The sequence below is a fragment of the Carcharhinus amblyrhynchos genome, chromosome 4 (assembly GCF_965287045.1).
Source record: "Carcharhinus amblyrhynchos chromosome 4, sCarAmb.v2.hapA, whole genome shotgun sequence".
In the NCBI taxonomy this organism is placed as follows: domain Eukaryota; kingdom Metazoa; phylum Chordata; class Chondrichthyes; order Carcharhiniformes; family Carcharhinidae; genus Carcharhinus; species Carcharhinus amblyrhynchos.
In genome coordinates this window covers 101818586-101962764 of record NC_137327.1, presented here as the reverse complement: position 1 = coordinate 101962764, position 144179 = coordinate 101818586, and the positions used below count along the sequence as shown (strand labels likewise).

Below are 144179 nucleotides of genomic sequence, written 5' to 3'. Positions count from 1 at the left end.
CAGGTTCAAATCCCGCTGTGACAAATGGTGGAATTTGAATTCAATTTTAAAAAATCTGGAATTAAGAATCTATCGGTAACCATGAAATAATTGTCAATGGTTGTAAAAGCCCATCTGGTTCACTAATGTCCTTTAGGGAAGGAAATCTATCATCCTTACCTGGTCTGGCCTACATGTGACTCCAGACTGACAGCAATGTGGTTGACTGTCAACTGCCCTCGGGCAACTAGGGATGGGCAATAAACACTGGCCAGCCAGCGATGCCCATATCCCATGAATGAGTAAAGAAAGTTGAACAGTTATGGAAATTTAGTGCCAATCTTCCGTTCTTTACCCTATCAATGAATTTTGTACTTTTGAAAACTTCTGTTAGCTCTCCTTTAATATTTTCTGTTCCTGGAGAGAAAGATGAAGCACTAATTATAAAGCCTTTATTCAAAATTAGTATTTATATGTAAATTTAGGCAAAACAGTGACCAACTCTATAGCCTAGATGTTCTGATTGGCCTCATTTGAAGTGAGAGATTTTCAGTGTTAAAATACTACCAATAAGAAAATCCAGAAATATGCCATGTATGCTAGTATGTATGTGTATGTATTAATAGCAGAGGAAATGGATCCAGAATGCTAAGCTGAATTTTTCATAAGGAAATAAGAGAATCTGGTCACAGAGGGAGAGTATTGAGAATTTTCTTTCATGTATCCTATGCCCTGCCTGATCAGGGAATGCTTGATAGGGCAGTGTAAAAGCAGTGATGTGTGTAACCTGCTGATGATCAAGTAAGGTTATTGATTGCCTTCACCTTGACCGTGGAATGGTCTGATATTTCTTTTCCAAAAGGAGCATTAAGGCCTCAAAATTCATTTCCTGTTTACCTCAGGAATGCTCTGTTTTCAGAAACTCAAGAAAAGGAATAAGGCAGAGGCTCAGGTGCCTGGTTTCATACCCTCTGCAATGCCCAAAACAACTTGGGTTTGCCATGAAAGTGGGTGCACCAAAAATAGATGCAATAATTATAACTCTATGAAGGAAAATGACTTACAGTTCCTCCTGCCTCATTTCATCTCTTGGAATATCTCTTGGAATATGTGGAGGGGGCTGAAGTTAAAGTTAAAGTTTATTTATTAGTCACTTACATTCACACTGCAATGAAGTTACTGTGAAAATCCCCTAGTCGCCACACTCCTGTTCGGGTACACTGAGGGAGAATTTAGCATGGCCAATTCACCTAACCTGCACATCTTTAGATTGTGGGAGGAAACCCATGCAGACATAGAAAGAACGTGCAAACTCCACGCAGACTGTGACCCAAGCCGGGAATTGAACACAGGTCTCTGGTGCTGTGAGGCAGAAATAATTGCTCAGTTCTACGACAAAGATGTGATGTTCTACCTTTCATTCTGGTTAAAGGCTCTCCCAGGGGCCCAGAACAGGGGCATGCCAGGGCCATGTGAATGATCTGAATGTATATATACTGACATAGTCATGTTGGCTTAGGCAGGGTGGCCTTCTGGTGAAAGAGCAGGGAAGTAATAGGGATTAAAAGTATTGCACTCTGAATAACAAGTGAAAATAATTCCCTGAAATGTATGGGTGAGCACTAACCAATTAGCTTTATAAATTGTGTGGACCCACATTGGAGGTGGGGAGCAGAGGGGTGGATCATTGATCTTTTGTTGTGAATCAGGGCTTGTATTGCATGACATTTAGACAGGCCTTGAGGTTGTATCTGTGACTTTTAACAATGTGGGTTGTCTGCATGGGGCTGGCTGACAACAACAGCATTCATGAAATGTTTGAATGTGGAATACATTAGCCCAAACAATCCTGACAACACATGGCCACTTCTGTTCTCCGCTGAACTGGTTCCAAAGCACTTGAAAATGGCAAAAAGTAACCAGTCAGGTCCTGTTCAAATACAATATACAATCTGACTTTTTTTATTGTGTTTCATTTGTTTGCAGAAACACATGGTGGTAAATCAGTTGCTCATTATACACCCCATCTGATTTCCTTTCAATTAACTTTCAGTTGATGGTTCCTCACTTCCCTGTCCAAATACAGCCAGGTTCCGCATTTGTTACTCTTCCTATCTGGAAACACCGTTTTACACCTGATTTACATTCATACCCTGTCAACTCTGACTGGTACAAAAATGATACCCAACTCTACCTCTCCACCACTTCTGTCAATCACAAGATTGATATTTTGCTGTTGGAATCTTCTCCAGCCAATATCCCCTTCCTTTATTCCCCTGAGTACCATTTCTGTGCAATTGCATCCCCTCATTCCAGCATTTGTGGCAGATCCAGCAGCCAGCTTCATCTTATTCTCTGGAATTCCATCCTTAAACATCTTCACCTTCCCCAAAGCCATCTATTTGCCTGGTTTTTGGCCACCCCTCCTATCCTGTCAGAATGTTATTTCTTTACACAGATTGAGATGTTTCATTACATTAAATGCATATTGATATTATAAATAATATTACATCTCAAAGTGGATACATAATGTGTAGTATGCCTGCCTGTCTTTGTCTACCCGCCAATACCTTTGCAACATTATTGAGCAAGAAACAACAAAACATGAAGCTAGCTAATAGGATTTGAACTTCTTTTACAGATGTTTGCAGCTGCCAGCACTGTTCTCTCCAAAGATAGCTCTCCCAAACTTGGAGGTCTTGCAAACTGTGGCGATAATTGATATAGCTAGCAAATTGTGTAAACAATTAACTTATGAAATTTAATACAGCGAAGCATGAGGTAACGCATTTTGGCAGAAGGATAAAGGGGAGGTAATGTACATTTAATGGCAAGGTTCTAAAGGGTGTCCAGCAACAAAGAGACCTGGCAGTTCATGTGAGTTGATGTTTCAAGGTGACACAACAGGCTTGAATTTACCATTTTCATTCTAAGTGCTGAATCTAGACACAATTCAGATCCGACTTGGAAATCTGCTTTCAGGTGTCCCTATATACACTCAGCCTGAAAAAAAAATTGCAGGTCCCATTCGTACTCAGGACAGGACTTAGTGCGCCTGAAATGATCAGAGCCCTGAACTACACATGCGCAGTTAGAAAAAAATTTGAAAAAGCATGCCCATGTAAGATCGTTCCCGGGCCACAGAAAGCAGAGAAAACAGCCCGGGAGCAAAAACCGGGAGCAATGGCCCCCACAGACATCGCTGTCCCCCTTTTCCATCCACCCCCACCGCTACCCAAACTGATCGCCACCCCCTGCCCCCTTCCCCCCACTCATCGCCCACAGAGTGGCAACGATGCCCCCTGCCCCCATCAGAGATCCATCTGTCCCATAACCCCCTCCCACCAGTGAGCAATCAGGCCCCTACCCCCACCAGAGATTCATTTTACCCGCCTCCCTCCTCACGCACCCCCCACCCAGCAAACAATCTGGCCTCACTCCCCTAGCCCCCCCTCCCCACAAACCACCTCCCCCCCCAACCCCCGAGAATGATCTGACTCATCTTCTCCCCCACCACTGATCTGAGTCAGAGATCCATTGGAAGCTCTGAACTGAACTCACCTCTTCAACAGCTGGACTGCCCGATTCAGACTTCTATTCAGCATGTTCATTTCGGCTCGGTTCCGGATCGGCGAATGCAGCAGTAAAGTGGGAAATGCTGATAAAGTTGGCGGGCTGTTCATTAATTCAATTTAAATGCCTGCAAATGCATTTAAATCGCCGTTGCGCCTGTTCTGAGCGCGAATCAGATCATGGCCATTCCTGGATCTTGGTAAAGTGGCCATTTGCGTGGGTATGGATCACGTTAATGGCCTCACACCCGAATTTACCATGTTTTTGCACCCAAAAACAGGCACGACGCAATGGTAAAATTGGGCCCAACATATTGAAAAAGTAACAAACAAAACATACAGGGTCTTGAGTTTCATAAGTAGAGATATTGAGTACACAAAGGCAAGGAATTTCTGCTGGAACTTTATGAAGCTGTCAGGTCACAAGAGTAATGTGACTGAAGTATATCATCAAGGTCTGGTCAACACAATTTAGGGAGGTTATGATGCACCTTGACAGGGTGGAATGAGTTTTATCCAAACAATTCCAGGCATGAGGGATTTTCACTACAAGAACATAGAACATAGAGCATAGAACCGTACAGCACAGTACAGGCCGTTCGGCCCTCGACCTTGTGCCAAGCTATGTCCAAACCCAAGATCAAGCTATCCCACTCCCTATCATTATGTTCCATATGCTATCCAATAACTGCTTGAAAGTTCCTAAATGTCCGACTCCACTATCACAGCAGGCAGTGCATTCCACACCCCAACCACTCTCTGAGTAAAGAATCTACCTTGGACATCCCTCCTATATCTCCCACCATGAACCTTCAGCTAATGGGAGCAATTTTTATTTGTCTACCTCAGCGAAGCCTGACATATTCTGCACACATCAATCAAATCTTCCCTCAACCTCCTTTGCTTTAAGGAGAACAACCCCAGCTTTTCCAACCTAACCTTGTGCTGAGTCCTCTGCTATTTGTGATTTTTAATCAATGACTTGGTATGCCCCCTAGTAACAGCTACATCCATCTGAGGAAATAGTCTCTGAACGTTCACTCTATCTATCCCCCTCATCATCTTATAAACCTCTATTAAGTTGCCTCTCATCCTCCTCTGATGAGGAAAGCCCCAGCTCCCTCAACCTTTCCTCATAAAACCTACCCTCCAAACCAGGCAACAACCTGGTAAATCTCCTCTGCACTCTCTCCAATGTTTCCACATCCTTCTTATAGTGAGGTGACCAGAACTGCACACAATATTCCAAATGTGATCTCACCAAGGTCCTGTACAGTTGCAGCATAACCCCATGACTCTTAAACTCTAACCCCTGTTAATAAATGCTAACATATTATAAACTTCTTCATGGCTCTATCTACTTGAGTGGCAATCTTCAGAAATCTGTGGATATGAACTCCAAGATCTCTCTGTTCCTCCACATTCCTCAGAACCCTGCTGTTGGCCCTGTAATCTGCATTCAAGTTTGTTCTACCAAAATGAATCACCTCACACTTTTCAGAGTTAAACTCCATCTGCCATTTTTCGGCCCAGCTCTGCATCCTATCAATGTCTTGTTGCAGCCTACAAGAGCCCTCCACTTCATCCACTACTCCACCAATCTTGGTGTCATCAGCAAATTAACTAACCCACCCGTCAGCCCCCTGTTCCAAGTCATTGATTAAAAATCACAAATAACAGAGGACCCAGCACAAGGTTAGGTTGGAAAAGCTGGGGTTGTTCTCTTTGAAGCAAAGGAGGTTGAGGGAAGATTTGATAGATGTGTGCAGAATATGTCAGGCTTCGCTGAGGTAGACAAATAAAAATTGCTCCCATTAGCTGAAAGTGTGATGACTAGGAGACACATATTTAAGATTTTGGGCAAGACTTAATGTGGGTGACGTGAGGAAGAACATTTTTGCGCAGCAAGTTGAAATGATCTGAAACTCCCTGTCCACGAGGGTAGTGGAAGCAGGATAGATTAATGCTTTCAAAAGCAAATCAGACAGATATTTGAGGGAAATAAACTTGCAGGCCTACAGGAATGGAGTGGGGACAATGATTGAGTTGCTCTACAGAGAGCTGGCATGGACACAATGGTCTGAATAGTTTCCTTTTGTGCCATTATGTCTCTATGGACAGGATTTTCCCAGCCCCAGAGATGGTCAGTTGGGAGATGGGAAGGCCAGGATACAGCAGGGAGTCAGCCAATGCCATTTGGCCACTGGGAACTGGATTGCAATTGGCTGCCTACTGTATGGAGGTGGGCAGCCAATCTCTATAGTTACAGACCCACTCAGGGTCAATTCTTCAGGCCTGTCAACATTTTGCTGGTGGCAGAGTAGGCCGCTGCCGGGTGGAGGGACCTCCAGCTGAATGGATGCAGCAACCCAGGAGCCATTGGAGCTGGATGTTCCATAGCCCAAAGAGGAGGCTGCAGGCAAGGAGGGCCACAATGGGACTTCCTCTCTGACCCTCAGCTACTGCTGAGGCCTTACAGCTGCCACCCTCTAATCACGCTGGCAACAACTGGAGCCCATCTGCAATCATTAATAGGATGGTGGATGTGAGATAACCAATTCAAAAGTGGCCTCTGGTAAAATCACCAACCTGATCCCGCTGTCAGTAAATGTGGGCTCAGGACATTCATCTCATTCTGTCCTTAGGTCCCATAGCCCACAATAAAATCTTGCCCAAAGATTTCATGACGCCTGAATTCCTGTTCCTGTAAAGACAGTAGCACCATCCTATTAATAATTCACAATAGTGCTGGAATACAAAGGATGTAGAAGAGAGAAATAGACACAGAGGGAACTCAATACTGTACGCTGCATGGGACTGTGGCAAGCTTATTATGGGATTGTTGGGAATTTAACTTCTGTTGTTAAAGTGCTCCAAAGCAATTTCATAAGAGTGAGTTGTGGAATTACTGAAATATAGTTCAAGTTAGAGAAAATTGGATCGTATTGTTTGCAATATGTTCTTGTAATGTGACTGACAGTTAGCCAGCAATTAATGGTACAACACCAAGAGTGCCAAGTGAGGCTGCAGCTGCAAAATGTTAATGATTGTTGTGAAAGAGTGAATGAATTTGAAAAGGTCCCACTGGTTCAAAATCAAGTCACTGCTGTGCTTAATTTCACAAAAAAATACGAACCCATTACTCTTACGTCAGTAAGTAGCAAAATAATGAAACTGAATGTTAGAAACCAACATGAGGTTTATCCATATGAAGGGAGGTGACAATCATCATTGTTTCAGAAATGGAAATGCTACCATCAAACTCCTTGGTTTCCCATTGAACTGACATTACAAGTGCAGTTTTCATCTCTGTGACATGCAGAAAATTTTCATTGAAGTTCTGTATGAATAACTGCTACACAAGCTACAGATAATAGGTGCCTTAATTAAAACTTGAGGATTGGTAAGCTTTGACTGAAAGCTTTAAAAGCATTTCAGAGTCACTAGATAGAGAAATAATGCTGGACTGGGATATACATGTATTGAGGTTGCCTGAGGACTCATCCCAGTAATCTCACTTTCCTACTCTACATGAATGTTCCAGGTATACAAACACAATGTAACTTGGCCCAACTTTTAGAGACTAAATTAAGGGGCAACGAAGGCAGATGAAGCAGTAAAGTAATAACAATCAAATCTAGATCAAAACTTGCAAAAAGACTAAATGATAGCAAATAATATAAAGTGAAATAAATAAATTGTTAACTTTTTTAAGTTTAGTTATTAATGTCACAAGTACGCTGACACTAATAGTGCAATGAAGGGGCATGCAGGGACCCAGTGATAGTCAATCACATTGGAGTGAATCAACATTGGGGTACATAATATGGATCCTCTAAAAGCCACAATTACATTGGCAGCATGATGGCACAATGGCTAGCACTGCTGTGCCACAGCGCCAGGGACCCAGGTTCGATTCCAGGCTTTGGTGACTGCCTGTGTGGAGTTTGCACATCCTCCCCATGTCTGCATAGATTTCCTTCAGGTTTTCCAGTTTCCTCCCACCGTCTGAAAATTAAGATGGATTGGCCGTGCTAAATTGCCCCTTAATGTAGGTTAGATGGGTTAGCCATGGTAAATGTGTGTGTGGTTACAGGGATAGAGTGGGAGAGTGGGCCTGGGTAAGATACTCTGTCAGAGATTCGGTGTAGATTCGATGGGCCAAATGGCCTCCCTTCTCACTCTAGGGATTTAATTTTATGGTTATATTAGTTTGTACAGTTGAACATTGTAGAATGCTTGTTGTGTGTAACAAAGTGATGTATTTCAATGTGCAAATGACCTGTTTGGTTTTTGTGTTGGAGAAGATAAAAACTTTCAACCACAAATGGCACTTTTTGGAAAGGGAGATAGGGAAGTATGAATATAAAGTGAAGGTTTGTCTCTGAACAGGCAGAAAGCATTCTGAAGGGAGAAGGTGAACAGCCAGAGATCGCGGTACACATTGGTACAAATGACATAGGAAAAGTGATGAGATCCTTTCAGCAGCAGTTCAGGGAGGAAAAGTAATGAAGTACTGCAGCAACAGTTTAGGGAGTTAGGTAGAAAGTTAAAAAGCAGGACTCCCAGGACTGGAATCTCAAGATTACTCCCTGTGCCACATGCCACTGAGGCCAGGAACAGTAGGATAGTGCAACTCAACACGTGGCTAAATAGCTGGTGTAGGAGGGAGGGTTCCAGATATCTGGACCATTGGGTTCTCTTCCGGGGCAGGTGGGACCTGCACAAGAAGGACGGGTTGCATGTAAACTGGAAAGACATAAATATTCTGGCTGGAAGGTTAGCTAGTGTCACACGGGAGGATTTAAACTAGTTTGGCAGGTGGGGTGGGAACCAAAGCAAAGGTCAATTAACTGAAGGGGAATCAGAGAGTAGGGCCAGAAATACTCAAAGAAAGAGCAGGCAGGGTATGGTTGCTAATCAAAGGGGATCTGGTTGACTGAAGTGCAGTTCTTTCAATGCAAGAAGTGTAACAGGTAAGGCAGATGAATTTAGAGCTTGGATTAGTATTTGGAACTATGGTGTTGTTGTTATTACAGAGACTTGGTTAAGGGAAGGACAGGAGTGGCAGGCAATTGAACACTCCAGGATACAGATGTTTCAGGTGGGATAGAAGAGGATGTAAAAGGGATGGGAGATTTGCACTACTGGTTAAGGAGAATATCACAGCTGTACTGCGGGACAACACTTCGGAGGGTGAATTCAGCAAGGCGATATGGGTAGAGCTCAGGAATAGGAAGGGTATAGTCACAATGTTGGGGGTTTACTATGGGCTGCTAACAGCCAGCAGGAGATAGAGGAACAGATATGTATGCAGATTTTGGCAAGGTGTATAAGTAACAGGGTTATTGTGGTGGAAGATTTTAACTTCCCCTATATAGAACATAGAACATAGAACACTACAGCACAAACAGGCCCTTCGGCCCACAAGTTGCGCCGACCACATCACCTACCAACCTACAGACCTATCTATAACCCTCAATCTCATTAAACCCCATATACTCATCCAGAAGTCTTTTAAAAGACCCCAGCGAGTTCGCCTCCACCACCACTGACGGCAGCCGATTCCATTCACTCACCACCCTCTGAGTGAAAAACTTACCCCTAACATCACTTCTGAACCTCCCTCCCCGCACCTTAAATCTGTGTCCTCTCGTAGCGACCATTTCAAACCGGGGAAATAGCCTCTGAGAGTCCACCCTATCTATTCCTCTCAACATTTTGTAAACTTCTATCAGGTCGCCTCTCAACCTTCGTCTCTCCAGGGAAAAGAGTCCCAGCTCCCTCAACCTAACTTCATAAGGCATGCCTCCCAGTCCAGGCAACATCCTTGTAAATCTCCTCTGCACCCTTTCAATAGCTTCTACATCTTTCCTATAGTGAGGCGACCAGAACTGCGCACAATACTCCAAATGAGGCCTGACAAGGGTCTTATAAAGTTCCAGCATTACCTCCCGACTCCTAAACTCAATCCCTCGATTAATGAAGGCCAGTACACCATACGCCTTCTTGACCACCTCCTCCACCTGCGAGGCCGATTTAAGAGTCCTGTGGACCCGGACCCCAAGATCCTTCTGCTCCTCAACACTACTCAGACTTCTGCCCTTAATAGTGTACTCGTTCATCCCGTTGGTTCTGCCAAAATGGACGACAACACATTTATCCGCGTTGAAGTCCATCTGCCACTTCTCCGCCCAGTCCTGCATCCTATCTATGTCCTGCTGCAACTTTTGCCATCCTTCCAGATCATCCACAACACCACCGACCTTCGCGTCATCAGCGAACTTACTTACCCATCCCTCCACTTCCTCATCCAGGTCATTTATGAAAATGACAAACAACAAGGGTCCCAGAACAGATCCTTGAGGCACTCCGCTGGTGACTGACCTCCATTCAGAAAAAGCCCCATCCACAACCACTCTCTGCCTTCTGCAGGCAAGCCAGTTCTGGATCCACAAGGCCAAAGGCCCTTGGATCCCATGCCCTCTCACCTTCTCAAGAAGGGACTCAGTGCTCGGGGCATGGATGGGGGAAAATTTGTAAAGAGCATCCAGGAGGGCTTCTTGAAACAGTACATAGATAATCCAACTGGGGAAGGGGCCATACTGGACCTGGTATTGGGAAATGAGCCCAGCCAGGAGATCAACATTTCAGTAGGGGAGCAGTTTGGGAACAGTGACCACAATTCAGTAAGCTTTAAGGTACTTATGGATAAAGATAAGTGTAGTCCTCAAGTTAAGGTGCTAAATTGGGGGAAGGCTAATTACAACAATATTAGACAGGAACTGAAGAATGTAGATTGGGGGCAGATGTTTGAGGGCAATTCAACATCTGGCATGTGGGAGGCTTTCAAGTGTAAGTTGATAGGGATTCAGGACCAGCACATTCCCATAAGGAAGAAGAATAAGTATGGCAATTTTTGGGAACCTTGGATAAAGAGAGATATTGTGAGCCTAGTCAAAGATAAAAGGAAACATTTGTCAAAGATAGGAGGCTGTGAACACACGAAGCAAATGTGGAATACAAGGAAGGTAGAAAGAAACTTAAGCAAGGAGTAAAAGGAGAAAAAAGGGTCATGAAAAATCATTGGCCAGCAGGATTAAGGAAAATCCGAAGGCTTTTTACACATATATAAAAAGCAAGAGGGTAGCCAGAGAGAGGGTTGGCCCACTCAAGGACAGGGGAGGGAATCTATGCATGGAGCCAGAAGAATTGGGCAAGGTATTAAATGAGTACTTTGATTCAGTATTCAACAAAGAGAAGGACTTGGTGGATGATGGATCTGGGAAATGTTGTGAAGATAGTTTGAGTCGTTGAGATTAAAAAGGTGGAGGTATTGAGGCTCTTGAGAAACAATAAGGTAGACAAGTCCCCAGGGTCTGATGGGATATACCCCAAATACTGAGAGAGGCAAAGAAGAAATTGCTAGGACCTTGAGAGAAATCTTCGTATCCTCACTGGCTACAGGGAATGTCCCAGAAGATTGGAGAATAGTCAATGTTGTTCCTTTGTTTAAGGAGCTTAGCAAGAATAATCCAGGTAATTATAGGCCAGTGAACATTACATCAGTGGTGGTAATTATTGAAGAGGATTCTTCAAGGCAGGATTTGCTCCCACTTGGAAATAAGTGGATTTATTAGTGAGAGGCAACATGGTTTTGTGAAAGGGAGATCATGTCTCACTAACTTGATCGAGTTTTTCGAGGAAGCGACGAAGGTAATTGGTGAGTGTAGGGTAGTGGATGTCGTGTACATGGACTTCAGTAAGGCCTTTGACAAAGAGCCTAATGGTAGTCTGGTACAGAAGGTGAAGTCGCATGGGACCAGAGGTGAGCTGGAAAGGTGGATATAGAACTGGCTCGGTCATAGAAGACAGAGGGTAGCAATGGAAGAGTGCATTTCTGAATGGAGGGCTGTGACAAGTCACATTCTTCAGGGATTAGTGGTGGGACTTTTACCGTTCGTAATATATATAAATGATTTGGAGGAAAATGTAACTGGTTTGATTAGTAAATTTGCGGACAACATCAAGGTTGGTGGATGTCCAGATATCAATGAGGACCATCAGAGGGTATAACAGGATGTAGATTGGTTGGAGGCTTGGACAGAGAGACGACACTTGGAGTTTAATCTGGGCAAATGTGAGGTAATGCATTTTGGAAGCAGGTATTTACCCTGTTAATCTCCCTGACACCAAGGGACAATTTAGCCTGGACAATCAATCTAACCACACATCTTTATAGTGCAGGAGGAAACCGGAGGACCCGGAGGAAACCCAGGCAAACACAAGGAGAACGTGCAAGTGGCATTCCTCAGTGATAGTGCTGGGACCTTTCCTGTTTGTAATATATATAAATGATTTGGAGGAAAATGTAACTGGTTTGATTAGTAAGTTTGCGGAAGACACAAAGGATTTGCAGTTAGCGATGAGGACCATCAGAGGATATAGCAGGATATAGATTGGTTGGAGACTTGGGCAAAGAGATGGCAGATGGAGTTTAATCTGGACAAATGTGAGGTAATGCATTTTGGAAGGTCTAATAAAGATTGGAAATGTATAGTAAATGGCAGAATCCTAAAGAGATTGATAGGAAGGGGGATCTGGGTGTACAGGTACACAGGTCACTGAAAGTGGCAACGCAGGTGAAGAAGGTAGTCAAGAAGGCATACGACATGCTTGGCTTCATCAGCCGGGGCATTGAGTTTAAAGATTGGCAAGTCATATTGTAGCTTTATAGAGCCTTAGTTAGGCCGCATTTGAATATTGTGTTCAATTCTGGCCGCCACACTACCAGAAAGATGTGGAGATTTTGGAGAGGATACAGAAAAGATTTACCAGGATGTTGCTATGAGGAGAGATTGGAGAAACTTGGTTTGTTCTCACTGGAATGACAGAGGTGGAGGGGTGACCTGATAGAAGTGTACAAGATTATGAGGGGTCTGGACAGAGTGGATAGTCAGAAGCTTTTTCCCAGGGTGGAAGAGACACTTACTAGGAGGTATGGATTTAAGGTGCGAAGGGCAAGATTTAAAGGAGATATACAAGGCACATTTTTACACAGAGGGCGTTGGGTGCCTGGAACTTGCTGCCTGGAGGAGGTAGTGGAAGCGGATACGATAGTGAGTTTTAAGGGGCATTTGGACAAAAGTACATGAATAGGATGGGAATAGGGGGATATGGTCCCTGGAAGGATAGGGAGTTTTAGTCCAGTCAGGCAGCATGGTCGATGCAGGCTTGGAGGGCTGAAGGGCCTGCTAATGAGCTGGAATTTTTTTTGCTCTTTATTCTTTGTCTCATAAAATAAGAAAGAGCAGTAAACTGTGAACTGATGATGCACAAGATTACACAAACTATTAGACAGTACGAACATTAATGGATTGGATGATCTTTCTTCACCTTTTTTTGTATGTTCTGGTTTCCACTGAGGCTGGACTTGCAGACTTGGAGAGGTAGAAATTTTCCACCGGACAATGAAAATATTTCAGTGGAATGGGTCTGCATCCTACACCACGCTTGGTAAAAAGCACACATCACACTGATGATTCGGCTTTTAAATCACAACAGGATCCATTATGGGACTTTTCATTGGATTGGGTTATTAAGTGTTACTTAACCACTGTGAATTATTGTTCTCATTATCACATCATCGGGTTCTGAATGATCCCTCCTAGCAACAGGATAGCAGTGCTCAAACATTCAGGATGTATTCATTGAAATATGTTAGTTCAACAGCAAGAGCTTGAGATATTTGTTCACACTTGGGAAATTATGCCCGTACTAACCAGGTTCCCCAAGAATTCAAGAGATGAAGGCAAACACAGTTTAAAGGATTAAATATTTACAAAGAATTCAGAGCTTTTTCTTCATACAGTCAATTGAGTGGAAAATTGTAGACAATTAATTAAACAGTAGACTTCAAAGGAGGTGTAGGGAAGGGAGAAGGCTGGGGCTATGTACACAAATCTGTGAAGGTCGCAGGACAAAACGAGAAGGCTGTTAAAAATTATCTGAGATCCATGGGCTTATAAGCAGAGTTGGTCCCATTGCATTGTGCTGAGTAGGGGTGGGCGGAGGTACAGGGGGTGGGGACGGCTGCTTAAAATGCAATGAGCCATCCAAAGTTACATGGACTTCGGTGGGAACAGAAGATTCCAGTGATGGGAATGGCTGTAACAGTTTACCCATGCTGTACAAAAGCTGGATATATTTACATTACAAACAGGCTTACATTAACACTGCAATGAAGTTACTGTGAAAATCCATCCCCTAGACACCACACTCCAGCACCTGTTCAGGTACACTGAGGGAGAATTTAGCATGGCCAAAGCACCCAACCAGCATGTCTCTCAGACTGTGGGAGCAAACTCACACAGACATGGGGAGAACATGCACACTCCACACAGACAGTGACCCAAGCCAGGAATTGAACCTGTGACCCTGACGCTGTGCAGCAGCAGTGCTAACCACTGTACTACCATGCCACCTATAAAGAACTGGTCTCAGATGCAGGATCGTGGACAATTCTGGGAACCACAAATGAAGAAAGTGAAAGCCTCAGATAAGGTGGAGAGGAGATTTGCTAGACTGGGATTAGTCACTTGGTGGGACTGAGATTTTTCTTCTTAAGGCGAGTCTGGTGAATAGGGGATTTTCACTGTAGCTTCATTTCAGTGTGAATGTAAGCCTACTTATGATTAGTCAATAAAATAAACAGTGCATTATCAATCAGAGACGTATCACAGGTGACTGATTAATTCTACAGGGGAGTTTGGACATTGATCACACGTTTAAGCACAGCAAGGCAGGTTAAGATAGTGTCATCCAGTTTGACAGGATTGCTGGCTTTTCTAAAGTGCATGGTACACTAGATAGCATTCAAGCTGCTTTGTATTCCTAAACAGAATACCCTGAACTACCACAACATGCAAAAGTTCCATCAATCGAAGCTTTTTTGGAATCTACCACAGTGCATTTAGATATCAACATTTCACACTTTGAGACATAATTTCAGCAGAGGACTTATAAGGTGACAGAGTTTTATCTGCTGCTTCCTGGATAACGTCTCCACCAAGACTGGTCCAAATAGTTGCAGAGGAGCATCACATTACAGGCACACGCCTCTGCAAGAGCTGTCAATGAGAACACCATCAGAAGGCTGTTTGCAGTGTGCTTGTCATTATAGCTACGACTAATCTTTCATTAAGTGAAGAATGAAAATGGCCATCTTTGCCAGTGTTGGCTCATGGTTCAAACAGAAGCAGAAATATGTTTTCCTGCCTGACTGAACAGGGTAACAATGCAGATGGATTTTTTTTTAAAAAAACACATTCAGTTGGTTTAATTTTACAGCCAGTAGTAACGACTCCACAGAATAAATGAGATAAAAGGGAATCACAGAGGAAAACACAGGAAGAAATGACAATCAGCGAGAGATAGCGAGTCAATTGACAGGCGTCAAGTATGTCTCGTTCAGGCATCTGGGCACTTCTGTTTCAGCGGAATCCAGTATGAGAAAGCATATATAATAGTCTATCTGAATCCTGACAGTCATCCTCCATTACATAACTTTTCACAGGGATGAATGTGCTCTTTTAAAGTGACACTCGGTGATGGAAAGAATGTTTTGGAAACAAATCAAAAGAGTTCTCTCCGTTTTTGAGACAATGTAAAGTAAATAAAAAGTGTACCACACACAACGGGGAGATGGTTTCACAGTGATGGCCATAGACACACGGTAATGCTCTGGGGATCTAGGTTCAAATTTCACCGCAGCAGATGGTGAAATTTGAACTCAATAAAAATCTAGAATTAAAGGTCCGATGACTATGAAGCCATTGTCGTAGCAATCCATCTGGTTCACTGTTAGGGAAGGCAATCTGCCAACCATACCTGGCCTAGCCTACATGTGACTCCAGACTCACAGCAATGTGGTTGACTCTTAAAAATGCCCTCTGAAATGCTTAACAAGCTATTCAGTTCAAGGGCAATTAAGGTTGGGCAAAAAATCAACGAATGGGGAAAATATATTTTTAATTGACCTGACTAAGTGGTTTGCAGAGCTTGCTTCCCTAAAATGTAACTGGTGATCAGACAAAGTTGTGAAAAAAGTTTCACAACCTAATGGATGAGTTAAGTATTAATAGACTTCATAATCTTTTCTTGTCCTTGTTTTCACATACTTACTTTTTTCAAAGGGTGGGATTTTCTGACCCCTCCACCCTCCATGGTATATTTTCCAGTGGCGGAGGCAGCCTGTCATAGACCAGGGGCAGGATCTTTTGGTCTACAGGGCAACATTGCCCCACATCCTCCGCCACTGGGGAGGGGTTGCCATCAGTGGGAATGAAAGGAATGAAAAAATTGAAAAAAAATTTCAATCAATGGGTTTTGTCAGGAGAGTCAGAAATCATAGGTAAAACATTCTCTTCTTTTCTTAAGTGATGCCTTAGGCAAGAAATGCAGAGGGCAACCCGTCAGCTTCCACCCTGAGTTTTATCACCATATTTTCAAACAGTTAAGAACAAAAAATTAAGTGCCCTTTTTAAAGGGCATCTTGATCAACTTTACCCCCTCCCACTTCTCCACAGATATGGGATCCCCTCTCACAAACAATGGACACCCCCACCACCCCTCCAGGAACCCCTCCATCCCCACACTGAAACACTCCAAGAGACTCCCTCCAGCCCTCCCTGGGCATTGACCCTGGCACCATCCTTAGATCTGCCTCATGCATTGCCCTCTGGCACTGGGCAGTGCCAGGGAGTACTACTGATCGGCGCTGCCAGGAAGCACTGTCCAGGCATGACCCTCTCTTCTTCCCTACCCCCACACACCCAGCCATCACCCCAGCCCCTCCCTCCACTCCCAGTCATGGCCCCATTGGGGGTTGTACTTACTTGTGCACACCAGGTGGGGGCCATTCACCAGATCCTCATTGGTCCAGACCTGCTGTAAACACCGCTGACTCAATGTCACCTCATCAGAGGGGTGGAAATTCCTGAAGATAATAAAGCGGGCAAGTTCCCCAAATGGGTTGTAACTGAATGCCGATAGGGTTCTTGACCTTTCATGGCATAAACCCCATTATGTCATTGGCAACAGGCATGGATAATCTGAATGGGCAATCACACCAGCATACAAGTCTATTGGATTTTCAGCCCCCACTGGCTTCCGGCCCACCAAAAATGGGGATGGAGAATCCTTGCCCATGAGACTAAGACAGGGAATGTTAATGCTATGGTACCTTAGGGGATTGGTAATCACAAAGAGTATAGGTAGGTGGATTAGCCAGAAAAATGTGTGGGGATATGGGGTTCGGGTGGGGTTACAGGGATAGGGTGGGATTATGGGAATAGGACGGAGGTGAGGGCCTGGGTAATATACTCTGTCAGAGAGTTGGTGCAGAACTCAGTGGGCCTAATTGCCCATAGGGATTTTATGTAATGTAAAATCCTGCCCCTACCCCACAAAAACAGATCTAAACTTCATGAGCCACACAAAATAGACAGTTACATGGGTAAGGTGGGTATAGAGGGATGTGGGCCAAATGCGGGCAAGTGGGATTAGCTTTGGGGTTTAAAAGAAAAGGGCAGCATGGACAAGTTGGATCAAAGGGCCTGTTTCCAAGCTGTAAATCTCTATAATAGAGTTAAGACCCAAAACAAATAATCCCAATCCCCAGAATTGCCAGCCAATGATCATAGGGTAATATTTCAATGGGAGAAGTTTCCATTTATATTTGGGCTCTTGGTAAATTTAATTTCAAACATTAATCAGTACTTGTCCTGATTCCAATTGATTAGTGCTGCCATAATTAAAGTACCTGCAGCAGGTTAGGCAATCTCTCACCTTCAGCACAAAATGAAGAAATGTGATTTCAAAGACCAACCGAAAGTACCTTATGTATTCTCTACTTATTTCTTTTCAAAGTTTGACCTTAACTAATAAGAAGATTCAAAGACCTGATTGCAACCTTTCTGTAATGATTGGATTACAATATGACTGACTATATAATCCGTACATCGCAAGAGGAGCACCATAGTAATGTATCGCTGATGTTAAATTGCCAGAGAATGTCAGTAGGTGGAATGGAATGACGTGGAAAATATCAGGCAGCATAGGCCAGGAGAAACTCCTGGAGCCAGAATTTTCCTGGCAGATGCCACACATTTCGATGAGGCAGAAGATGCATGTTTATCACCCAGCAATATAAGGAAAGGTCGGTGTAGTACAGAATGCACTGGATTATGGAGTTCACAGTAGGTTCAGACTGCCCTTTGGGATTCCTGCTGAAATACATAGTAAACAAGAGAGCTGTTGCATCTGCACACTCTTAATTAAAAGTCTGTGTTTGCCACAGGCTGGCTCTGTTTTAATTTAGTGCAGTTTGTGCTTCTGTATCTCAACGTTGTAGCAATACAAACTGGATAAGCCTGTATGTACAACACAAAGATCACTTTCCAAAGGTAAGCCTATTGAAGTACTTGACGGTTCAATTATTACTTGTTTGCTTGTAAACCCATAGGTTTACTGCAGCTGTCATTACAAAGTATTGAATAGAGAAGAGAATTTTAGGACATTTAAAGTGTGGTGCCAGCTTTGAAGACAGCAGTGTACATTCTCCTCACTTCACCTAGGTCAATGTTGATCAAACTTTGTACCTATAGTAAAAAGCATAACAACTGAGTCACCACTTTATGTTTCTGTCCGCAGTCAACAGCACAGCATTTCATATTTGTTGTTTTTAAATGTAAAGGCACCTTAAGGTTAGCCAAAGACCATTGTCCATCACCAGTGCAACAGTGATCTCAATGACGTGTGATCATGTAATAGTGGAAACTGAGCAAATATAAATGGTGAACTGTCATTTCTGATTGCTGGGTATACCAGTGTGGTGTATTGACAGTGCTGAACCTGCAGCTGCACAAATAATATTCATTGGTATTAGTTTGTTGTCTTCACACTATTCATGATGTACTGTATAAATAGTATTATGCTACTGTTTGCCATACAGTCCCTGCATAAATCATGCAAGTCGTGGTTAGTAGAGATATGCTGACATTTCTCCTGCAGTCTCTGTATAAGTAGTACAGCTGATTGAAAAAATGTGAATGTTGCATTGCACATTATCCTCTATACACAGAAGAGCTAATATATACACTGACATCGCTCACAGAGTATGATATGTTAATGCCTGTCAGTCTGCCCCTATACAATAGGATGTATTCTGATGACATTCCTCTCATTAACACCATATAAAAATTATAGCCTTTGGGTAGTGCATTGCTATTACTTGCAACATTGCTGTGTTGCTAGGATAGTCAGTGGGTGGTGGGAAATGGTGACATTTCTTACAATGTCACTGTATAAATGATGTAATGGACAGATATCTGTCTGGCACAGTAATATTTCTTCCAAACATCCCTTAGAAGCAAGAGCCTGAGTTAACGATATGGCCTCACAAGCTCGCTGTGCCATTCGATCCAATCATGGCTGATCTCCTGTCTCAACTTTACTTTCCTGTCTGTTTATTGAATCCCTTATTTCAATCTCAGCCTTGAATATATTCAAAGATGTTGAATCCACAACCATGTGGGATAGAAAATTCCAAAGATTCACAACCCTCTGAGTGAAGAAATGCCTCCTTATTTCAGATCTAATTGACACTTATTCTGAAACTCTGGCCATGACTTTGCCTCGTGTTCTGGATTCCCAATCTAGGCAAAACAACATCTCCGTGTCTATCCTGTCAAGCCCCTTCCGATCTGGTATACTCTAATGAGATCACCTCTTATGCTTTGAAACTCACAGAGCAAGTCCAGTTTGCTTAGCCTCTCATTATTAGGACAACCACCTCATCCCAGCAATCTGATGAATCTTTGCTGTACCATCGTCAAGGAAAGTATATCCTTTCTTAGGTATGGAGACCAAAATTACACACAGTACTCCAGCCGCGGTCTCACCAAAGAACTGTAGAAAGACTTCCACATTTACTTTGATTTGATATGATTTATTATTGTCACGTGTTGGAATACAGTGAAAAGTATTGTTTCTTGCGTGATATAAAGAGAAAGCATACCGTTCATAGTGTACATAGGGGAGAAGGAAAAGTGCAGAATCCAGTCACAACTAAGGTGTAGAGAAAAATCAAAGGGGTGACTCTCCCAGGCCACTGTACTGCTGGAGTAGCACAACAGGCTGGGAGATATAAGCAGAAGTTGTGTATCAGGTTTCCTGCTGGGTGCCATGGCACCCACATGTCTCTGGCCGCCAAATTTCCAGTATCATCAATTCCATGCCAGAAATTAGCATGGAGCTGAATAAATTACATTAATAACAATTTAAATCCCATTAACAGGCGGGGTCTCCAGGCCCGAGAGCCACAGTACCCCAGGTGTGTTTCACTCCAGTGGGGTTGACAACAGTTCCCCACTAGCAGGGAGCTGGCGGCTCGACTCCATTAGAGTAAAAGGATGCCATGGAGGCCCCCCAGGATGTCAACGTTAAAGGGGGGGTGCCCCCAGGCATTGCCAGCTTGGCAGTGCCCAAGGGGCAAAATGGCAATGCCCAGAGGCACTTTAGTACAGCCCACCAGTGTCAAGGGGCGGGGCCAGTGGGGTGGGGCCTATTTGGGGGCAGAACCTGTGGGGGGAGAACAGTGGGGGTGGGGGTTCCACTGCCATTCTGCACTTTGGGACAGTGATAGAGGGAGGGTGGCCATCGGGGTGTGGATTGAGGCTGAAGAGAGTGGGAATCGGGAGGCCAGGGTTGCCAGAGTAGTGGGGGGGTGGATATTAAGGCAGACCAGGGAAGAGGTATGGTCAGGGTTGACCCAGACATGAGCTGGAGGTCAGCATCAGGTGGTGGTGGTGGTGGTGGTGGTGGTCACATGGCCAGCATTGCAAGGTCGAGCTGGCCGGTGATTGGGAAGTCAGCAGTGCAGGGCAACTGTGCATGTGCCAGTCTTGGTGCTGACAGATAAGCACATGCACAGTGGCCCGTTCAGTGCTATGTTGCCGGCCTCTTCTGCGGGAATAGGCCCCACCCCCAGATTTTTAGCATGATTCACTCTAGGGCTCTCTGCAGTGCACAGTGGAAGATTCAGTTTGAGAATCCCGCTGAAAAAAACAGCAGGATTTACTTGGGGCAACACAATGGTTAGCACTGCTGCTTCCCAGCGCCTGGGATCCAGGTTCCATTCCCAGCTTGGGTCACTATTTGTGTGGAGTTTGCACGTTCTCCCCGTGTTTGCATGGGTTTTCTCTGAGGGCTCCGGTTCCCTCCCACAGTCTAAAAGACACACTAGTTAAGTGCATTGACCTGAACAGGTGCCAATCTGTGGTGACTAGGGGAATTTCATTGTAACTTCATTGCGATATTAATGTAAGCTTTTCTTGTGACTAATAAATTAACTGCAGCTTTCATGTGAATTTGGCACTTGGAATTTTTTGGGAGGATCTCCCGCCCATATTGTACTTCAATCAAAAAGGACCAACATGCCAGGTGCCTTTCTAACTGCTTGCTGTACCTGCATGCTAAACTTCTGTGTTACTTGTACAAGTACATCCAAGTTCCTCTGAACAAAAACAATTAAAAATTTCACACCTTTTTGTAAAAATTCTGTTCTTAGTTTCTTTTTACCAAAGTGAAGATTGTCACAGTTCTCTACATTATATTCCATCTGTCACCTTGCCACCGTACTCACTTAATCTGTCCATACCTGCTTGCAGCCTGGACCTGCACCAATATAACATGCTGGCATTTCTCCCACTATTGCTATATACAACGGGCAGATTTTAACAGTAATGGGTGATTGTATTTCCTGTCCTGCCACCGATAAAGTTCAACTGGAATCTCACCTCCAAGAAGGAGGAGTGTTCATTGGCTGGAATCAAGCCTAATGTCCCCATCTGGGGCGGAAGTTCCACCATCTGATTGATCAGCAGCCCTCTGGTGCGAGGAGTCCACTGGGAGCGGTGGCCACCACCAGGGTTATAGTCTCAGTGAAGCAGAGCCAGGAGTCCAACAGAAGGTGAGCCTGGTGTGCTCTCAGCAGGGCCAGGCTCAACGGCCCCAGGATGGTAAGGGTAGCGGAAGCAAAGTGGGGAGGAGACATCCAATATTGGGGGTGTGGGGTGGGAGTGGTGAGAAGTGGAGTGCTAATCAAGAAAGGGAACCAAAGGTTATCAGAGATAGATGGGAATATGGAGTCAGCCATGATCTTATGTGGCAGAGCGGGCTCTAAGGATCAAATAGTTCTGCTCCTATTTCATATGTTCGCATGGAAGTGGGCCCATGAGGGAGACTTCACTTTCCTGTCTGAACAAGCATCCCAGCAGGCCTTCTTCCACTAAAGAGCTTCAATCAGACTAGACCTTGCCTGTCTCCACGTGAAAACGCAGTGATGTCAGCTTGGGCAGCTAGGCAGTGGGACAGTCACCCACAGAATTTTAAGTCACTCCCACCCTGAACCCATGGGTGGGTGGATAAAACTCTGCCAAAAGAGTAGATGATGGTACAAGTGGCACAGAAACATTTCTCACACTGGCTCTGTATAAATATAATAGCTTAGATAGTGTTGGTGTGACATGCTGATAATTCTCACACTGCCTCTATTTCAATTGGTCAGCTAACAAATATCTGTGAGACATGCTAATAAATCTCACACTGCCTCTTTGTAAAGAGGTTGGCTGACAGAGATTAGGGTGATTCATGAGTTAGGCGTTGGTTCTCAAATTGTATAAATCCCCTTTTTTTAATAGAACAGAATGAAAAGTGCATTGAGTAGTTCTTTTTTGTCCTATGCAGCCCCAATCTAAGTTTGAAACAATTTCCAAATAACAGTCATGATTTCGAGGTAACCTTATGAGGTGACCTTACCAGAAAGTGATTCTTTATTGAGAAGCCTGGAAAGAGTGGATGTGGAGAGGATGTTTTCTCTAGTGGAAGAGACTAGAATTTGAGGGTAGAACCTCAGAGTGAAGGGGCGCTCCTTTAAAACTGATAGGAATCTCTTCAGCCAGAGGGTAGTGAATCGGTGGAATTCACTGCCGCAGAGGGCTGTGGAGGCCAGTCATTGAGTGTCCTGAAGACAGAGATAGATAGGTGCTTGATCAAAAGGGGATCAAGGGTTATGGGGAGAAAGTAGGCAAATGGGGGTGAGAATCATATCAGCCATGATTGAATGGTGGAGCAGACTCAATAGGCCAATTGATCTAATTCTGCTTCTATATCTTATGGTCTTATTTTACTGATCAAGTTGGAAGCCCACCGCCATCTCTCCTGTTCTCCTTCCTCAACTCAACTTTGAAACCTTCTCCCTCATGTTATACTTCTATCATTACTCATGCAGCTAATGGATCTGTGTTGCCTTAGCAAGAATTTTGTTGGCAAAATCCAAATAAGACAATGGCAACTTTGGTCCTGTAGCACTTTACAAATTCTTATATGAGGAATCAGATGCCTAAACTGTTTGACATCTGAAAAATTCATTGATTTTTTTTCACAGGATTGTTATCACTTATTTCATGGCTGATAACAGTCTGTTTCAATAAAACACATTCATTATATGGTCAGGATTGTACCACAACTGTGCAAATAGCTCCATTCCTCTTCTGGGATTAAAATGAGCAGCTAGTATCTTTTATTCTCTGTTTTGGCTGGTGCAGACATGATGTGCTGAATGGCCACTTCCTACTGAGCAACCTTTCTACTGATGTCCAACGCCTTTAACTATTTATATTTATGGAAATGATGTAAGTCAGGGATTAGAGATGGGGAAGAAAAATTCACTTTTCCTGTTCAACAAGCAAACAAAACTTTGCAGCATTTCTTTTAAAATGTAGCACAATATATTATTCAGTATTAATTATACCTGTGGTATCTCCCTGGCTTTAGAGTTTATTTTGTGAACTGTGGTACCATAACTTGGTTATTTTAATAAGGGGCTTTGGTTATCAGATTCACCATTCTGAGGGGAAGGTCCTGGGAAGGGATGAAAGGCTTGCGACAAGCCTCTGAGGAAATGTAACGAGACCTTTTTGAAGTCAACACGGTGGCACAGTGGTTAACACTGCTGCCTCACAGTGCTAGGGACCCGGATTCAATTCCTGGCTTGGGTCACTGACTGTTCAGTGCCTGCGTGAGTTTCCTCTAGGTGCTCCAATTTCCTCCACTGTCCGAAAGATGTGCTGATTAGGTGCATTGGCCATGCTAAATTCTCCCTCTGTGTAACCAAACAGGTGCTGGAATGTGGCTACTAGTGGAATTTCACAGTAACTTCATTGCATTGTTAATGTAAGCCTACTTGTGACATTAATAAATAAGCTTAAATTTTTCGCATCACAGACATCTGGCCAAACTACAGAGGAAGAAAAGAGGTGTGGAACTTTTATAGATTTGAACCTAGTTAAAGTTCAGGTGGGAAATCAAGCATTCTCTTACATTCCTCAAGTCAGCTGCATTTGCTCTTGATAGCTTATTCTGCAAAAAAAGGATTGCAATCTGAATTATATAACATGGTGCTAATTGTTTTGAAATTAGATATTTGGTGTCCCCAAATACTTCAATTGTGTCTTTTGTAAAAGTGCTCTTTTTTACCCTAGTTGCCCAGTATCGCTGTTAATTTTGAAAATAAGTTCATATTTCATAAGGACTGACCATTTCCATATGGATTTTTACAGTGGGCATGAGAAAAAAGTGTCTGGAGTGAACTCAAACTGTCTCAAATTGGATTAAAATATTATCAACAGACCCAAAACAGCCTGTTGAGTTTTGGAACGTAATTCCATTACCAGGACTCAGTTAGTTGCACACTCTGACTGGATTTTCATTCTTTGGTGGAGGTTGGGTTTCAAGTCAATGATGCTGGAAATTTCCCTCCTCTGGCCTTTTTCCAGGGAGGTGGCTTCTAGTGGGTGACAGCTACCCATCTATCAATGATGAGTAGCTAATTATTCCAATTGAAGTTAATTGAAAAGAAAGAATGCACAAGATTGTGGGGATCAGGCAGGAGAATGGAGCTAGGTAAAATGCTCTTTCAAGGAGTTAGTGTAAACTTGATGGGCTGAATGGCCTCCTTCTGGACTGTAAAGATTCTATGATTCTGTGAATTGAGGGCACTCTTCTCATGCACCTGAATTTTCCAGATGGTGACAGACTGCCTGATGTAGCTGGAGCCCATAGATAGAACACTGAAAGCCTTCTGGTGGCAGCCTGTGTGCAGGGGGTTGATGGTGAATGGTGCCAAAGATGCACCATGCAAAGCAATTGAGTGTGGATCTGGTGGGTTGCAAGGGCCTCATCTGTGGCATCCTTTGGAGGAGTTCCGTGTCCATAATGATGGCCTGATAGCAACAACCATTGTGCATTTTGCATTATTCTGTCTCCATCTTGAGACACCCTCATGGTCTCCCAACTACAATTGCAGTAGCCACCTCTCTTGGCAGCTGCCTCTAACCCCAGGTGATCCATTGGCTGTGGATCACATCTGCCATCTGATTTGGACTGTACTCCTCAAGGCAGTTACTTAACAGCTGTGTCCTCAGATATCTCCAGGATCTTGCTATAGCCACTTCCAGATTCCTGACCCACAATTTAGAGCAACATTGGGATTGGGATCCTGGAACTAAACATCAGCCCTCTGAGTCACAAAGCTCCAACTTCGAGGCAAACACTTTAATGCAGTACCGAGGGAGTGCTGCACAACTGGAAGTACTGTCTTTTGGATGAAACATCACCCTGCTCAGGTGGACACAAAATATCCTATGGTGCTGTTTTGAAGAAGAGATACCCTGGTATCCTGTCCAATATTTATCCCTCAATCAACATTATATGAATAGATTATCTGGCCATAATACAGTGCTGCTTGTGGGAGCTTGCTGTGTACAAATTGGCTGCTGCATTTTCTACGTTCTTGCAGTTGAAAAGTATTTAATTGGTATGAAGCTCGGTAAGATGTCCAGTGGCCGTGAAAGGAAATATATGATTGCAAGCTTTTCTTTCTTCTCCTTTGCCAGAAACAAGCATTAAAATCCAAACAGGCTCAAGGCGCTAAAAAGCCTACTCCTGTTCCTATTTATAAAGAGTACCTGGACTCCAAATGGCATCAGATTTGGAGCTAGATTTAATTTGTCTGTCAGCAGAGGAAAAGGGACAAAGAATGTGCATGTCAGTTGGAAGTGCTGAGACTGGAGGTTGCAGAGGCACAGTGCCAGCATGAGGAGGCTCAACACAAATGCACAGAGAAAAAAGAACAGTGCAAGCTCAAGGAGAAAGGAAAATGCCATAAACAAACAAGTAAAAGAACAGTACGCATCAATATGAAAAGCACACAGTGTCTTGCCAATGCTGATTCAAGGATGAAGGCAATGATACTGAATCCCAGAATGTGGACGTTTTATGCAAGCACAAGGCGGATGAAAAAGCAAAGCAACACTTGAACTGACAGAGGCAAGATTCTAAGTGGTGAGTCTGATGAGAGAGTGACAGTCCAATTGATCCATCCAATAACTCAATGTAAAATAACTTTACTAAATGTAATCTTAAAAAAGTGAATGACATAAATAGGTTGTTGAAGAGTTTCTGAATGGTGAGCAAACTACGATTAATGGTTAAATAGGTGAAAAGACCTGGACTAACATGTTGTGCACGGTAAAGTGTTTACAGCCTTTTCACATGTGGATCTGATAACAGTGTGAAGTGATTTTGCAAAGTCTGCCATTCTCATTATGTATGATTTGATATGTGAAGTATACGGGCTGAAAGAACTTCAGAGGCAGCACAGTGGCACTGTGGTTAGCACGGCTACCTTGCAGCACCAGGGACCTGAGTTCAATTCCAGCCTGGTGAGACTATGTGGAGTTTGCACATTCACCCCATGTCTGCATGGGTTTCCTCCAGGTGCTCTGATTTCCTCCCACATTCCAAAAATGTGCGTGTTAGATGGATTGGCCATGGTAAATTGTTCCTTAGTGCCAGAGGAATTAGTAGGGTAAATATGTGGTGTTACAGGACTAGGGCCTGGGTGGGATTGTTGTCAGTGCAAGCCCAATGGGCTGAATGGCCTCCTTCTGCATTGTAGTGATTTATGAAAAATTATTACTCCTCTGGGCCTTTTCTGGCGTTTTCATGCCAGTATCCCATGCACAATATGAGCAGTGCATCAGACATGAACCATGGACTAAGATACCATCAAGATCTTAAGGACAATACCAGACCCCAACTTTTGCATCTCACTGAGTCCTTTATCTGCTAGAATGAGAAATATTGGCCCTATCTAAAATGTGTGTGTTAAAATACTGTGGATGCTAATGGAACTTTGTAAATTTCATTCTAGTCAAACTTAGGGCTGGGGATAGTGGGATGTTTGGGATCTGAGAGATGGGGTGCGGGAGGGCAGAGGTTGCCATTAATTAATGCTGAGTTTCAAGTTTGTACATACTCACTATAACAAAAGCTTTCTATTTTTACCATACTATCTCTAACTGCTCCTAAAACTCTTTTTAACAATCTTGTCACTTCCAAATTTTAATACTCTTATACACTTGTCTCCCAAGAACTGGCCTTTATAAACTGTAATTCACTGCCTGTACCCAATGTTTTTCTGAATCTCATTTGGAAAAGCAACTTTCCTCATTGATCATCACTGGTTTCCTTGTCCCACTTTCAAATTCTTGGCCTCACCTGGATTTATGTCTGCAATCACCTTAAACTTTATCTTCCAGCACACATCTGAACCACTCTCACAGTTCTGCCCTCCACTGCATTCATATTCCTCTCCATTTTTGGCCACAACATGATTAATTATCTCAGCTTCACATCCTTAAACGTTGTCCCTTTGGTCATTTATGTATTTGGGGAGAATTCAAGGCATTTTAAAACAATGATGCTATAAAAGTGCACATTGTCATTGAGTTAATGGTCGGATGGGGAAAATGCAACTGATAAATTAATAATTGTTAAGGGATAGTTTTGTGGAAATGGATCCAGATGTTTTAAGGCAATGGTTGTGTGCAATGTTTTACATGGTGACAGGAGTTCCAAACTTCATTTGGCACGAAGCCTGGCCTCGGCAATAGATGTACACAAAGGAGCATATTTATCTTCATCTTCCTCTTGGCGCCACTAATCCTTGTCCTCATTTTGGCTAAGTACAAGGGACAAGGTTAGCTGCAGTGATCTGGTCCCCAATAACACTCTAGAAAGCATCTAGCCATGCATTTACTATAGCATCAGCCCAGTATGTTCCATCCTTTAATAGGTTTCTTGCAGCAGAATCTCCAACTCCACAGCATCAAAGGAATAACAGAGCACTGTTGTCCATGTGTCCATTCACTGTACTATTGTGAACAGTTAGCCCCAACAAGGTCCCATAATATGGCTGTAAAAGCTGCTGCCTAGTGGGACAGGCTCAGCTCACTGAGTAAGTTTAACATGTTGCCTGTGATCTATTCAAATTAATAGGTGACAATGCGGTTATAAAGTTCAGTGTGACCTGCCCTTTGGGCTGCCAGAGACACGCACATTGGCTAATGCAAGCAATTTCCCGCATTTTACTGATCAATTGGAACTTAGGTACAAACAGGAGAGAAATCTTTTGTCCTGCAGAAATCTTGCAAAAAAGCTCAACAAATAAAATGCCCAACACCGTACAAAAACTACTGATCTTCTTGAGAACTTTTGCCTAAAACATGAAACATGCCAGAAGACCTTAAATCACAGAAAACATTCAGATCAAGGTGAGCTATCAGAGATCTGCTCAGCTGGGTCATCTTTAGGCTATGTAGTACTCCTGAAAGGCAATTGATTACAAGGACTGTGCAAATTAAAGAAAGAAAGGTTTTAGGACAGCAACGTTTGCAAAAAGCTGTCTCAATTTGATTTGCTGATCCTTATTCACAGGCAAACTGTCTGGATAAATAATCAGGAGAAATGCAACTCCTTTGACTCACCAACTGCAGGGGAGGATCTGTGCTGGAGAGTTATGCCTGGAATTTTTAGAATTGAGAATATGAAATAGTTCAGCAAGGAAAACAACAGACAATCACTCAGCCAAGAATGCTAATGCCTCGTTTACATTGATTCTTCTGCCATAGGCAAATAGAATGCCTTTCTTTCATTCTTAAATATAATTTGTTCTGCAATTGTCACATTGTAGTGTTTGAGATATTAGGAATTAACCAGTAATTTTTGGACCTCTATTTGTCATTTCTGTGAGATTAGAGGCCCCTATTAAATGATAGACAAAACTGTGTAGGGAGATCTAAAACAATTTGCTCTGAAGAGGTGGGAGATGTTGGCAAGGCTGCATTGATTGCCAATACTTAGCTGTGTTGAGCCACTGCAATCTTAAGGCTATTGATGCTCCCACGCCAGTGGTAAACAGCAAAATCCGGGATTTTGACACAGCAATTGAAGAAATGGCAATATATGTCCAATAAGGAAGCTAGTATGGCCTGGAAAGTTGGAGCTAATGGTTTTCCAATGATGTGGTTCTTAACCTTTCTGGTGCCAATTGTTAAAAGGCTGACAAATGCAGTCAAAGTAAAGCTTGGCAGGTTGCTACAGTGCACCCTGTAAAATAGTAAATGTATCTAGTGGTGAATGGGGTATGCATCGAGTTCAATGGAAAGGACACTGATCCCTCCTGGACAGTATCAAGCTTCTTTCAGATAATTTAATTGAATAATCCATTCACTTAATGGTCTGGGATGCGACAGGCTGTTTAAGAATCCTCCCATAATTACACTAAGATTTTCTGGAATTGGCCAGGAATTCATGTTGAATTCTTACAGTAGAGAGATAATTAAACTACACAGTGTGGAGGAGGGTTCGTATCAGGGAAGGATTAAAAAGTTAACAAGAGAGGACAAGGCAATAGTGCAGCATAATAATGCATAACCAGACAGTGAGAGAAAGGGTATTATGAAAGTCAACTTACCTTACAGTTGAGAGCAGAGGTTGGAAACAACAACTCCCAACAAACCTCAGGCTTTCTACACATGCACAGGCCAGGAGCAGATTGCACATGTGCACTTCTGCATTCTTACTTTCTTTGGGCCCAACATACCTGGGCATGAAGGAAAAACAATGCAAAAGCCTGGGTTGGCTGGCTGTGAGTGGAGCACCATTTTAAATAAGCATCCCTGGCAAGGAATGGAGAAAGGTCCCAAAAGGAAGTCTTACGTAAAGGACAGAGACAGGGGACCAAGACAGGGGACCAAAACAGTTGAGTTAAAGAATAAAGGAAAAAAAAAATTTAAAAAGAGGAGCAAAGAAACAGTCTGCAAACAGCAAAGGGTCAGTAGGGGGAAGACTAAGTGAAGATGGCTCAGGAGAAACCATGAAGATCCAAGAAGGCAGAAGGTTGGTGGCTCAGTGCTGTGAGCTGTTGTGGTAAACATACCTCTTTGGAACAGTAATGTTATGTCCAGTATAGCCGCACAGCTGAAGTTGTGCTTGTGAGTTGGTGCTCGAGTGAATACTTAGGAACCCAGAAGAAGGTAATCTCAGGAGATGAGATTGAAACCCAGTGAGCTGAACCATCATTGATACTATCCAATTTGGACTGACTTTTGGAGAGAATTCCCAGGTTACATCTTCAAAGTTGAAGGTTGGAATGCCTCATGAGAGACAGAGTTTTAGTGGGAATGGTTGACTTATAATGTTTACTGATGACTGGCTGGATTGTTGAGAAATCCATGGGCTCTGCCTTGGTCACATTTGCCATTTAGTGTGTTCAATCATAGTTTAATTCACACGTACTTCATATCAGTACTGAATGTATAAGATGAACCTTGTAATTTATTTTACCTTTCTGACCTTGTATAGTAAAGTTTAATTATGTTTGTTCAGGACCCATGAATCTTGTGGCTTTATTAATTGATTAAATGTCTTGAATCTCAAATTTTGTCCATTTTAAACAAAACTTTACTGGTCCCTAACAGGATCAATGGATCATAACAAGAAACAAAATATACAAATATAAGAGTGCGCCAGGATTAGAATAGGAGAAAGATGATAAAATGACAGAATTAAATGCTCTTCATCTGAACATATGCAGCATTCATAACATTCATTGAATTGAATTCACAACATTGGAGAAGTTGACTGCACAATATGAAATAGGTGGGTATGATATGTTGGCTATTTCTAAGACTTGATTGCAAAGTGACCAAAACTGGGTATTGAATACGCAAGGACATTTGATATTTCAGAAGGGAGGAAGATGGAACAAGAATGTGCAGTAGCTTTGTGAATAAAGATTGAGATCATTATGGAGCAACAGAGGTTGAGGGGAGATCTGATAAAAGTCTACAAGATTATGAGGGGCATGAACAGAGTGAATAGTCAGAAGCTTTTTCCCAGGGTGGAAGAGTCAATTACTAGGGGACATAGGTTTAAGCTGTGAGGGCCAATGTTTAAAACAGATGTACAAGGCAGATATTTTACACAGAGAGTAGTGGGTGCCTGGAACTCATTGCCGGGGGAGGTAGTGGAAGTGGATACAATAGTAACTTTTAAGGGACATCTTGACATGTACATAAATAGGATGGGAATGGAGGGATATGGTTCGCAAAAGGGTAGGGGGTTTTAGTTAAGTCGGGCAGCATGGTCAGTGCAGGATTGGAGGGCTGAAGGGCCTGTTCCTGTCCTGTAATTTTCTTTGTTCTTTGTTCTAGTCGTGAAAAATGATCTTGTCTTGGAAGATAAAGATAAAGTTGACTGCATTGAGATACCTTAGAACTTGTATAACGTTTGGAATGATACTTGAATCTTGTACATCTGATGTGCCAAGTGTAATTTTACAAGATGTAAATTTTAAATTCAAACCTTGCAACCATTCATGTGGGAACTTACAGTATCGCCGACGATGTGCCCCCACTGCAGGCTTCCTGATGGCGATGGCTGTGTTCAACAGCAAGCGCGAGCTGCCTCCCATTGCTGTGAAACACACATGGAGTGGGAGAGAAATCCCTCCTGTAGAATCAGTTTTGGTGAAGCTAAGAAATAGCAATGGATAAAAGGCACTGGTGGGAGTAGTCAAAGGCTCCTAAGAATAGCTACATTGTAGGACAAGAAATAATTCGGTTTGTAAGAAATGCACTGCAATGGTCATGCATGATATTAATTTTCATATAGATTGGACAAACCAAATTGGCAAAGGTAGCCATGAGGATGAATTCATAAAATATATTTAGAACAGTTTTGTAGAACAATATTTTCTGGAACTAACCGTAAAGCAGGCTAGTTTAGACCTGGTAATGTGTAATGAGACTGGATTAATTAATGATCTCATAGTAAAGGGTCCTCTAGGTAAAAGTGATCATAACATGAAGGAATTTACCATTGAGTTTGAGGGTGCAAAACCTGTATCTGAAGTTAGTGCATTAAACTTAAATAAAGGCAATTACAAAGATATGAGGAGAGAGCTGTCCTGAGTGGACTGGGAAAGTAGGTTATAAGGTAAGATGGTAGAGAAACAGTGACAGGCATTTAAGGAAATGTTTCACAACTCTTAACAAAGAAATATTCCATTGAGAAAGAAAGAAACTACCAGAATGATGCCCCATTCACGGCTAACTAAGGGAGGTAAGAGTGCTATTCAACTGAAATAAAAGGCATACCATGCTACAAAAATTTGTGGCAGGCCAGAGTATTAAAAATGTTTAGAAACCAGCAAAATATGGCTAAAAAGTAGGGAGAAGCCAGAATATGAGGGTAAACAACAAGGAATATAAAAGCAAATTCTACAATTCTGTAAAATGAAAGAGTGTAGCTAAAGTTAATGTTGGCCCCTTCGAGAATGACTTGGGAGAATTAATAATGGGAAACAAGGGTATGATAGAGGCTTTGAACCACCATCTTTTACAAATATTTTGTATCCCTCTTCACAGAGAAAACATCCAAAGTATACATAGTGATTGAAAGGGCAAAACAGAGGGAGGAAGATCAAACAATCACTGTCACTGGAGGAAAAACACTATGTAAACTAAAGAGATGAAAGTCTGCAAAGTCCGCATAAAAGTTGATACACAAAATAAGAGCTTGTGGTGTTAGGAGCAATATGTTATCATGGATAGAGGATTGATAACTAACAGGAAACAAAGTTTGAATAAATGGATCATTTTCGAGTTGGCAAATTGTAACAAATGGAATGGCACAGTGGGAGTCCCGTCAATGATGGAACCACAATTATTTACAATCTATATTAATTATTTGTATAAAGGGACCAAATGTATTGTAGTCAAATTTGCTGACGATACTAAGACTGGAAGAAAATCAAATTGTGGGGAGGATGCAAATAATCTGCAAAGTGATATAGATATTTGAGTATACTTACAGGATAGGAAATAACTTGAGAAAATGGAAATTTTGCCAGGAAGAATAGAAAAGTAAAACATTATTTAAATAGAGAGTGCAGAATTCTGCAGGAAAAGGAATCTGTGTATCCTTGAACACGAATCACAAGGCATTAGTCTGTAGGTACAGCAAGTAATTAGGAAGGCAAATGGAGTGTTGGCCTTATTTGCAGGGAGTGTATAGTAGGGAAGCTTGCTAAACTTTACAGGGCATTAGTGAGACCACACGTAGAGTACTGCAAACAGGTTTACTTTCCTTACTTTAAGAGGGATATACTGACATTGGGGGAATTTCAGAGAAGATTACTGAGGCTGATTCCTCGGCTGAAGGCATCGCCTTATAAGGAATGTTTGTGCAGGTTGGGGCTACACTTGTTGAAGTGAGGTGATCTTATTGAAACCTAAATTCTGAGGCAGTTTGACAGGATAGATGCTGAGGGGATGTTTCCCCTCATGGAGGAATCTAGAATTAGGACCGGAGACATAGGGCCATGCTAACAGGGAGTTGGGAAGACTCCATGGACATTTAAAAATGGTGGATGTGGAATCCTGTCCCCATTTCCAGCAGATCCATGTTTTACCATTAGGTGAAGGGGGTGGTTTGTGATTCTCACAGATGGGCCAAACTCATCAGGGCCATTTGAACTCACTGCTGTGCCAGCTGCAAGGGTCGCAGAACACGATGGCTATGGAGGTGACATAGAGGGTAAGAGAGGGCATGCTGGCATTGAGTTGATATGCGGCTATGAGGGGCCCATGGAAAGTTTTGCTGAAGGCACGTGGAAGATATGAGGGGATCATGGGGGGATGGGTCAGGAGTGAGAGGCGCAAGTGCTAAAGGGTCTAACAGCTTGTGAAACGACTGGGGCAAAGTTCCAGAGAATTGAGGCTGGCCTTCTGACTGGCCTACTCAACATTTGCCTGCCAGCGCATACCATCCACGTGAAAATTGCATGCATCAGGCACTTTTTACCAAGGCAGATCCAGTAAGTCGAGATATTTCTCAACTTGAGCTATTTGCTTCCATAGCAAAAGCCCAGCTCATCTTTTCAAAATAAGGGGTCTCCATTTTAAGATGGAAATTAGGAGGATTTTTTTCCCTCAGGAAGGCCATTAATCTTTGGAATTCTCTACCCCAGGGAGCATTGGAGATTGGGTAATTGAATATATTCAAAATCAAATTAGACAGATTTGTGACTTACAAGGGAATCAAAGATTATTGGAGGTCAGGCAGGAAAGTGGAGTTAAAGCACCAATCATATCAGCCATGATTTTATTGAAGGGCGGAGCAGGCTCAAGGGGTTGAATGGCCTATTCCTGCTCTTACTTCTTATGTGGAAAGTGAACATTGGTAAGCAGATTATTAGTGAGTAGGAAAGGTAGATTGTAGCTGGAGGATTGAAGAAAATAAGAAGGAGGGAAAGAATTATTCTTCAAGCCCTTGAAGACTTTGACTTTCTCCAGGTTTATTTGGGTAAATTTAATTATCATTTGTGTGTTCTGCAGTAATATTATTTGTGACAGAAAATTATTGCCAACAGATAAGAGAGAACTAGGAAACTGAGGCAATAATATATTTCATCCCAGCATTAACTGGAGGAGAGGGAAGCATAGAACTTCAATAATGTTGAATAATGTTGTCCAATTTGCAGTAATTGAAGCGCCATTTAATGAACAATGTGCATATTTCGTCATTAAATTTGCTCACGATATTATTGCAAGGCAGTATTTTACACTTAATGAAACCAATGCCAGAGAGGTTCTAGAGAAGAAGAAATTAGCATCCTTTGGCTATTCCAAAGCACTTCACAGCCAAGGCATTAATTTTACGTATGGTCAGGGGCAAATATTGCAGCCAATTTGCGCACAGGATGGCCTCATAAACAGCAATTATATCAACAACAATCAGTCTGTTTTCTAGTTGTATCAGCTGAAAGATAATCATTGGCCAGGACTCTGAGAGAACGCCTTCAAATAATTCCATTTGGTGCATTACTTTCACCTGAACAGACAAAAAGGCATCAGTTTAACATCTCATTGGAGAGATATTCCGCCCTCCCTCAATGCTCTATATCAGCAGGACTGATCTGAAAATGAATTCTCCCACTGTCTCAGAGTGATATTAACTAAAATAAGACCACCAGCCAATTTGCTGTATTTTTATTTGTGTTAAATAAGTATGTACTGAGTGGGAGGGTAATCTTGAGCCTACATTGTCTGTGTTTACTCACCAGCTGTATGTTTAGAGAGTAGAAGCTTTTCCTGTTAATGGCGGGCATTCCCTGTCGAGAGAGTGCTTTTAAGGTGATATGTGTGCATTTGATCGCCTTCTGGGCCTGGGACATTCCAGCAATGGCACTGAATCCTGCAGCCCGAGAATCCTGAGGGGCCTGATCCAGTCTGATGCCTGGGTATAAAGGACATCCGTGACCTGGCAGATGCATTCTCTCAGAATCCTGGCCAACGATTATCCTTCAGCTGATACAACCAGAAAACAGACCGATTGTTGTTGATATAATTGCTGTTTATGAGACCATCCTGTGTGCAAATCGGCTGCAATATTTGCCTTGGAAAGATCCAGTGGAAAAATGTTGAGGGTGACGGTGACCTTTCCAGCTATCAGGTCTTCCATGCGGTACAAGGTGATTGAGCACCTGGCACAGGTACCATACTCTCCCTTTGCAGGCACACAGTCTTCTGCAGCACAAGTAATCTGGCAGCTCCTTGAAATGCCAGCGCCTCCTGTAGATTCAGTGTCTACAGTCTCACTGTCTTCCTGCCCCCTCCTCCGCCTGATGGGTGGCTCTTACTCAAAGCCTCCATAGCAGCTCCCTGATCTTCAGTTCTGGCTTCTGTGGTGCAGAGTCATGCCTGGGCTGGTCCTGGCACTCTCATGAACTCCTGTTTGCCTTGGCTCCAATAATTGGAACCATTGCCCTTGTCTCCTCTCCTTGCATCATGGCTTCCTGTCCCCATCATCCCTCCCTTCACAACATCAGTTCAATATTTGGATGTGCTGAAAGTGGTGAAGACTAAAGGTTCCCTTTAGGAGGAGAGGTGAACCTCTGGGGAAGCTATGCTGCACTGAATCACGCTAGCACCCCTGCATGTACTCACCTTTTCGACTCCGTTCCTTGATCTGGGATGGGATTGTGAATTAAGCATTCGATGAGGTGTGCCAATGTCCAGCGCTCATGTAGGATTTGAAGGAAGAGAGGTCCTGCGTCAGTGATACTTGCTGTATATGAAGGGAATTAGGACAGGGCTGGCCTGAGTTGTGGGTTTCTGCGCGAGGACAGGACTATGTCAGATTGTAAGGGGTTAACAGGACCAGGTATGCAGAATCCAGGTGTCCTCAGTGTGTGGTTCTCATAGATCCAGAAGGTCAGAGCTGAGATCGGACACAGAGGGGAAGCAACACTTTTGACATATAGATGCCTGAAATTGACATGGATTGAGTTAGCTACAACACTACAAAAGAAACAGCCAACTTCCCGACCAGGGGATCCCTCCCCCCATCCCCGTGTCCCCACCCATGATCATTTCCTTCCCTTCAACTCAAACCCCCGCTGCCCCCATTGGGTCATAGATGCCCCCAAGCAAGACAACAAAGTTTAAAAGATAACACTTCCCTTCTACCTTCCCCTTGGATGCCTTGCCACCAGGTCCCTGCTTTTCAGGGGTAATAGCAAATTACACCCCATAGCATAAGTGAGTGACTATCATGCAGTTGCTGCATCTGGAGTCAGTCCTGCTAATGACATGAAGGTATCTGCAAAATTATCAGGTTGCTACCCGCTTTGGGTGGGAATGCAATCAGGGCTGGCAGGTCGGGTTGGCTAAACCTCAAAAACCCTGACATCCGGCGGGAATTCTATTTTCGGCCAACATCCCATTTACCAGGCTGCCCGGATTCCCGTGGACCATCTGAAGAGGTCAGAGAATAGGGCCCAATGATTCAGGCACTACTGTGAGAGCGTGACTGCTTGAAGCTTTACATGGTGGTTGTAATGCTAGATGACTATTCTAAAACCAATGTAACATTGGGGTTGGGAATAATATCCAAAAGGTCTAGAAAGGTAAACCCTGTTTATTTCTCCTTACAGATGCTGCCAGACCAGCTAAGTTTTTCCAGAATCCTCTGTTTTGTTTCAGATTCCAGTATCTGCTGTATTTTGCTTATGTTTGGGAATAATATGGTTAAGTCTTGAGATATTATTCAGATCATCAGATAATGCCCATTACAGATGAGTTTTATGGAACTGTTTGTTCTCTATTCATATCCCTATGAAAACTTTCTAGTTGTTTAAGCTCTGATGACTGTTCCCACTAAAATTACGCCATGGACAAAAATCCATGCCAAATAACCAACATACATCTAGTAACCTCTCAGCTTCCAAGTAATAGAAACCTAAGCCGTTCAATTAAAATAATCCCAACAGTCGCAACCATGACAACAAGAGCAGAACATTTTTTATTGCTGTTTTGGATATGAGATCACAATGTTGTTAATCTTTTATTTAGTTGTGACCACCTATTGAGCAAGTATCACATTCACTGACATGCTATAAGTTTTTTCTTACATGATGCCAGACTTCAATTTCTTAATTGGGTATCTGCTTTATTTTCTCATCCATTTGGATCAATGAATGTCGTGTTTGCAATATATAAAAAAAATTACTATGTACCATGAATAATGGCAGAAGATGCTGGAATTACAGAGGTGCTCAGACACCATGGGCAAAATTTTCCTGTCCTACTCACTATGGGAATCATTGCGGGCAGGACACAGGCAATGCTGAGTCCATTGGGCGGGATTTTCCGATTTTGGGGCAAGCTCTGCCTGAAAATCCCGATGCCTGTGTAAATAAGAAAAAAACAAGCTAACAATATTTTGCTCTGATATCACCTTTCAGGTGACTAATATCCCTAGTTTTTGAAACTATCTCTCAGTCACAAAATAATCCAGTTGTGTGAATGAGAAGCAGTGTGTTATCGTTTTGACACCAGAGCAAGTACATTCAGTGATGAATCTGTCACCAGTGAATCAACAGTTCTAAACTGTGTCCAATGTGCTAAATGTTAATGCCTGAAAAATATTTCAATTTAGATTTTAATAAAAATTACACAAATTAGAGTTCACTTTGAAATTGACTTAAGAGGTACTCAGCCTATAGCATTATTAAGCAGATTGAACTTAAAAGATATTTATTAAAAAATGCAGTAAGCCCCCCACATTAATGTGAAAATTACATGTTAATTTTAAATATTTAATTCAACTCAGCTGTAAATTAATTCAGGATGCGTCTTCTAAATCTGAGTACAGTTTATGATTATTTTCTTTTCATATATTTAAAGATTTTTGCATGAATATTGGAGCTATTAAATAATAGGCACAGATATAATTTTTTTATATTTTAATGAAGTGTTGTGATTTATCATGGGAGCAACTCAACACCAGAGCAGCGCACTTAGTTGATCAAGAATGATACTGTATCAGTGCTGCAAAGATATCCTAAGGATGAAGAGTTCAGTTTTCTTGCATTCCCTGTTGCGAGAGTGGAGAGATGGGTGTCTGTGTTGCAGAGAGAGGTGCTGACAAGATGATACTGACAAGAAGGCCTTATAGATAGCCTCTGTATAAAATGAAACATCTTGATAAGCTGCTAAAAAGACATTCCACTGACACACTTGAAGCATCTTGCCCTTTTCAAACAATTACTGAATTCACTTCTTAATGATTTCAGAGCTTATAGGTTAGCCACAGGCCTTGACAGGTGACATGCTCAAGGTCACCATCAGAGAGGCTTTCAGGTACTTAACATTAGTTTCTTTTTTATTGATTCATGGGACATGGGCTTCGCTGGCTGGCCAGCATTTATTGCCCATCCCCTGGTTACCCTTGGAGGGCAGTTGAGCATCAACCATATTACTGTGGCTCTGGAGTCACATGTAGGCCAGATCAGGTTAGGACGACAGATTTCCTCCCCTAAAGGACATTGGACAGATTTTTCCAAAAATCAACAATGTCTTCTTGGTCATCAGCAGATTCTTAATTCCAAATATTTTTTATTGAAATCAGATTCCACCAGCTGCCATAGCAGGATTTGAACCCAGGTCCCTAGAACATTAGCTGAATTTCTGGATTAACAGTCTAGCAATAATACCACTAGGCCATCACCTCCTCTAATTATACTATAGGATTACTGACCTCTCTGACGCTCAAATAGGGAGAAGAGAGGGTTTGGGGACCTGACCACACAAAGGTTGGAATAGGTTTAAGGACTGGAACTGGAATTTTTTGAGAAGTGAAACTATTTAAAAAAAAGATGCTTTATTTATTACTGCATGATTTCTCCCATTCCCATATTAACAACACTTATGCTAAACATTTCCTTAACTGATTGCCAGAAAAAATACGTAATAATTTTACCACACAGCAAACCAGTAAATTGTTGAAAATTTGGCCAATGCTGAAGCATTTAAATATGCAAACATTGATAGTTTTTTTTAAGGCAATCTTTATAATGATGATGATGCTGAAGGTGGATGACATATCTTCTAAAGGTTTGGTCAGTGAGTCAGACTATTGCACAAAGAAGAACTCATCTACATCCAAATTATAACATATAATTACCAAGAATTATTTTTATATAAAGGCCAGATAAATGTACAATTGTTGTACAAACTAAAAATATTATGCACTATCAGGAGCATATGAATTATTTACATCGGTTGTCATGAAAAAAGGCTGTAAACACATTTCAAATTCAGTCAATCTGGGCACAAATCTTTTTTTTAACATATCTAAATGTTTTTTTTAACATATCTAAATACACAATCAGAAATGAAAATAATCTTTAAGGCATTTCGACCGATGGTGCACATATCATAAAATCCTCATAGAAAGAGATTGAGTGTATGAGCAATATTTTTAGGGGCTCTATAAATATGAGCTGCAACTGTGGACTGGTGCATAGCTGCCTCAATCCTGTTGTTCAAAAACAAGACTAAGCAAAGGGGAAATTGCTTAAAAAGATTTTACAAGATCCTATCAAAGATTTTCTAAAGAGCACGGAGCTTCTAAAGAACTGTCAGCATGGTTTTAGAAGCCTCACAAATCTATTGGCTTTCTCTGAAGAGATAACTAAATTACTAGGCAACATAGAATCTATTTAGATTTCCAGAAAGCTTTGTAGGCTTTTAAGATGTGTAAAGCCAAGGGCAAATTAGCTTGTTGGATTAAAAAGTGGTGCGACAATATAAAGTAGATTTATTCATTTGCCCAGGAGACTAGTTTGAAGGAAATAATGGCATTTAAGGAGATCTGGATAAATGAAGTAGATGCGCTTAACAAATGGCATTGGAGGGTAATTTTCCAAATTTGCTTTCCTAACGGGAAGCCTCACCCAGTTGCAAGCAGCAACCTGTGTATGCATTCCACATGATTTTCTGACCTTTTACTTCAAACTGTTGGAAGATATTATGCAGGGCTATTTCCATAACATGCAGTCATTAATTGAGGTTTCTCACCTCAAGTGTCACACTATGTAACCCCCACAACTTGACTGGGCTAACTGTCCTGTCTGGAGACAATACACATCTCTTTAACCTGTACTTAACCCTCTGTCCATTCACATTGTCTGTACCTTTAAGACTTGATTACCTGTAAAGGCTTGTATTCCAACCATTATTTTGGAAATTGAGTTTGTGTCTTTATATGCCCAGTTTGAAAATCACCTCAAGTGTGGCGTAAGAAAATCACAGTTAATATTAAATTGGTTCAGAAGTGAAGACAGACGGTCATTGCCAAGTATGGAAAAGAATGTGTTTGGGTGCTGAGGTCACATGGCAACATGTTACTAACAAGGCTGCAGATTTAGGGGAATTCTTCCTGAGGTATTCATTATAAATCAAAATTGATTATTTTTAACCCTCCATACTTCCAAATGGGCTATTTTCTGTCATTTTAATTTCCTGCCTTCAAAGTGACATTGACATGCTGGAGAAGATTCAAAGAAGATCAACCAGGTCTGCCATTTTACATGTTTGAGTTATAAGCACAAGCTGACAGAATTGAACTTAATTGAAGAAGAGCTTAAGTGAACGTGATTCAACTAAAGATTTTAAATTGACTAACTTTAGCTTGAAATTGCAAAAGATCCAGGTATCAATAATGTATTCTAGTATTGCACCTCAGAAGACCAGCTTACTTTAATATGTTTTGAAATTCGGGAATGGTATGTTGGGATCTTGGGTTCATGTCACACTATGTAACCCCCACAACTTGACTGGGCTAACTGTCCTGTCTGGAGACAATACACATCTCTTTAACCTGTACTTAACCCTCTCTCCATTCACGTTGTCTGTACCTTTAAGACTTGATTACCTGTAAAGGCTTGTATTCCAACCATTATTTTGTAAATTGAGTTTGTGTCTTTATATGCCCAGTTTTTGAACAGAACTCCCACTCACCTGATGAAAGGGCAGCATTCCGAAAGCTAGTGGCTTGTGCTACCAAATAAACCTGTTGAACTCTAACCTGGTGTTGTGAGACTTCTTACTGTGTTTACCCCAGTCCAACACCGGCATTTCCACATCATGTTGGGAATAGCCAGAGGTCAGGGCCTGTATATGCCTTTCCTACAGCTTGTAAAAGGTCATTGGTTCCTCTTAAAGCTGTCCTGCTGCAAGTTCCAGAAAAAGAGCTGAAGACGTAAGGGTCAGTGAGATTGCTTCAGAGAGTATGCAAGAAAGGGGTGGCTCTGCCTCAAGGATCAGGTCTTTTGTAATAAAGAATCACACCAAAGCAGCATGAACAAAGTGGCAACATCTAAATCCCATCTAGAGGACCCTTGCTAGAATCTATAGAATTCTGAAAAGTAACTACCCATGCAAGCATTATCTCAATAGGCAGTCCCCTCAAATCTCTGGGATGTAACTCATCAAATCCAGAGGATTTATCAATCTTCAATGCAATTAATTTTTGAGCACGACCTTTTTATTAATACTAATTTCTTTCAGCTCCTTACTTCAAAAGCCCCTGGGTTTCTTAGTATTTCTGGGAGATTTTCTGTATCTTTCTTCATGAAGACAGACAGAAAATAATTGTTAAATTTCTCTGCCATTCCCTAGCCTCCCTATATATTCTCCTGTCTCTACCTGTAATGGATACATATTTGTTCTTGCTAATCTTTTCCTTTTCACATGCCTAAAGAAACTCATATAATCCACCTTTGTAGTTCTCGCTAGTTTGCATTCATCTTCTCTTTTCACTTTCTTTATCAGTTTCTTGGTCCTCCTTTGCTGAATTCTAATTTGCTCCCAATTCTCGGGTTTACCACTTTTTGTGGAAGCCTTCTCAGTCACTTCCTTTGATCTAATGCAATCTTTAAATTCTTTTGTTAGCCGTAGTTGATTCACCTTTCCTGTTAGGTTTCTGTGTCTGAGAAGAATGTATACTTTTTGCAGACCATAGTATCATAGAATCCCTGCAGTACAGAAGTAGGCCAGCCAGCCCGTCGAGTAGACGCCGACTCCCTGACAGAGCATCTTACCTAATCCCTACCCCGTAACCTCACTAATCCACCTAACCTACACATCTTGGGACACTAAGGGGCTATTAGCATAGCCAATCAACCTACCCTGCACATCTTTGGACTGTGAGAGGAAACCAGAGGAAACCCACAAAGACATGAGGAACATGCAAACTCTACACAATCAGTCACACAAGGCCAGAATTGAAAATAGGTCCTGGAAACTAGGTGAGGCAGCAGTGCTAACCACTGCGCCACCATATCACCCTAAATACTAGCTGTTGCCTGACTACCATCAAATATATTGGTGGATTTTCCCAATCCACTATAACCAATTTGCCCCTCAAACCTTCATAGTTTTCTTTGTTTAGGTTTAAGACTCTAATTTAAGAATGAACTATATCACTTCCAAGATTAATATAAAATTTCATCATATTATAGTCATTATTTCCTAAAGCCTCCTTTATAACAAGGTTATTAATTATAATATAACATTAAACATAAAATAGCCCAATCCCTAGTTGGCCCTGCAATGTACTGCTCCAGAAGACCATCTTCTACCCTCTTCAGCAATTCATTCTTAACAGAATTAATGCTAGTTAGGTTTAATGGTCTATATGTAAATTAAAGCTGCCCATTATTACTGTATTACCACATGCGACTCTATTTTTCTGATTTATATAATGCCAATGTTACTACTACAGTTTGGTGGCCTATAGAAACTCCAGCTACTGATTGCTGCCCCTTACAGTTTCTTAGCCCCACTCAAACTAATTCTACATCCTTCTAAACCTTCAACCTAAGTTTCTCTCTCACTAATATACTGATCTTATCCTTCATTAACAGCATTATCTCAGCCCCTTTCCCTTTTTGCCTATCCTTCCTCAATGAAGAATATACGTGGATATTCAGTTCCCAGTCTTGGTCACCCTGTAACCATGTCTCTATTATGACAGTTAAATCACACCCATTTACCTCTATTTGTGCTTTCAAATCAGCCATCTTATTGTAAATGCATTCAGATGGAGTGTCTTTTTAACATATTCTGCGTTGTGATCCCATTTGATGCTTGCCTTTGCTTCGTCTGCCTTCTAATTTCATTTTCTACTTTCTATTTCCTATTACCAGTGTTGCTTCCCTCTAATCTGAGCTCCCTAGCTCCCTCTCAGGCTCCCATCCCCTGCCAATCTAGTTTAGAAATAAGACATAATTATACCAGATGCAGTCCGTTGGCTGAAAGGCCAGTCAAAATCTCATGGGGTCTGTCTACAAATGTAGTTTTGTAGTTCAGCATCAACAAGCTGTAGAGATGTTTAGATTGATGCCAGAGATCTGTACTCTTTTTTATGTTATGTAGCAAAAATTCCAAAATGTGCTACAATTAGTGAGGTTTCCCACCAGAAGTATGAAGTAAGAAAGTCACTCTGACAGATTTTTTTGGAGTATGAAATTTAGGGGCGGAATTTTCCCTCAAGTCATAACAGCAAGAGTATTGGAGCAATCCACACCAGTCTGTTAGGCACAGTCCAGACCGCAATCATCCCACATTCAGTGTTTTTTAGGAGAGAGGTAAATTTCAAGCCTGTTCTGGGAGAGGGTGGGGTGGAGAGGGCCTTAACATGCCAGTGTGTCTCGCTGCAAAGCACTCAGGCGCTGTTCTGGAAGGGCATCCCGATCTTACAGTGCAGTGGGAGGCCTCCTCACTCCCCCCATGGCCATCGGCCATTCCCATCAGCAGAATGTTTCCTAACCCCTCTCTGACACGGATCACTGGCATTGGGGCATTATGCCCTTCCAGTGAGCCCCCTTCACGACCCCGACATGCCCCCCTTCATACTCCACCCCTGCACAACCTCCTGCAGAAACCCCCTGTCATAGCCCCCCTGTCATAGCCCCACCATCATAGAGCACCCCCTCATTATAGCTCCCACTCAGGCCCCACCCCACTCAGACCTCATCTCCTTGGCACTACCCCAGCCCACTGGCAGTGCCGAACTGATACTGCCAGGATTCCAGGTGGTCACTGACAGATGGGCACTGCCCAATGGGCATTGGCCAGCCATGTCTCTGGCCACCCCAGCCCAGCTTCAATGGTCTCTAACCCACCACCTCCCCCCATCCCCAGCAGGGCCATCAGGCCCGGCCTTTGCAGGTGGAGACCATTAGTGATTCTTGATGGTCTCACACAGTGTCTGAAGGTTGGAATATCCCAGGAGCTCTGGAAGAATCCAGTGTCAAATGGGACTATGCAATTTAAATACTTCTTTAAATATGCTAATTGGCCTTGTGCACTTGCCAGGCATGATCCAGTTTGCGGCATCAGAAAGGGACTGGGATGATTGTAAACTGTTTGGCACAGGGCATAAAACTGATGTTTAGGCCTGTGTGCTATTTTCTGGGATTGGTGCAATCTGTGTCAGGCATGGCAAGGTCAGAAAATCATCGCCTAGTCCTTTGTTGTGTTGTGTATTTGCCTGTGCGACAGACTATCATCGAGTGTGACCAAAGCAAAGCGTCCACTTGTCCAACATCCAAATTCAGACTAAGCTTCTAACATGAAAGCTTTGACTAGACTTCTGGACACGTTGAACTCCAATCTATGGATTCATCATTTTGGAGAAGCATGCAGCTCAGACCAATCTTGGACATTGTCCAGTGAGTGCTGCAACATAAATCTCTGAATGTACTGAGGGAACCTCCGGCAGCAGATGAATGACAGGAGCTGACATTGATAATGGAAAATTTCAAAATGCTACAGATCTATCGTAAAGTAAGCAGAACAAAATATTCACTGCTTCAATACTAAAGACATTGGCAGCGGCAGGGTCGTCCAATATGGAATACCTTCATCCCAGTTTTAATTGTACTATAATTGGCCACTATGCCATCAGTTGCCTTGGCTCCAAGCTCTGGAATTGCCTCTCTATGCTTTTCAGCCTCTCTACCTTGCTCTCCTCTTTTTGGGGCACTCTTTAACACCCAGACTTCCAGTCATCTGACCTAATTTTGTTTAATGTGACTCAGCATTTGTTTTTGTTTCATAACGCTCCTGTGTAGGGCCATGGGATGTTTTATTACAATAATGGTTCTATGTTAGTATAAGTTGTTAGAAAATTAGAATTTTATTGGGACAGAGGAGCAAAGTTATATGGGAGTACAAATACACAATCACTACAAGTATTGATAGAGATTAACAAGATTATAGAACAGCAAACCTTGCACAAGAATGTATATATGGTTTAGAATTGAGAAGTAAAAAGAAGTCTACTTTTTCTTTTGCAGAATGTGGTGGGTAAAGTAATGTTGAAACCTATGGTACCCATAGCGACCTTCTCTATTGTTGGGAACTTAGTGCATAAATGTTGAAGGGGTGAGTCCCATTACATCGTATTGATTGAGTCCAACCCACCAGCAACTTAGTTTCTTAAAGATCAAGTCACTATTATTAATGGCTGGCCTAGTGCACGAAACTTAAAATAGAACCGCAACATTCCGTCCCCCCCCCCAATAAATGCCCTCCCAGCACTGCCCCCTGCCCACTGGCACTGCCAGGGCAGTGTCAGGAGGCAAAGCCCAGGTGCTGCCCAGGCTTGATTCTCTTCCCACTAAGCGACACACTCATCTGAGCTCCCTGGAAGATCTGCCACCGGTTGCATACCATGGGAAACCCATCTGTAACTCATGCCACCTTGTCCTCACGTTGATGTGAATGGATTTTCTAATAGGGTGGGGGCAGGTGGAGGGGATGCAGAAACAATCGTAATGATACTTGCTGTCAATGTAAAATGCGGTTTGGGCTTCACGTAAGATTTTCTGCTCCTGTCATATAACACACTCAAGAAGAATGGGACTGGACAGTCCCTACGTCCCTTCAGTTCAGAGTACTTTTCATCAGGTCAGAATGCTGCTCCTTTAATTTTTTAGCTCTTCCATATCTACTCCAGCTTCTCTGAGTTTCTGGGTTTTTCCATTCATTGCCACCATGTTGCATGTTCAGTAGGTCTCATAAAGCAGTCTTGAGTCTTGTACACATGTATATATGGTATAGCCCAAGCTATGATTAATTCCATGCTTGCTTCTGTGTAGGTTTCTATCCAGTCCACAACTGACCCTAATCTCAGGTCATGCATCTCTTTGCATCATATTGCTGGTGTTACTGACTCTCAGTCCCACATTAACCCTTGCTATGTCAAATAACTTTATCCACACATTCGACTTTAAAGTAAAATGGCAACCCTGAATGATATGTTATACACAGAAGTACACAAAGGTTACACTTTTGTCAAATTGGACATTCTGAGTTTGATGCAGATTAAACCTCTGCTGCCAATAAAGTGGAAATAGGCAGCTGAAATACAGCAGTTCTATTCTGCATTGGAAAACATTATCAACCTGTATTTATTTCCCAGGGTGCACGCACTTTTCTGGAATAAGCTTGTAATAAAGGCAGTTAATGCAATCTGATTAAGAACAATATAGATGCTTTTGAGGATCAGTCACAAATGATCAAATATTCTCTGAAACATTATGATTCCAGTGAGGTAGCAATTAGAAACTAGAAAATCTTTGCCATGACCAGGATTATATAATGCAGAATGTAATGATAAATTCAAATCATAGAATCACAGAATTGATATTCCGAGTACGGTATTCACTTGATTATATTTGGGCCTCAGGAGAATTCTCACCAAGTTTTCTATATTTGGAGCTGTGCTTCCTTCAATAACATAAGTGAAGTGGCAAGAGTAACTAACAGACAAAATCATACATGGTCCATATAAAGGACAGGCTTAAAAAGCATTAAGCCCGCTGTTGTCCTGTATTTTATCCTGTCTTTGATTATCATTTGGTTTCAAATAACTATAGAGACACAACTGAGGCAAAGCAAGTGTTTTTGCAAATGGCAGCACTCCATCTATTGGCAGGTTGATGGAACAGTCTGTGAAGAGATTCCCTGCCAGAGGTTTGGCTGTTCTCAGCGACAGATGGTTCTCTGCAGGACTGAATAATTACCAATTTTTTCTACACATCCTAGGACTCTTCATGGATTCACTTCTCTCTGCTCAAGGTCCATGTCCTGTTGCTTAAACACAGGAATATAATTATGAAATACAATGTAATCCATCCTTTTCATGTGAGGATAAACACATCCTGTTAATTGACGGAAGATTATGGATCCAAATAAAGAATGATTATCAAAATGTGTCAGCTGTAAAAAAGTTTAGAAATCTGGGACCAAATGGTTTCCCATTATTGAGAAATTGGGGTTTATATGGTACCATGCTACACTTTTAATGCAAGAAAAACTCAAAGAAAGTAATAGCAAAATTTGGTACCCCCTAAACTGGTCATTTGTAATAAAAACAAAATACTGCAAATGCTGGAAAGCTGAAGTAAAAACAGGAAATGCTGGATAAACTCAGCTAGTCTGGCAGCATCTGTGGAGAGAGAAACACAGTTAATGTTTCAAGCCTATATGACCCTTCTACATGTATTATGTTTATATTGGAGTGCATGGACTACCTGCTCCAGATCGGTTTCGCATGGGATGCATTCTCATTCCACAGACATCAAACGAGAGGACAAAGTACTCGACATTGAGATACTTGGTGGCATAAACATGATTGGAATTGAAACGCTCCTCACCAGAGCCCAGTTCAGATGGAATGGAGATACATTACATACGAATGACAATAACATATCCAAAGCATCATTGCTGAGAAATTTATATATTTAATATTATATTTTTATTTAAAATATGGGAAGAAATTATTATTTGAAACTTGGATTTTTTAAACAGAAGGTCATTAGTTCACCTTGGACTATCAACAAGCCTGTCTTTTCTAAGAAATTACTTGATTAGCATGGTACTTGAGGGATCTGTTTATTTTGAACTGCAATCACTTTAATTGATGGGGGAAAAGACTGGAAAAGGCCAGTGATTTACTGGAAATCACATGACAGAGAGAAGCTTTAAGTTTTGGACTTGGTGTTTGAAATCTGTATATTTTTGGGAATAAGCTAAGAAGGAAAGCTGCCAGAACTCATTCTCTCCCTGCCATGCCTGAAATTATGTGTGTGCAGCCAGAGAATCCTCATCTCTGTTTAACTTGCCAGCATTTGGAAACCTGAAAAGCTGAGATGAGAAGAATTGATCCAGTTCTTTTTCTCTACCATACCAAAACTCCATTGCTGAGATCTTTCACATATCTACCAAGTCCAGCAAGAAGGAGTTGCAGATTGACAGCATCAAAACCCTGCAAACTTTATCCTTTATATTATAAAGCCTATCCTCAAAAGCCCTAATTTGCAAGATCCTATTTGTTTATCCATTGTTTGTTTACGTGTATGTTTGTGCATGTGGGCGCTGTGATTTTTTTAAATGGATGGATAATTATACTTCCAGAGTACAATTCTGTACTCCTTGCAATTTAAAACAAACTCTTGTTTTATAATAAATCAATCATTCTGAGTTTATTTGAAGAGCCTGGTTAAAGTCTCTTTTATTCTCGTCTAACAGCAGTGAAAGTAAATGCCTGGCCATTTTGGTAAGTGAATTAAACTTCTAAATGAATGGTATGACCTGTGAAATATTGGGGTTTGATAAAGTGTTATCCTGGTAGTAACATCATATATTCACAACTTCGACTTGTACATCGCTGTGATGTAGGTTGATATTAAGTTTCAAGGACTAGTTGAAAGTGAACATCAGGAAAGCTGGCATGTCGATCATGGACTTGGAGAAAATGCACAAGAGAGCGTTACCTCAGAGCAATCTCGAGAAGTGGCAACAGCTGAGCACAGAAGGCCAGCTAGAAAGATTGGACAATCTCAACAAATTAAATTATTTATCATTCCCACATTGTGAAAAGCCGTGTAGGTCTGCAACTGAGTTCCACAACCAAGTTAGAATGCACATTAGATGACTATACACAGCCAAGAAACGTTCATCTTCAATAACCAAAGGGAAATGGATGACAACCATGCTATCATGTAGACACAGCTGCAGTGTGGCTACATATCCGTTTGTTTTCAAACTGAATGTACTAATATGATCACATAATGTCATTATCTTTCTCCACAATTCATTACAAGATGACTGCAAGTGACTACCCTGTTGCCTTTCTATTTTTGTGTCACTCGTACATCTATCCTAAAGCACTGAGTGTCCTTTGGTGCAATTTGGATTGCAACTGGAATCACTCCAGGTTTTGGCTGCCAGGAACACATGAAATTATTGAATGAGCAACTCTGACTGATCTGACATTAACACCCGATTACTGTAATGCAAAGACAGCCAATAAAATAACTTAAAATGGCAGAATGAAGAGAATGTGAAGTATACCAAAGAGAGGTGCATTTTTTATTCCTTTCCCTCTTTAACCCACAGCAACTACTTTGATTCATTTTTTTCCATGATCCATCACACTCACAAGATAAGATCACATTTGATTTGATTTGCTTTGATTTGATTTGACTTGATTTATTATCGTCACATGTATTAGCATGCAGTGAAAAGCATTTTTTCTTGCGCACTATGCAGACAGAGCATACCATTCATAGAGAAGGAAACAAGAGAGTGCAGAATGTAGTGTTATTGTCATTGTTAGGGTGTAGAGAAAGATCAACTTAATGCAAGGTGAGTCCATTCAAAAGTCTGATGGCAGCAGGGACGAAGCTGTTCTTGAGTCAATTAGTACGTGATCTCAGACTTTGGAATCTTTTTCCCAACGGAAGAAGGTGGAAGAGGGAATGTCTAGGGTGCATGGGGTCTTTAACTATGCTGGCTGCTTTGCCGAGGCAGCGGGAAGTGTAGACAGAGTCAATGGATGGGAGGCTGGTTTGCGTGATGGATTGTTATGATTGATTGGCATGATGGATCATAGATGAGGAAGATCATTTGGTTCATATTGGTGGTCAAACTCCCAAAATCCTTTTGTTGTTCCTATCATTTATAGATCTTTAAATCCAAGGTGAACATCACCTAATCATTACTTCCTCATTTATCTAATCTTCTCTGGTACAATTTCTTGATTTTATGTGTCCTATATTGTGGAGTGCAATCTTTCAATTCAGTTTCATAATGAAAAAATATTAAGCCTGCATCCTGCCAAATACATGGTATTTTGATGCTTTCAGTAGCTCAGGAACCACCATGTTCCTAACAGACTTAATCACTTTTAATAACTGTATAGATAACACTTGCACTAATTGTGCATTAAGCTGTACTCATTTTGTGACTGTGTGTTAATGGAGCAGGTACTAATGTTTGCCCAGCTTACCAGTGAATAATGACAGATAGCATGACTTGCAAAGGAATCGTTTCACCTAGCCAACTTCAGACGTCTTTGAAGTGGTGACATCTAAAATTTATGGGGAAGAGCAAAATGACATAATGACCATTGACTTTTATAAGAACATAAAAACTAGGAGCAGGAGTAGGCCATCTTGAGCCTGCTCTACCATTCAATAAGATCACGGTTAATCTTTTCGTGGACTCAGCTCCATTTACCTGCCTGCTCACCATAACACTTAATTCATTTACTATGCAAAAATCTATCTATCTTTGTCTTAAAACATTCAATGTGGTAGCCTCAACTGCTTCACTGGGTGGGGAATTCCATAGATCCACAACCCTGTGGGTGAAGAAGTTCCTCCTCAATTCAGTCCTAATTCTGTTCTCCTTTATTTTGAGGCTATGCTCCCTAGTTCTAGTTTCACCCACCAGTGGAAACAACCTCCCTGCTTCTATAATATCTATTCCCTTCATAATTTTATAGGTTTCTATAAGATCCTCCCTCATTCTTCTAAATTCCAATGAGTATAGTCCCAGCCTATTCAGTATCTCCTCATAAGCTAACACTCTCAACTCCAGATTCAACCTAGTGAATCTCCTCTGCACCCCCTCCAGTGCCAGTATATCCTTCCTCAAGTAAGGAGACCAAAACTGTACAATACTGCAGGTGTGACCTCACCAGCACCTTATGTAGCTGCAACGTAACCTTCCTGTTTTTAAACTCCATCGATTTAGCAGTGAAGTAGCATTTAATAAAGGAATGCATAAAGACTGCTTTAAAAACTAAGGTCAGTGATTAACAGGTAAAATACGGACTTGGGTTAGTGATTACGTGAAGAGAAGAAAACACAGGGTAGTTGAAAAGAGAGTGGAAACCAGATAATCTGTTCCTGGATCCATCCAGTTCTTAACATAAAAAAAATGGAATTACAGTCTTGTTTTTAAACTATGTAAATCTTCATAAGGTAGAAGGAACTGGGGACTCAGTGAAGGTATTTAAGCTTTTACAAAGGAAATTTGACATGTCTTGAAGTAACCAGTGCATAATACTCCATATTGGAAATAGAATACTCATTGGTTCCGATATTTACTGGAGAGGGTTTTGTGAGGAGATGTGGTGAAGTGTTTTTGTAAAGCCTGTGGCATTTTAATGTCATAATGTGCATCTGCTTCTCCAAACAGCTTCCCCTCCTGATGTCAGCCTGATTGAAAGGCTTTACTCCCTGTTGGGTGGGGAGCATTCCAGGGGAGGTCCCATGCCTGCAGCAGTGTTAGTGGCAATCTGGAGAAGATGGAATTCAGGTCTTGGGAGGATATGGATGAACACTGATCTCTCCTGGTGAGAGTGTGGAATGCAGATCCAGATGTTGAGTGATGCCTAATCTCATTGATAAGGGAGCAAGTTAAGTTTGGGGATATGAACGGACTTACCTTTTCCATGTAGCAATCTCATTTTGCTTCCAGCCTCCCTGAGACCCTGGATACTTGGTTGTTCAAAGTTAAATATGAGGCATGAGGCCTTGTGTAAGATATAAATGATCATTCTGCCTCCTACAAACAGGTTGGTTGCCCCACAACACCCACCATCCCTTTGTCAATAAAAACAAAAGTCTGGGCAGGTTGGAGACAGGTTGGGAGTAGACTTCAGGTTTTTAAAACTCCTCTACAAAAGCCTTCCCATTTTAGAGGAGGTTATAATGACTCCAAGTGCTCTCTTCTTGACTTGACACTCGCCATGTCTAAACGGTATGAGGGGCATTAAACAAAAGGAAGTTGGATTGTGATATTGAATTAGCTGGGTTCCTATCCTCAGGGGTCATGATGAAGCTTTATCTGGAATGCTGTACCAAGGAACCGTGCAGACCATTGGGCAAACACAGACAACACCAACGTGACTAATCCCCTGTGTTGGAGGAAAAAGCTTTAAGGAATCACAATAATTTAAGTTTCTTCACCTTCAAAGTGGAGCCTTTTGACAGAAACTTCTAAAATACTTAATAGAGTTGGAAAAGTGATGTCAGATTAGTTTTGGATCTGTCAGTAGGCCAAGAAGAGAGACATTCAGCAGTTCGATTAGCAGATTTCGAGCTCACATGAGGAGGTAATTCTTTACAAATAAGAGAATCAAAACCTATAATGCATGGCAATTAAGACCTAAATGTCCTAGATGTTGCAATGAGAAACTATAGGCATTGGCATTCTGGAAGGACAATGTGAAATGTGTAATTCTAAAACTTACCCTTGAGCTTAAATGGGTGTAATGCAAGTTAATACATAGACCCTCCAGTAAGGCAGTTTTGCTTGTTAAAGACTTATCTTGAGGTTTAACTTTTAGCATAATAAAAGCAACATTGATATAAAAATAAAATACTGCAGTTGCTGGAAACCTGAAACAAATTAGAATTAGAATCAATATCAGACTTGAAACATTGGCCGGGATGTTCTTCCCCCTCCGTAGGTTTTCCAGCAGAGAAGGCGGCTTGCTATTGGCCTCCATCAGGATCTTCCGCTCCCATCAAAGTCAATGGCCATTTGTGTTGCTAGGTGGCCACGCCGCCAGGGAACCTGTCACAAATGATCACCTTCGATGGGACTGGAAGATTCCACCGGCTGGTAGGGCCAGAGGTTCCAGCCCAGTAACTCTGCTTCTCTCTCCAATCGGGTAACATTGATATGTGTATAGCAAGAATTTCACTAGCAAAGGAAAGTGAATGTGTGCAATATGACCCATGACTTTTAAAACCAGCTTTAGGAAAAGCTAAGAGAAAACATTAGTCTATCCTTTGCTCTGCACTAACAGTGACACTGAAGATAATTGCTGTTCTTAAAGCTTTTGCTATTTGTTTCTTCCAGGAAAACATTTTTGAAAGCTATTTTCCTTGAAGCACTCCATTATTAGATGTAGCAGAAGTTCTCTATTCAAACTTCAGCATTGATCAACAACAGAGGTAGCAGAAGTTTAATTGATGACTTCCCTCAAGATACAGGGCAACATTGACTATAGGTATGTGGACATTTGATCATTTACGATCGATCCATAAATAAGAACACATTTTATTCCATAAATGCTCAAATTGTACGTAACCCACATGACAAAATATTGCACATTGATGCACAGCTATGGGTTCAAAAGATGCAATACATAATGTAACTGACGTAATTTGCCATTTCTACTTAATCACTACAACTTAGCAAACATTTTTCTGTATAAGCACAGCACTTTGTTGCATAAATCTTTAATAACTATGGGCAGCATTATGTTGAGGTGTTGAGCGTATCACCAGGCAATTGACTGGAGAGCTGATGAAAGACCCAAAGTGCCTCTTTTCAAGAAGCCCACTAAACCATAAGCCAATCAGGCAGTGACGAGGCCGCCAATCGGTCTTCCCCCAGAATCAAGGCCCTGGAGGTGAAAATCTCGCCAACCAAGAGGTGGTTGCCAATCAGAGGCTGATTGCTTTTGTGCTCAACAGCTCTACAAAGGAGGTGGTGGCTGCTGCAAGAAAAGCACCTACCAGAGTCCCAGGATGACAGAGCAACCCAGGCCATGGGTAAGTGTGGTTGGAGTGCAGTTTTGCAGATTGGGGGTTGTGAGGACAGTGATGGAGGATTATCAGCAGCTAGAGTATCCTCTTACCCAGACCTCCCCCCCACCACCCCCCCTTCCCAATGTCCGGTCCTTTGATCAGGCACTGTGTGTCTTTGTTTGAGATGTAGACCCACCCATTTCACCCCTGGAGGTGACAAGCTGGTCAAACAGTTTTAGCTGTCGTGTACACTCTGGTTATCGGCCTGTCTGCAACTGGGCTAATGCTAGCAATGGCAGGATGAGGCCCTTAAGTGGTCATTAATTGGTCAATTAAGAATCTCAATAGGCAGCAGGGCAGGAAGGTCGAGCATGATCCTTCCCATCTAGAACTTGCCAGTGAAGGGAAGGCAGTAGAGTTCCAATATGGCACAATCCTCCCTAATTACATGCCTCCCCAGCTCTAGGATCACCACCAGTGAATGCAGAAGACTTCACTCTATGACTTTTCTCTGTGTTCAAATATGACTTTGTGTTACTATTTTCATGCCTTATTTTGGCGTTGTTTTTCAAATGGTAACCTTTCTTTCATATCTTCTGTCAAGTCCTCAGAGTAATGGGCACTCAGTTCACATATTGACCCACCTGTTATCTCTACCCTATGGGGGCAGGGAGGTGGGGGATTTTATGTAGACTGCAAAAGTAGGAAACTTCTCCTGTGGGCAGACTTAATCAGTTGGGATGCAAAAATTTGATTCGCCATTGGCAGGTTGAGATGCAAGGATAAAGTCAACAGTGTGTTTGCAGTGTGTTGAACGCCACACAGGCCTTAGCAGGTTTGTACTTGTGATACATTCGCATGTCACTCATTAACATGAAATAATGTTTAATATAGTCCTACCCTCAGGATAAAGTCAGCAGCGTGTGAGAATCCCATGGCTACGGGTTCATGTTTATTTACAGGTGGCGTGCGTCAGTCAGCTTTGTGCAGTTGTGTGTAAGGGGAGCAGTTTTCCTTGTTTAACACTGGCATTTGGGAAGCGTGCAGGAGAGTGGGAGTTTGCATGGAAGCTATTAGGACTGGTATGGGTGAGCCAGTGGTGAGTGGGATTGCAGAGTGGGATCTGGGGCATGGAGGAATGGAAGCAGGAAAGGCCTGGCATCCTGGGTGTGATGGACAGGTAGTGGGGGAACATTCAGCCAAAGTAAGAAAATTAGGGACCTAAAGGACAGGGTCAGAACTGTCCAAAGGTGTATCCACCTCAGGGCATTGGCTGGCAGAGTCCTTACAGAGTGTTGAGTCCTCTCATAACATTTCAATTATTCCTGCTGAGAGTCATTTCAGACAATGTCCTTTATAACGCATGTAAAAGGGAGGTCCAGCTGAGCCTGCACATTCAGCCTTATGCCACAGATCAGTGAATATAACACTGGGCACTAACATAAAAATTCAATAGTTAAAGAGTGAAAAAAACACACCAAATTGTTTCTTCCATGATAAAGGAAATGTCCTTATCTCCATTGTAAACACTGGCAACCCTAAGGCATGCCTGTGCATTTAAAACTCTAGCTAAGCTAGGCTCAGCAAATAAGATGATGCATACAAGAATAAACTGAAATTAAAGTTAAAGCTTATTTATTAGTCACAAGTAAAGCTTACATTAACATTGCAATTAAATTACTGTGAAATTCCTCTAGTCGCCACAGTCAGGCACCTGTTCGGGTCAATGCACCTAACCAGCACATCTTTCAGAATGTGGGAGGAAACCGGAGTACTCAGAGGAAACCCACGCAGGTACGGGGAGAACATGCAAACTCCACACAGATAGTGACCCAAGTCAGGAATTGAACCTGAGTCCCTGGCACTATGTAGCACAGTTCTAACCACTGTGCCACTGTGCAAATCAATCAAACGTGAAATATTTAGAAGTGAAATTTAATTTTGAAAAACACCACTTCTGTGCTTTCAAGTCTTATCTTAATGGCAATGAAGTTGGTCATCAAACTTGTTGCTGTAATGCAGTTTTCCTGTTTGTCCAAGAGGCTTTTTTACAAATCACCTGCACCTACTGCATCATCAACTGAGTTCAGGTTTCACCAATGAAATATTTCCCCCGTGGTTGAATCATGTGTGCTTTCCATACACACTGCTGGCACTTAGAATTCTGCAATTGCGTAGGAAACGAGAAACAGAGAGAGATCTTAGGTGGCACGTAGTTCCAGTTACAAAGTTAGGAAAGCGGCTGTTGATAAAATCCAGGCCCTTGTTGGTGACCACCTTCTGCACCATTTTGCACAAATATTGCAAGTCCACAGGCATATTCTTGAAGTGTTCATCATAAAGCAATTTATCGATCATTAGTTATTTTAGGTGTGTTACAGAATCATTTTAAATGTGCTGTGATATCTCTCTTTATTCCCAGTAACAAAATTATTTTAGTAAGATACGTTTTAAATGTGATGTGGTAAGTTTTTTTACTCCTTAAGCCATTTTGTTAATTTCCACAAATAACCAACAGTGAAAAGCATCTGTTGGCAAAAGATGCAAATACAGCTTTTCATTGAAAGCACATGCCAAAATCTAACACTAATCAATTGTTTCATACATCTGGTCTTAATGACTGTTTAATTTTAATTGTTTTTATAGATATGATTATTGATTCAGGATGTCAGGAACAAATGTAAAAGCCAAACAAAGGAAACAAAAGAATTAAATCACAGACATCATTTCAGCACTTCAAAGAGATGAACCTCTGTTGGAGCGAGATTAAGAAGAAATCCCAAAATATCAGGTGACTAATTTAATTTGTTTTCGCTCTGGATCATCACGTGATGAGACATAACTTGTGCTAAGCTTTCAGTCAAATTAACAGCTCAGCATTCACTAATGTGATCAAAGTCTTTTCTTTCATTCTTTTTTGGGACGTAGATTTTACTGGTAAGGCCAGCATTTATTGCTCCACCCCACTTGCCCTGTAAATGATGGTGTCGGGCCTTCTTCAGGGATCACTGCAGTCCTTCTAGTGAAGGTGTTCCTACAATGTGATCAGATTTTTACCTAAGTCTAACAACATACGTTCAAATCACGATAGTGTGATATTTAGAAGGTGGGATGTGGGAATGGGTGTAGAGGTACTGGTCTTTTCACGAACATAGAGGCACAGAGGTCATTGTATCCAGTAGCATCTTAGTAAATCATTTCTGCACTCTTTTTAGTTTAATAACATTCTTTCTATAATAGGATGACCAGAACTGTACACAGTATTCCAAGTGTGGCGTTACCATGTCATAGAGTAATCAAGGTTCACAGTATGAAACAGGCCCTTTCAGCCCAACTTGTCCATGCTGCCTTTTTCTTTAACTACTACATTAGTCTCAATTGTCCGTGTTTGGCACATATTCCTCTATACCACCTTATCTATGTCACTATCTAAGTGCCTCTACTACTATCTTTGGCAGTTTGTTTCAGACACTCACCACCCTCTATGTGGAAAAAGTTGACCCTCTGGACCCTTTTGTATCTCTGCCCTCTCACTTTAAACCTGTGCCCTCTAATTTTAGACTCATAAGAACATAAGAAATAGGAGCAGGAGTAGGCCATCCAGCCCCTCGAGCCTGCCCCGCCATTCAATAAGATCATGGCTGATCTGAAGTGGCTCAGTTCCACTTTCCCGCTTTCTTCCCATAACCCTTAATTGCCTTGCCTACCAAAAACCTATCTACCCGTGTCTTAAATATATTTAGCGAGGTAGCCTCCACCACTTCAACGGGCAGAGAATTCCAGAGATTCACCACCCTTTGAGTGAAGAAGTTCCTCCTCAACTCTGTTCTAAACTGCCCCCCCTCCTTATCTTGAGGCTGTGCCCTCTAGTCCCTCTCCTGCCTTTGGGAAAAGATGTTGACTATCTAATTGAACTATGCCCATCATTATTTCATAGACCTCTATAATATCACCCCAAGCCTCCTACACACCAGGGAAAAAAAGTCTCAGTCTATCCAGTCTCTCCTTATAACTCAAACCATCAAATCCCAGTAGCATCATAGAAAATCTTTTCTGCACTCTTTTTAATAATATTCTTTCTATAATAGGGTGACATGAACTATGCACAGTATTCCAAGTGAGGCTTACCACTGACTTGACCTACTTCAACAAGATGTTCCAACTCCTGTATTCAATACTCTGACCAATGAAACCAAGCATGCCAAATGCTTTCTTCACCACTCTATCCACCTGTGACTCAACTTTCAAGGAGCTATGAACCTGTACCTATAGATCTCTTTGTTCCATAAGTCTCCCCAACGCCCTACCATTAACTGAGTAATTCCTGCTTTTGTTCTTTTAGGTTATGGAGTAAGATGTTGGAGGAACTTTAGTAACTTGCTGAAGTGCAGCTTGTAGCAGCCATGACTGTAAGAGCTTGTAAGGATTGTCAACGTGTTTGAGACAGTCTTCACCCAATTTTAGCTTGTGAACAAAGCAACCCGAATGATGACCAAATTAGTAATTTAAGTTAGAACTCACGATAATCATTGGCAATTAGGATAGAACATTACCTAATGTAAAAGATCTGAACTGAAACACATTGTCAGGTGGTTTCCTTTGCCTCTGCCTGTGTGCAACTACCTGGGATTGCATGATGTCAATATTGGATAATAAAATATGAAAAAAAATTTTCATCTCCTGCACTGCTGTCCTTTACCTTAATATGCACAAAATTCACTTAAGAAATTGAAATCCATTTGCTGCCAATATTTTCGGTAAAAACAAAATTTTGGCCAGAGTTTTTCACAAGAAACCCCAGGCGATTGTGATAATCCAGAAGGAATTCTGAGTCCTAGAAAGCTTTAAGATAAATCAACTTTACTCACCAATGACCAGTGTTTAGAATCAAAGGAAGGATTTAAATCTGATTTACAAAACTCTTTGCTTTAAATAAAATCTATCCAGAAGGGATTGAATCTGAAATGTCTTTCTAAGTGAGTTTTATCTCTGAGTATTCAATTTTTGAGTATCTAATTTAGCTTCAGGGCCTGGAAACCTTAATGAGCTTGAGCAGACTCTGAAAATATGCCTTGTAAGTCTTGAAGCAAAAGGTTGAATTCAGCATGTCTAGGCTGGAAATGATAAACACAATCTACTCTGTGTGAAGTCAAGGATATGGTTCCACAGTAATTGCAAAGTTATTTATTCCAGCATTGACAAAAGGCTAGTGAAGAGGGGAGAAAAGTATTGGGAAGAATAACATTAAATTGTACAACTGTTGGCTATCCTGAATTTAAAGAAAAAAAGAAGGGTGCAGTGGAGGAGGGGTGGTGTCATGGGGATAGTATTTATAGCGAATGTTAGTCCCTAGTTTGGTCACCTTTACAGTTTTCCAGTTCTGCGGCGTTCCTGTCCATTGCAAACATTGCGGGAAGTGAAAAATAGGTCAGCAACATAAGAGAACCAATAGATCAGCAACATAAGAGAAGGCATCTCTTTGAAGATGACCTCTGGTAAAATGTTCATTGGGGATCAAGAGCACAACCACAAATGAAACATTGATTCATTGCTAGTCTCAGGAATGCTATGCGATCTTATGTGTTGTCCTCCCACCCCACTTACCTTCATTGAAGATCTCCTTACACATTTGAAAACTATTCAACATCACTCCCCTCCACTCCCCTCCCCTCACTGTGTCTCAGGGCTCGGTTGGAGGCACTCTCTGATCATAGTGGCAAGCTGCAGCTGTCCTTGCAGGAGATTATTGACTGGCTAACCCTGAAAGACGAAGAACTTTCTGAACAGCTTCCCTTCACCGGAGACATTGGTGCGGTGCAGCGGTACAATGAGTTCCATTCGGTAAGTTATCCACTTGTTCAGAAAACAAGGCTCGGTGACAGGTAGGTGTTTTGCATTTTTCAATATTCCATTTCGTTCTATGAAAATTTGAGCTAATCTCTTGTCTTGAGGATTAAATAACTGCTTTAATTAAAGTCTGAAGCTACAAGCTCGTCTTAAAAGGAAAGTGTCTTAATGAAAAAAAGAAGCGTTTGGCAAACTTGTTTCAAGATGAGAAAAGAGAAGGGTCATGTGTTATTTTTGCCGTACTGCAGACAGGCACTGGTGCCTTCAGGAGAGCAATGGAAACATGTAGGGCTGAGTAAGTATCCTGAACAGGAGTCTTAATTTCCACAAAAGAGAACCTTCCCATTTTTAATAATTTAACAAGCGACCAAAGTCGCATTTAAAAATCAAAAAATAAAGAGTGTCACAATATCAGGATGAGCAATGACACTAAGAGACTGGTTTCCTGTCCAGTGAAATACTATTCTCTGCTTTCATATTGAAAATGGCTTGGCCCCAGTTCTGTCCCAATATTCTGACTATTTTAACCATCTCAGGCGCGTGAAGTTGTCAGTTTTCAAACACAATCTGCCCCTAGCTGAAACCTTTTGTTTAGGAGCTGCAGGATATGCATTCATTGGTTAAATGCTCTTTAATTGTTATTTTAGCAGATAACATAGGAAAATGTGAACAGTGTAGACTGCCCATAATTTCTGCAGCATTTTCAAGAATATTCATTCTCCCCATAAAAGTAAATTACTTGCAGATGCTGGAATCTGAAACCAAAAGAGAAAAAGAGAAAATGTGGGAAAATCTCAGCAGGTCTGACAGCATCTGTAAGGAGAAGAAAGAGCTGACAAGGGAGCTCCTTACAGATGATGTCAGACCTGCTGAGATTTTCTAGCATTTTTTCTTCTGGTTTTGTTCTCCTCATGTCTGTGCAGATTTCCTCCGGGTGCTCTGGTTTCCTCCCACAGTCCAAAGATACGCAGGATATGTGGATTGGCCATGCAAAATTGCCCCTTAGTGTCTGTCCCAAGATATATAGATTAGTGGGATAATGGGGTAAGCCTGGGTAAGAGTGAGTGCAGACTTGATGGGCCGAATGGCCTCCCTCTGCACTGTAGGGTATCTATGAAAAGTTCATTAACATCGCCACTAAAGCTAAATTTGCGAGCCTGGATGAGTGAGAAGTTAAATGTTTGATCTCTGCTCTACTTTCTGTCGTTAAAGGCTTTCATGGAAGATGTAAAGACTCGGGGACCCTTCATCCTGGCAACTTTGGAGTCAGCCCAAGCATTCCTCTCCCAACATCCTCTCGACGAGACAGATGAACCAGCACAAGATAAAGGTCATCATTTCCTTTTGCTTGCTTTATGACCTAAGCTGTATCAATGTAACATAAGAACTGAGGAAAATTCCTGGACTATTCTTGGACACCAACACTGGTGGAAATGCTGCCTTTAAAACAATGTCAATTTTCACTAAACTTGTATAGACAGCCCATGGGTGGCCCTAAACTGGATTTGTCCTTTGGTGGCCAAGGTAACACAGAGTGTCCCTGCACATGAAAGACCTCCAAGAGAAAAGACATTTTGCCTGTCATTAGATACCTCTTGTTACTGAGCACTGGGCATTTGAAATGAGGGGTGATCTTACTAGAATTTGTCAGTGTTGGTTCCAGTGAGAGAGTGATCTTACCACACTGCTGAAAAGAAGTAGCATGTTGAGTTTCACACTGTCATGCAGGGAGTCAGGGCCTAAACATGTCAGTAAAGCCCAGCTACACTGAGATCGCGTCCCATGTTTAAAAGGCACTGTGATCAGAACATGAATAAACACCCACCCTAGCTCACCACAGAGGTGTCAGGGTCCCACCCAAACGCCCCACCTTCATCTTCCACCCCTCACTGATCAAAGCCTGTACATTTCCCTCCGATTCACATCCTGATCAGAATCGGAGCCTGCAGGGTACTCACCTTCTCCTCAAACACCGGACCCTTCCCCCCTCACTGCAACAGCCAACGCTGGCACCCAAACCTCACTTCCCTCTGAACATTGGACCCCTAAGTCCCCCATCCCCCCCCCCCCCGACCCTGCGCAAAGACAATGTTGGCATCCACCCACTCCCCCAAACTCCCCAGTTTCCATGACTGCTCCTAGCCACCACCACATACAAGTGATTTCACTCCCCTCCCCATGAGACTCCCACCATGATCTGCCGCTGGTACTGCCCCCAGCACAGATTGGCACTGCAAGATTGTCAGGTTGGTATGGTATCAACCTGTTCTGGGAGAGAATTCCGAGCTATTGCCTGGCCATGTCCCTCTTCCCTGCGACTTGAAAGTGAATATTGCCACAGCAAGTTCATGTCTGAGTGAACCTGTTGTAAACCACGTTGACGCAGTGTAAATGTGCGGTGGTGGGAGTTCAATATAGGTGACGGGAGCGAGGTAATCATATTGAAATCCACTGAAATGTATTTAAGTCAGGTTTACACCCATTGTGGCCATGAACCTGATTACATTGCCAACGAGCGGCAGTGAAAATTGGAAGTTGCAATCTCACCGGCAAGATCGGTGACTTCTGGGTTTTGCCACATCTTGATCTCTCGCCGGCAGTTTCACAGATGGCAAGACTGGGCTCAAGATCCCACCGTCTATTCAATTTGATGGACCTTAGCCCTGTGTGAATAAAAGCCCATGGCCTCAGTGATACTTCAGAGTTTTCATTACACTATCATCTCCTTTATGTTATACCGTCATTTACTCCGCTGCATTATCTTTCAAGTTGCTGCAATACACACCCAGACTATGGCTCATGCAGCCAGTAATTTAAATCAGACTGAAAGTAATGCAGTAAGCTTGACCCTTAGCCTTCTGGTTATTCAAGGTCAATAAATGTGCCCTTGGAATTAGCTATTTATAAATTGTTAATTCAAACACGGTGTGACTACACTCACCGAATGTAACTTTTTTTAAGTTGCCTCGTCCCTCTTTTGCTATGTTCTCTCTTCTTTCCCACTCCATTTTGCTCAGAGTTATTTAAATTTAATTATTTTCCTAAAATCATAACGTAATATACTTGCAATGTTGTATCCTTTAAAAAGATTAATCTCAAAATGCTGATGTATGACTCTTCATCATTTTCATGTTTTGTCCAATTTGGAGATGGAAATAGGTGTTAAACTGAAAAACCTCTTTATCTCTGTCTATTGTATATTGTATTTCATATCACCACTGGCTAAACCCCACCATCCCCTAATAGCAGTGACAGCTATTATGTTGTGGACACAACTGGACTGTCATTGGGTGATATCATCTCTCCATTAACCAGTTACCCATCTATCCTCTTCATTTAGTCGGTGTACAAGATTCCTCTGGGGACGTATTCTGTTTCTGAAATTTGAATGAATCATGATTTCAGATATGTCACCAAAGCAGAAAATCCAAAATGTGAGTCGGTTCATTTGGAAGCAGGCTAATGTCTCCAGTGAAATGTGGGAGAAGCTGAGTGCTCGCTGTATTGATCGGCACAGGCACATTGAGAGGACGATGGAGAGACTTCTAGAACTCCAAGGAACTATGGATGAACTTAGTCTTGCCCTGGATCAGGCTGAAGCTGTTCGAGATTCCTGGGAACCTGTGGGAGATCTCTTCATTGACTCATTGCAGGAACATATTGAGACAACTAAGGTACAGTTAATCACAATAGTTACTTTACAAATGTGGACAAGTTGATGTGGCAAATAGAAGCATTTTTTCCTATGATGACTTATTAAATTGAATCTTTCTTGCTGGTGATTGAAAGCATACATTATACTCGAGTACACAAGAACACTAAATGTATTAACTCAATAGAGGAAATCCCCAGAAATGCAAATGAAACACAATTTTCGTAGCGAGCTGGCAGGAGTCACCACCGGTTTCCCTTGTGCTCTGTGCACAGAAAATAGGGATGGTGAGGGCCCAAAGCTGAGAAAAATCAGTCCCCATATCCCTGGACTATCAGAGAAATGATGTGGAGATGCCGGTGTTGGACTTGGGTAAGCACAGTAAGAGGTCTCACAACATCAGGTTAAAGTCCAACAGATTTATTTGGTAGCACAAGCCACATGCTTTCAGAGCGCTCCTGCTTCATCAGGAGAATAAAGAGTTCAGTTCACAAACAAGGCTTATATAGACACAAAATCAATTACAAGATAATGGTTGGAATGCAAGTCTTAACAGGTAATCAAGTCTTTACAGGTGCAGACAGTGTGAGTGAAGACAGGGTTAAGCACAGGTTAAAGAGATGTGAATTGTCTCCAGCCGGGACTGTTAGTGAGATGCTGCAAGCCAAGAGAAGTCGGAGAGGGTTTCAGATAGTGTGACATGAACCCAAGATCCTGGTTGAGACTGTTCTCATGTGTGCAGGACTTGGTTATCAGTTTCTGCTCAGCAATACTGCGTTATCGTGTGTCGTGAAGACCGCCTTGGAGAACACTTACCCGAAGATCAAAGGCTGAATGCCTGTGACTGTTAAAGTGTTCTCCAACAGGAAGAGAACACTCCTGTCTGGTGTTTGTTGAGTGGTATTCATTCATCTGTTGTCATAGCGTCTGCATGGTCTCCCCAATTTACCATGCCTTGGACATCTTTTCCTGCAGCATATCAGGCAGACAACGTTGGCCGATTTGCAAGAGTATGTACCATGTACCTGGTGGATGGTATTCTCACGTGAGATGATGGCATCTGTGTCGATGATCTGGCACATCTTGCAGAGGTTGCTGTGGCAGGGTTGTGTGGTTCGTGGCCACTGTTCTCCTGAAGGCTGGGTAGTTTGCTGCGGACAATGGTCTGTTTGAGGTTGTGCGGTTGTTTGAAGGCAGAAATTGGAGGTGTGGGGGTGGCCTTAGCGAGATGTTCATCTTCATCGATGACATGCTGAAGGCTTAGTAGAAGATGTCGTAGCTTCTCTGCTCTGGGGAAGTACTGGATGACGAAGGATTCTCTGTCCACCGTGTCCCATGTTTGTCTTCTGAGGAGGTCAGTGTGGCTTCTCACTGAGTCAAGTGTATATCCTGTTCTTATGAGGGCATCTTTCAGCGTCTGGAGGTGTCTGTTGTGATCCTCCTCATCTGAGTAGACACTGGTATACAGAGGGCTTGTCCATAGGGAATGACTTGTTTAACATATCTAGGGTGGAAGCTGGAGACGTGGAGCCTCTTGGGGTTATCTGTGGACTTGCGGTACAATGAAATGCTGAGGTGACCATCCTTGATGGAGATGCGTGTGTCCAAGAATGCAGCCGATTCCAGAGATAGTCCAAGGTGAACCTGATGGTGGAATGGAACTTGTTGATGTCATCATATCGTTGTTTCAGTGATTGTTCACCGTGAGCCAAAGGAAAAAAATGTTCTCGATGTACCTAGTGTATAGCATCGGTTGGAGGTCCTGTGCGGTGAAGAAGTCTTGTTCAAACCTGTGCATGAAGATGTTGGCATATTGAGGTACAAATTTGGTCCCAATGGCTGTTCCATGTGTCTGGATGAAGAACTGGTTGTTGAAGGTAAAGACATTGTCGTCCAGGATGAAGCGAATGAATTGTAAAATTGCCTCTGGAAATTGGCAGTTGTTGGCATTGAGTTACAGCAATGCCATCGTAGTGGGGATGCTGATGTAGAGTGCCGAGACATCCATTGTGACGAGGAATACTTCTGGTTCAACTGCTCCATGTGTGCTGAGTTTCTGTAGGAAGCCCATAGTGTCACGACAGAAGTGGGGGTTCTTTGTACAATGGGCTTCAGGATGCCTTTGACAAAGCCGGAGAGGTTCTCACACAGAGTCCTATTGCCCGATACGATGGGACGGCTGGATGTATTGGCTTTGTGCAAGATGTGCCAGATCATCAACACGGATGCCATCATCTCACATGAGAACACCATCCACCAGGTACACAGTACATACTCTTGCAACTCGGCCAACATTGTCTACCTGATACATTGCAGGAAAGGATGTACATTGGGGAGACCTTGCAGATGCTACGACAACGGATGAATGAACACGGCTCGACAGTCACCAGGCAGGAGTGTTCTCTGCCTATTGACGAACACTTCACCGCTCACAGGCATTCAATTTCTGATCTTCGGGTAAGTGTTCTCCGAGGCGGGCTTCACAACGCACGACAATGCAGAATCGCTGAGCAGAAACTAATAGCCAAGTTCTGCACACATGAGGACAGCTCAACCGGATCTTGGGTTCATGTCACACTATCTGTAACCTCCACGACTTGCCTGGATTTGCAAAATCTCACTAACTGTCCTAGCTGGAGACAATTCACACCTCTTTAAACTGTGCTTAGCCCCCCACTCTGATTGTCTGTACCTTTAAGACTTGATTACCTATAAAGACTTGCATTCCAACCATTATCTTGTAAATTGAGTTTGTGTCTATATATACCCTGTTTGTGAACATGACTCCCACTCACCCGATGAAGCAGCAGCGCTCTGAAAGCTTTGGCTTGTGCTACCAAATAAACCTGTTGCACTTTAATCTGGTGTTGTGAGACTTCTTACTGTGCCTATCAGAGAAAGCCATAAATTACAATGTGCCTTGTTTCTATACATAATGCTGATGCTTCTGTTATCTTGTATCCTCTAGAGCTTGTATTTCATGTCAGGTAGTTCTATGCAACTTTCCACTTTTAAATGTTTTTTAAAAAACTGAAAAAGAGAAAGAACAAAAAAAAGTGTTGGAAATACATTGAAGGTTAGTCGGTATCTATAATAAGAGGACACAGATTCTGATATTGGGATTATCAGAACTGAAACACAAAAGAAAAGAAGCGTATTGGTTTGGTTGGAAAAAGCAGCACAATGAAAGAATTGTCATTTATATAAAACCGAGCATTCAGTCCCAGAGCACTTTACAGCCAATTAAGTACCTTTGAAGTGTAGTCACTGTTGCAATGTAGCAAAATGCAGCAGTCAATTTGTACACAGCATGGTCCCGGAATCAACAATGTGATAATGACCAGATAATTTGTTCTTAATGATGTTGGTGAGAGAGAAAGATTGGCCAGGATACTAGGAGAACGGCTGTGTTCTCTTCAAATAATAGCATGGGATCTTTTTACATCCACCTCAATTAACGACATGACATAGATTAACATCTTGTTTGAAAAACGGCATTGCCAATAATGCAGTAATCGTTCTGAATTACATTGAATTGTCAGCTTAGGTTATACACAAAATCCTGGAGTGAGGAAAGGGCCTGAATTCAGAAATGAGATGAGTACCAATGATTCAAGGCTGACACCTTGGCAATTAGACTTTGTCATCTCTATCACAATAAAAACAGAACCTGCTGGAAAATCTCAGCAGATTTGACAGCATCTGTGAAGAGGGAGTAGAGCCAAAGTTTCGAGTCTAGATGATCCTTCATCACGAAGGGTCTGTTTTTGTTTTGCTTTTGTCATCTCTATGATTATCTTTTTATTATGTAATGGTCTATTTAGTAATTAGCAAATAAGTTCATCTAGGATCTCATTTCTGTGATTGGTATGTCTGTTGATTCACTTTTTTTCTCTGTGCTTCTTCTCTCATTTTAATTGTGTGCTACAAATTCTTCAAGCCTTGCGGCCCCTGATCAATAAACGCGACTTTGCCCAAGCCTACAGCAACTCAATGAGGAATTGCTCCAGGAAGTAATAGAAAAAATAAATCTCTCTAAGTGATTGCCTTGTGGAACTTCACTGAAATTCTGGGCACCCTTGCCCCCTCTGAGTTTTGCACTGCAAAAAACTTACCTTGTGAACCAACCATATATGGTTGCGATGGCAGGTCTTGACTGCTATCAGGTTCCTCCTGAGTTAAAAAAAAATCCAAATGTTCCTTAGCTGTTCCTTTAAAGAATCACATTATCTCCACATACCAATCGGCCCAAAGCATCTTCAATAACAATGTCCTCTTCACTTCCTGCACCATCATTTGGTATTGTGCTACATTGTCCTACACAATCAGAAATATATTCTGAGCAGAATTTACAAACTCGGTACATAAAATTTATTGGATAATTTGAGTGATGTTAAAATTACATCATTATGATTCTTTCATGAGGTTCTGTCTTGCTGGCTGAATTACAGAGGTTTACAGACTGGAAACAGGCCCTTCGGCCCAACTTGTCTATGCTGCCCAGTTTTTACCACTAAGCTAGTCCCAATTACCTGCATTTGGCCCATATTCCTCTGCACTAATTGTACCAATTAAGGTGGGATGGCATGGTAGCACCATGATTAGCACTGCTGCCTCATAGTGCTAGGGACCCTGGTTCAATTCCTGGCTTGGGTCACTGTCTGTGTGGAGTTTGCATGCTCTCCCCATGTCTGCATGGATTTCCTCCGGGTGCTCTAGTTTCCTCCCATATTCTGAAAGATGTGCTGGTTAGGTGCATTGAACAAGTGCTGAAGTGTGGTGACTAGGGGAATTTCACAGTAACTTCATTGCAGTGTTAATGTAAGCTTTACTTGTGATTATTACCTTAACTTTAAACTCATGTAACTGTCTAAATTACTTTTAATAAAAAACAAAATTGTACCCACCTCTGCTACTGCCTCTGGCAGCCCATTTCAAACACTCATCACCCTCTGAGTGAAAAAATTGCCCCTCTGGACCCTCTTGTATTTCTCCCCTCTCATCTTAAATGAATGCCTCCTAGTTTTGGACTCCCTTACCTTTGGTAAAAGATCTTGACTATCTAGCTGATCTATGCCTCTCATTATTTTGTAGACCTCTGTAAGATCACCCCTAAGCCTCCTACGCTCCAGGGAAAACAATCCCAGTCTATCCAGCCTCTCCTTATAACTCAAGCCATCAAGTCCTGGTAGCATCCTAGTAAATCTTTTCTGCACTCTTTCTAGTTTAATAATATCTTCTCTGTTGGATCAGAAATACTGGATTGGATTTTCAAAAGTTTGTGAGGGGAAGGTCAGGTGCCGACTTGCATTCAAAGCTGTGAAATGGGGTGGCATCATTGGTTCCAGATGTCTCCGGAAGGTGATGTAGTTTTGAAAGGTGGTGAAGGAGCTGCCTTCTGGCATGGTCCAGCTTGTTCATTTCATTGTGAAGCCTATTAACAAGCTCTGGAGCAGTAGTTTGAGATTTTCAATTCGGAGGGTAGGGACACATTAGTGAGCAGCTGGCAGGAGCACAGTGGGAGCCATATCCGCCAGTGGCCTCCAGTTCTGGGTGCCATGTGAGTGTCAGGAGTCACCTCCTCAGAGGATAACACAGCAGCAACCAACAAAGTCTGGAGGTTGGACTGAGGATGTGTAACACCTGGCACTCTTGCAGGACAAAGGTATCATGACAGCTACCCAGGAACTGAGCGCAGATGTTCATGAAGCACCTCTTGTGGTCAGAGACCAGCTGGATATTGCCTTTTCTGTTCAGGGATCTGACTGGCTGGTATATCAGGTGTTTATGGCTATGCAGGTAGGAGTGATGACTGCCTAGATCTGAGGGAATCCAACAATGGCAGGAAACCCCAATGCCCTCTGTGCCTGTTCAACAGATGCAATTCCCTGTAGGAATAAACCTGAGGAACACTGCAGGAGGCTGGAAGGAAAAGGGGGCATTACCCAAGGCATCAGGTGTACCACCCAAGAGTCAGCTACCTGCAAACGACAAAACCCACCAGTGCCATAGGAGACTGCATCAATCTAGGTAGTTAGTCTTAGATATTTGTGCTGTGGTCCACAAAGATCTGATGCCTTGTGCCCCCACATCTGCAGCTGTCAAGATCAACATGGTGCTGCATTTTTATGCACCAGAGATCACCTTGAACCTGTGTGGCATCTCTCAGTCAGCAGTTCATGGATGCCCTCTTCCAGAGGACTGACAACTACATTCATTTTGAGACAGATTATTTATCACAGGTACAGAGGGCATGGGGGTTTCTTACCATTGTTGGATTCCCTCAGGTCTAGACAGTCATCACTCTTACCCACATAGCTAAAAACACCTGACATACCTGCCAACCAGATCCCTGAACAGAGAAGGCAATATCCAGCTGGTTTCTGACCACAAGAGGTGCATCATGCATATCTGCGCTCAGTTCCTGGGTAGCTGTCATGACACCCTTGTCCTGCAAGAGCGCCAGGTATCACACATCCTCAGCCCAACCTTCAGACTTTGTGGGTTGCTGCTGGGTTATCCTCTGAGGAGGTGGCTCCTGACACCCACATGGCACCTAGAGCTGGAGGCAGGGAAGCTCTAAAAAGCCATCTGCTAACAGAAGGTCACTGGCTGAGTCACAGCTGGCATCCACTCCAAGCATCTTTGTGCCCTCTGCAACACTAAGTTGTCCAGTCGACAGAAAGTCTTACTCTTAATGTGTATGTGACTACTGTGCTCCTGCACCTGGTCAGTGACACTATATATCCAAGAGGTTATCCACTTTCTCAATGGAAGAGCTCATGTGCTCAAATCCCTGAGCCATGATGGGACACAAGTGCTGCATGGCTCTTTCATTGTCTGCCCATGGTTCCGCAATGCTTCAGGGATCTCCATGAGGGAACTCATCTGCTCCAGAAAAACCCTCGTATCTGTGACACCTAAGGGCCAGCATCTTCGCCCAGCAAAGAAGTGTCGATACTCTGCCCTTTGAGAGGGACTGCCCATAGCTGATTCTGGCTCACTCTCCTTACCCTGCTCACACTGAGTTGCACTTCACGCAATGCTTCCCGTTCCAAGTTAGGTTGAAGCCCAACAAAGGTGGGCATACCTGTGCCAGTAGTAGGCATGGAGAAATGACACAAGGGCACTGACTCAGGAACATCAATCTCACCAAGATGCCTGGGCTGGGACATCTTATTCCTCCTCTGCAGGTCAACCTGAGGGAAATAGAAGGATGTGATAAGAGCTCAGCTTGCTCAGGAGCTGCCTCAGCACAACCCACCCCATAGTGGGTTGTAAATAGTGAAGTTGTAAAGCCATAGCACATATTGGGTAGGAGTGACGTCCATGTCCTTCACCTATGGATGGAGCTATCCTGACCCTACACTTCTCTTTAGGTTGACGAGAGACAAAATTATGAATAGGTTAAACTCCCTCACCAATTCCAGCATGATGTTGATAACAGGTGTTGCTTTATTCAATGAAAGTTGCTGATAAAATATTAAGGATAATAATTGGCACTCTACTTAGCTCATGTCCATTCATGTGTCTCCAGAGATAGGTATCTGTCACCTAGGTGATACTTGCTACTCAACTTTCTATACCTTAGCAGATCATTGAAGTGCTTTCTACGCTGCATCCATGTTCCCCTGATAACATCCAGGCTGCTAAACTCTATAATCACCTGCATCAATGTCCTTTCCATCTGTTTTGGCAAATTTCTTCTTCCATAGGGAGGTAAAAGCAGATTTTTCCTCTTGTGCAGTGGGTCTATTAACATCCCAAGGGAAGCATCCAAACATCATGGGGCTGCCTAAGGAAACCCACCCAGGCCAGGGCTGGTTTTCTTGAGCTCCCTGCTGCTCTATTCCTGCGATCACAAGCCTTGCCATGGCTGCTATTCAAATTGTCTTCCATAACCAGGTCCCACTCCCAGGCTGCCCCTGGCACCACTAATTGGGGGTCAAACCCATCTCCAGAACAGTTTTTCAGTTAAAAATCATATTGAGTCACTGACACTGATGTGATGCAGGATCAGAATCTGGAAACAATCCAGGCTCCCAACTCTGATTTGCAATCCAGGCCAATATATTTGCAGCCTTAATGTATTTCATTATATACATTGTAAATTAGTTATCATGAGCTTGAGAGAAAATTTAATGGTGTTTGCTACAACAGTAACAACTTGCTATTTTTGGAAAGGCTGGCAGTTATGAATTTATAAAGAGTCTTGGCAACATGTCGAGAGCTATAAAAGGAACAGACAATAATCCTCTGGGTGTAGTTGAATTGAGCAAACAAATATTTAGAGAAAGGCGGGTAGATTTTAGCTAGAATGCAGTGAGAATTTTACCCTTTGATGGATACTCAGAGTTGAACTTAGAAAGATACCTGAGACTAATCACCATCCAATCAATCAGCCTGTCAGGATTCTAGTGCAGCCAATATAGTCGAAAGTTGAATTTTAACAAGAACTGAAGACAGGGTACAATGTTACAAGTTATCCAACAAAAATATATGACTGTGACATGTAATGAGTGCCAGTCCAGATCATGCAGAGTGGCTGTCATTCAAAACAGCTCTTTGTCTCTTCACTTCTCTCAGTGTTCAGGTCTTCTCGGCTTCTGGAACCCCTCAAGAAGCTTTAACCTGAGCCTTTCTCCAGTCCCCTTCCAATGCCAGCTGCAAAGAGCTCTCTCAAAAGCCGCTTAAAGTATACCCCTTTTTCAGCAGCTGGTGAATTAGACTATTGTTCGTTACATTCATGTGTGATGTTCCACACACTACTGGACACATGTATTTCAGCAAGCATCTTAATTAAACAAGGTTAAATGAAAAACCTAGTAAGGCTTCACACCACTTATTATCTCTGCCAACTATTGCGCTTTGTTCAAACTAACTAACCTTATCTAAGAATAATGATTTCTCTGGCCTGGTTTCCATGACAGCAAAACCTTCAGCAGTTTCTAGTAAAAATGAACAGTCCTTGACCTATTTCAAAGTAATTTTATATTCTTTCTCTAATTTCTAACTGTTTCTAATTCTTAATGCATGCATAAATCATGAAGATACAAGAGAGATGGGAGAGATGCCTAATGTTTGTTTATAAAGGTGCAAGTTCATATTTAATTGCTCAACCATATTTAATTTTCCCTTTTGAAGAGCTAAATTATAATTCAGGTAATTATGATTCAGAATAACAGTTCAAGTCTTACTAAGAGAATTTAGTGCTGCTACATTCTCATTGTCATTGAGTCATAGAGGTTTATAGCATAGAAACAGGCCCTTTAGCCCAACTTGTCCATGTCACCCAGTTTCTACCACTAAGCTAGTCCCAATTGCCTGCATTTGGCCCATATTCCTCTATAGCCATCTTACCCATGTAGGTGTTTAAATGCTTTTTAAAAGACAAAATTGTACCCGCCTCTACTACTACTTCTAGCAGCTCATTCTAGACACTCACCACGAAAAAAATACCCCTCTGGACCCTTTTGTATCTCTCTCCTCTCACCTTAAACCTATGTGTTCTAGTTTTAGATTCCCCTACCTTTGGAAAAAACTATTGACTATCTACCTTTTCTATGCCCATCATTATTTTATAGGCTTCTATATGATCACCCCTGAGCCTTCTACTCTCCATGGCAAAAATTTTCAGTCTATCCAGCCTTTTCTTATAATTCAAACCATCAAGTCCTGGAGGTATACTAGTAAATCTTTCTAGTTTTATGATATCCTTTCTATCATGGGGTGACCAGAATTATACACAGTATCCATGTGTGGCCTTATTAATGTCTTGTACAACTTCACTAAAGCATCCTGTATTCAATGTTCTGACCAGTGAAATCAAGCATGTCGAATGCCTTCTTCATCATCCTGTCCTTCAGTGAATCCACTTTCAAGGAGTTATGAACCTGTACTTCTAGATCTCCTTGGTCTATAACTCTCCCCAACACTATACCATTAAGTGAATAGGTCCTGCCCTGATTTTCAATCTACCAAAATGCATCACCTCACATTTAATCTAAATTAAACTTCATCTGCCATTCATTGGTCCATTGGCCCAACTGGTCAAGACAATTAAAGTTTGAAGACTTCCTAATTTCTGGAATTCCTAATTTCAGACGCAAAACAACAGCAATAGCCAGTGTAATAAGAAATCTTCCAGAAACCCTCAGTAATCTGGCTGGGAATAACAATTTCCAGGCTAACATTTCTTTTTCCTTGGTTCATAAGGTATTCAAGGAGGAACTGGGAGCTGTAAAAGATGGCATGAAAATTGCCAATGACTTGGCTCACCAACTTGCAATTTCAGATGTACATCTTTCCACGGAAAATACACATCGCCTGGAAGAGTTGACATCGAGATGGCAGGCTTTGCAGGTAGGGGACACCAATAATCATCAAGAGTGTCATCTTTGCTGAGTTAGCCAGTTTGGACAATCATGAACATGTGAACTTTGTAAAGAAAATTAGAAAAACAGAAAAAATAAAATGTAAAAATGACTTAATTAATTCATTGTAAACTGTGATGTCCTATTGTTGCTGAAGATAGCATGGCTGTGATCTTAATATTTTTCGTTTGATATTCTCATATCACTAGGGATAGTAACACAAATCAAAATCAACGTTGGAATGTAAGAATTTATGGAAGGCAGTTGGCCAGGCTTCAATATTAATGTGGGGTTTTGGGGAGTGGGGGACTAGATAATCTGGAATTTTTCCTCATTAGCATTGAGAAATCAATGAGTATTTATGTAAAAGTTAGAAGATTAAATGGATAACATGGAGTCCACAGTTGGGTACATTGTAAACAGCCTATGGAGTGAGGGCCTTCTTGTGCCAGATAATCTTTGTCTCATTCCATGCTTTCTGCTCTTTCCAAAGTAGAATGAGTGAAAAAATACTTTGGCCAGTCAAACCTATGCACAATTTTCTCTGGCATCAATTCTATGCAACCCATTTAATGTCCTGCTGAAGACAATCAATCATTCTCTGAAAGTCTATGAAAATTTTCCCTCATTACCAGTCTCTACTGAGATCATAACAAAATAAGCTAAAGATATCACATTAACTTCTTTTGCTAGAAGGTCATCTAATGAATCAACTGGATATGTCATTGTAACACCTTATAGTTGGGAAAAAGAAGAAAAAGAGAAGGGGGAAAGAATGTGAAACCAAGTTTTTTGATCAGAGTTTTATGGAATATTATAGTGAAATTAATCATTTACCCTTTGTTTCTTCCTCAGTAAAATATTCATGACAGTCATAGATCAGAAAGAAATTACAAAATCTTTCTTGTAATCGTTGTGGCTCCTTTTATGCCCCAAGTCTCAATCTCTGATGGCCATTGCTTTTCATCCCACAGACCTCCATAGAAGAACGCCTCAAACAGCTCCAAGATGCTCATCGTGATTTTGGCCCAGGGTCCCAACACTTTTTATCTAGTAAGTTCAACCAAACATAATTTGGAAATGTGGATTTACTTCATTAGGGGATGAAAAAGAAAATTATTTTTAATACCTTTCACACAATCAAATAATACACCTCAAACTTGATTGACTTTATCAAATGAAGCATGTGTTCCACTCAAAGTAGTTTAGGTTTTTCTGTCTTAAATCTGTATTTCTGTACTCCTCTTCACATCTAAGACTTTGCGCTATTCACAATGAAAAGCTTGCACATAGAAAACAATTCACATCAGTTGCAGTGTCTGTCATCCTCCTCATGAGTCAATCAGCAATATCTTTTATTCTAACTAACTCACTGCCCATTGTCGCTAATCTCTGCTTAATTATTCCCTTAGGGCTCGGCACAGTGGCTAGCATTGCTGCCTTACAGCGCCAGGGACCCAGGTTCAATTCCCAGCTTGGGTCATTGTCAATGTGGAGTTTGTACGTTCTCTCTATGTCTGTGTGGGTTTCCTTCAGGTACTCCGGTTTCCTCCTACAGTCCAAAAGACGTGCTGGTTAGGTGCATTGGCCATGCTAAATTCTTCTTCAGTGTACCTGAACAGGCGCCGGAGTACGGCAACTCGGAGATTTTCACAATAACTTCATTGCAGTGTTAATGTAAGCCTACTTGTGACACTAATAAATAACATTTAAAGTGTTTATGTGAAAGATACACTCATATCTTATATATAACTTGCTACATACCTTATACTTGTATTGCTTTGAACAGTTCATGTTCTCGAGCATTCCATACTTTTGGCAGTCAGGCTAAATATTGTTCTGGATTATTCTTCTGCAAAGAAGTAGACATTGAACACCACTTCACTAACATCTAACTGATGTCATTTTTAAAGTAAATTAATTTTTCAGGTTTAATTTCTCATGAAACATGAAAAACATTATTAAGTATACACATTGCCCTTGCACATTTAGTCACATTTAAGTGAGCTGTCATTTTGCTTGTTGTGACGTCTGAATAAGTAAGAGAGCCACCTACACACTTCAAGATGAGAGTTGAGGCATTCAAATATTTGACCAAAAGATGTGATTTATGCTGTTAAATAATTTTGTGGATTTTGTTTACATATTTTCTATCCAAATCTCTGTGTGACTCATACTTTCAGCTTCTGTCCAGGTTCCCTGGGAGAGGGCCATCTCACCAAACAAAGTGCCGTATTACATCAAGTAAGTGTTTCCTAGACAACAGAAACCTCTCCTGTCCCACTAATGGAGAGTCGTGCTTTCAATGGCTTGTTTAACTTGCAAATTGCCTCCGAACACTTGTGACTGTTACTAAAATCCTTTCTGTTTGTTTGCTTCTGTCCACCTGTCTTGGATTTCTTTTGATTATGTCCCATTTAACTGGAGAGAGCTGAAAACATTAGGCAGGATTTTAACTTGCAAGGAAACACTGCTGTTTCTGGGGTAGCAATGGGGGTTTTGGGGTGGGGGGATGGGAGCGGACTGGGAGTGGGGGTGTTGAGCGGGGAGAGGAGGTTAATTAAAGGGAAGTAATAGTAACATAGAGCAGAGCAAGTTCAGCATACAGGTGCTAACAAACTAATACTGCAACTTTCCGATGAAATCACCAAAGGACAGCATGTAGGTGAGATATAGGAGGGAACCAAGGATAATTCTTCAAGGGCCACCAGAGGTAACAGTGCAGGAACAGGAAAGGAAGCTACTGCAAGTGATACTCTGGCTGCAGTTAGATAGATAAGAATGGAACCAGGTTATAACAGCCCCAAGCAGCTGGACAGCAATAGAGAGGCATTGGACAAGAATGCTATGATCAACTGTTTTAAAATGTGCAGACAGGTCAAGAAGGATGAGGAAGAATATTTTACTCTGTCATAGTCACATAGGATGTCATTTGAGCCTTTAGTAAGTGTGGTTTTGGTACTGCTACAGGAGCAGAAATCTGGTTGGAGAAATTCAAACCTGGAGTTCCAGGGGAGATGGGGCTGGATTTGGGAGGTGACAACCTGTTCACAGGACTTTGAAGATGAAAGGGAGAATGGAGATGAAATGGTAGTTTACAATGATGGGTGGAATCGAGTCTTGGCTTTTTGAGGAGAGGGATAGCGACAATAGAGCTAAAGGAGAGAGGGACAATACCTGAGGAGAGAGAATTGTCCATGGTATTTGCAGTTAGATATTGAGTAATCCAGGGAGTCTTGTGAGGCAGTGGGAAGCATCCTGTCCCTGAGCCAGAATCTCTGGGTCCATGTGCCACTGCAGGAGTAGATGGCCAAGGAAGGTTACATTTTAAGAACTTTAATTCACCAATGGGCCTCCCAGCACCTCCCCTAGGTAAAATTACAGTGGACGTGGGGACAGGCAGATAGGCAATGGGCATTTTATGCGACCCCTGCCACTCAGGATGAGGGTGGGTGTTGGGGGCATTAAATCCAGTTCCATGAGTTTGGTCTGGAGAGAGTTTCAGATTTAATACTGTTATGTGGAGAAACTTGTCTCATCTGTGGCCTGCTACTCAGTAGCAGCGAACAACAATAGCACTCACTGGGCAGACTTCAGATAAGCAAGCGACAAGCACAGTTACAGGTTATTTTCAGGATTCTGTCCTCGGGAAGACAGTTGAGACATTCATTAAGAAAGGACATGGATCTTTGCCAATGTAGCCGAACAGACAGGTTGTTTGCTGTCTCCTGCAAATAATTGCCTCTGGCCAAGCGACTGGAGAAGTATCCCCAAAGGATGCAACTGTCCAGTCATGGAATGATACAGGCTAATCCTCGCACACAATTAGGGAGTGCCACTTGGTTATATCACGGCTATATATAGTCAGGAGACCTCTCAGGAATGCAATACATTTATTCTTTCCAACAATTTACATCTATATACCCAAGTCAGCAGTGTGATGGAATACTTTTCACTTGTCTTGATGAGTGCAACTCCAACAACACTCAAGAAGCTTGACACCATCCAGGACAAAGCAGCCCGCTTGATTGGCACCACATTCACCATCTCTAACTTTCACTGATACACAATGGCAGCAGTGTGTACCATCTACAAGATATATTGCAAGAATTCACCAAACTCCACAGACAGCATCTTCCAAAACCCACAACCGTAACCATCTAGAAGGACAAAGACAGCAGATACAGTGGAACACTGCCACCTCCAATTTCCCCCCCAAGCCATTCGCAATCCTGACTTGGAACTATCTGGGCATGTCTTGACTGTCGCTGAGTCAAAAACCTGGAATTCCCTCCCTAGAAGCCACATGCAAAATAAGAGCTCGTGTAGGGGATAACATATGAGCATGGATTGATGATTGGTTAGTTAACAGGAAGCATAGAGTAGGGGTAAATGCATCTTTTTCACATAGGCAAGATGTAATGAGTGGAGTGCCGCAAGGATCAGTGCTACACCCTCAATGATTGACACTTCTGGCCCGATTTTACCATCAAGTTGCACCCATTTTCAGGCGTGAAATTTTGGTAAAGTCGGGCGTGAGGTGAGTAATGCAATCCGTGCCCGCCTCCGCACCCATTCCCCCTTTACCAAGGGCCTAAAATGGCCACTATCTGTACCGTGTCCAAAACGGTCTTGATGTCAATTTAAATGTATTTGCATGTATTTAAATTGACTTAATGGGCTGGACACCCCAACTTACTGGCACTTCCCCCTTTGCCACCACATTCGCCCGTCCAGATTCAGTGCAAAACAGGTATGGTCCACAAAGGTCCTATTCGTGTGCTCCAGCTTCTGAGGAGGTAAATTCAGAGCTTCCGGCAGTTCTCTGACTCAGATCAGTGGTGGTGTGGAGGGATGGGAGTTGGGGAAGTGGGGGTGGTGAGGTCGGGGAGCGGAGGGAGGTGGGTCAGATGGATCTCTGGTGGGGGGTAGGGGGGGCAAGGGGCAGGGGGGGTCCACTGTCACTCTGCGTGCGACTGGGGGTGGGGGGGAAGGGTGGTCCACTGCCAAACTACGCGAGATCAGTGGGGGGACTTTGGGTGTTTGCTGCCACGCTGTATGCGATCGCTGGGGGTGAAGGGGGAGTCTGCTGCCACTCTGTGTGTGATCGGTGGGGATGAGGTGGAGAGGGGCCACGATCAGCCTGGGAGGTGAGAGGGTGGGGGAATAAGGAGTCAGTTATGTTGTGGGGGTGGGGCAATGTTTGTGGGGGCTGGGGGGAGGCATTATTAGACCCAGGAGTGATGTGGCAGGGGAGAGTTTTTCAATTTCTTTTATTGCACGTGCACAGTTTGTGGCGCCAATCGGAGTGTCTCGGGTGCGTTAAGCCCTGCCCACAGGCTTCTGCAGCGCGATATAGAATTTTTTTCAGGCAGAATGTGTATGGGGACTCCAGAGAATGGGTCTAAAAGTCAGATTCAAGTCCACTCAGCCCTTAGAATCAAAATGGTAAAATCGGGCCCTTTATATCAATGACCTGGATGAAGGGACTGAATGGTATGCTAGCTAAATTTACTGATAACACAAAGAAAGGTAGGAAGGTAAGTTGTGAAGAGAACGTAAATAGTCAGCAAATGGTCGTAGATAGGTTAAGTGAGTGGGGAGAAAATTGGCAGATGAAGTATAAGATGTGAACTTGCCCTCTTTGGCAGGAAGAAAAGCAGCATGTTATTTAAATGCTGAAAGACTGCAGAACTCTGAGGTGCAGAGGGATCTGGGTGTCCTGGTACATGAATCAGGGAAAGTTAGAATGCCAGCACAGCAAGTGAAGGGGGAGACAAATGGAATGTTATCACTTATTACAAGGGGAATGGAGAAAGAAGTCAGGATGTTTTGCTACAGTTGTACAGGTGAGACTACATCTAGAATACTGTGTACAGTTTTGGTCTCCTTATTTAAGAAAGGATAGAAATGCATTAGAAGCTGTTCAGAGAAGGTTCGTTTGACTGATGTCTAGGATGGGGGCATAGGCAATTATCTTACAAAGGAAAGGCTCCACAGTCTGGGTCTGCATCCATTGGAGTTGAGAAGATTGAGAGGTGATCTTATTGAAACATGTAAAATCCTGAGGCCAATTACAGCATGGATGCTGAAAGGACTTTTCCCCTTGTGGGAGAGACTAAAATTGAGGGGCACCATTTGAAAATAAGGAGGTGCCTGATTCAGGATGGAGATGAGAGAAAATTATTTTCTCAGGCAATTATGAATCTTTGAAACTCTGTTCCCCAGAGAGTGGAGGGGGTCATGACACAGTAGATGGAGAGGTCCCCCATCAGGATGCAAACACTGGTCACATTGCTTGTGGCTTGTGCTACCAAATAAATCTGTTGGACTTTAACCTGGTGTTGTGAGATTTCTTACTGTGCTTACCCAAGTCCAACACCAGCATCTCCACATCATTTCTCTGATAGGTCCAGGGATATGGGGGTTGATTTTTCTAAGCTTTGTGCCCCCGCCATCCCTATTTTCTGTACACAAAGCACAAGAGAAACGTGGTGATGACTCCTTCTGTCAGGAAGGACTCCTTCTGTCCTTCTGCCTTATGTTCTTATGTCAGCTCGCTACCAAAATTGTGCTTCATTTGCATTTCTGGGGATTTCCTCTATTGAGTTAATACATTTAGTATTCTTGTGTACTCGAGTACAACGCATGTTTTCTGTCACCATCAAGAAAGATTCAATTTAACAAGTCACCATAGAATTTACCACATCAACTAGTCCACATTTGTATGGTAACTATTGTGATTAACTGTACCTTAGTTGTCTCAATATGTTCCTGCAATGAGTCAATGAAGAGATCTCCCACAGGTTCCCAGGAATCTCGAACAGCTTCAGCCTGATCCAGGGCAAGACTAAGTTCATCCATAGTTCCTTGGAGTTCTAGAAGTCTCTTCATCGTCCTCTTAATGTGCCTGTGCCGATCAATACAGCGAGCACTCAGCTTCTCCCACATTTCACTGGAGACATTAGCCTGCTTCCAAATGAACCGACTCACATTTTGGATTTTCTGCTTTGGTGACATATCTGAAATCATGATTCATTCAAATTTCAGAAACAGAATACGTCCCCAGAGGAATCTTGTACACCGACTAAATGAAGAGGATAGATGGGTAACTGGATAATGGAGGGATGATATTACCCAGTGACAGTCCAGTTGTGGCCACAACATAACAGCTATTATAGGGGATAGTGGGGTTTAGCCAGTGGTGATCTGAAATACAATATATAATAGACAGAGATAAAGAGGTTTTTCGGTTTAACACCTATTTCCATCTCCAAATTGGACAAAACATGGAAATGATGAAGAGGTATACGTTGAGATTAATCTTTTTAAAGGATGCAACATTGTGGATACATTAGGTTATGATTGTAGGAAAATAATTAAAATTAAATAACTGAGCAAAATGGAGTGGGAAAGAAGAGAGAACATAGCAAAAGAGGGATGAGGCAACTTTAAAAAAATTTGCATTCGATTAGTGTAGTCACACCGTGTTTGAATTAACAATTTATAAACAGCTAATTCCAAGGGCACATTTATTGACCTTGAATAACCAGCAGACTAAGGGTCAAGCTTACTGCATTACTTTCAGACTGATTTAAATTACTGGCTGCATGAGCCATAGTCTGGGTGTGCATTGTAGCAACTTGAAAGACAATGCAGGGACATAAATGACGATATAACATCAAGGAGATGATAATGTAATGAAAACCCTGAAATATCACTGAGGCCATGGGCTTTTATTCACACAGGGCTAAGGTCCAACAAATTGAACAGACGGTGGGATCTTGAGTCCACTCTCGCCATCTGTGAAATTGTTAACTTCTCGACAGCCCTTGGCCTTGTGATCACTAGAGAACAGTGTTAGACATGACAGAGCTGAGCACGGGTGGAAGGGGGTTAATGCTTTTGCTTTTCAGCATAGAAGTAAGGTGCCTGTGAACTTCTGCAGGTTTTTAATGACTTTACATTAATCATAGAATCTCTCCATTGCACAATAACAATCCCACCCAGCCCCCATCCCCTTAATTCCCCTAACCTACACATCTTGGGACACTAAGGGCAATTTACCATGGCCAATCAACCGAACCCGCACATCTTTGGACTGTGGGGGGAAACGGAGCACCTGGAGCAAACCCACGCAGACACGGGAAGAACATGCAAACTCCACACCAACAGTACTCGAGGCTGGAATTGAATCCGGGTCCCTGCACTGTGAGGCAGCAGTGCTAACCACTGTGCCCCTGTGTCACCCAAAATTTAAGGGGGGGAATTTTCCCATCCCACCCATCATGGGAATCATAGAGGGCAGGGAAAGATCCGTTGACTTTGGGCGAGATTTTCCAGTTTTGGGGTTAGCATGGCCGGAAAATCCCGCCCTAAATGAATAGTAAAGATACATCTGAAGTATTACTTTAACTTGTGTGAGTAGGATGCAGCTAGGTAGACAAGTTAAAACTGGTTAAACTGAGCACTGGTAACAGGAAATCCTTCTTCACACACACACACACACACACACACACACACACACACACACACACACACACACACACACACACACACACACAGAAGTAATCAGTATGTAGAATAGACATTCAGATAAAATTATGGAGACAAAGGCCCTGGAATCACTTATAAAACAATTAGGTGCGATAATGAAGGCACTTTGGGATGTTGATGGATAAATTTCCATTGGCTGAATCACTTTTCATATGCATAACAATTTCTTGATCAATCTAGGAGTAAATGAAGTGCTAGAGACAGGACAATGCATATCATATTTGCATCAAAATTAAAGAAAATGTTCAGTACTAAAAATTATAGTCAGAATTTTATTAAGAAAAAGATGCTTAGTCGTCTGGTGAAAAATAATGGAAAATAGCCAAATACCTTTAGTTCATACAGGTAGATGTCCCCTAAAATCATCCATCTCTGATATTGCCCCATCTCATCAGCAGCTGAAACCTTCATCCATGTCATTTGTTACCTTTAGTGTTCTCCAAGGTTAGCCTTCTATCTTCTACCCTCTAATGAACTCAAACACATCTAAAGGAACATTATTGTAATCATGGCTCTGTTAGGTTTAAAAGAGATTCCAGACTCGCATCCCAGGAATGACTTATAAAAGGTGCAGTACAGTCAATGATCCGTCCTCATCCAGTGTGCTTCTTTCCGCCCCTTCCCCATTTTTCTTCCTGCCTTTTCACCTCTTTCTCCAAAATGTATGTTCCTTCCTCCGTTCTCACCAGCTTTCTCCGTAAAATCCATAGAATTTTGGGCGGCACGGTGGTACAGCTGTCTCACAGCTCCAGGGTCCCCGGTTCAATTTCAGCCTCAAGTGACTGTCTGTGTGGAGTTTGCATGTTGTGGTTGACTGATATAAAATGCTCTTTTGGACAGTCAGTACAGAATTGATAGGCTGAATGACCTCTTTTTGCACTGCATGGATCCCTAATTCCCATCTGGGGCAAACGTTGATGCAAGATGGCAAGGCTGGACAGGCAAGGGTTGAAAGTGAACAGGAAGGAGTAACGATAGGAAGTGAGATGGCAAAGGCTAGCTGTAACTTAAGAGAAAATATGAACTTTAAATGAAGCTTCCCTAAAGGGAATGGGAAAAACACACACAACCTTAAAATGAAATAGACATGCAGAAAAGATGAAGTTTTGAGGACAACATGTAATTATGATGAGGAATGATAGGCAAATATAATGTTATTTATACACAGTTTATCCATAATTTACAGCTTAAACTAATCCTCAGCTATGACAAAAAGCATGGTATTCAAACAGAACTTTTCCGTGTACATAATGGGTGTAAGCTGTACATGAATGTTTAATATGTTACAGATATACCCACAGGTACCTTGCATTCTGCTGTACTGATGTACATATCTTAGAGTGAATGGGAAGCGGAACATTTGTTATTTAATGCCTATCTAAGCTGTGCCACTTCAGTCATTGGCTAGTTTGTTGCAGAGGTTCATGTTTCTCCTTACCCTCTTCTTGGTCTGGCTTGTGGCAGCTCCTCTTTAGAATTCGTGGGCAGAATTTAATGAGATAGGCAGGCAGGGGAGCAACCAAAACTGCCCCCGCACCCCCGCCACATCAACCTGGTCCCTGGGAACCCTGTGGGAATTACGTCATGAATTGGCAGTGGGAACTCTGCCATCTTGGTGTTGGCTTGTTGGGAGACATTTAGTTTCTGCACTTCTCCTAGTGACGTGGAGATCCCACTTCTGAGAGCTGCCTGCCAATCAGAGGTCCAGTACAGGCATTGCCACTGAGTTTGGTGGCTGCTACCAGTATTATACTGGGGCATTCAGCAGGGATTCCTGGAGAAAAGTAAAGGAGGGTAGGATGGGAGGCAGGCTTGGAGGAGCAGAGGAGGAAAGGGGATTTAAAGAAAGGGCAATGGGATGGAGGGGTGCTCAGCAAACACCCTGCTTTTCTAATGCTGCATCCCTCAATCAGGCACTGGGTGCCTTCAAACAACAGAAACCCCGTAACCCACCAGGGTGAATACTAGCAGCGGCAGGATGAAGCCCCTAAGTGGGGCTCTTAAATCTTAACAGACCAGCAAGCAATCAAAGTCTCCTACAGACCAACTTGGCACTCTTCCAAATCAAACAACTGCAAAATCTATGGTCCCCCCCTAGAGTTGAAAATTCTTTGAAATATTAGCATTAATCTTTGTATAGGCCTAAAAAGTTGGGTAGGTAAAGATCAGCTGGTCTAGCAATGATCTTCCATCTGAGTCAATGAAGCAACTGATATTATTCGAGGACACAAAGTTTCATACCTTCTAAATGTTTGACAAAAACAGCTCTCTCCATAAATAAAAGTAGAAACATTACCTGCACGAACAGCATGGGTGCACTTTGGGAATGCCATCCAAGCAGAAATTGTAGGTGTGTTTTCCAGCCCCTGCTCCATGACACCGTTGAACTTGGTCACTTTGAGTCCCTTGGATATTGTCCTTAGTTAGTTCCAGCACAGGACACTCCAGAACACTTCCTTAAAAAAGTTGAGTTATCAACAATGTTTCATTGCCTACTCTGTACACCCTGAATGCTGCCAGCTCGTTCTTCTATTTATTTATTTAATACCAGCTTTGAATTGGAGAAATAAATGTGATGCGGGTATGACTCTGATTTGCATAAATTCCCCATTAATTACCACTTAACAAGCAGTTAACAAACAAAACATTCATGCCAGGCCAATGGGTTTGAAGTATTGGCCCAGCTTTTCCGGACTCTGGGTCGTTGGGAACTGAACTTATCCCCACCGGCCCTCTCCCACCAAGATGCGCTACGGGATCCCTTGTAAGTCCCCTTGGAAAACACTGATCTATGGGAATTGCTCAGGAAATTTGAACTTCTAAAGGACAATTCCCTGCTCCTTGAGACGCTCTGGGAAAATCTCCAATTCTGAGTAAGAGTTGGAGACTTTGGTCTGCTCTGGCTTACTTATCTGGATGTTAGGCAGGAAAATCCTGATGTAATTCCTGGATAACTATACAACTGACAGTGCAATCACCGCTTCTGACCCCCCCCACCCTGACCCTGATGTGCTCTCATTACCCAACGGCAGTCCCCTAGCCCCTCAAATCCATTCCAAATCTCCCCACTGACCTCTGCAGCTCCCCCCTCCGATATTCTGACACTTCCAATCTGAACCAATCTCACCACCCAACTATCCCTCCCCCTCAAGCCCAATCCTCAATGCAACACCTCTCACAATCAGACCTCACACAACCTCTCCATGTTACCCACCTGCCACTCTATCCATCTGCCTTGTGTGCACCTGCCTCCCTTGTACTCTACCTACCTACCACCTCACTCACCCAGCAGCACGGTAACACAGTAGTTAGCACTGCTGCCTCACAGTGCCAAGGACCTGGGTTCGTTTCCCAGCTTGGGTGACAGTCAGTGGGGAGTCTGCACATTCTCCCGTGTCTGCATGGGTTTCCACCAGGTGCTCTGGTTTCCTCCCACAGTCTGAAAGACCTGCTGGTTAGATACATTGGCCATGCTAAATTCTCCCTCAGTGTAGCCAAACAGGTGCCAGAGTGTGGCCACTTGGGGATTTTCACAGTAGCTTCATTGCAGTGTTAATGTAAGCCTACTTGTGACACCAATAAATAAACAACACACTACACCCATACCCACTTATTTCACCCACACCACCCCCTTATCCACCTATACATTCACCCAGATGCTGATACACTAACACACTGGAATGCTATATGTTCCAGCTTTACAGTTTGAAGGTTAAAAACTAACCAGAATATGGTAGTAGTGCTATAAAAAGAGATTGTTTCCTCTCCACCCCTCCCCACAACAATCCAGTACTATAAAGAAGCAATTTCATTCAATGTATACTCTGTATTTCTGAAGAAGCCAGGATGAGAAGTCCCAGTCAGGAATGCAGAGATCTGGCATGGCACAAAGTGGGAGCGGAGTGACAATCTGACAATGGTTGCTGCTCCTCAGAATGTTGGGAACATTATTTATTCACAACAGCGTGTATACGATTGTGAGTAAAAATGAATGTCCGTGCCATTAGTGCTAATGCACAAATCAATTACCCCTTAACACTTAGTTAGATACTAGCTCTAATCCATAGTGCAAAACATCCAGAAGATCAAGTAAGCATTCATTTGTGATTGAAGACAGGAGGATTCATTGAAGTGACAAGAAGTAGCTTTGGCAAGGGTTAGAGATGGAATTCTGCTGAAAAGGCAGGTTAATGACAAGTAATAAAGGCAAAATAATACGAATGCTGGAATCTAAAGTAAAAACAGAAAATACTGGAAAACCTCAGCAGGTCTGATAGCATCTGTGGAGAAAGAATAGAGCCAACATTTTGAGTCTGGGTGACCCTTCATCAGAGCTGGAGACAAGGAAAATAGGATGAGATTTACACTGTGAGGGTGGGGGTGCTATAACTGATAGGGATGGCATAGATAAAAAGACAAAGTGAATGTAAATTGTGATGATAAAGGTTAGGAATGGTGCTAATGCCATACATTAAAGAGATCAGAATGTGTAAATTAAATGTTCTTTTAAATAACAGAAGTTGAGCCAAAATAAAGTTGGTTTGAGATGATTCGGACTGATCAAACTGTCGACAATTTAATTTTCTCCCTGTGCCATTTTTAGCACATTGAATTCCATTGCTTTTTTTCAGTGGCTAAGCTGTTTCAAATTAAAATAAATCTAAAATACATGTTTGATGCCAGTGATAAAATGGGTCAGAAAAGAATGCAAGCACATTAGAAGTTCCCAACATGATGGATAGAATTTACGTAAGACATGGGTCAGATTGAACAGCAATATAAAACAGATCTGATAAGAAGAAGAGTGAGCTATTCGTCCGTCAGAATAACATCAGTCACTTCATTGGCACAAATTGAAATTCAGTCCACACATCTTTGATTTGTAACTGCCCAAGTACTATTCAACCTGTCAGTTCAAGAAATGGCCTTAAAAACATGGCAGATAATATTAAAGTGGAGTAGGAATTTACATATTAAATCTAATTATTCACATTAACAGACAGCTATCTATGAAGCTGCTCACAGCTGGGGCAGTGAGCACAAAACAACAGTACCCCAGATTCTTATCTTGTGATGGTGTTTGTCCCATTGCACTGTTTGAATAATTGAATGTTAAAAGTTAGACAGGAGGAGGGGGTCTTCTCCCAACACCCACAGCTGTTCTTGTGACTGTGTTCTCTTTAAGCATCGTCAACTTCCGAACCTCCAAATATTTGAGCAACTTTCCGGATTCTTCAGCCACTTCACTTTTGTGTTGTGCTTTGTGGACAGTCATGAATTGACATTAGGTAAAATTGGGGATGTTCTCAGCACTTATGTCAAGAAAATCCCTGAATATTGGAAATCAAATTTTTTTAAAAAAATGAAGCTGGCTGGTGCAAAATATTAAATTACCTTTTTTTCCATTGCTGATAAATCCATTGTGAATGGTGGCACATTGTGTACCGTGGTTAGCACTGCTGCCTCACAGCTCCAGGGACCTGGGTTCAATTCCACCTTGGGTGACTCTGTGTGGAGTTTATATGTTCTGCCTGTGTTTGTGTGTATTTCCTCCCACAGTCCAAAGATATGCAGTTTAGGTGGATTGGCTGTGGTAATTTGCCCATTAGTGCCCCAGGATATGTACAGTGGATGGATTAGTCATGGAAAATGTGTGGGGTTACAGGGATAGGGTGGGAGAAAGGGCTTGGTAAGATTCTCTGTCAGATAGTCAGTGTAGATTCAATGGGCTGAATGGCCTCTTCTGCACTGTAGGGATTTTATGACTTCCAAGATATTCTATGTTTGTAACTTTTTTTGCAACAATATAAGGTGGGAGCCAATTCTTTTTTATTAAGACTTTCCTGAAATTTGAAAATTAAATATACGGTTACATCTTCAAGTATCACATTTTAACTGGCTCAGTCGCCTTTCCAATTTTATTTTTTTACTAGATAGCCTGATCCAAATTAAGCATGTGTGTGGGAAGAAAAAAATAATCCTGAATTCAAAACCTCATTAAAATTTCAAGCTCAGACAGATTGCAGAATCAGAATTTGCTGCGTTAAAATGTCATGTCAGTGCCAAGTTTTCATGGTAAACTGGCTTATTCCAGTTGTAAAAGTAATTTGCATGCAAATGAGAGAGAATGAGAATCAGAGGGAACTTATGGAACAATATTTCAGGGGTACGTACCTTTTCTTGCTCTTATTCATGAGTTTTCATCAGCTTCTAAAGTTTCCAATAATGTTTTGGCCAATAGCCACTGTTTGATCCTTGATCCACACAGAAGAAAGATTCTCTAGACCCATGTTAACATCTGTATAGTGTTCAGTACCTAAGAAATGGTGGTATCATGAATCAATCCATTGCTGATTTGACTGGAAGAGTACGTTTTGTTAAGCCTTTAAAAGGCAAGTTGTTTTTAACATGTAAGAGGTGACATTTAAATAAATTGTCCCCTCAGTGGGTGCGCCATCTGATTCATCTGCTGCATATTACAACAGAAGTTTAAAATTAATCCCGAGTTGTTTAAACCTCTGCTTTTTGCTAGGTCTTGGTCACGATGCTGGGAATGGTGTTGGTGTTGGTAGTTGTGTCCTTAGGCTGTGGAGAGATTAAATATCAGTCGTGAATACGGGGGGACCTTACCAAAATATTATAGTGTTATTTCTAGCAAGAAGTCTGGCATGTTTTTCTGGAGAGAAGCACGCCGATTTTCACTCCAGACCTTACCACATTCCATCAAAAAAAAATCAAGGGGGTGTGTTTTATGCCATCATGTAGGGGGCACGGCCTCAACATGTTGGCAAAGCCCAGCTGTACAGATATCACGGTGCCATCTTTAAAGAACGTCTTGATCATAAGTTGAGTAAGTCTTTCCCCACCAAGTCCACCATAGGAGTCTCAAAGGTTCTCCTCCCCACCTCCAATCAGAATCCGTACATCTAAACACAGCCTCCCCCAATCATCAGCCCCATTTCCCCACTCCCGGATCATTGGTCCCTTGGCCCACCAACCCTCCGATCATCGGTCCCTTCTTCCCAACCCCTTGATTTGGCTCTTTCCCTTCCGATCATTGGCCCATTCCCTCCCCCTGATCATTGACCCTACAGCACCCCCCCACCCCTGATCATCAGCCCCTTTCTCCACATCCCACACTCTGACCTGCCACCAGCGAGAGGGGTGGAAGATCTGCAATCACATTCTCGCCGGCAAGAATTCTGACTTCTGGATCTTGAGCCCCATCAGCATTCACACGGATGATGAGCGCAGGCTCGAGATTGACCCCATTGTGCTTTTTGATGCTTTCCAATGATTCCTGTTAGAAAATAGATATCAGGTGAGGATAGGAGTGATTTTCGGTGGGTCTCCTTGGTCTCCTTTTGCACAAGTGATACATGAACATATATATAAGGACGAATACTCTAGAATGAGTCAGGACTTGTAGGAATGTGAAGGAATGGGGAATCTTGCTTTTATTTTTCCTGCACTAACATCCCTTATGTTAATGATCATAGCTCACAAAATATATTTGTTTTATAGTGTCATCTGAACTCCTCAATATGCCCATAACATAATACTAATTGTTGACCTTTAACTATTGTAACTCTTATCCACTGGAGTTGATCAATTTATACAATCACCTCACAACTCATCACAAGCAAATTAAAATCATGACCCAAAAATCAATCCTCAATCAATATTCCTGAGATATTGTCCAAACTACAAACAGTGTTATCCTTTAATGTACCTTCTTTATCCTTTCAGTCACCAGGGTCAGACTACGTGCTGGGATCACCCAAAGATGATCGAACTGTACCAGTCACTTGGTAAGATTTCCAACACAATCTTGCACTGTGAGGCGTGTTTTGTTACAGATATTCACAGCAGCACTTTGGCACTCTGTGAGTCAATTATTAAAGTAAAAATATACTTACTCGTCACAAATAGGCGGCACAGTGGCACTGTGGTTAGCACTACTGCCTCACAGCGCCAGGGATCCGGGTTCGATTCTTAGCTTGTTTCACTGTCTGTGTGGAATTTGCACATTCTCCTTGTATCTGTGTGGGTTTCCTCCGGTTGCTCCGGTTTTCTCCCACACTCCACAGATGTGCCAAAAGGTTGATTGGCTATGCTAAATTGCCCCTTAGTGTCAGGGGGACTAGCAGGGTAAATGCATGGAGTTGTGGGGATAGGGCCTAGGTGGGACTGTGGTCAGTACAAATTTGATGGGCTGAATGGCCTCCTTCTGCACTGTAGGATTGTATCTATGATACATTCACACTGCAGAGAAGTTACTGTGAATGTCAGCAAAGTCAGGTGCCTGTTCAGGTGTACGGAGGGAGAATTTAGTATGACCAATTCAACTAACCAGGACGTCTTTCAGACTGTGGGAGGAAACTGGAGCATCCGGAGGAAACCCACGCAGACAGAGGGAGAAAGTGCAAACTCCACACAGACAGTGACCCAAGCTGGGAATGAAGCCGGGTCCCTGGCGCTATGACACAGCGGTGCTAACCATTGTGTTACCATGCTGCCCCAAGTTGGAAACCTCTTTGCAGTATGCATAGCAAGAAAAAGTAAAAGTAACTCGAGTTATTGATGTTGACTGTTGCAACATGACTTTTCAAATCCATACCCCTCCCTCATTACTCCACCAATGGAAATACAATACTTATTCAGTCACTGCTTATTAACATTTGGTTAATCTTTGAGCAGTGTAATATAATTTCCTCTCACAAAGGTGGACAATGTGAAGTCATAGATATCTTGTTCTTTTCCACTTTTTCTTACCAGCTGCTCTGAATAACATCAAGTTCTCAGCTTACAGAACAGCCATGAAACTGAGGCGTGTGCAGAAGGCGCTTCGCTGTAAGTAGATCTGTTCATTTCAAAACCTTGGATTATGTTCACAAAGAAACACATTCTCTGTCAGTGGCCAGGCAACATTCAGGCAATGGTTTGCCTTGCCTTCAGCTCATGGAAACCTATGTTTTAAAGTTTCTTTATTAGTCAGAAGGAGGCTTACGTTAACATTGCAATGAAGTTACTGTGAAAATTCCCTAGTCGTAACACTCCAGCACCTATTCAGGTACACTGATGGAGAACTTAGCATGGCCAATGCACCTAACCAACATCTTTGGAGTGTAGGAGGACACCGGAATGCCTGGAGGAAACTCACATAGACACAGGGAGAATGTACAAACTCCACACAGACTGTGACCCAAGCTGGGAATCATACCCAGGTCCCTGGCGCTGTGATGCAGTACTGCTAACCTCTGTGCCACCATGCAGAACCCGATTTATAATAACATTTGTAAGCTCCCAAACTTGGAATTGAGTGTGTTCCACTTTAAACACATTCTGTTGCCTGGTCCAATTTTAGATCTGCCCAGAAACCCATGTGGGCCATCAGCATCAAGTACAAGGATGCTAATACCACTGTGGTGCCTCTGGCATTGGGGTCCTGAAGTATCAGACAATGAAGCTTACTTAATGCCCATGATGAAACTTGGTGGGCCACATCCACCTGCAGGAATATCTTGTATCAGTGCAAATTGAAAAACAAATAATTGCAAGTCATCGCTCCCCATTTCAATTTCCATTAAAGTTAATGGCAATGCAAGATGGGCTGCTGATTCACTGTCAGCCATTTTAAACTATTGCACAAAGTCAAGACCTCCTCTTGACTTGCAGGCAGCCTGCTCAGCAACTGTGCACTAAGCTCATTAAAACCCCCAGCTTTCATCTAAATATATAAGGCCACTTCCCCTAAGATAACTAAGATAGAAACACAAAGGGAAAGGTCTTAAGAAACCTCAGCCCCTTTCACATCATTGCCAACATACTGTGAATGTCTTGAAAAAAATGCCACCAAATCGACCCTGTATTATTGGCTTCTTAGCTCCCAGGCAGATGGCCAGTGTATGATCAACTCCTCTCTAGTACTCCTAATACACGCAATGTTGTCCTGTGGAAGTGCTGAGCTGAGGCCAGTTCCTTCCTACAAAGAGAAAATTTGAGGAAGAGTTACTGCTGTCTTGTAATTACTTGTGCCTTCCTTCAATATGGTGTTTGCAGAGGACTGGGAATATGCCACCCAGGCTGAATCCTCCTGTGTTTGTCCATCAAAGGAAGACCTGAGAAAGTGGAGGGAATGGGATGAAAATACCTGTAAAGGAAGGTTTCACCTTCAACAAAAGAATAATCATCATGTACCAATTAAAACACCTCATGCGCTTCTTGTCTCACAAATAGTTTCTAAAAGCACCTACCAGCCTCTGCTGGATTTGAACAGGGACATTAAAAATTAAGGTGACAGCCTATCATATCCCAATCTAATGCTTTTAAGGAGAACTAGTGAACTACTGTTATGAAATGTTGTTGGCTAACCCTTTCTAAACCTTAGCTGCACTTCATTCAAATCTGTTCTCAAAATCTTTTGTTCTCACTGCTGAAGTTGTACACTAACTGAATGTTCCCTATTGTTCATTTTGTTGTGTTTCCATTGTCCACTGTCAGTGGATCTGTTGAGCATGGCCAGCGCTTCAAACATCTTCACTCAGTACAAACTACAGCAAAGTGACCAGACAATCGATGTTCTGGAAATCATCCAGTGCCTCACCGCGATGTATGATCACCTCGAGCAGGAACGTGGGATCATTGTCAACGTGCCTCTCTCTGTGGACATGTGTCTTAACTGGCTTCTTAATGTTTATGACACGTAGGTTTTAATCTTCACCTCTCTTTATGTGATCTGTTTCATATGACAGTTAAGCTCAAAAAATGATGCATTGCATTGTTATGGTAGATTTCAAATATATATTTCAAGGGATCTAGTTGGCTAAGTCAGTTAGCCCATTGACCTTCATCTTTAGCCCCATGGATTCCAACCCAGCCTAAATTGATGGCTTAGACATCTATCTGATTGTTATAAGGATGATATAAAATAAGATTTGGGGAGTCTCGACTCATTTTCTGATCAGCACAATTCTGCTTGAAAAAACTGTGTTGTTTGGCTTTAAGTTGGTAACGACACCATAAGGATGGCTTGTGTTGATAACTGAATGGAAAATATCACAGAGAATGATTGACGCAAAACGTGTCAGTTCATTTAAAGAGAGGCTAGACAAGCACTTGAAGAAGAAGGGAATAAAGGGATCTGGTGGGAGATTTAGAGGAAAGAGATGGAAGGAGGCTCAAGTGGAACATAAACACTAGCATAGACTGCACAACCTAATGGCCTGTACCTGTGCTGTAGATTTGATTGAATTTGCAGCCAGCTATATCAGATCTGCACAGTAGGAGGTATTACCACCAGCATGGGTATTTGCACCATGTAACAACAGCTAAGACTGCAAAAGAATACACTCATAAGTGAAGCTTAAAGATTGTTTTTATTCTCAAATTTTGTGTTGTAAGTATCAACTTGCATAAGAGGCATCAGCTGTTTTTTAAACTGTTTGTTTCTTTTCTAAGACAAGTAAATTATGTTTTGCCCCATCTGGCATTATAGAGTCATAGCTTCTTGGCTCTCCAGTGTGGATTTTTGGGGTACCCCAATGATGCCTGGGGAACTAATCCCTCCAGGAAATCCACGGGTAAGGGTTACCTGGATTTGTCCCGAAGTGCTAACTTCCCTGGACAATTGTGCTGGGCTGGAAACTATCCAACAAAGCAATTTAAATCACTAACTACGGATTGTTTTACCCTCGTAGTTACTCTGAAAGATTTAAAAGAAAGAAAAGCACTTCTAACTTCAGCGTAACTATAATAAAGATCCAGACTGAGCCTCATACAGTACACTCCCATGCCCAAACCCTCACCCACCCCATCCCCCTACCCACACAAGATTCCCCATCCCATCCCAACCTGAACAACACCCCCAACCCCACCCCTTCCGTGCCCAGATATGCCAAGTACGGACACCTCCAATATCCAGATCCTCAATCACCCCATGTCTGGAGTCCCCCCCCCTGTCTGGATATCGCCAGCAATGTCCTGACTTCATCCCCTTATGTACAGACCCTTCCCTCCCATTCTGGACATCCCACATGTCCAGACATCTCCCATGTCCAGACGCTCAACACCCCCATTTCTGGAACATCACTCCCCTTTCCCACCATCCAGGCCCCCACCCACCCCACATGTCCAGTGCCCCCATGTCCAGACTCCACCTCATTCAGATTTCAATTCCCCCTCCCGTGTCTGAATCCCCTCCACCAATGTTCAAATACCTTCACCAATGTCCCACTGATTGCCACTCTGAGGAAGTTAGAAGCCTACATAGTTTCCCAACAGCTAAATTAACGTGCATGCAATGAGCCGCAAAGATTAGGAGGTTCCTAGATTTGATAACTGGCCTGCCTTGAGCCAGTGAAATCAATCAGGCCCTGAAATTGGATCTAGGGCCTGGAAGCTAAGGAGCAGAACAATTAGCCAGACTTGCCACTCCTGATTGCTATCCAGTAGCATGCTGCAAGTGCCTGTGTGTGAATGTTGGATGAAGACAGAACTGAGCTAAGCTCTGATATTTGCCATAGTCTGACACACCGACACCTCTTGCTGTCAAAGATCACTCACTGGAACCAGATAACTGCCCCATACAGAATCAGGATCATACTACAACACTAAACAGAGAGAAAAAGAGTCTACACTCTTGGAACTGTTTGATTTCAAAAGCATTTCTGTTTTGGAAGACTTTAATAGCTACTGAAATTATGAAAATGGGGTTTCAGTCCCAGCAATGTTTTTAGATGCCAGTTATTTCTACTCACAGTAGTTTATTACTACTCACATTTGGGATCATTTTTATTTGTTGTTATTCCTCCCTAGTGGTCGCAATGGCAAGATTCGAGTTTTGTCCTTCAAGACTGGAATTATCACCTTGTGCAACTCAGAGGTGGAAGAGAAATACAAGTGTAAATATCAGAAACAAAAGTGGAAAGGAAGCTCTGTGCTTGTACTGCATCTTATCACATTTCTCAGAAGTATCTCAAAGTGGTCACTCCTTTAAAACTGAGATGAGGAGGAATTTCTTCAGCGAGAGGGTGATGAATCTGTGCAACTCATTACTACAGAGGACAAAGGCCAAATCATTGAGTGCCTTTAAGACAGAGATAGATAGGTCCTTGATCAATAAGGGGATTAAGGGTTATGGGGAGAAGGCAGGAGAATGGTGATGAGAATCATATCAGTCATGATTGAATGGCGGGGCTGATTCAGTGGACTGAATGGCCTAATTCTGCTCCGATATCTTATAGTTTTATGGTTCACATACAATGTATTCATATCATCATGATTCAGTTAGTAGCCCGCCCACTACACTGCAACAATGCCACCTTTCAGATGTTTCAGTAGAATGAAAACTTTATACCTACTCTGGTCCATGGTAAAAATGTAATACCATTATTTGAAGAAAAGCAATATCCTTCCCTGAACCTGCATAAAGAAATGATCCGTTCATTGCTGCTTGCCAAATAATGTTGCATTAAAAATCGCCTCTATCGTTATCCACACAACAAGCACTCCAAAAAGCGATTCCATTTAGGTGAAGTTATTCCTGGCAGATGTGATATGATGCTAAATGCAAACCCGTCTTGACATTTTTACTTTACAGCATTGTGGATGTTGTGTACATTAATTCAGCTAAAATTTTATTATGCAGCTTTTTATGCCAGGTTAAAACATTTGCCAAATCTCACAAAGGACCACAAGCAGGCAGTGGAGTTTAAAAAGCCCAATCTGCACTAATTGCTGGGATCATGGAGCCAACTCACATCAGGAAGTCAAGTAGGAAAGGCCCAATCACAGACCAGATTTTTCCCCAGCAAGTTGGAAACTTAGGCCTGAATTTTAATCCCCCGCCTCCACCCTCAGCAACTGGAATCTCATCTGCCCCAACCTGGTTGCAGTTTAACAGTGGGGTGTACAGGGCCTCAGATGGGAAGCCCACCCCTGTCCCAATTAATGGCCTCTTCCCACTCAGCCTGAATTTTTAGGCTGGCGGGCGCCTAATAAATACAGAAAAAATTTAAATCCTAGATCTCGGGCAGGAAGGTGGGTGAAGTGCCTCCATCAAAAGCCCCCTCCTGACTGGGGTCACCTCCAGGAGCAGACACCTTCAGACCTCCCTCCCTCCACACCACCCCCCCCCACTCCTCCATAGCCTATCCACCAATCACACCCTCCACCCCACCACAGAAGTCTTTTAGCCTCCCCAGGACCCTTACCACTTACTTGGGCTCCATATCCTGACCAGAAATTCTCACCCGAGGTAAGCAGACTTTCAAATAGTCCGTCAAATTTTGTATTCCCCTGGCAAGCAGAACCTCCTTTACTTTATTCCTTTGTCCCAGACATGGTGTTGCAGTGAATCTTCCAGCCACTACAGCGCTGTGTCAGGATGGGCTAGACAGCTGTCAGCCATTCTGATTGACCAGCAGCTCTCCAAGGCAGGACTTCCATCCAAGTGGGGAAGCAATCAATGCTCCTTAGAGCTTGAGAGCCCTCCATCCTAAAAGTTCAGGTCATAAGAAATACTTTCCTGGAGACAAATTACAGATTTGCATTAGAAGTGTCCTACAACTGCTCAATGTTGGACTTTTTAATTACAGAGTGAAAAAGAAACTATTAAAAATATAAATAATACAATCCCAAGGCTGGTCACTCACCAAAATGTAAATTGTAAATGTTATGCTGTTTGAGGAAAAGGAGTGGCACAGTGGTTAGCACTGCTGCCTCACAGTTCCCATGTTCAATTCTGGCCTCGGTTGAATTTTGGTGTGGAATTTATGATGTGGAGGTACTGGCGTTGGACTGGGGTAAGCACAGTAAGAAGTCTCAACTGGTGTTGTGAGCCTTCTTACTGTGTGGAGTTTACACACTCTCCCTGTGTTAATACGGGTTTCCTCTGGGGTGCTCCAGTTTTCTCCCACACTCCAAAGGTGTGCAGGTTAGTTGGATTCGTCATGCTAAATTACTTCTCAGTGTCAAGGGGACTAGCTAGGTTAAATATGTGAAGTTGTGGGTGGGATTGTGGTCGGTGCAGACTCAATGGGCTGAATGACCTCCTTCTGCACTGTAAGGATTCTATGAAAATCTCTCCTCGCTTTTTTGATATATTGGTTTGACATAAATTATTTTTGGGATTACGATACTGCTTCAAAATGGATAAATCAGCAAAAGTTTGTTTTCATACTAAATGCCTTTGAATATACTGTGCCAGAAAGAGGGGACTATTTGGCTGATGTTTGAAATATAATATCGGTAAAGAATATTCCTCTGAGTTCAAGGCACATACCGGGGTGAATGGCAAATGTACACTGTACCTCTGAGCTACATCCTAAGTTTGAGTGTTTAATAAGATAATACAGACGGAGCTTTCTCTACATCTGAACTATGCTGTTATTTACCTGTGATTCTTGATTAGGCAGATTCTTGATAAGAATAAATCTAATCTGTTGTTACATCAGACTCAGGAACATTTAATGGAGAAAGGGAGCATTTTCTGTCTTTCACTCATGCTACGCCTGGCCTTAACCATACTTAATGCTGATACACGTGCATAAAACAGGAAAGAATCCCAAACACATAGGCAGATGTTCTTCATCTTATTGGTTATGATGATTCACAAAAATCACTCCTCAATGAAAAACTCACTCAGAAGTGATCAAATTGTTAGTTTTCAAGACATTACTATCTCCATTACCCAGCACATCAACACAAATAAGAATACAAGGTTAAAATTACCATTAATATGCTTATTGTGCAAGGGAAGATCACTGAAAATATAACTCAAGTACGATCACACAAAATGGAATCATATCCTTTTATCAATGCTCCACTAAGAATACCTCTATCTAACCTATCTTACAACAGTGATTACTCTTCAAAAGTATATAAATTGTGTCCTTTGGTCATGAAAAATGTTTCATAGATCCGAAGTTCTTTCTCCCTGCTTCCCACCTACCCCTCACTACCTCTATGGCCCCATGCACACCAGACAGTTCTATCCTAGAGGGAGTCAGTGCACATTCACCCTTTTGAAGTTAGTTAAGATTTTTTTAAGTTTATTAGTGTCACAAGTAGGCTTACATTAACACTGCAATGAAATTGCTGTGAAAGTCTGCTAGTCATCACTCTCCAGTGCCTGTTCAGCTACACTGAGGCAGAATTTAGCATGGCCAATCCACTAACCAGCATGACTTTTCATTTGTGGGTGGAAGCCAGAGCACCCAGAGGAAACCCATGCAGACATGGAGAAAACATGCAAACTTCACACAAACATTGACCCTGGCCAGGAATCGAACCTGGATCCATGGCACTGTGAGGCAGCAGTGCTAACTACTGTGCCACTGTGCTGCCCTACAGTTACTTCACCTAGGTTACTTCATCTATGTAACCATCCTGATGTTTTTTCCCTGCGTAGACCTATACAAGCAAGTGAGTGACTCAACGAGCCTGTGCGATCAACGCCACCTCAGTCTTCTCTTGCATGAAGCCATTCAGATCCCGCGCCAATTGGGTGAGGTGGCATCATTTGGAGGAAGCAATGTGGAGTCCAGTGTCAGGAGCTGCTTCCGGTTTGTAAGTTTGTTGCAAGCTTTTTCCACTGAGGAGAGTTGGGGTTAAGAGCTGGGCTAACCTGAGGTACATGGCCAAAGGAATATTGTGGGATATTTCAGTGCCTTTGTTACAGATTTGTTCATGTGTAACCCTGCCTCCAATTCACAGACACGTTCTTGTGTTTTGCCTCTATTTATCATTTCTCCTTTATTTCCATCGCTAGTCAAATAACAACTCAGCCATCTTAAGTCTGATCTCAAGATTCAGCATTAAAAAGTAAATGAACAAACAGGATGGCAATGGAAAAATTAATGCACAAGTTTCCAACTGTAGCTAATAAGCCTCTGAATCCAGGGGTCAAAATTAGCCTTAAAACATAGAAACATTGCAAATAGGTGCAGGAATAGGCCATTCAGCCCTTTGAGACTTAACCACCATTCAATATGATCATGTCCATGCACTTTCAGTATCCCACTCCGACGTTCTCTCCACCCTTCTTGATCCCTTTAGCCACAAGGACCCATCCAGCTCCCTCTAGAACATATCTAACAAGGGAAGGAACTTTGGACTAGCAAAAAATAAGCATCGGATTTTGCAACAGCAACAGCAATTGTATAAGGATTACTATTCAATGAAATAAATGTTGTCGCAAGTTTCTGTTCATTCCACTTTAGAACCTTGGTTTACTTAGTTTTGATTGGAGTTTAAATGTTTAAAACCCTGGGGATGAAGTTTTTTTAATGAAAATCGAGATGAAAGTTGCTTTTCTCTGTAGTAATATAGCTACTAATCACATCTCAATCTCACAAACCACATGTTTCATGGCTCTGTGTTCTAACAGTTTCACAGCATGGTAGCAGCAACTGACAGAAAAACATTTAAAGCCTGAACATTGTAAGTCTGTGCTTCATAATCAAATAATTACCAACCTCAACAAAAGTGCCAGCACCCAGAAATGGGAGATTCAGAGACATAACTAAAGTCTATCTGTTCATAGTCAGAGGTTATGGTGGAGTCTCAGTCGTCCTGTGTGCTGAAGCAGAGGAAACAGCTATGAATTTGTCACCAACTTCTTTCTTTAGGCAGAAGCCGCAGTTACCACAGGGTTCTCCATAGCTGGAGTACACATAGTCTATTCCTGGCTCCCAATCAGGACACTGAGATCCAAGATTACACTGAGATACATCAGCAGCTCACTCAAAAGCAGCTTTTTGAGATCTCTTCTTATGAGACTTTCAATTTAATGAGCTTTTATATTTCAATGAAACTTTCTTTTTTAATCAATGTTTCTAGTTCTCAACACTTTTCCCCATACTCTTGTACATTCATGTCCATGCATATTGTTTAGCAATTGTCCTTTTATTTTTCTTACCCTTTTCTTTTGATTATCTAATCCACTTTAAGCTCTTTGAAGTTCTCATTCCCTCCACCCATAAAATTTACTTTCTTTTCCAAGAGGTCTGTTCCACTCTTGCTTCATATTCCAATTTGATTTAAATACTCCCCAAATGCCCTTGTTAGCTTCCATGTTAGGATATCTCAAGCTTCCTGTGGTAAAATCCTGCTCTCAAACCACCTCAAATGCCCCAGGAACCTGAAGCTTAACCTTCTGCACTCTGGAATGGATGTTCCTCTGCTAATAGGTTTCCTTTCCTTCTCGATCACTTATAAATTGCTTTAGAGAAGTAGGTCCCAGCCATTCATTCCAACTTCCAGTCATCCAATGATATCATCGATGGCGTCCAGTGTCCAGTATGAGGGGGATGTTGGGTGGTCCTGACAGTATGGAATGCCACTTTCCTCTGAATGACATGGCGCATAATAGGAACTTCCCATTCCCATTAGGCCTCAGGCATAAAAGCTGTCCATCTGTCTTTCACCTTAAGACCTGTGTCATAGTTTTTCATAGGGTGTCATAGTTTGCAGGAAGACTTAGACAGGTTGCAGAGCTGGGCCGAGAGGTGGCGGATGGAGTTTAATGCGGAGAAGTGTGAGGTAGTTCACTTTGGTAGGAATAACAGATGTGTCGAGTACAGGGCTAACGGGAGGACTTTGAATAGTGTGGATGAGCAGAGGGATCTAGGTGTATGTGTACATAGATCCCTGAAAGTTGGGAATCAAGTAGATAAGGTTGTTAAGAAGGCATACGGTGTCTTGGCGTTTATTGGTAGGGGGATTGAATTTAGGAGTCGCAGCGTTATGTTGCAACTGTACACAACTCTGGTGCGGCCGCACTTGGAGTACTGTGTGCAGTTCTGGTCCCCACATTACAGGAAGGATGTGGAGGCTTTGGAGAGGGTGCAGAGGAGGTTTACCAGGATGTTGCCTGGTATGGAGGGGAGGTCCTATGAGGAGAGGCTGAAGGATTTGGCGTTGTTTTCGCTGGAAAGAAGGCGGCTAAGAGGGGATCTTATTGAAACATATAAGATGATTAGAGGTTTAGATAGGGTGGATAGTGATAGCCTTTTTCCTCTGATGGAGAAATCTAGCACGAGGGGGCATGGCTTTAAATTAAGGGGGGGTAGTTATAGGACGGATGTCAGGGGTAGGTTCTTTACCCAGAGGGTGGTGAGGGATTGGAATGCCCTGCCTGCTGCAGTTGTAAATGCGCCTAGTTTGGGGGCGTTTAAGAGATCCGTGGATAGGTTTATGGACGAAAAGGGATTGGTTTAGGTTAGTGGGTCATTGTTTTGTAACTGGTCGGCGCAAAATCGTGGGCCGAAGGGCCTGTTCTGCGCTGTAATGTTCTATGTTCTATGTTCTATCCCATATTTTCCCTGACTCATCAGCTGCTGCAGATGACTAATCCTGCCAGAATAATTCTCTGGCAACATTGGCTCCTTGTTGATGGCAAGAATCTTGGCAGGAGAATACCTTGGATATTCACCACCACTCCAGAGAAATGGGTGAGGGTGAAGGAGGAGCCTTTCATCAACAGACCTGGAATAGGAAGAGTATAATTCAGTCCCAATGTTCAACCATTCACTCACCTCTCTAAAATCAGTTGCTTGATACTGGATAGTATATGCAAGTAATTATGGGATTGTTATCTTTGGGGTCTTCTGCTTTTCTTGGATTTCCAGGAATGTACACTTGCATCCTATGAAACAATTACAAAACATCTGTTCATATACGTAGGGCTCAGTTTCCCCAGTGAAAAAGTCAAGGGGGAGCTCACCCCCAGCAACCTAACTCTTGGGTTGGTTTAAGGCAGGACTCCTGCCCACTTGTGGCAACCCAGAGACTTGCCAGCCAATAAAAGGGCCTGCAATCTGGTCCTAGCAGTGCCAGTGGGAGCAGTGGCTACTGCTGCAAATCTATGTACTTCCAAACGCCAAGAAGTTGAAGCCAGAGTGAAAGGTACATGGTGGGGGGAGAGGGTGGTTGGCATCGCTGAGGTCAAGCTTGAAGCCCCTGCACCCCCCCACCTCCCGCACAGGGGAATTGGGTAGACAGGCCATGTTGGATGGGAAATGGTCAGGGAGGAAAGCAGCCTGAGCTGGGCCAGTTAAGAATGCAGCCCCTGCTAAATCCCAGTGGGATGAGGACCTTAAGTGGCCATTAAGTAGCCATTTAAGGGTCTTAATTAGCCCATGAGTGGGCAGGTTGGCCAAACCACCCTCACTGCTGAGAAGATTGCAGCAGATTAGGTGGGTAGGGGTAGGCACAGCACCCTTGGCATTTTATGGGCCTCCACCTGCAAAGCCAATGCTGAGGAGGCCAAGGAATGTGGTCCATGATTTCTTTGAGGCATTATGAAAATAAGTGCACATGGATATCAAAAAATCATTGTATGATTGTGGGTACATTCACATTAATATTTGGGTTTGTGTTTACATATATTTTATGAGCTTCTGCGCATCCTGAATGTTTGATGCCTGCTGGTTGAATGCATGACTACGTCTGGCCAATTGTACTGGGTCACAGCAGGGTGGGGAGATGGAGTAGTGTGGTGGAGGGGGTGGGGAGCTGCCATGGCAGCTTGTTTAAACCTTGGCTTTAGGGTTGGAGATGGTGGAGTGTCATCCTGGCAGGCTGCTGAGCTGAGGGGGTAGCATTTTTCTTAATCTAATTCCTAACTTCTCAAACTCTTTTTTCAGAAACAAACTTCTTACCTGCTTCTGACATGATCCCTCTTGCACGCTGGCTTCTCCCTCCTCTCCTAATACTTTCAGCACTTTCTGATTTACTCTGACATGTGGAATACAAAACCCCATTGAATTTTCTGTTATCGTTTTGCATTCCTGCATCAACATTTCTGTCCCATTCTATTTGAACATATATTTTTCATAGTGCCAATCATTTCACATTGTTGCATTTTCTGTGTTCGATAAAATCTTGCATGCAGAAACTTCTATTATTGCTGTCTACATTTATCTCTTGGAATATTAAACAAAATATAACCCTTCCTGTGACACTAAATACTAGATTTCCGATCAGCATTCTTTCAATGCCACAGTTAACTCATTGAAAATAAATGGCTTAAGCCTGGCACCTGTGTAACGCATATCAGAATATCAAGGCTGGAGAGTATGTACACAGTCTGGACTTGAAGATTGCATCAACACAATGTCTGTAGCATGTCCTTTACTGTGCTGTCTCCAGGTTAATGATAAGCCAATAATTGAAGCCACCCACTTCCTGGAGTGGATGAGATTGGAGCCTCAGTCGATGGTCTGGCTGCCTGTCCTGCACCGTTTAATAACTGCAGAAGCTGCAAAGCACCAAGCCAAATGTCACATCTGCAAGCAATGCCCCATCAAAGGCTTTAGGTAGGTAAATAAAACCAATTACTTTTTACAGGTATCTAATTTTTTATTAGGTCATTCATTTAAACAAATATATATTGTACTCTGCTTCTCCATTTTACTCTGGTGCTGTTAAACCCAGTGGATATGACAAAGAGAAGTTAGCAGCGGAATTACAAATGATCCTGTTCTCGTGACCTTTAATCGAGATGTTTGATTCTAGGCAAAGCTGATTTGGAGAAAGCAGAGAGGCACATATCAACAAAATAATAATTGGCTACACAGTGCCAAGTCCACATGTCTTTGGTTCATATGTTCCCACCAATTATTATCCTTGATAATTTGAGAAGTATCTGGTTTAGTATTTCTCAAACATCTATGGGCCTGTTGGCTTCAAAATAAAAGTACTGGTAGTAGTAAATCTTTCATTCCTAGTTCTCTCTCTCCTTCTTCATTCATTCTACACTCACTCATTGCTCTTACTCTCGATCTTGAGTTTCTCTGCTTCCTTGCCTGTTACAATTCTGTTTCTTGATTTTTGTTTCTTGTGGTCTGATTTACATATTTTCTCACTTTCAAAATGCATAGAATGCAAAGCGCAGGAACAACCTACTCAGATGTGTGCTGGATTTTATGCTTTACAAGCTTCTTCCCACCCTGCTTCCCGGCCTTTCTCCCTCATGTTTATCCAGCTTCCCCTTAATACATCCATGCCATTCACATCAATCACTTCTTGCAGCAATGAGTTCCACATTCTATCCATTCTTTCAGTGAGGAAGTTTTGTCTGAATGCCCAGGTGAATTTATTCACAACCTCCCTATTTTATGGCCTCAGCTTTGCTCTCCTCCACAAGTGGAAACTTTTGTTTCTCACATCTTTTCTCTTCCTCCAGCCTTAGCGTTCTTTCTCTTTCACTTGCTCTTGTCTCCCTCACTTCTCTCTCTTTCTCCTTCACATCCATACAGTTTTATCTCTTTACTCCCTCACTTTTCTTTTTTTTCCACTAATTATCTTTCCTTTTTCTCTTATTTCTTATTTTGCATCTGACTGTTTGTAAACTCTACTTCCCAGTGCATTGGAAAATCCCTGGGAAGATGGACAGTCAGATGGACTGAGCAATCAGTCAGAGAGCTTAATTTCATAAATTATGAGGTAGGGCTTCAAGAAGAGAAATGGAAGGCAAGGTTCACAGAAAGCAAATGCAAACACCATCTTGTTCATTTTCCACCGACTGAGTGAACCTTATGTTGTAGATTATTTCTTGTTAACTATATACTGATAAATATTGGAAACTAATCCAGTTGACAACTCTTAATGGAAATAGCATTGTAATAGAAGCATCCTCTTTATCCAATTGTATATTTTAATTATGTTTCCGTTAAGTGAGGAATGCTATAGCAAATCTTAACAAGGTAAAGTGAGGAGTTAACATGTTAAGACAGTCACTGACTCATTTATGCTGAACTGAATGGGCGGCACAGTGTTACAATGGTTAGCACTCCTGTCTCACAGTGCCAGGGACCAAGGTTCAATTCTGGCCTCCAGTGACGGTCTGTGTGGCTTTGCACATTCTCTCTGTGTCTTGGTGGGTTTCCTCCCACAGTCCGAAGATGTGCAAGTTTGGTTGATTGGCCATGGTAAATTGTCCCTTAGTATCAGGGGACTAGCAAGGGTAAATACGTGGGGTTATGGGGATAGGACCTGGGTGGGATTGTTGTTGGTGCAGGCTCAATGGGCTGAATGGTCTCTTTCTGCACCGTAGGGATTCTTTGATTCTATGAACTGGTATTCTTGCTTGTGCCTGCTGCCTGCTTTGGCACTGGGCTCTTGCAAGTTGGTATATACTTTGACACTGATGTTCATTGTCAGTGCTCACACTGGTAATCTTGTCTATCTATTGGTTCTTGTTGACATTGGCTAGCAATTAGATCTGTCCATTAATGCCAGCTTAACATTTTTGTGAACAAAGATACCTTTGTGTATTTTTTTTTTCATTTTTGCTGTTGCAGAATTGTTTTTCATTTGATTCTTGTTTCATGTTTAATTTCTGATCCTTACTATCTCTAAAATCTATCTTTTCTGCTTCAGATACCGCAGTTTGAAGCAGTTTAATGTTGACATCTGCCAAACATGTTTCTTGACAGGAAGGGCAAGCAAAGGTCACAAACTGCACTACCCCATCATGGAGTACTGTGCCCCTGTAAGTAACATGTATCATTATAAACAAACCCACAGAAAGCACTACTCCACCATGAGCATTATGCATTTCCCACTGTAGCCAAAAAGCTGGTGCATCACCTTGACTAAAAGAATTCTATGCTTGGTCTTAGCTAAATAATACCAGATTTCTGTTTCCCAATGTGAAATTTCTGTATTGAATTGACAAGCTGAGTCTTCTACTGCATAATTATGCTAAGGGGAAACTGCAGTGAAACTGCTTCTGACTAGTTTTGCTCCAGTTCATCATAGTGAGTAGACATTCACCTTGATTCATACCCAAACCCCATTGGTCAAAAAAGTGCTTTATTTGACTGCATCAATTGGTACCTAAATCATTTTGCTCTTCCCCCAGACAACATCAGGAGAAAATGTGCGGGACTTTGCCAAGACGTTGAAAAACAAGTTTAGAACCAAACAGTACTTCAGTAAACACCCACAGAGAGGATACCTGCCTGTCCAGTCAGTGATGGAGGGAGACAGCGTTGACACGTAAGTCAAACCTATCAGGACAACGTTTTCTCCCTAGCATTTTTGCCTTTCACCTTGAATGAAAAGTTTTTGAATTATTTATTTCCTCTAATGGTGAGTAATTTTCTTTGAAACATTATCTACTTGATAAGTTTTCTTTCTCTCTGCCCTAAAAATATTAACGCACAGTTGTGTGCAATTTCAGAAGCTCCTATGTAGCTCTATACTTTACTATCGCAAGCCCATGGGATGCTGAAGCCAAATATAGTATCCACTGGCTGAAATCAGCTAACTCAACACCAGATGTAAGTCCTTCCTCATCTGTACAGGTTAGGGTTTATCCACCCACTGAGTCTGTGGAAGAAATTGGAGGACTATTTTAAAAATTACCTTTACAATATGTGTCAAGTGTTATTAATGAATAAAGCTGGGTTCAGTTGCATCCTGGCCAGCTGCCATCTTTGGAGCACATTGCTACTAGGGAGTGAAGGTTGCAGGTAATCAATCTCTTTGATCTCAATTGATAAAGAGTGTGTAAATAAGAAAAAGACAGGAATGCAGAAAAGGATTCGGGGACAGGAAGACTACAAGGGTCATCAGGTTTGTTAGACAAAACTGTAATGGACTTTGCTTAAGAGCTTGAAAATGCTATGAAACCTAGTGTTCAAGTCATAAGAACATAAGAACATAAGAAATAGGAGCAGGAGTAGGCCATCTAGCCCTTCGAGCCTGCCCCGCCATTCAATAAGATCATGGCTGATCTGTCGTGGCTCAGTTCCACTTTCCCGCCCTCTCCCCATAACCCTTAATCCCCTCTCTTATCAAGAACCCATCAACCCGCTTCTTAAAAATATTTAGCGAGGCAGCCTCCACCACTTCAACGGGCAGAGAATTCCAGAGATTCACCACCCTCTGAGTGAAGAAGTTCCTCCTCAACTCCGTTCTAAACCGCCTCCCCTTTATCTTGAGGCTGTGCCCCCTAGTCCTACTGTCTTTTTTGAGCGGGAACAGTCTCTCCACCTCTATCCTATCCATCCCATTCATCATCTTATACGTCTCAATGAGATCTCCCCTCATTCTTCTAAACTCTAACGAGTACAAGCCTAGTTTATTCAGCCTCTCCTCATAGCTCAACCCCCTCAACTCCGGTATCAGCCATGATCTTATTGAATGGCAGGGCAGGCTCGAAGGGCTGGATGGCCTACTCCTGCTCCTATTTCTTATGTTCTTATGTTCTTAAACCTCCTCTGCACTCCCTCCAAGGCCAAAATATCCTTGCGCAGGTGCGGCGCCCAAAACTGCACACAGTACTCCAGCTGCGGCCTCACCAATGCCCTATACAGCTGCAGCAAGACCTCCCTACTTTTATATTCAATCCCCTTCGCTATGAAGCCCAGCATCCCATTCGCCTTCCTGACCACCTGCTGCACCTGCAAGCTGGGTTTTTGCGACTCATGCACAAGGACCCCGAGGTCCCTCTGCACCGTCGCCTGCTGCAGTTTTTCGCCACGTAAGTAATAGTCCTTCCTACCATTCTTCCTACCAAAGTGGACCACCTCACACTTGCCAACATTAAATTCCATTTGCCATTTCCTGGCCCATTCGCCCAGCCTATCTAGATCCTTCTGCAGACTCTCCACACCCTCCGCACAATTTGCCTTTCCCCCAATCTTGGTGTCATCAGCAAATTTCGACACCCTACGCTCGGTTCCCTCCTCCAGATCATCTATACAAATGGTAAATAGCTGAGGCCCCAGCACCGACCCCTGGGGCACCCCACTAGTCACCAACCGCCAATCCGAATAGCACCCATTGACCCCCACACTCTGCCTCCTATTTGACAACCAATCCTCTATCCACGCTAACACCCTACCCCCAACTCCATGTCCCCTGACCTTCTGCAATAACCTCTTGTGAGGTACCTTGTCAAACACCTTCTGAAAATCCAGAAAGACCACATCCACCGGCTCTCCTCTATCCACTGCCCTAGACACATCCTCATAGAACTCCAGTAAATTTGTCAGACACGACTTCCCTTTAATGAAACCGTGTTGCGTCTGCCCTATCAAGCAATTCCCTTCAAGATGCCTCGCAATTTCCTCCTTAATGACGGATTCTAACATTTTACCTACTACAGTCGTTAAACTAACCAGCCTATAATTCCCCGCCTTTTGCCTGGCACCCTTCTTAAACAACGGCGTAACATTAGCCGTTTTCCAATCTTCCGTCCATTCCCAGCTTCTCATACTCCCTTCCCAGATCCTCAGTCCGCACTTTGCCTACGTCGCTGGCACCCACATGTACTACAACGACCGGATTCTCACCCTCCCACTCCAGATTCCTCTGCAGCCCAGCTGCGACATCCTGTACCCGAGCACCAGGCAGACAACACACCCTTCTGTGCACTTTGTCATTGTGACAAAGGACAGTGTCAATACCCTTCACCCCACTATCCCCAATCACTACTACGTTCCTTTTCCCCTTCTCTTTGCCTATGTCCTGCTGCATCACTGTACCGTGTGCAGTTTGCTCACCAACCTCACCTGCCCCGTCCTCTTCCAGAGTGGAAGCAAGAACCTCAAACCTGTTATGCAGATTAAGAGGCTGAGGCCTCCGCTCCTCACCCCCCTTCCTCCTCCCAGCAGCCCCCTTTTGTCCCTGACCCTTAGATTTAGCCAGTCTAGGGGGGGTGGATGTCACTTGCACCCCATTGACAATGGCACCCTCTCTCCCCCTGATGAGCCTCAGTGTCTGTAGCTCAGAGGCCAGCTCATCCACCTTGAGCTGGAGCTCTTCCAGCAACCTGCACTTACTGCAGACATGGTCACTGGGAAGGACCCTGGGGTCCACCAGTTCCCACATCATACAGAAACCACACATCACATGCCCCTCCATTATTCACTGTAATTTTTATGGGGAAAAAATTTTTCCTTGTTTCTTGCTGTAGTAGTTTTGAAAAAATTTTTTTTTTCCTTGTTTTTTCAAACAAACTCACCTGGCCTTTTTTCCTTCCAGCCCTTTTTGATATTAAGCCCTATTAGCTCACTCTGCTGCCCGCTCAGACGCTGCCCGCTGTCTACACCAGGCCTCCTTTTAAACCTGGCGCTGATTTAAAGCAGGCTAGTCCACAAATACCTTTTAACCACTCCCTCAGAATTCTTAAAGCAGTAAATACAATAAATAAATGCTTTAAACAGTTCTACAAAGAGTAACAGGTAAAATCTTAGCTCTCTCTCTGCTCCAGCAAACAATGGAAGGCTTCACTGTGTGGCCCCTTGATAATTAAAGCAGGCTGGTCCACAAATGCCTTTTAACCACTCCCTCAGAATTCTTAAAGCAGTAAATACAATAAATAAATGCTTTAAACAGTTCTACAAAGAGTAAAGTGCTTTAAACTTATTTTAAACAGGTTTTTAACAGGTAAAATCTTAGCTCTCTCTCTGCTCCAGCAAACAATGGAAGGCTTCAGCGTGTGGCCCCTTGATAATTAAAGCAGGCTGGTCCACAAATGCCTTTTAACCACTCCCTCAGAATTCTTAAAGCAGTAATACAATAAATAAATGCTTTAAACAGTTCTACAAAGAGTAAAGTGCTTTAAACTTATTTTAAACAGGTTTTTAACAGGTAAAATCTTAGCTCTCTCTCTGCTCCAGCAAACATCAAAGATGCCCCACTCATGTTGGGAAGTCTGTTTATCTTTTATTTTAAATTATTGATGAAGATGCTGTATCATGTGTGGTCTGAACTTACACTCTTGCGTCAGGAGCACAGATTTTGGACAATTCTGCTAATCCAGTTTGCGAAAAATGTCGTGGTATCCCAATTTCTGGTTGGGGCAGAGTGTACTGGTGACCCAGGAAACAGTATGGAGTTAGTAAAGGCACTGCCGGGTCAGAGATAGGCTGAATGGAAAGGCGCATTTTGGTGCTGTGGGACTTTGTTGCAGCTTTGGGGGAAAAAAGAATTAATAAAGCTCTCTAGCCTTTACCCTTCACCCTTACCCTCATTTTCCATGCCAACCCATGCCACCTCATGCCCCTCCACTTTCTCCTATGGCTCATCATACATTCCATGCCAACCTACGTCACTCCACCATCCCCATGGCTCTTGATAACACCAATGCCAATCAAGTGCCAATCCATGCTCCCATCCACTATCCTTTTCCCTTATAGCCCTTATGCCAGCTCACCTCATTTCTACCATGGTCAGACCTTAAGATCCATGCTTAAATAAAATGCAACCCACACAACTCCTCCTTCATGGTGGAGGCTGGAAATATCTGATGCTCTGTGGCCATTTTCACAACATACAGAGCAACTCTGCCTGTGGGAAAATTCAGGCCAGTTAATCTGATCATAACTATTGCTTTGCAAGTGCACCTAAATATGAAATAAAGTAGCTAAATGTAAAGCCTCACCTCACTTAGTCTCAACTCAGTCCACCTTCAAAAGAATTGAGGAGCATTACAATATGAGTATTTATGTATTGAGCCGTATGGTCTTTTGGCAGGTAAGGACACTAGATCCTCCCTGGAAGCTAACACACGACTGAATCCAAAAAGATGGAATGGCAGATTCAAGTTGGTTTGTGTGTGCACGTTTGCATTTATACAAACAGGTATATATCCTTAGTGTCTATTTTCTGTTTCAGGCCTGCCTCGTCCCCAATGTTGCCACATGCAGATACACACTCCAGGATTGAACACTATGCTAGCAGGTAAGTAGATGGGAACTGTGACAGAATTCATTATAAAACATGGATGTAATCAATTTTACTAAATTATTAATTGGAATCATTCACATCTGTTTGGCCAATTCACTATTTTAGCATAACATTTCATTTAATGTGCCAAGAGTAATCAAACTTTTAATCAACAATTACGCAGCATCCAGATATTTCAATTCCCAGACTTTTTCTTGAGGTAAAGTGGAAAGCACCCACTGTGAGGCACTAATAAATGATTGGTCCTGGAAAGGGGACATCATCGTGATTAACAGACAATACTTTTCATTCATTCATTCGTGGGACATGGGCGTCGCTTGCATGTCCAGCACTTACTGTCCATCCCAAGTTGCCCTTATTCAGAGGGTGGTTGAGAGTCAACCACATTACCGTAGCTCTGGAGTCACATGTAGACCAGAACAGGTAAGGACAGCAGATTTCCTTCCCCGAAGAACATTAGTGAACCTGACAATCAATAATGGTTTTATGGTCATCAGTAGACTCTTGATTTCAGACATTTTTATTGAATTTAAATTTCACCATCTGCCATAGTGGGATTTGAACCCAGCTCCCCAGAAAAATCAATTGAGTTTCTGGACTAATAGTCTAGCCATAATACCACTAGACCATCTTTTCTTTTCTTCAACTGTTACTGATATTGAACAGCATTACATTTGCAAACTGCCCTTAGCTTTGCATTCGCTAATAGTTTGAGTATTCCAACATATAGGAGGGGCAGAAATACAGCTCACTGACAGTATAATGGCACAAGGTGTCATAGGCTAGTTACCACATGATTAAGAAGTTTCGAGGTGTAATTTTACATCTGCAGCTCCCATTTCCCACAACCCCTTCTCTTACTGCAAGAAAGAAAGAGGGAAGACATTCATTTCCAATGCATCAAGCAGCAACCTATCCTTGCGTGCTTTTCGTGTAAGTTCTGTCAGCCATTTTCAAAATGGCAAAACCTGGGTCGATGTAACCCACTTGGATTTGATTGGGACTGACAGATTGGAGAAAGAGGAGACTAAAGAACTACCCACACCAAGAAAAAAATCTCTCATTGCATCACATTGCTTCAATAATAAATCTCAGATTGGTGGACAGCAGGCCCATTTCAAAGTCCCTATCAATCTGTATTTCATGGGCTGCATTTCCAGCTTCCATCAGGACAGTTTTGGAAGTGAGTGGATGGTGAAAATAGCCCCACCAGCTGACCTGTCCGTTCTCCAGCTCCTTCCCACCTCCAAGTTATTTCTGCATAGTCAAGCTCAGGGGCCAAGAGGCACCCTGCCCAGAAATTGCAGTCGCCCTTCAGACTCATTGGGCGGAATTTTACCAGCACATCCGCCCAAGTTTTGTATGATCCCGCCCGAGGTGAACAGAGCATGCTGTTCTCCGAGACCTGCCACCCCTGGAACCGGGGCAGACGTGTCAGGAAAATTCAAGCTATTAGGTTTAAGTTTTTTTAAGTTTATTTATTAGTGCCATAAGTAGGCTTACATTAACACTGCAATGAAGTTACAGTGAAAACCTCCTTCTCACCACACTCCAGTGTCTGTTCAGGTACACTGAGGGAGAATTTAGTACGGTCAATGCGCCTAACCAGTACGTCTTCCGGATTGTGGGCGGAAACTGGAGCACCTGGAGAAAACCCATGCAGACACGGGGAGAACATGCAGATTCTGCAATGACCCAAGCCAGGTCCTTGGTACCATGCAGGAGCAGTGCTAACCATTGTGCATTAAGAGCCTAATTCAGATAAATTGAAAGATGCCAACTGGAATTTTCCAAACATCCTCTGCTGGCAGTGGAAGCCAGTTTGGGTGATTGGGTTAGTGAGCACCAAAGCTGTATTCACATTGCCATGGAGAAGAAACTCATACCTTCACATCGAGGAATAAAATGTCACCTAATATTTAAAACATTATTTTTAAAACATTAAGGTGGTGTAACAAAGGGGAGACTGAACTAGGCCATTAAGAGTACAGGTACTTCCCATTTTATGATATTTAAGATCATCATAGCTGGGTACAATACATATTCAAATAGAAGCTTAAATGGAACAGAGTGGGTCTTTTTCAGGGTAGAACATATTGGCTTAAAAATGTGATTGCTAAGATCTGAGCAGCATGAAGGGCATATCTATTTCCTGATATCAAGCTGACAATGGCTGCAACTTTCCATCCCCCCCCCCCCACCCCCGCAGTTTGCCAGCAGTTGAGGTGGTTTGCCTTGGCTGTCAACAGAATCTTCCAGTCTTGCTGAGGTCTATGGCGCTCTGAATGGTTTGCCCACCCCACTCTCAGGGAACCTGCCACGTGGAGTCACCTTTAGTGGGAGCAGAAGATGTGAAAAGGGCCAGAAAATCCCATCCAGTATATTTTTTTTATAAACATGTACTGAGTAAAGCAATTCATTGTTTCTTCCCTCTCAGGCTTGCTGAAATGGAAAGTAAGAACTGTTCTTTCTTCAGTGGCAGTCTCTCACCTGATGAAAGTGTGTAAGTATTTTGGCATGGCAATTTTTTTGTTGCAAACCAAGCACAAACAACAAGTGAAAAGGGCACTCAATAGAGTATAAAACTCTGCCATGATGCATTAATTCAAGGTCGTTACAAACACACAGCTCTTTCTTGAGGATTTTCTCTATCTGATTGATGCTCTGTAACTGCAAAGTTGAAAAAAAAGTCTTTTGTTAAGAGTTTCCACCTGACTGAGGAGGCTTCTGGCCAATCCAAATGCAACAATCTGCTCTGAAAACTCTGCTCATCTTTGACAGTTGTAACAAATTTCACCACAACAGCTGACTCAATCTAAAAACAAATCTACAATGCTTTCAATAAAACAGCCCAAAACATCCTTTAGTAAAATTATCTCACTATGTTAATGGATCCTTTAAAAATTATAGGATCTGGATTTGCCTCTTCACCAAAAATGAAAATGTTCTTCCTTGGGCCACACCCTACCTGTGTTTTAACAAACAGAGGTGAAAACATTTCCTTCACCCACCTTTAGTGACAGTGGTAAAGATATGTGAGCAAATTTTGCAAATGAAAATGGCAATATTTGTAACATATAACTTATTAGATGAAGATATTTTGCCTTACCATTGTTTAACAAATGAAAAGCAGCACTAATAAGAAACAGTTTTTAAAAAAGACTTGCATTCATATAGCAACATTCACATCTTCAAGGTATCCCAAAGTACTTTACAGCCAATGAAGTTCCTTATTGAAGTGAAGTGTAGTCACTGTTTAATGAAGGAAACACTGCAGCTGGCTTGCATATTAGCAAGCTCCCACAAACAGTAGAATAATAAGTTCATCTTCTTCACTGGCAGTGTACAGAGGATAGGTATCAGTCATGTGGAATATTATTTGTAGTGTGACGATGAAGTATACAAGGCCCAAAGAATGTTGACACTAATTTGCATAGATAAATATTACCAAAGATTGATGAGGGTGAAGGCTGTGATTGTGATTAAAGATGTGGGTTGTGATGCAAATGGATCACGATGTAGGGATAGCTAGAAGTTAAATTGAAAGCCAAGCTACTGCAGCAGATGAATCTACAGTGTGGTTTGAAATAAACCACACAAATCCAGAAAGAATCTTAATTTCATCGGAGTTAACAAATCTCAGTTGGGGCACTGATGGAGTCAATGATTTAGCCTCAACAATATTGGATGATGAGAACAAACTGATCACCATTTCTGCACTTTCTTAACAGTCAGTGAGTCCTGCTGACAATGTACATGTGTACTTGTCAAATGGGGGCAGAATACTTTTCCATTAATACTTGCACTCATCTGTGAAGAATGATCACTTGAATAAGTTATTGGCTGCCAGTACCCATGTTATCTCACCTCACCATGTTCCTGAATCTTCAAGAGAAGGAGGTGCAATAAGCAAAAATTGGAAGGAAAAGCTACTTGAGAATAATTATTTAAATTTACTTAAAGGTCTACATTACAACTTAACTTTTGATTAAACTCTCAATGCAATGTAGATGTTGGTTCCATTTCAACAATAGTAGTGGAATAATAGTATAATAGTGGTTGACAGATGACTGATTTACCATCTCGCCTGCCATGGGAATCGGAATGGGCAAAGGACAGACCATGGAAAGGTCCATTAACCTCAGGCAGGATTTTACGGTTTCAGGATGAGCGAGGCCGTAAAATCCCATCCATAGTTATGGAAGCTATATGGATGAATATAACCCCAACTGGCTTGCAAAGCTTTAGGCCACTGTAAAAACCAATATCCCCTTAACTAGATATAACTCCACATTATCCAGACCAATTAGTTTGCTAAAAAGAAACGACCAATTACATGCAATCTAAAGCCTTTGAAATCTGTAATGTTTATTTGGGTTCCCAAGCCTGCACAAAGTTATGTTCAGGGTCAGGCAATAATGACACATGTTTAAGTCTGTTCTCTGCTTTCACATTAACAATACATCAGATATGAAAGCTACTCCTTAACATTCAGTATTGGTCCGCGATGTGTACAGAGGATACCTGCCGCACTATTAATTTGTGAGCGTTTTACATAGCATCATTTTTCTGTAACGCTTGTCACGATGCACAGATCGAAAACAGAGTCACCCAACAGTAACTAAATCAAAGTTTCTGCAAATGTATTAGGCTATTAGAAATCTGTCTTGACCCTTGGCATTCCAGTACAATTTTCCAAGTACTTTTATGCTGCCATCAAACATAGGGTCAAACTGAGGACACATCAATCTTTATTAGTTGTTTTCAGCTGCACACAGTTACACAGCTAGGGGACAAAACACTAATGCATTAAGGTCCATCCAAATTAATCTGAACAAAAATGTATCAGAGCACCATTTTCAGATTATCTTCAATGAAAATAAACAAAACCAGATTAACTCTACAGTAGGTCTCTATGGAGTTAACAACAGCAATGTTGTGTGATTGAAAAATTCACAGCATACTCTTTATGTACATGCAGAGATGATGAGCAGTTGGTCGTTCAATATTTCAGCCCAGAAACAGATCAAGACCCTCTTCAAAATCCATCTCACAATCCAAACCAGCTCCTGAGTGTGCTGGACACTGAAGAAAAGACTGAACTGGAGGCTATCATTGGACACCTTGAGCATGAGAATAGGTACGGCAAACTCTGTCATATGTTTCATAAATGTGGGTGGACAAAAGGTTTATAGGTATCCCATAAGAATCAGCACAAAGAATAGTCCAGTGTTAACCATCTTGCTGTCAAATCTATAGTACAAGTTAGGCTTGTTAAAGTAAATTCTTCAGAGGCACAGGATAAGTAGTGGATTAGATATTGTCCTTCCTTCTTTGGAATCTGTATCTCACTCTGGGCCAAACTGTTCACATTAAAGTCTTCTCCTTTTCAGCTACAGAAGTCCTAACTGAAATGAACTTTGAGCGTACTTAACCTATTTTAGTGTGGGACCAAACTATAAAAAAAACAACATAATCAAACATGTGTTGCTAAAAAAAAATCAGTCTCACTCACAGAACATAAGACTGTGATGAAAATGAGAGTTCAATATCATTGTCATATTACCATATACTAAGAAACAAGCTTGTGTGTGTTAGTATGGGTGTGACTAGTTTAATTAAACTGGAGACAGTCAACTGTAACAATGAAAACTTCAATATACGAAGTGTGGAGGCATGTGGTTGAAATGGTAATGAACGGGGGTCAGGGAAGCAGTTTTACCAGAAATTTACATTAAGCAGGCAAGAGAGGAGATTTTAAAGTTTACAGTTGAATTTCAATAGAAGTGTATATAACTGGGAGATCTTAAATGTGTGAGGCAAAATAATGAGTTTACTTTACAAAATATAGCAGCCAGAAGTAAAGAAGGTTGATCAATTCCGGGATGAAGATCTTTTAAAACGCTGTAGAAACAATAGACAGGAAGTTCAAAGGGAAAAACATATTTATAGGGAGATTGAAAGCTGTTTGTGTGAGGCTGTGAGATTTGACTAGGACGCTGAAGCCAGATCTCTGAACACCAGTTTTGCTACCACCCTCAAAGGGCAGTGTGAGTTTTCCCATGGAGCAGCAGGGCATTGTGTGGTCATGTTCCTGGAAGTTTATAGATCAGAAAATTTATAAGGACAGTTGCCATCAAAAGGGAGTTCTAGCTCTGGGTTTATCGAATCCAAAATCTTTTAGGCAATGTTTATAGAAATACTGTTAACTGTATAAAGGTGTTCTTGTCTTTAAAATGTTGTTTTCTTTTTCCTCCAAAAGTGAATGTTTATCTTTGATATATAAAATTATCACAAATGATCTGAGAGTTACTTATCCTGACTTCAGATACCTACTCATAATATACAAATTGCAGACCATTGTGGCAGTTTTTTATTCATGTTTATCTTTGGGATTTGGGCAGCCTGGCACTTACCCTCTGCTGTGTCATACAAGCTGAAATATCACTATGGGTACAGTGAAGGCGAAGCTTTAATTCATAGTGTAGCTGAACTAGCAGAGCATTTTCTGAACCTACATATGTTCGGTGCTAACATTGTTCGAAAAAGATGAAACCAATTTGTTCCTCAATGTGGACTCTGCTGACTTTCATGAGCAAAATATTCCATTGACTGACAGCCGCGGATACAGAGAGTTCCAACGGTGCTATTAGCAGCCTTAAGGAAGATGCTGCATTGGTGAAACAAACAATAGTGCTTGGAATTAGACCACATGACTGCTGCAGACTGCAGTTGCTACTGCCAATTGCTGCTTTGATTAGCCAACAGGAGATGCATTTCTACTGGGTGGGACGGGTGCTACTAGTTTATCCTTTCACCCTCTGATGGAGCACCTTACTGCTGCACAACACTTCATGTGGCGAACTGGACGAAAACACATTGGTGAAACTCTCAGTGAGGACAAGTGAGTTTGAACGTCCTTCAAAACTGGAATTTGAAAGCTTATGGCAAACACTGTGGTTAGTAGTCCAGTGCTCCTGTTGCTAAAACTGCCAGACAACTTGAAAACTGACAAACCTGAAAGCATTATTTTCTTTAAATAAGCAAGTGCAGCAAGAAAATTACATGTTAGCAGAGTTATGAATATACAAACTCCAATGCTTTGTTCCATTCCTCATCTAGCATAGATCAATGATGATTCACAGAAACAGATTAAATACAAATGGTTGATGTATCACATTTTTAAAAAATAATTTCTCCCAAGGATCTTGCAGGAAGAGTACAGACGATTGAAATGGCAACATGAAGAGGCAGCAATATCTTCTTCTGTGAAAGAGGGAACTCCTAATTCCCCTCTCAGCCCCCGAGACACTGAACTTCTTGCTGAGGCTCGGTTGCTCCGACAACACAAGACCCGGCTGGAGACCAGGATGCAGATATTGGAAGATCACAACAAACAGCTAGAGTCACAACTCAAGAGGCTCCGGGAGCTATTGCTGCAGGTGAGAAAATATAAAGTCAAAACAGATAGGAATAGCCATGGTGTACAATAGTCAGCAATGTTCTGTCCAATACAACTGGGCAGGGCGTTGGAATCATAGAATGATAGAATCCCTATAATGCAGAAGGAGGCTATACTAACCATTGAGCCTGCACTGACTCTCCAAAAAAGTTTCTTACCCATCCTCCTGCCCTATCTCTGTAAACCTGTGCATTCACTATGGCTAATCCGTCTAATCTGCACATCTTTGGACTGTGGGAGGAAACTGGAGCATCCAGAGGAAACCCACATAGACACAGGGGGAGGGTGGGGTGCAAACTCCACACAGGCATCCAAGGGTGGAATCTAACCTAGGTCCCTGTAAGGTAGGAACTTCTCAATATTTAACATGTAAGGTTGAATTTTAGATTGGAAGCAGGGGAATCTACTGCTCACTCCTTCCACTTTAAGGCTTCATTATGCTAGACCCCTGAAATATTAATATTGCTTAATATTAACAACCTGAGGGCATCAATAGACCTAAAGCCAAGAGGGGTGGTGAACATCTTACGCAGCCTCTGTATTTTGGAGATTGGGTCAGGGATAGGTAGGAGAAGAGATAACCTAATCACCTGACATATTTTACATGCTCTCCTGATGAAAACACACATGAAAGTGGGCCATAAACTCAGAAAATTAAATGTCTCGTTTACATTATGGATTCTTTTAGGGGAACTCAGTCATCTGCAGTACTGAACAGTTCAATTAACAAATATTCAATTTCTCAACACCTGAATGTCTTTGACTATCAATTTCTAACTTTCCAATATTTATAGAAGGCAGTGCCTCTGTAAAATTTCTCAATACACATTTATAGAGCTGTCACGAACAAATTAAATGATGTTTCCCCAAAGTCACCTGGGAACATTGTATTTGTATGTTTATGTATTTTCTTATCTGTGGAGTGAGATATTCAACTTAAGATAATCCAGCAACAATGCTTTTTTTACTTAAAAAAACTTTAGTTTATTTCACTGTATTGCTCTGAAATTTATCTAAGAAAAGATAAAGTTACTACACACACACAAATGTTAGTTAGAAATAAAAATAAAACAATAATTATAAATGTAAAGCAAGATTAGTCCATATTCATTACAGGCCTGAGATGTTTTGAAGTTGTGGCGTTGTGTTGTGTGAAGTGAAGATTTTGAGCTTGTGGAGTTGTTTCTGTCAGTATGATGGCTTCCATTGTCAAATTGCCAAACGTTTATTTCACAGGAAGCTTGGTAAATGGAATCAGTTCATGGGAAGAGAGGAGTTTCTTTAGTTCTCTTTCATGGTCATGTGGCCCATTTCAGTCTGGCTGATTACAACCGTTCTTGTTGGTCTCTCTGTCCCTCTGTTCTTCTTGGTTGTGTCGCTGAAGATATTTTCTTTTTCTCTCCACTGTCTGCCCTTTTCAATACTTTTTGCAAGAGCTAAGATGGCCTCTGTTATCATGTGACCCAACAAAAATCCCAAATCATCTCCCAAATATAAGGCAGTCACACTTCAAGTGCTCTTCTCCCATCTTTGGTTTTTGTCCTAGCCAAGGCAAATTTACATTCTTACAATGAAGCATTAACAAAACTTTGCGACCTTCTGGACAAAGCAATAGCGAATTATAATTTAATTAAGGATCTAAGACCTGGACACTATCTGCCAAGTGGCAAGTAACATTTGACCCACACAAATGCCTGGCAATGACTATTTCAAATGAAAATGAATCTAATATCTTCTCTTGACAATGAATTGACATTACCATCACTGAATCCCTCATGATTAACATCCTGGAGTTACCACTGACCAGAATCGGAACTGGACTAACCATAAAAATATGGTGGCTGCAAGAGCTGGTAAGAGGCTAGGAATACTCCAGTGAGTAACTCACCCCTTGACTCCCCAGACCCTCTCCATCATCTACAAGGCACAAGCCAGGAATGTGATGGAATACTCTCCATTTGTCTGGATGAATGTAGCTTCAACAACATTAAAGAAGCTCAACACCATTCAGGACAAAGCAGCCTGCTGGATTGGCACCACATCCACAAACATTCACCCCCTCGGCCAATTGGACATTGGCCTCCAAGCTTCTCACCATCCTGACTTGGAAATATATCACCATTCCCTTCTTTGTTGGTGGGTCAAAACCCTGGAGCTCCCTCCCTAACAGCACTGTGGGTGTATCTACATCATATGGACTGCAGCCATTCAAGGAGCAAATCACCACCAACTTCTCCAGGGTAGATAGGCTGGGCAATAAATGATGTCCCCACAGCAAAGCCCACATCCCATTAATGAACAAAGAAACATTTCTCATCAGTAATAGAGTTCCTGTTTGAAAGTTTTTGTAATTTGGGTATTGCATCAACAGAATCAGTGTAAATAATGGATAACATTTTCCATTTTTAGTACCTAGCTATTTCTTGGTGAAATTGAAACATATAAACGTATAAACATGATTTTCAGATTCCATCATTCAGAATTCGAAATTCAAGAAGTGCTTGCTTTTCATTTCCTTGTCACACAGGTTAAGAACATGATTCTTCAGCCTCGTATTCCCCATCACCACTGCAAAAAGAGAATATGGCGCTCAGCCAAATCTCCATTCACTGCAGCGGGACCGGAGAATCAGAGGTTTCCAGCATAAGATTCAGGTAGTGGTGCTGAAGTGAAGGTAGTTGCCGGGCAGCTAGTATAATACCTGATTTACAAGTTGAAACCTATCACATGGTATCTTCTGTACTATCCATAGTGACATGGCTGCCAACAAAACATAGAGCAGTGTGTGAAGAAGCTGGTCTCTATGATATTATCTAGTCTGTACTTGCATGCATTCCATCACTCCAATTCACAGACCTATATAGATCCCATTTATTTCAAAGGGAATGCAGTATAAAAATAGGGAACTCTTATTAAAACAAAGCAAAGCACGTGTCAAAACACACATGGAATACTGTGGACAGTTTTGTTCCTCGTATCTATGAACAGATATATTGGCATTAGAGGCAGTCTAGAGAAGGTTCACTGGGTTAATCCTGGATATGGAGGGATTTTCTTATAAAGAGATTAAGAAGTTTGGGCCTGTACTCACTGTTGTTTAGAAGAATGAGAGGCAACCTTATTGAGACATACAACATTCTCAGGGAGCTTGACAGGATAGATGCTGAGAAATTGTTTCCCACTATGGGAGAGTCTGGGACCCAGACGGCATAATCTCAAAGTAAGGGGTCACCCATTTAAAACAGAGATGAGGACGAATTTCTTCTCTCAAAGAGAAATGAATCTGTGGAACTTTTTACTGCAAAGGGCTATAGAGGTTAGATGTGAGAGGCTGAAATTGACAGATTTTTAATCTGAATGGGAATCAAGGTTTATGGGGATAAGGCAAGAAAGTGGAGTTGAAGATATTAATGTCAGATCAGTCATGACCTCATTGGATGGAGGAACAGACTCAATGGGCCAAATGGCCTGCTTCTGCTCCTGTATCTTATTGTTATAAGTTCACAATTATAACTTGGAATGATCTGAATCTTTTTATTATAACTCATTTGAGGATTTGAGACTACCTGTTGCACCTTGGCTGCCCAGAGTCCATTCCTGACAACTGCAAACTGACTAGGTGACTAACTGAGCCAGTGATCAAGTGGCATTTAGGAAACATTTCCTTTCTCACCTCGTGCTGCACACATTCAAGCAGGAAAGCAAGTTTCTGTTAGAAGGTTGATGAGGATTTGACTATTTGTCTTTTTTAGTGTGATACTTAAAAGGAGCCTGCTTCTGTTCTCAATATTTCAACAGCACAACTCAAAAAATGCATGTGATTGGACCATGACATTTCCCAAAACTTACTCCACAAAGATGTGCGGGTTAGGTTGATTGACCATGCTAAATTGACCCTCATGACAGGGGAATTAGCTGGGTAAATATGTAGGGTCACGCGAATAGGGCCTAGGTGGGATTGTGGTCGGTGCAGACACGATGGGCTAAATGGCATCTTTCTGCACTGTGGGGATGTTATGATTCTAAAGGCAACTTTCTAGTACTTTCCATTCTATGATTTGGAACCAATTATGATGAGCTTCTCTCACTGTAGTTAGTCATCTTGGACCTAGTTTGTATCAGAGGTACATTTATTTTTTAAATTAGATGAGTTTCTGTTCTCATCAGTCTAAGTTTGAAGGAATTCTATTTTGGTCATGTTGCCTGTTCACACCAAAAACTCCCAAGTCAGGTACACTATATGTTGGTGTACAGTAAAACTAGAGATAGCCTAGGGTATCTTTGGGCATTTGTCCCTCCAAATAAAGCAGTAGATTAACTTGCCCTGATGCTTGAAGGTAAGTCAAGGGATTTAAACCAGAAGTATCTGGAAGCGTACAGTGAATGAGAAACCTAATAACTTTCCCCAACCTCATTGCATTCCACAAGCTAGACCAATCTGGTGAAAATTGCAGGGAATTGCCTCAAAATAAGGATTGTGGGCATGATCTTATTGGCCATTCACACTATAGTGTCAGCTGCAGCAAGGTTGGAGAATTTGGCGCCCAGCGAAATCTCCATTCCCGGCAACGGAATGGGAAAATCCCACCGGTGTCGACGACCGTAATGATTCGTGAATCATTCCAAAACTGCAGAAAAAGCAAAAAATGGCCCAAATCTTCCAGTTCCCAGACCATCAGGAGACAGGATTCCCCGCCAACCTTACGGCATATTTTCTGGCACTGGAGGAGTTCGGCATTGGCCGCCAGCAGAAACTTCCAGTCCTACCGATGTCTACAGCGTTTTGCATGACTTGCCAGATCCACTGCTGGGGAAACTGCTGCTTGGGGTGTCACCTTCACTGGGACTGGAAGGGCTGGAAAATCCCATCCTGGATGTATAATGGAAGATGCATGTCAGGACCCTGTGGAAACTTTGATGCACAGACTTACACGAACATTGTTCTGGAAGTTTAAGCTTCCAGCAGACAGCTGCCCGGAACTCTGCACAAATGTCTCCAACCCTGAGCTCAGGATGAAGGCTTGGGTTAGATCCACATGAATTACTTAGTTACTTACCCAAAAAAACTGGTCTAACAACTGGATAGCTCTACAACCAACACCCCTATTCTCAATCCACAAACACCCCTGACCACCAAAATCCTTCCCTGGTCACTTGACTACACATCTGACCCGACTCTACTAATCACATATAGTGACATAGTGGTAAGCACTGCTGCCCCACAAGGCCACGGACCCAGGTTTGATTCCTAGCTTGGGTCACTGTCTGCGCAGTCTGCATGTTCTCCTCGTATCTGCGTGCGTTTCCTCCGGGTGCTCTGGTTTCCTTCCACAATCATTGGTGCATTGGCCATGCTAAATTCTCCCTGTGTACCCAAACAAGCAACAAAGGGATTTTCACAGTAACTTCATTCAGCCTATTTGTGACACTAATAAATAAACTTTGTACTTTAAAAAACTTTACCTGGCCAATGCCCCTGATCCATTTATTCCCTAAACCACCAAGCTACCTCCCCAATCACCTGACCGCACCCCTAACCCCACACAACCAACCATTCTCCCACCCAACAAATCCCCCAACCAACCCTCTATTCCCAGACCTGACCTGGTAAACCCCTCAACCATCCCACTGACCCCCAACCCCAGCCTGACCTGAACTTCCCCACATGACCTCATTAATCCTATGACCACCTGACTGCGCCTCCAACCCGACTCCCATTCACCACCTACACACTCACCCACCTACACACTCACCCACCTACCCACTCATCCATTCAACCACCTAGCCACTCACCCACGTGACCCATTCAACCATTAATTCAGACCTTTAAAAACTTAGCTGAGTAAGGCAGCTACTGGTTTATTTGATAGTAATCCCACAAGCTTTCGGAAACGGTGTTCCTTCATCAGGTATGTGGAAGGTTCTGATCAGAGAAAGGCCTATACACACACAGTTTACAGAATACTGATTAGAATGCAAGTCTTTGCAGCTAACCTGCTATTCAAGTCTTAAAGATGCAGACAATGTGAGTGGAGATAGCATTAGCATAAGTTAAAGAGATGTGTATTGTCTCCAAACAGGACAGTAAGTGAGATTTCACAAGCCCAGGCAAGTCATGGGGGTTACAGATAGTGTGACATGAACCCCAGATCCCGGTTGAGGCCATCCTCATGTGTGTGGAACTTGTCGCATGTACACACGACAGCGCAGAGTCGCTGAGCAGAGGCTGATAGCCAAGATTACTATCAAATAAACTGGTTGGACTTAAACCTTGTGTTGTGAGACTTCTTACTGTGTTTACCCCAGTCCAACGCTAGCATCTCTACGTTATGGCAGCTACTGCCATAAAACAGACCAAGTCTCCTCCTTCCCCTGACTCTGCATCTATTCTGCTCTCCGGAGTTAGACAGAAGATGATGTGCTGCCCATTTCTCTGTCAGTCAGGAACAGAAGATCCCAAAGGAAATTGGCTGTAAGCTGGTGTTGGGCAAATCTTCATGCGCAGTGGCAATGTACAAGGCTTTGCCTTTCACCAGAGGGTGTGAGCCAACGTCTTCATTCAGCTCTCATACTTGATGTCAAATGAAATATCAGAAGACTCACTGCAGTGTCAGGAGCACATAATTACTGCTGCGGTTTCTCCCTACTGTCCAAAGATGTGTAGGCTAGATGGATTAGCCATGGACATTGCGCGGGGCTATGGGGATGAGGGAAGAGAAGAACCTGGGTGGGATGCTCTTTCAGAGAGTCGGTGAAAACTCGATGGGCCGAATGACCTCTTTCTGAACAGTAGGGATTCTACAGTTCTACTTTCTGCAGATATTGCCAGACGCTATTTTCCAGCGTTTTCTATTTTTATGACAGACCACTGCCATGTAGGAGATAATTCACTGGGTATTTTTGGAGTGGTTTGTGTAATCAATGAATACTTCCTCAGGAGTCTGGTGAGGGCAGAGTCCATGTTTGACTGAATCAGGATGTTGTGTCTTACATTTATTAAAGTAGGACATTTATGCTATCAATTATCTTGCTTTATTTGCTCTAGGCAGGTTTTCCAATGATGGAATCAATGCAATGACATTCAGACAAAATTGATTTCTCATACTTCTCGTAACCAGACACAAGATAAAATGTGTTCTCTAACTGTGGATTAAAGGAATCTTCCTCCCACCTCCAGCTTGCCTCCAATCACACACATAAATGACTCTTCTGAGATTTATTCTCAACTTTCTCCGATGTATTATTTTGTACACACTTCTTGCTTCTGCATTGTGTTGACATCAGGACTCTTTGCATTATTTCCTAAACTACCTGATTCTTCCTCAGGACTTCAGACTGCAGAGCTCCAAATCCCCCAGACTTGCACCTTTCCCCTAATTTAGAAAACATTTCCTGATCCACAGGTCTTGCTCATGACAATGTTTTTACAACACCAAGCCAAATTTCTGCCCAAGTGGCCTTGGTGGAGTATCCTGCGGAGAAATTGGGGAAGTGGTCATGCCTTCTCTTTATTTTATTCAGCTTTTTCTACCTCTTCATTAAGAAACATAACATGTCGACTTCGCTATATACTCAGACCATCAAAGTTAGGGAACTCACAGTGATACTGCCTAATAGCACAGCACCAGACATGATGCATCACAGATCTATCAGCAGGTGAAATTCCAGCAGGGATTTTCCAAAGCACCAGGACTAAATTTTTAATAGCTCAGTGCTTTTATCATGCAGATATGAGCTTGATCTGATTTGATTTGTTGTCACATATATTAGCACACAGTGAAAAAGTATTGTTTCTTGTGTGCTGTACAGACAAAACATACTGTTACATAGAGAAGGAAAGGAGAGAGTGCAGAATGTAGTGTTGCACTCATAGCAAGGATGTAGAGAAAGATCAACTTAATGTGAGGTAAGTCATTAAAAAGTCTGATGGCAGCAGGGGAGAAGCTGTTCTGATTATACTGGCTGCTTTTCCAAGTCAGTGGGAAATGTAGATGGAGTCGATGGATGGGAGGCTGGTTTGCATGATGCACTGAGTTACGTTTATGACCCTTTGTAGTTTCCTGCGGTCTTAGTAGAGCAGGAGCCATACCAGGCTTATATGGAGTTTAAAAACAGCGAGGTTATGTTGCAGCTGTATAATGTGCTGGGGAGGCCACACCTTGCTGTGTATGGTTTTGAACTCCTTACTTGAAAAAGGATATACTGGCACTGGAGGGGGTGCAGAGGAGATTCACTAGGTTGATTTTGGAGTCGAGAATGTTGGCTTATGAGGAGAGACTGAGTAGACTGGGGCTATACTCATTGGATTTCAGAAGAATGAGGAGAGATCTTATAGAAACATGTAAGATTATGAAGGGAATAGATAAGATAGAAGCAGGGAAGTCGTTTCCACTGGTGGATGAAACTAGAACTAGGGGGCATAGCCTCAAAATAAGGGGAAGCAGATTTAGGACTGAGTTGAGGAGGAACTTCTTCACACAAAGGGTTGTGATTCTGTGGAATTCTCTGCCCAATGATGCAGTTGAGGCCACCTCATTGAATGTTTCTAAGGCAAGGATAGATAAATTTTTGAACAGTAAAGGAATTAAGGGTTATGGTGAGCAAGCAGGTAAGTGGAATGAGTCCATGAAAAGATCAGCTTTGATCTTATTGAATGGCAGAGCAGGCTCGAGGGGCCAGATAGCCTACTCCTGTTCCTAGTTCTTATGAACATAAGAACATAAGAACATAAGAAATAGGAGCAGGAGTAGGCCATCTGGCCCTTCGAGCCTGCCCCGCCATTCAATAAGATCATGGCTGATCTGTCGTGGCTCAGTTCCACTTTCCCGCCCTCTCCCCATAACCCTTAATCCCTTCTCTTATCAAAAACCCATCAACCCGCTTCTTAAAAATATTTAGCGAGGCAGCCTCCACCACTTCAACGGGCAGAGAATTCCAGAGATTCACCACCCTTTGAGTGAAGAAGTTCCTCCTCAACTCCGTTCTGAACCGCCCCCCCTTTATCTTGAGGCTGTGCCCCCTAGTCCTACTGTCTTTTTTGAGCGGGAAGAGTCTTTCCACCTCTATCCTATCCATCCCATTCATCATCTTATACGTCTCAATGAGATCTCCCCTCATTCTTCTAAACTCTAACGAGTACAAGCCTAGTTTATTCAGCCTCTCCTCATAGCTCAACCCCCTCAACTCCGGTATCAGCCTAGTAAACCTCCTCTGCACTCCCTCCTTTTATGTTAAGCTGTGATAGATACATCTGGAAAGGATGCTTTCTATAGTGCATCTGTATAAATTAGTAAAAGTCACAGTGTACACGATAGATGTTGATTTAACTTATTCTTGTTTCTACTGACGCTGTTAAAATAAGATGCTTCCATCTACATAATCACTGCCTTAAGCACGTTTTAACATAATATAATACCATCACGTAACCTTCTTTTCTCCAACAGGAATAACTTTGACTCCTTAGTGTCTCTTTATAACTTCAGTCTTGAAATCATATTTGCCCATTTGCGCTGAACACACTCCAATACGCCAACACCATTGTGCAAGTAGGGTGACCAGATTTGCACATAGTATTCTAAGTGTGGTCAGTGAAGAGTTAATCTTTCATTTCCATAATCTTTTCATATCCATCTACACTGTTCTACTAGTTCTACACTGATGGTCAAAATTAAGCAACGTTATAACTCCACTCAATCATCCCTCAGAATTAAACCAGTTTCTCCTCATAACTGAGGCACTTTAAATCCCTGAATTGTGTTCTGCTCTGTTCTAAAACATCTCTAAACACAAAGGCTAGTACAGATTATTCCAACTGTACGATTTGTGTAAGAGACGTTATTTACTGCCCCCTTCTGGGATTTTGGTGTGTTGCACTTTAATTTGACAACTCAGACGAGCGGATATTTTGATTTCTCTCAGAAAATGGTTTTAGTTTTTTGATGCTTGTAGTTCTTTTCTTTCTACTTTGGGCTCAGACAGAATTAATCACTTCGGGTGAGACTCAAACCTCGATCTTCTGGCTCAGAGGCAAGGAAGTTACCTGCACCACAAGATATTCTTGTAACATGTTGGGTACAAGTTAGTAAATTTAGAAGTATTTACTTGATATAAATGGGTTAATGTCTTCTGTAAATCAGTAGAACATGTAATTTCATATGTGCATGTTAAGTAATTGTACATTAATTATCATTGCAAATAATTTCAGGACCAATGTATAGTATTGTTTCTTTGCTGTCCAATTTTTCAAAGTCCTATTCTAATATACAGCTAATGATAGATTGTTGGTCAAGAAAGGGGCTCAGTTGATGTTCATGAACTTTTTTTTTTACAGACCTTACCCCTTGTCCTTTTGGAAGGGATATAACTCTTCCCATGACAGACCAAACCACCTGGACATGCCTTTTGGTAACTGTGTTCTTATCAACTCACAGCCACAGCAAGACTCTGAGAAAAATGGGTCAACAGCCTCTTCCGCTTCACCATCTTCCCATCATTCTGACAACAACCAGCAAGAAAGACATGGCCGAAGCAGCCCGGAATCTGAGAAAGCAGGTTCGTGGGGAAGGAGAATATTGCACGGAAAACGTTTATCGATTATTAGAACATCATGCTGCCATATGTGGCAACAATATTTCTAAGGATCAAGGAATTTGTTTTTGTTATTTTGTTCTCATCTCTAAGCTCTCAGTTCCAAGCACTGTCCTTAGCTAAAGTTCAGAATAGATTAGCTCAGATCTTAAAACAACAGACTGAGGAACGTCATTTGAGTATATTAAGCATTCGCTCATAAATATTACCAACAATAATTTCTATAATAATCCTGCTGTATTAAAAGTTTACCACGAGTTGATGCAAATGGAAGAAATTACAATCAACCAGTTTTCTTATCATTAAGTGTACATGTTTTGTTTCAGGGACATAGGAACAGGAGGAGGCCATTCAGCCCTTCGAGCCAGTTTCACCCTTTTTGTAGATTATAGCTGATTGGTACTTCAACTCCGTCTTACACAACTTTTCTCCATATTCCTTTACCGAGCAAAGTTCTACTTTGCATTTGACTTAGAATTCCAGAAATTTCCATTTGACTCAGAATTCCAAATATTTTAAGGGAATATTCCTGACTTCCATTATTCTTTGTGCTTCTTGATTTCACTTCTAAGTTTAAATTTATATGCAAATATGTGACCTTGTTCTGGATTTTCTGATTCCCACCAGAGGAAAGTGTTTATATGTATCACTGCTATCAAATCACTTTACAATTGTAAAAAAACTTCAATTAGATCAACCCTCAACCTTCTAAAGTCAATGGTATACTAACGAGGTTTTTTTGCAACCTGTTCTTGCCATTTAACAAATTAAGTTCCAGTATCCAAAAGAGAAATCTAAGCAGGTCTTGCAGCTTCTGTAAGGAGAGAAAAGGACTGATGTTGAGTCACGTTAAGTCTCAGTATCATCCTGAGGTTCAGTAACCAAACATAACTGAGTACTCCAAATGAGGTCCTCACCAAGGCGCTATACAACTTAAGCATCAATTCTTCACCTTTGTATTCCAACTCCTTGAAGATAAAGGAATGTATGTCTTCTTGATTTGTTTTTGTACCTATGGACTAGCTTCATGCGATCTGTGCAAATCGGTGGCACAGTGGTTAGCATTGCTGCCTCACAGCGCCAGGGACCTGAATTCAATTCCCAGCTTGGGTCACTGTCTGTGTGGAGTTTGCATGTTCTCTCTAGGTCTGCGTGGGTTTCCTCTGGGTGCTCTGGTTTCCTCCCATAGTCCATGTGCTGGTTAGGTGATTTGGCCACACTAAATTCTCCCTCAGTGTACCTGAACAGGTGCTGGAGTGTAATGCCTAGGCATGAATGTAAGAGTACTTGTGACTAATAAATAAACTTTTAAAAAAAATTTTGTTTCTTCATAGTTTCTAGTTTTTCCCCATTAAGATAACATTCTCATTTGCCTGCTATCCAAAGAGGATAATCTCACACTTCCCCACACTGTACTCACCCGACTTCTGCCAGCTGAGGCAGTTGTGGCCCTTTGTAAGATCCTGTTCCTATTTACATAATTTATAAAGCTGGATATAACTTATTAATCCTTCACCCATATCATTGATATATGTATAGAGACAAGATGAGGCCCCAGTACAGAACCGGGCCAAATATCTCTTGGCACATTCTGCCAAACAGAAAATATTCATAGAATCATACTGTGCAGAAGAGGCCCTTCAGCCCAATGAGTCTGCACTGATACATGTGAAATACCCGACCTCCCATTCACCAACACTTAGCCCATAACCTTGAACGTCATGATGGGTCATGTGCTCATCCAGGTACTTTTTAAAAGTTGTGAGGCAACACACTTCTACCACCCTCCCAGGCAATGTAATCCAGAACATAACCATCCTCAAGGTAAAAAAGTTTTTCCTCATATCCCCATTAATCCTCCTACCCCTCACCTAGAACCTAAGTGCCCTCATGACTGACCATCTAACAAAGGGGAATGGCTGCTCCTTATCCACGCTATCCACGCTCCTCTTAACCTTGTACACCTCAATCAAGTCACCCCTCAGTCTTCTCCAACCCAAGCCTCTTCAACCTCTCTTCATAATTGAAATGTTCCATCCCAGGCACCAACCTGGTGAATCTCCTCTGCAATCACATCCTTACGATAATGAGGTGACCAGAACGGCACACAGTACTCCAGCTGTGGCTTCACCAAAGTCCTGTACAATTCCAACATGACTCCCTGTTTTTGTAATCTATACCTCGATTGGTAAAGGCAAGTATCCCATATGTCTTTTTCAGCACCTTACTGACGTGCCCTTCTGTTTTCAGAGATCTGTACCCTATGTTCATCACTCCTTGTCTCCTGTCTCCCAGTTTTTCACCAACCCATATTGCAAAGTTACCTCCAACACCACAGCAATTTTATTTTTTTTTCTAAACCTCATGTGCAAAACTTTATCAAATACTTTCTGGGGGGCCAGATGGACAACATTCTTAAACACTCCCTTATCCACCATCAGAGTGACCTCCTTAGAAAAGTTCACATAGACTTGGAGGAAGGAAGATATGGGCTCTTATCGAAGGTTCTTTATCTCAGTAAGAATTTTGAGTCAGATTAAGATAGACATTAAGGCTGATTTTATCTAATGGCAGAGAAAGGGTTTGTTATTCTTGTTGACATGAATGTGCTACCATTTTAAGGACTGGATTCATTTACATGCTACAATTCTCCAGTCTGGAAGGGTGGAACATCACCAGGCTCTTGTGCTCAGTTAACAGAGCCTGAGAAGTGAGGGGATCCTGAACAGGCTTCCGACAGGCTGGAACTGGTATCTTTTTTTTAAGTATGCCCTGCTCCTTCTGGATCCACCATCAGAACATTAGCATTCTCCATATCATCTTCCAAGTGGATTCAGCCCTTTTTCAAGCTCTTTTCAATGCCCAACTTTCTGAGTCACAGCAATCCCTATAGCCCAGAATTATCTTAATTGGAGATTGGAGTGCCATCCTTGCTTTCTAATCTCAGTAAAGAAACTGATTAGTTTTAACCACATGTGTTCTTCATTTTATCACAGATGTCTCAGACAGCCCCGGTATATCCCAAGATATGGTGTTGCACCTAGAGGATGTAATGCAACAACTTAGGAACTCGTTTCCTTCCTCCAGAGGCAAGTCTTTCCACTCCGCTTAAAATCACATAATAAACACAGGATATGCACTAAATAATGTGTAAGCAGCTCCTTAGGTCGCAACTTAATAAGTGACTTAGCTATTCAAACCTGAAATATAATCACCAGTAGACGGTGGTCAGAAAGCCACAATGGGCCTCAAAATTACCTGGATTAGTGTGGTGGGAATCAGCCAGGTTTTGCTGATAGACAAAAGCCTCTGTTAGAAGTCTAAACATCTGTCAATGTCAGGCATGATGAGGTCAGGCTGCTTTGTCAAGGCCCAACATTCAAATAGCCTTTATCCCGAACTGCCCTCAAACTGAGTGGGTTGCAAGGCCATATCAGAGGGATAATTTAAAATCAACTACATTGTATGATCTGAAGTCAAATATAGGCCAGACTAGGTAAGGGTGGCAGACTTGCTTCCCTAAAGGACATTAGTGAACCAGATGGGGTTTTACAACACTCAACAACAGTTTCATGGTCATCATCAGCCTTTTCATTCCAGATTTTTTTAAATTGAATTTTAATTTCACCATCTACTGTGGCAGGATTCAAACCCAAGTGCCCAAAGCGTTCCCCTGGGACTCCTGGATTACTAATCCAGTGACAATACTACTGCCTCCCCTGATTATCCATTCATTTTCCATTGAAAGAAGCAGAGCATAGTGCAGCCTAAAGTCCACCCGCTGACACAAGATGGGAAATGCTTCTCACATCTGAGTTGTCTCACATCCATTTTAAAGAGGGAGCACACAGCTTTGGGCTGGTATCCTTTTCTCCTGCTTAATAGAACAAGTTTAATTTAAATGGTGGAGTCTCCCACAATTTAATTGAAAGCAAATTTTTGGATTTAGCTTTTCGGGCTGTTTATTATCTCCAGTCTCTCAATATAACTGTCTCCCAGATCACCTTCTTCAAGACTGAAAATTTCAAGTTATTTTTAACTTAATAAACTATCTCAGTGACAACTCTCAACTCCTTTTACCACCCATTGGCACAGTGGTTAGCACCGTTGCCTCACAGCACCAGGGACCTGGCTCAGGTCACTGTCTGCAGAGTTTGCACATTCTCCCCATGTCTTTGTGAGTTTCCTCCAGGTGCTCTGGTTTCCTTTTACAGTCTGAAAGAAGTGCTGGTTAGATGCATTGACCCGAATAGGCGCCTGAGTGTGGCAACTAGAGGAATTTCACAGTAACTTCATTGCAGTGTTAATGTAAGCCTTCCTTGTGATTAATAAATAAATAAACACCCTATTGGGGTCAGAGATCAGTTTGCTTAATTTTCCAAATTGATTTGACTGTTTGGTGTTTGTTGTCACACAGGGCATGTTGTAAGTATTTTTCCGCTTCCTGTTCATTACAAAAATTTAGCTGTGATGGGGAGATTTTCCATGCCCTCCCACAGCAGCCTGTTGAATTTACCTCTGATCTGTATCAGTGATTATTCATTCCTCTCCAATCGGTAACTTTTGCACTGTGTTTCAAGTTTCAGGCTCTTTCCTCCCAAGAATTTTGGAGTTTACTATATCCTTCAACCCTGAATCATCATGGTTTTTTCCAAATTCCTACTATTACTTCAGTTAGAGGGGCCAGAGCTTCCAGATAAACAATAGTCTTCAGCAACTGAAACCTGCTTTTGCCATTACATCACACATGGTTGACATGGGTGGCACAGTTGTTAGCACTGCTGCCTCACACCTCCAGAGACCCAAGTTCAATTCTCAGCTTGGGACACTGTCCATTTGGACGTTCTCCCCATGTCCGTGTGGGTTTCTTCCAGGTGCTCCAGTTTCCTCCCACAGGTTAGGTGCATTGGCCATGTGAAAATTCTCCCTCAGTGTACCCAAACAGGCGCAGAACTGTGGCGACTAGGTGATTTTCACAGTAACTTCATCGCAGTGTTAATGTAAGCCTGCTTGTGACGCTAATTAATAAACTTTTTAAAAAAACACAAATATATTACCAAGTGAGAGATAAAGATAAAGAAAGCAATTAGAGCATCTGGGTTCAGAGTAGATATATAATTCTTCTCTTTTTATCTCTGTTTCCTTCAGGTGAACCCTCTAATCACTTAGGAAAAGCACATGAGTGATGGAAGACAACCGATTTAGTCCCCTTGCTGGAACCAGCTCACCTTCATTGATATTCAAACATAGAGGCATAACCCAATACAGAGTGTCATCATTCAGATTCTGTGGGAGTATAAAGCAGATGCAGAGAACTGGGATTCAGTGGGACCTCAGTCATCCAGTGAACCCACACTTTTGGGACTCCAGTTTTTCACAGCTAGTTAACCATGGCAACAAGAGCATCCAACTTTGAAACAACCAAAGCAGTGAAACTTCTTTCTTTTAATTAACTGGATCTCGAAAAAGCTAATTACAGTCTAAATATAAATAGTGCTTTTATGGTACATATTGTGGATCAAATGTTTCATAGATTCAGGTTAGAGATTGTTGAGCTGAGAATACTTTGGTGAACCATATGGGGCAGCTGTTGATAGGAGTAGTTGGCATTCTTTGATCTGTGAGGGATGATGAGATTGCACCTCTGAACTTTGGTCAGGTCAGATGAGACCATCTGCAGCCCTTCTTCTGATGACTGAAGAAGCAGATTCTAGAAAGGCAATGGCTGCCATAAATGCCACATGTAAAGTTATCCCTTGCCAGTGGTGTGGGATGATCTCTGCTTGTTTTCAGGTCTGGTGTCTGCTTCTTGAGCTTCTGAAACTGCACATCATCATGTTGGCAAATGTTGCCCACAGATTTATCTAAATGGCGACACTATCATAAGGTAGCGTTTCCAGCTTGACATAATTGATGTTGAGGGTTTTCATATCTCTTTTGACAGGGTCCTTGAATCAGAGCTTTGGGACCCTGCTGGTCTCTTGGCACATTCTTGGGAAGTTGCTATCTTCTAGCCTGTGCACATGCCCAAGCAGTGAAGTGTTCCTTGTTTGATCAGCACCAGCACGCTTAGCATGTTTGCCCTAGAAAGAACTGCTTCATTGGTAACTTAGTCTTTCCATGTGAGGCCATGGATGCATCACACACTTTAGAGGTGGAAGTTAATGAGCTTTTATAACTCGATAGATGTAAGTTGTTCAGGTTTCACTGCCATGCAGCAAAGTACTGAGACTAAAGGCCTTGTCGACAAGCAGTTTTGTCCTGCAGATTGGTCCATTGTTCTTCATACCTGTTTTGTTAGTGGGCTAAAGTTGCTGGCTGCCTTGTCAATGCAGGTCTTGAACTCCTCATCAACAGACATGTTGTCTGTTACTGTAGATCCAAAATAGAAGAATTTGCTGACTGCTTCCATAGGCGTGTTGTTGAGTTTAATATGGGTATTGGTATGGGTAATTTAGACACTATTGACCAGAAGTTGCAATTTGCAATTTGCTGCGTGAGCAATAAAGTGCAACAGTTTTGATTTTGGAGCTTGAAGTGGAAATTGGGATTTTATCTAAGAATGCCATAGGTACTTGTGGTACAGGCGTAAGGATTAGTACAGCAGCAGGAGTCCAATACCTGCTGCATGATATTTGATTTGAGAGCACTTTTTTTATTCTGGGAGCATATAAATATTTGAGTTAGACTCTTGGTCGAGAGTGGATTCAGTGGGGAGAAGTTAAAGAAGGTCTTAATGAAAATCTTGACATTCATCAAATTATAAAAAACTTAAGGATGTACATTTTTCAGAATGGATACATTTATTTGAGAGAACAAAACTTTCAAAGGATGCAATATGAGGCATAATTGCAAAAGTGTAATATTTACACATGGAAGAGAATTGCACAATGTATTGTAGAATCCTAGTGGAATCATTGATGAACTTAATCATTACTGATAGAAGTTTCAAAAACTTCTTATACCTAATCACAAAAAATAGAATCTTATTATTTGGGAAATAATGACTTAAGATTAGAATGTGTCTTTAGGATGATGCAAGATTGAAGATCAGAAGTTATGTTATGAATGTTGTGAGACAGAAAATTAAAGGATACCTTTATAATGGATATAATACTGCTCAGATTATAAAACTGTCTTGGAATTTTGTGACATAGAAGATTTCAAGTTGTTTCTTGGAAATTTAAGAAACAAATTAGAGGTTTTCCACTTGTTGCAAGATTGAAGATAAAAAAAATTGTGAATTTGAAGAGTAAAAAGAATGTTGCAAAATGCAAATTAGGAGGCCATGCATGCTGTGAATTGAACACTTAGGGTTGTTGCAGGACAGCAAATTAGGAAGCATTTTTGAAATATGTGCCAAAGATTCAAACATGTCTTTGGAGATGCGCAATAGAAAGTTCAAAGATATCTTTGGGTTATTGTAAAACTAAACTTTAGAAATTGTCTTTGAAATATTGTAGACTGAAAAGTGATGTTGGAGGAAATAAAAGTAGATAGTACACTTGGGATGTGAAACAAATTAGAAGATGTCCTCAAAACATGATGGAACTGAAGGTTTGAAGATGTCTTGGGATGCGATACTGAAGACTGGAAGTTATCATTGACATATTGTGAAAGTGGAAGTTAAAGGCAGCTTTTGTGAAGATTAATAAACTGAAAAGAAGAAGGTGTCTTTGGTAAGATAATATTAAATATATTGTTGTGATGGGTGTGAAACTGAATACTAGAAGGCTTCTTTGTGTTGTGAAACAAGCTAATAAAGGAACAAAGAAAATAGAAGTTTCTTTTGAGGTGTCGAGCAGTTGTAGATTGGAGGGTGTTTATGCAATGTTATAGGACAGATGATTAGATGATTTGCGATACCAAACTGGTGAAGAGATGATGCTTCTGGGATGTTAAAATATGAAGGATTAGCAGGTGTCTTTGGAAGGTTATGAGACTGAAGATTAGGAGGTGCTTTTGGGATGATACAGGATGAGGAATCAGAAATGCTTGAGGATGTTATGAATCTGAAGATGCTCTGAGATACTGTAGACTGAAGCACTTCGGGAAGTTATGAGTGTGAAGATTTGAAGATGCTTTGGGACGTTACAGGATAGAAGATTCAAAGTTGACTTTGGTGGATTATCGGACTGAAGACGAGAAAGTTTCTTTGCAATGTCACAACACAATTGTGGTAAATCTCTTCCACTGTGATGGTACTGAAACTAAATATTATAAGGAGTCCTTTCGACACTGTTAAAGGGTAGATTATCAAGGTGACTTTAAGATAGGGTTCCATTGCAAAATGAATAAAAGTCCATGATAACTTACCTGTATAGGTCCCAAGTAAAAACACATTAAAGGTCCAGAAACAAGTCAGCCAGAAAAGTAATGGTGAACAATCTGTCAAACATATCACTCCCTGATATAATCTAAGTGATACAATAACCTAAAATCATGAAATGGGACTAAGAAAATAGCAACAATTCAATGTTCAAATTATTCAGTGACTTTGCAAATTATCTCCTTGTGTCTGATTATGGGTGCCTGGTCCCAATAAGATGCAGGAATCCGGAGAGATGTAGCAGAACCAAAATAATTGCTGCTGATGAATTTTTCAAAAACTGAATGCCTGAGGTTCCACTGCAGATAGAATATCAATGAAATTACACTGAGGACGTCATGGCTACAGTATATATGGAAGTCATGATATACAGGATATGTTGATATTTTTGGAATATCATAACTAAGAGGAATCAATTAATGTAATGATCTTTTGATTCCATATCTTTGCTTCTTAATCGTAATTATTCTTAATGAACAACATTAAGTGCATTATCATGCGCATTGCAATAACCAAATTTCAAAAGTTCAGTTCACGGGATTGAAAGCAACTGATTAATCAAAATTGCAGAGAAAACATCGAGAAGAAACCACTTCACCACTTGGGAAAATAACCTTTCTTAAGTGAAAAGGAAAATTGGAGTAATTAAATTGAGTAGCTAATACTTCCTGTTACAGAGTGGCAGAGTGATACAATCTTCTCATACATGGGATTCAGACTCCTATTCTGCTCAACCAATAACATGAATGCTGTCAGGAACCTTGAGAAAGTTTCATTCTAATTTCCATCGGCTGCTAGTTTACATTGCAAAACCACCCAGAATTCAATGTGGAATTGCCACAATATACAATTCACAAGCCCTGAAAATGGCTGATATCAAAAACTGAACTGGCACAATGGTGGTGAATAAGAAGCCAAAATAGGATTGTAGTCAAAATGATTGTGGTGGCTATGTGAGCAGAGCACTCGTCTGCCTCTAATTCATGTTATATCTGTCCTTGGAGTAAAGGAAACTTTCCTTTATCTCACTTTGTTACCCTTGACCTGGGGCACCTTAGAGAGAACAGCACATTTCATTGAATCCTTATATCTGATCCAAGAGTGCTTAACATTATCAGCTGGAGGAAATTTTAATATCCATCTATTCTGTATTATCTATACATAAGTTCAATATCAGCTGGCTGCTAAAATTGCAAAAGTATTTCATTCTGCAACATTTCTTTCCCTTCACCTTAATGAAGTCAAATTACTATACAATATGAATAATCAAAAACATCCAGGCAATAATTCCAACAATCCAGTCAGCAAACAACACAAAACTCAGCCAGTTAAGGAAAGATTGCCTCGTGTTTGAGATCAAGGAGCTGAACATTAGGGATCCAAGAAAATCATTGCAACCTTCCACCACTGTGCAAGATATGGCAACTTGCCACCAAAGAGCTCAACAATTGCCAAAAATATTGCCATCTTAATAGCTAAACCATTATTTTGGTTATGGTGATTAATTTATCCAGAAATGGGGTGGGGGATGTTGAACTAATTTCATACACATTCACATTGCCTCATCTGCTAAAGCTCATTCCAGAATTGAAAAAAAAAATGAATGCACCAAACCTTCCGTAGAACAATTAGGAAGTAGCACAAAGGCAATAAGATTTTGAAATTAACATTTTAATTGGCTTGAAAGCTCCTGGAATGATTTCACTTCTACTCTCTGCTAATGTCTACTCTAATAATCAATCAGATCCCTCACATGTAATAACTTATCTACTAATGGTTGACAACACGGCAGTACATTTTTTGCTTGAGCGCTTCCAGTTTGGAGCATCACCAGCTGGCGGTGCATATTTTGGGAACGTATGCACACACAATTAACAGAATAGACATCGATTCTTGAACTGGGCAGTTTCTGCATCTGTATTTTCTTGCACATGAATGAATCCCCCCTCTTCCAACCTTCATGTTCGATCCCTTGAGCTGAATTACCTTTGGTTATATTCTGCAATTATTGAGTTCAGTAATAATTTGGGCACTTGCCAATCAATGCAAGAATTCATATCATCAATTACTGCTCGAGGCACAAGTCAACCATGCTATCTATCCATTTCCGAGCCAGGCTGTTCTTAGCTATGATTTCTTTTTGATCTGGTTTGCTTTTCAATTGCAAGGGAGCCATCTTATCAACCTCACCTTAGGTTTAACATTCATACAATTTCCCATCAACAGTCTGTTCTTTGAATGAGCTCTTTGGAAATTTTGTAAAGTGTAAGCTGGACGGCAGATTCATGTTTTTAAAACCTTTTTTTAAAACTAGTTCTTTGTTTTATGTCATGAGAACATTGGTTATCAAAGCTAATAAGATGTTGAATAAATTCTCATTACCATCAAGAAACCAACAAATTTCAAGCCATGTTTCCATCCCTGACCCATCTCTGTCCTGTCCCTCGTCTGAACTGGAGTTCTGGTAAAAAATGCAATTTATCATCTGCTGGTGCTTGTGTTGGTCAAAAGTTAACATTTATCAAAATTAACATGCCTTATTTGCATTTAGTCTAACGGCCTTTGTCTGGCTCTGCAGCCATTTGGGGCCTTTGTGTGTAAGTGGGGAAATTGTGGGGACAATAGAGCTCTCTAGGTAAGGAAACTGTCTTTTTTATTGTTACTTTTTTAAAGAAAATTAATCTAATCAATGTACAGCTTTTAAAAGAAAGTCATTATATAAATAAATCTTTTTTCCAAAGCATTATAGATTGAACGTTTACTTTTCATATCAGTCCACTCACCCCCGTGTGAATGGATTCTCCTGCATTATTACCATGGTAACTATGGAAGTGTTTGTGCAATTTATCAGCATCTATGCCGCATTCAATAAGGGATATTTCACATAGTTGTAGGATTTGTTGGAATAACAGCAGTGGGACAGTAAAAGTTATCCTAACACCAGAATTAGCCTCCACAGTAGCAATAACACGAAAATGCAAAATATACAAGAAAGGCTACTCTGGATGTCTTTCAGAGTACAAAAGATTTATAAAGTGCTCTATATAATGTAACATGCAAAACATCATTGGAAGGATGTTTAAGAGTTAACATTCCACACATTGCAACATGTAAGATTTCAGAGAATCAAATAAACTTGGGATATGGTTTTTAATGTTCCTTAACACATTAAAATCATTGTTTAATTTATTTCTGGGAAAGTGTGGTAAATAACTGATATGAAAAAGACTAGGCATATTTCCTACAAGAGCGGAAAAAGGACTTAATAGAGTTTTTTACAATCGTGAAGGGTTTTGATAGATTGAGTAGGGAAAGATTATTTTCTCTGGTTGAGGAGCCAGTAGCAACTGATCATCAATTTAAAATTGTTAGTAAGAGAATAAGGAGGTTAGATGAAATTTCTTTATTCATGAGTTGTTGAAGTATGGATGTTTTAGCACATTAAGTGAGTGATGCAGAGACCAATGCATCTTTTTATGGAGAAATTGAATAAATGTTTGAGGCAGAGAAAAATACAGAGCTATTGGGATGGAGCAGGGTGATTAGGATTACTTTTGGATTATTTTAGCAAAGAACTGGCACAGGGACAATGGGGGAAATGGCATCTTTCTAGATGCAAACCTGTAAGGTCCCATTTGGGCATAAAAGAAAACAATGCATAATTAAATTCCTAAATCAAATATCTTGAAAACGGCGGAATAAAATGACAAAGCAGAAGGTCAAAATTTGTTGAAAACTTGTAGTATAGTATGCTGTACACAATGCTGTGTTATAAATTTTCTAAACAATTGTAACGTGGGTGACCTGTTGGATGAAACACAGATGATGGCCAGAACTTTCTGGCTATTTTTGCTGGCATGATCTTCTATCCTACAGAATGGCCAACTTCTGCCATTGGTTTCCAGCGATGGGGGGATTTTATAAAACAAGAAACCCCATTGACAGCAGTGGAATTAGAAAATCCTGCCACTGCCCAATGGTGGACCACCTCCACCGCTGTGAAATAGGCCACAGCTGGTGTGGAAAATCCCACCCAGTGAATTTATCACAGCATGTTAACCTAGCTATGTCCACCTCCTGGCACTACCACACCACCTCCAACAGTTTTAATCTATCTGCATGTCTCGGCCCCAGCAGCAGAGCCATTGGATGTCCATGTTCTCATTGACAAAATATACCTTTTACCATTATAGAATCATAGAATTCCTCCAGTGCAGGAGGCCAATCAGCCCATCAGGTCTGCACTGACTCTCCAACAGGACATCCCACCCAGGCTCTATTCCCATAATCCCAATTATTTACCCTGCTAATCCCCCTAGCCTATACTTCTTGGGACACTAATGAGCAATTTATCATGGCCAATTAGCCTAACTTGCACATCTTTGAACTGTGGCCAGCATTGAACCTGGGCCCCTCGCATTGTGAGGCAGCAGTGTTAATAACTGTGGCACCATAATATGGAAATTAGTCTTTGCTATTTAATTGGTTGGACATCAAACTGACTCCAGATTATCTGGGAAATTTCCACCATCCATTATGATTGGTAACCCAAAGATCAAGTTCTATGCCATGAGAGGATGTTTTATCTGTTTAATGTAGTTTAGTCCTTATACGGTATGGGTTACTTTTCAAAAACACAGTTCTAATTATCCAGGCATGCTCAGCTTGATGATTTCATAACTCACAATGCCTCTTGGGAAAAATTTCCAGTGATTTCATTGCATTTGGAGGTTTGTTTTATTGAGGGAACTTAATGCTTCATCAAATGTAGCTGTGACTTCTGTGGGGCTCAAATATCCACTGGCCTTCTACTCCAAGTAAAAATGTACAAATATTACCGTCTTTTGCATCTTTGCTACATCCAGACTCCCAAAGTTCCTTGACCTTACAACATGAGTGGATCTCTTGCCAACAGAAGTAACAGTGCTAGACCTGGTAAAGTTAAACTTTTCTCAACTGTCTCCCACATTGTTGTAGATTTTATATATTGAGCACAACGCAGAGATGGCATTAGGTTCTCAATATGCAACAGTTGTATCACCAAGAGTTTTAAAATATCCCTGCAATGACAAAATGTCTGAATTAACACTTCTAAGTGAGCTTTATGGTGCCTGTTTTCTTACCTCTTTTTATTTAAATTAAACACCTAGGCTTAACCAATCAAGCAGAGTGAGCATAGATTAGTTAGCAGACTTGCTTAATGGAACACAGATCAATTGAATACTGCAGTGAAAACTACCCTCCCCTTGCAGCACCAACCCTGTTCCCCCACCAAGCCCCTCATCCAGCCTCCTACTCCACATTGCACCCACCTCCATTCCCAGCCTCTATGTGGGCTCAAAGTCCCACCCATTGAGGGATGTCACATACGCCTTTGGTGCCTAAAACTAAGACTGTTTATTCTGTAAGCACACATCCCCAGGTTACTCGGCTCTCAGAAGAAGTCACTAACTAGAATCAATTCACTTTTGCGATCCAGGACTGCCCTCCCCTGACTGTGACCCTGACCCAGTTTTGTCTCCAGCTCCCTGGCCCAAGCTGGAGATCACTTTTCTATATTTCATCTTCAATATGGCCTTTTTAGACACAAGGGTATTTTTAATGTAAAGAAATCATTTCAATAATAAAATCTCTCACAGTATGTACATACATTGTAAAAAATATCTACTTTGGTATCTTGTGATGCTCATAAATTAAATTGAACAGCTGAGTGCCATTGAGATTTAACAGAATGTTTGTCTTAGTCCATCCTCTGTTACAACTGCTTACTTTTCTGCGCTGTTATTTTCTCTGACATAGTCTCCTCCATAGGTGACTCTTCTTCTAATTCATCTCCTTCACCCAATTCCTCATTTTCTTCCTCGCTATCTGACTCCATGTAGAAGCTGATCGAAGCTTGCACAGGGAATGCTGCCAAAAGCTCCTGCCCTTCACTATACAGGTAGTCAAAGCATTTGTTCCTGGGCCACAGCAGTCTGTAGGAAAATTTAAGAAAGTTCAAATATATTTCTGCTCCAAAACACATCATTTCATTGATTGAATAGTTAATAACTGAACAGTTTTTTTTCAAAGAGCTGATGGGCTTATTTCTATGTTGTATGAATTACTGTGCAATATCTTAATATTGGGAATTAAAAGGAAAGGATATTTTGCCCTTGTTTCTAAACATGTAACAAAATAACATTTTATATTGGAGAACATGACTGAGTCCAACACCTGAAAAAATGACAAGCCGTTCTACCCTTCTCATTCCATACCCATCTCATTCCTTTCCACCTCTTATATTCCCATCCATCACCCATCAAACCCCTGATTCCTATTCCATCCTGTGCCCCATTCCAAACCTTCCAAGTATTCCCTCTCCCCACATTGCCCTTCACATGCCACCACTGCATC

The 144179-nt window shown here is 42.0% G+C and overlaps 2 protein-coding genes across 2 annotated transcripts in view; one reads left to right on the top strand and one right to left on the bottom strand.

The window, feature by feature from the left end:
• The first annotated feature begins 56979 nt into the window (after nucleotides 1-56979).
• Nucleotides 56980-106708, top strand: drp2 (dystrophin related protein 2). The gene is made up of 15 exons (XM_080188243.1): nucleotides 56980-57061; nucleotides 59955-60111; nucleotides 61330-61447; nucleotides 63523-63791; nucleotides 73985-74131; nucleotides 75117-75195; nucleotides 76326-76386; nucleotides 90448-90509; nucleotides 91477-91551; nucleotides 93202-93403; nucleotides 95515-95600; nucleotides 99110-99267; nucleotides 103852-104018; nucleotides 106084-106195; nucleotides 106568-106708. Exons 1-15 carry the CDS (start codon nucleotides 57015-57017, stop codon nucleotides 106706-106708), a joined length of 1881 nt encoding a protein of 626 aa, XP_080044369.1. The 5' UTR covers nucleotides 56980-57014.
• Nucleotides 106709-143538: 36830 nt separating this feature from the next.
• Nucleotides 143539-144179, bottom strand: part of LOC145342685 (protein ripply2-like) — an 8996-nt gene continuing 8355 nt past the window's right edge. Inside the window, exon 4 of the mRNA XM_080188242.1 lies at nucleotides 143539-143758. Coding sequence (XP_080044368.1) covers nucleotides 143539-143758 — 220 coding nt within the window. The remainder of the gene's footprint in view (nucleotides 143759-144179) is intronic.

Bases quoted from the DNA above. Each gene is read 5' to 3' on its own strand.
- drp2 (XM_080188243.1), top strand. From the start codon at position 57,015: ATGAACCTCTGTTGGAGCGAGATTAAGAAGAAATCCCAAAATATCAG. The intron at 75,196-76,325 runs GTAAGTTCAACC...TCATACTTTCAG, and splicing joins GTCCCAACACTTTTTATCTA to CTTCTGTCCAGGTTCCCTGG. The intron at 76,387-90,447 runs GTAAGTGTTTCC...TTATCCTTTCAG, and splicing joins AAAGTGCCGTATTACATCAA to TCACCAGGGTCAGACTACGT.